Genomic DNA, 144,179 nt, shown 5'->3' with positions numbered 1-144,179 from the left:
TAGGAAAGATGGAGACGGTCGCAGGAGTCCGAGGACGGGGCACCACTGGCGAGAGCTCTTGTCGGCGACAGGAGATGGTGTAGGGCTGATTAAGTCGGCCAGAGCGGCGCTGTCGTCGTCATCGGAGACCGATGTCAGGAGGTGGCGTAGAACCAACCCAGTCGGCCAGAGCTGCACTGTCGTCGGAGATCACGAGGGCACAACCGGTCGGCACGTAATGAATGCGAAGTAGTTTATCTGAAATCGAGAGCAGGAAAAACGTAATGCTACTAAACGTTCATTTTAGTAATATTCTGAATGCGGGTGCGCTTTGTTTGTCCTTTCTTTCGACACAGAAGTGGTAAAATTGGATGTTGCAATATATTGCTTAAAAGTTGTTGGTGTGTTTGCGTCGGTAAATAACATGATAAGGTTATTGCCCACTTGCAGTTTGAATAGAGAATTAGATGAGCGGCCATACGCAGTAGGCTTTGCATATCCTGTTATCAAGAAACCATTGAAGTGCTCATGGAACTTAAAAATAAGAACGCGGGACGTTGTTGAATTGGTGCACTCACATTTTCATAGAATCATTGTTATAAGACATCTGTCTCTAGATAAATAAATCAATAACACAGAGCTTATATGAGCGAGGCAATTTTAAGCAATAAGAAGGTTTCATGTTTCGCCTTCATCTTTATCGCTCTTTTCGTAGCTTTGACCGAATTGTCGCTTCCTCTTCCGCTCCACAGCGTATTTCTTATTCCGTTCGATGATTCCCGGTAGAAAACAAGGCGCAAAGATAGCCAGTCTTAGTGGAAACAATGAGCTCCACCAAAGCGTGACTCCCGTTTCGTTTTTTCCCAAACTGTCATACATTATGCATTACAACGAGCTGCTTTCGTCCACGTTCTCAGTGTGACCCGTAATGAGGACCACACAAACCCAAACGGAAAGCGATAAGGCTATACTGGCACCCATATCTACCACACGCCGCGCATAACAACAGGAAGAATTCATATGACACAGCGTGCCATGCGATAACATATGCTGCATGCACGAGCAAACGACAGCCGTCCGCTGAAGTGTCCACTGTGTGTTTCGCATTCATTGCGGTGGAGACAAGCGAATCGTCGTATACGGGTTTCGCTGTGTGTTCTCTCTTTCTCTCTCAATCCACGTTATCAAGGTACAATTTCCCGCATTCCCTTCCCCTTCTATTGTTTTAATTTATTTCGCCATTCGTGAAACTTTAAAACACGAGTGCCAAAAGGAACTGTCTAACGATGCGGGTCAGAGAAGAAGATTGCACTTTTGGGGTGCACCAGGGGCACAGCTGGCAATTTTTTTCTTTATTTCTTGTACTGGGGGGGGGGGGGGGAGGGCTCTGTTTAATATTGTATTGTTTTATGTATATTCATGCATTCACTTGTACATGCGCATGATTCCATACAAACTCAAAATTTGAAAATTTCTGATGACGATCCCCGCTTCCCACCTCTTCCCTCGACGCTACGCCATGGTGGGAACCATTAAAACTAGGAAAGCATAGCATGCTGCCAAAGAGGGAAAGAAATCAAATGGTCTTGCAGCGCGCGGACAACCGGCTAAATACTGTTAGTTTTCCGGCTCTTAGCGCATACCGCACGCGACAAGGCCTTATCGCGCTTCATTCCACATTTGCAGAGCAGGGAGCGACCATGGCTCACAGCCTTGTACGTCGCTATACTAATAGGCGGGCTGTTATATTGATTGTACTTTGTTCCTCTTCATTGTTTACTCATGCTGCAAGCAGAAGGGATGTTGTCCCATTTACTCGCTATTCTCTTCTTTTGACTTTTTTTTGTCTTGACGTTACCATCCGAGTATGCTGCCGTCGTTCTTCCCCAGAGCACGTCCTTTACTGCGGCACGTAATTGAGAGTAATAGGTCGTAAACACAACCGCCGTAATTCAACAGTCATGTTCCTGGTTTGCGAGATAACGGCTCCGACCAGAAAGGTCGTGCGTCTACACTCTCGAAGGAGTTCCGTGCGAGAACGGTGGCTGTGAACTAAGACACACAATAAAGACATCGTGTTTATCGAACGGTGCTGCAAAAACGTTCATATTGATGTGTAAGTACGGGTGCACTACAACTGTTATCTATACTACGTTTACAGCATCCCTACTGAACCTCGCTTTTTCCTGTGCTTTTTTTCAATTCTTCGCAATTACAGTGGTGCCCAAGTCTGGTAACTTTGCACTAAACTAAATGGTATACAGGAATCGTTTTACTTATGATTGATTGTATGGCTGGGGTGTTTTTTTTTTCGACATGAAAAATGTAGACTCATTACACGCCTACTGTCAACAGGACACTTGACGTGAGCTCTTTCCTGCAGAAAAGCAGGAAATAGTCCAAAGAACTCGCAGTGGTGTTTGATTGTTGCTTATTTTTCCATCGTGCACCTTCATTTTTTTTTACTGTTCCACTGTTATAACGCAATAGCGTTAGAAATCCCGTCTATAAGAAATCTAGCTGTCGGCATACATTTTGAAAACAGCGCAAGGACTCAAGAACGAAGCCAGAAACACCGAAACAGGCGCTGTATTTTCTTCACGCTCGTGTTGTTGTTGCGCTGTTTTCAAAGTGGATGGCAACCAACTCACCCGTATGTCTGCTATCCGGTGTCGCCGTCGTAGGTTGTGACAGAAATATTGTCACGAAATTGTTTTCAGTGAGCGAAAAGTTGCGATTGACTCAGATAGTAAAAGCCACACATTAACAATGATTCTGGCAAGCTAGAAATCTGTCAAAGGGTGGTGAAGGCTTCGATAAGTAGTATACATCGCTATATCTCCCATCACTGCATAACATTAACGAGCAGGTGCGTCAGCATAATAACCACGGCTTGTATTTCAGTTAATTCACTACATAGTTCCCAGCTTCAAGAATGTCCCACGTGTTGTAATAGCCGAAGCGTAGAACTTTACCCCTCATGTTATCATCATAGTTAACAGTCTGATTTCATGACATTCTCACTGTTGTCGCCCGTTGCGATTCCATTTGAGGTTTTTCTCAGTGTGCCCTCTTGTAGCTTTGCCACCGCAAAATAACATTAGCAAGACCCGACGATCCATCTTTCTCTGGAACTCCTACCAGCCCTTTAGCCAAATGTCTCACTGAACAAAAGTTTCATTCTGACACTGACCTCTCACGCCGCAGATCACATTTCTCCTAAACGTGAAGCATACCTTTCTGCCACTGCAACACCATTACCGCTTTTATGACTTCTTGCGCAGCTGACTGCAAAGGAATAACTGGCTCGCGTGGCCAAAGGGACTTCCGCCAAGTCAGCGCATCGTCAACGCTTTGCACGCTTGTGTGTGAAGTATGTGCGGGGATCGGAGCAGAGCACCGACCTGGTGATTGAAGCACCATACGGAATCTTTCCTACGTAGACCCGGCGTTCCTGGCGTCTAACATGCGCTAACACCACATCTTAACAGCTGTGCGGCGAAATTAATTTCCGGCCATGGCCGTCCATTCTTCCTTTCTTCCGGCTCTGTGTGCAGCCCGTACCCTGTACTCGCTTGGCCTCCAATTGTGTATCCCACAAGCCCGGTTCGTCAATGATCATAGTGCCACCTGCACGTTCTGCAGTGCCTCGGTGGCGCAAGAGTCTGACTAATCACCACGAAGCTCCTTCCCACCTACGCGCGTAGAAAAATATCTATCGCGAAATGTTTCTGTACCTACTTTGTTTTTGCATGCATACTGCACAGCCGTGATTAGGATTGATGTCAACTGGAGGGAGCCAAGAAACAGACAAGGCAGTATATTTCAAAGTCCAAACATCGCTTTCGCAGCATGCATATTAACATGACTTAATGTCCTGCAATAATGTCCATGAAGTCACTGCAGATAAAGCCAAATTGTTTTGAAGTTTCCAGTTTTATGCTTATTATAGCCACCTGATCCGCTCAAGTACATCATATACTGCTTCGAGCCCAATCACATGGTCATCGTTTAAAAGGGAAGGAAATCACCGCCCAATCACTACGTACAAATAATTAACCATCAAAAGCTGAAACGTGCAGCCCCGGTGTTTAGTAGTGGGTTCAACACGACGCTGCACTGAAGCCTTTCATAACTATTAGGTACACGTACATGCTTCTTCATGAGGTTATGCACACGTTTGGCTAGGGTTTACCGCAGTGTTTATTTCACATGCGACACAATCTGCCTCGCATGATCACGGTCATGGAGGGGTGTAATGATCGGTTAAACGCGTTTCGTAATGCGTTAATCACAGTGTTTTTTGTCAAGCCACAAGCGGTCACAGACGTCGCAGCCGAAGCTAAAGTGCCGCTGGAGAAACTCGAACTGAAATCGGATGTTCGCCCCGGTGAACGTGCTCCTGCAACATTCAGGTTGACGCTGTCATGTCTGCATTGACGCTTATTCGGCGCTACGTTGTTGCAGCGTTTGACGTCTCGAGCAAACTCGGTGGCGTGGTTTGCAGGATCCGCCCACCACCGAAGATTGTATTCGCATTCGTGCTTTAGTGTGACTTGGAAGGCTTCCGGATCATCGGCACGTAGTTCCTGGCAGCGTTAGGCCTCCCGGGCCTGTTTTTGATCCCGGACTGCTCCATCGGCGCCACGAATGCGAACTTTCTCGTTTGTACGGTTGGCACTCTTCTATAGTTGGTGCTGGTGGTAGTGGTTCTTGAAGAAAAGGAAGAAGGCACCTAATTTCTGCAGCCCTTTATGGGGCACGGCGCTATGCCTTGTAGGCGATAGGGGAAGGGAATGAACAGGATAGATAAGAAACAGGTGTGGGGAAGGGAAGGAGCAGAAGAAGAGTTGTGCGTGGCTAAGTCATCTGGAAGGTCTCAGCAGAAACTGATGTGCGTGTGCTCGGTGCTCCAATGGCGACAGGATGGACGATGTCACTCACAAAGCAGCCAATAGCGCGCGTACTTGGGTACGACACTGAGAATGATGTAAATGATAGTACAGCCAATGGAGACCTCTGGTGTCACCGCTGCCGAACAGTTTTTGTTTTTCCTAGCCATATACAGCTTTCACTCTAAAAATAATTAGTTGAACATATACGTATATCAATCGTTTTATAGCAATCGATTACCTTTCTGGATATACTTAAGTGTAGTATGTCCTTAAGGTATCTCCATCTTCCAAACAAAAAAGTTTTTGTTCGAGAACCATTTTTGATGACGCCTGTTTTTGGCCTGAACCGAGTATTTTTCTTGGAGTCAGTGGTATTATCTCTAAAAAGCAGTAAACTTCATTCATGTTTACTCTTCGCTGATTCTTATTAAGACTACTACAGAAGATAAAAACGCACATCTTCATCTCCACACGAACCTTGCAATCCAGCAGCACATTTCACCCATTACAGCAAGCGTTCCATAAATGTTGTACCACACCGCTGGCGGTGCAGTGACGTCTCATTTGTTTCCCGTTTTAGTTCAGACGTATAGTTGATCGACTTAGACCCAGGTCTTCTTAGAATAATTCTGAACTCTCTGTGCAATAAACTTTATATCTTTGCAGAGATGATCGGACAACTGTTTTAGCTGTAGGCGGAACTTCAGTGCAATAAAGGGGAATAATAATGCTTCTTTGATATCAAAAACGTGGTCCGCAGATACGTTACCGGGAATTATGCATTCATGTGACATACATTGAGCTGCTACAATGTAATCCTTCATGCTTGCTTTTGTGCCCTCTTTCAGCGACTCAATCAATACAATTGTGTTTAAAGAATACGTCTCTGTTCTTGGTACTGATGCGAGAGAGGCTTGAGAGAATTGTTTTTTATCAAGCTGCCCTATTATATGTGGCCGTATATGCTTCTTGTAAAGGTGAATACAGTATAAGCTATTTCAATTTGTCCCCTCATTTCCGGCGATTCTTCTCGACAACTGAAAGAAGAATATTAATTATCGGTGTGCTATTTTCATCTCAGCCATCTTTGACTATAATCCGCGCCAACGAGAAAGCAACTGATCTCCCACTCAAATTTCTGTTCTTAACTTTTCCTCTATATATCCAGAGACGTACAAGTGCGTTCGTTTCGTGTATTTACGTTCAGCTGCAATTCACGTCTTTATCTCGTCGCTATTCTTTTTTTTTTTTGCACAAGTCTTGCTTCACCCTATATAAGTACGCTTGCCAATACGCGAACAGACGCAATAAAACTTAAAATCTTTACTGGCACATGCACCATGATTAAAATAAAAGAAATAACCGTCTTGAACCATTACTTCTGAATACTTCACATATGAGTCTATGGCTTAACGTGTGGCTACCGCGAGCACACTAGCCTACAAGAGAAGTTGCATTACTGCCGACGTAAGATAAACTTTTCTCTCCTTCTCTCTCACTTTCATCCTCTTACCCCCTTTCCCAATGCAGGATTGCCTATTGGACTCATCTGTTGTAAAGGTGCATGTCATTCGTTTATTTCCTTCCCTCTCTGCTTCTCTTGCGTTTCCGGGGGCCATTCTGCAATGCTACAGACTTCTGGAAAGATGTTGGAGTGGTAATAGAAAACGTTTATTAAACGAGAAAAGTGTGAACCGACGTAGGAGCCCTACGTACTCGTTGGAGCCTCTAATCCCGGGCCCCTTAGGTCGACGTCGCCACTCTTGCCCTCTTCACCTTTAGGTCTTTTAGGCCTAAAGATCAGAGCTACCCAGCACGGCTGCCTCACAGTCCTTTCTAGAAGGCTTGAGGAAGAGGGTGAGAGCTGAATGCTTTCGGCAGACGCACATTATGGTAGGTGTCAGCCAACTCACCACACTGTTGCCAGCTGCCAGTTATTGCAAGCCTAAATTGTTTTGTTACCGCCAGGCACAGCATCGTGCTCGTGTAGAAGCGAAGCAGCACGCTCATGTTCTGCGTGACCCTCCCCCGCGTCGGTATTCACCTACGAACATTTTAACCTTATAGCGTGAAAGAGGTCATTTTGCGGAAATTCAGGCGTCAGCGTCGTTGGTTGTGAGCGAAAAATCATCATATTTGTGTGACCGAAAAAATTTAGCATCTTAGCGCGGACGAAAAAAATCGAGAAAGATGCAAGTAAAATAAATGATAAAAACTTCTGGGTCTGAGTGGAGATCAAATCGGGTGGTTTGCGTGCCCAGCAGGCGTTCCACCACACAGCTACGCTTCTGCTTGTGGATACAGTGAAAATTACTTCCTCTGCTTTGAAATGCAGTGAAAGTAACTTTGAACATTTACAAACACACGCGTCGTGTATACATGCTTCACAATACAACATGAAATGTTGCCGTAATAATTCGCGGTAGAAGCACACAGTGCCATCGTTCGTAAGAACATGAAAGTATTATAATGACCTAATGGTTTAAAGTCTGCTACAAAGGGCGCACACGCTAGTGCACCCATAAGATCACGTAGTGGCTGCGTTTGAAAAGATTTCACAGAGAAGTGTTTGAAGTGCGCACTAGGAACAGGATATTATTATCGTGTTCAACTCTTGAAGGCGAAGCTTAAGTCCCCCCTTCCCCTTTTATATATCGTATGGAGTTCCCGTTACCATGACAAACAAGCTCCAAAGTTCGAGACCGAGATTTACACAATGCACGCACAATGATTGCGCGCTTACTACTACTCTTTTCGCGCAGCGCGTGCTTCATGGAAACAACGAGAGTAACATCGAAAAGCAGTTGGGAGACCTGGTGTGGCTCCTTGGTGGAATACTTGCTTGTCATGCAGAATGCTGGGGTTTGATTCCTGCTAAAACCCTGACATTATTTTCTTTACATTCCTCGTGTGAATGAAGCCGAAGTCAGCTTTTTCTTAAAGCTCACTCGTTAAAATTACCCATGTGAGTTCTCGCCGTTCTTGGGTTGATATGAACAGTCAATCACCTGTTACATAAAATAGCATACCAGTAGCACATAGCCGCCCGCGGGTATGTGCCACTGCCTGGCGGAATGTTTTTTTGCAATGTATGTGACGGGATTGTGACACTATTCATGTCATGACAAACCATCTTACTTCCCACACTAATTCTGCTTTAACCCTAATTAAGGGGGTGATTGCGAGATCACCCAAGTGTAAGCGACTGAAAAGATAGATAGATAGATAGATAGATAGATAGATAGATAGATAGATAGATAGATAGATAGATAGATAGATAGATAGATAGATCTATACGTAGACAGATGCCAGAAGTGCTCGCAGTACGCCAAGAACTGCTTCGCATTTAAGTACTATGGTACCTGAGCTCTAACGAAACGTATGTACATTGGCGATGCAGACGGGAAAAAGCACATCCTTGCGGACGTTAGATAGTTCCTTTCTATCACGCCACGCAGCAGGAATACGACATTTCACAGACGTAGACGAAGAGCTAAAGCTGATGCTATTACACGAAAGTTCAAGCACGGCCACTAGTACAGCAAACATTTATCTACTGCTCTAAGGACACTTTTTACTTTTTACTTTGATGTTATACCGATTCCTGTGACGGAGGGATCAGTCATGCTTTCTTTATATACGTACTAATCTGAATTCTATCTTTAGAATTGGTAAGCACTGACGACACTCGCCTCCAACGCAGATTGCACTCGAAGCATGTTTGCCGTTCATGGCACTCTTTTCGCAGCAAAGCTTCCTTTGCTTCGTTTTTTTAACCCTGTTCTTTCGCGAATTCACACTGCATGCTTCAGTCGGAGCTTTGTTAAATCTACCACTGATAAGTTTTTCTAGGATCCCGATGGTGTAGTACTTTGAACACTCTAATTATGCGGCAGCAGGTGTTCATGGATATGCGGCACGGAACACTCGAAGGTTAACCATGGATACCAGGGAAAGCGGGGAACAGCGAGACAGATTGCGTCGACAACAAAATAAAAAAGAATTGTTATGCTCCGCTGCTCAAAGCAAGGCTCGAACACCCAAGCTAAACATTTCGACGTAATTAGCGTTAGCGACAGCAAACTGCATGCTGCCGCGTGAAGTTTAGTTTCGCGCGAATGCTGGCACTATTATAAGAACTCGAGAGGGAATGCGTCAGCGTGAAATTAAGGAATGTATTTTTATTTCGTTGATCAAGTTTTTGGTTCGTGATTTCCATTGCATGAGGTGGCAGAGTCGTCAAGAATGGTCCCCGCGCCCTGCTTGGCGATCGATAAGATGGACAGCACATAAAATAGATGGCGGAGAAAGTGACAGGATTGTGTTTTTTCCAGTACTTTTTCACAAATTATCGGCGTCAATTATTCGCATTTGCGTTTGAAACACCACTGCCCGACCACAGGCGAATAAGAGGAAGAGCCTAAAAGAGTAAAAGAAAAAAAGGGGGGGGGGGGGACATTTACTCACGTGATTGGGCTCGTTGTTCATCCTACATAAACAAATTCATCCAGTTTCTCTGACTCAATGGGGGAAAGGCTGAGTAAACAGTGAAACTGGAGGCGTCATATATTGACATTTCCTGGCTTGGCCTTCCTGTGTTAAAAGTTTCCTCACTAGGTGCCTACACGAAACCATTACATTCCTATTTGAAGGCTGCATATTTGAAAAACTTCCTTGAAGGAATTTTGATTTTTTTTCTCATTGGTCGGGTGAAGGCTGCAGATGTAGGTTTATCTTAACGCTCTTGCATTCTGATTATGAATGTCAGTTCTCACCATGCCTAAGTAGATATAAGCTGTCAGTCACCTGTGGAGTACGGCATACAGTGGCTTTTGTTATGCTCATAGATAGGCCACACGTGTCATAGCCACACCTGTTAAGTGGAAAACGGTTTAATGAATTCCGTGACAGGAGTTTAAATGTGAAGCATTTCTTAGCACCGCCCCGCCGTGGTGGTTTTGTGGCCAAGGTACATGGCTGCTGACCCGCGAGTTGCGGGATCGAATCGCGGCTGCGGCTGCTGCATTTCCGATGGAGGCGAAAATGCTGTAGGCCCGTGTACTTAGATTTGGGTGCGCGTTAAATAACCCCAGATGGTCAAAATTTCTGGAGACCTGCGCAACGGCGTCTCTCATAATCATACGGTGGTTTCGCGATGTTAAACCCCATATATCAATCTATGAATTTCTTAGCACCGGAGGCACGTTGGGCGTATCTATCTATCTATCTATCTATCTATCTATCTATCTATCTATCTATCTATCTATCTATCTATCTATCTATCTATCTATCTATCTATCTATCTATCTATCTATCTATCTATCTATCTATCTATCTATCTATCTATCTATCTATCTATCTATCTATCTATCTATCTATCTATCTATCTATCTATCTATCTATCTAAACTCTTCTAGCTTTCAAAATTTAAATTTCATTTCCTACTGCAGAGCAGCACACTTCTGGTTATTTTAAGGTGATTAATATCCCTGCTATTTCTTTCATGTTTCTTCCTTCCTTGCTTCATCCAGTCACATCCTTCATTTTGACAGGCAACCGAGTTCTGACGCCACTTGGCCGACGCTCTTAAAACCATGGCTGCTCCGGTAACGACTGAAATGAAGTGTACACTGTAAAATTCGTTTTTCTTTTCTTATGGCGGGGGGGGGGGGGGGGCAGTCCAGTTTCGTGCTATCCTTTCGTTCTTCGTCCCAGGCTAGGATGAAAGCAGCTGCCTGTCGGGGGAAACGATACGGCATCTGATGCTCCGGAAGCGGAAGTGGGATTAGGGGTCGCGACCTGTGGTTAGAGCAGAGAGCGATGCTCCAAGCTTCGTGAACTCTGCTACGGCAGTCCGGGCAACGCAGCGCGACAGTCATGGCCGCTAGTGTCTATTTTGGCCCAGCCGGTCAAGCGCCAATTTCTTGCCATTCGCGTCGTCGCCGGCTAAATTCGACCAGAGTGAGAGCTATGGCCATGTCCCCCCTTGCTTCGCATTTCCCGCTTTCCTTTTTGTCGTTTCCCATGCAACGCGGCCGTTTGGCCAGTGTGGCTTCATCGAATGGCGAAGTAAAGTAAAATGGTTGTCGGCACGTGTATTCACAAATAGTTCTTAAAATAAAGATTTGCGTAAGAGAATCTTTCAGCCAATGACAGTTCAGAACATATGATTAGTGAAGCCGCATGACCAATAAGATAACGTACTTATGAAAGAGAAGTTTCCTTGCATATGATGCCTGGGTTTTTAGTAAGATTTGCTAGCACAATTCTTGGTGATGCATAAAAGTAAGAAAATACACATTTTGTCCGGTGTCTTCTTGGTTTCTTGTCACCCGACTATCCTGGGCTGGTTAGCTTTCGTGCTTTTCCTGCTCGGCCATTTCTTCTTTCTTGTACTGGTGTACCGATGAACTGGGTTCTGAACCTCCCAAACGAACGTCAGGAATCTCCTTAGACGACGCACAAACGACAAAGACCGTTTCGTCGCCTTCCATCAAATCTGAGATAAACCTCGCGTTTATATCACTCACTCCAACATATGCAGTGCATGGCGTAATTTCGGCTTTAAGCAAAAATCATGATCTTCTACATTGCTTTCCTTCACTCGCTTGCGGCCTTCACGACGGTTGAAACACTAGGTATCGCTAGTCTCGTGCGCCTTTATAATCATAATGACCCCTCTCCACTTAAGTTACGGTAGGAAGCCGTACAGCACCATCGTTGAAGACAGTAGTAAGGAGATGCCGAACAAAAGAAATGAGTAGCCAAAGTCAAATTTAGAGCCAGATCATGATATCGTCGTACGTTTTGCGATAAACATATTAATAAAGTAATTACTGACTATAGCAGAGAATTTTCAGCCTATACAACTACGAGGACACCTCGCCGACTCCGCGGCACCCATCGTGCTTGTAAGACACTTTATGCATCCCCCCTACCTTCGATTTTTTATGACTATCCAAGTTCACTACTCGGAACTTCTCAAAGTTAGTTATGCGCTCACTTTTCTTAATGCACTATGAACGACTCATGGTTCCGTCTTTACAGCTGTTCATAACGCTCGGCTATGCTGTATATAAGGCCCCCTTTACTGTTCTCTGACTGGAGCGGGATCTAGAATTTCCTGATGAACATAAGTCCTCAAGAAGAGTAGGTTTTACAAGCGGACTGCATGGCTCCGGGAACGAGGAAAACCAGTCGCAGGAAACGACAATGATAGAAAAAAAGGATGCAGAACGAAAATGAACAGCCCTCGTATAAACAGCTTCCCTTCCTCTTCTTGTGTTAGATTAACTCTTTCTCCTCAAGCGTTCACCCACTGCCCCAACTTTCTCTTGCTATTTTTCTTTTTTTCTTTTTCGTCTTTCTTTTGCATTTGCTAGCTCTTTGCGAAATCGGTGTCTCACAATAGCGAGGGACGTATGCAGTTTAAGTTTCCAAGGCTCTATACCTTGACGGCTGCACACCGGAGCTGCCGGAGAGACGATTCAGGCTGCGGGAAAGAAATGCGAGTAGTAAACTGACGTCGCTTATTTGTGGGTAATCCACAGAAGGCTGCGGGTCGGCGTAATACCCCCACACTACTATATGACTCGCAGTCGACGTGTTTTCTTTCGTCTCAGACCCTCGCTAGAAGGGCAGTGAGTCAGCGCGTTCGTGACTCACTCCACGTGCCTCGCTCCGGTTAAGAGGACAGTACGACCAACAAAGTTTATAGGTGAAGACGGGGCACGTGTCTTTACAAGTGAATATTTAAACCCCTGTTAAAGACTTTATGTAATGTTAAATTCATATACGCAAACCCCTACAACTTTGCTAGCCTCGGAACAAGTGTTTTTTCTTTTAGAAAAGCGTTGGTCTGATTTTCGATAAATGCAGAAGGCTAGGGGCATCTGCACTGTTTGATATCAGTCCACCAGGTTGCCTCAATTTCTGGAGCCTTCCTCTACGACGTGCCTCGTAATCATATCGCAGTTTTGGCAGGTAAAGTCTCTAATTATTATTACCGTTATTCGATTGCAGTGTAATGGTTTATACACTCTACAGGAGAAAATTCTAGGCTGTCCAGTATTCAGGTGTAAGGAGAACCATTTGCAGAATGGGAGTTTTTGGCCGCTGGCAGCGGCATGTTGTTTATGAGGCGGCGTGTTCAATAATATCACGCGCCAATCCCGCTGCTCACACTTACCCCTCCTGCGTATTACTCGGTTATCCGAAAACGCTATCGGTTTGCGGACAAGTTTTTTTGTCGTTAGTTTTTTTCCACAACAGTTTTATACACGAATTATAAATATAAACAGACAGGCAGACGACACACGTTACGCATGTCCTGATGAGCCAGCCAGTGCAGTCCTGCAGAGGACGCCTGGCTCGCTGTCGGCTAATCCGATGTTGGAGCCGGGAGGGCATGCCTCTCTGCTCTCTCACAGGCCCTCCGGAGTGCCTTGCACTGGTCTTCCAGTTTGAAACTTGTGGTGGCCTTCTACCAGTCCTCTGTGTTGTTGAAGTGCTGTAAATATATAACTGCCAAAATATTTCTCCGAGGTTGAGGTTGGAAATGTTCGCCACGTGAGGTATCCGCGCATATGAGGTAGCATCAACGTTTCTTTTTTCAGGGCGTTTAAACTTACCTAATGGCCGTATAGAAACACATTTTCGATAAGTGGTGGGGCACTGAACGAATATTCAACAAAATTGCTTCATTGACGATTTATTGAACAAGATGCGTACTATGTTTAATGTGGAACAAAAAAAAAGGCCTGTCTTACTCCACTCTCATTATTTTTTCGTTGGAATGGCATTTTTTTTACAGACACGTACTTTTCTATCGTATATTTTACCATATGACCGACCGACCGACTCAGTGACCCACTGACTGACTGACTGACTGACTGACTGACTGACTGACTGACTGACTGACTGACTGACTGACTGACTGACTGACTGACTGACTGACAGACTGACTAACTGACTGACTGACTGACTGACTGACTGACTGACTGACCGACTGACTGACTGACTGGCTGACTTACTGACTGACTGACTGACTGGCTGACTCAAACTGACTGACTCAAATGTCTATTGCGCATTAGTTTATGACATATTAGTATACGGCATAATACGACATATAATGACTGACTGACTGACTCAAACTGACTGACTCAAATGTCTATTGTGCATTAGTTTACGACCTATTAGTATACGACATATACTAACTGATTGACCGACTGACTGACTGACTGACTTACTGACTGACTGACTGAAACTGACTGACTCAAACTGACTGACTCAAATGTCTATTGTGCAATAGTTTACGACATATTAGTATACGACATATACTGACTGACTGACCGACTGACTGACTGACTGACTGAAGCTGACTGACTCAAATGTCTATTGTGCATTAGTTTACGACCTGTTAGTATACGACATATACTGACTGACTGACTGACTGACTGACTGACTGACTGACTGACTGACTGACTGACTGACTGACTGACTGACTGATTGACTGACTCAAACTGACTGACTCAAATGTCTATTGCGCATTGGTTTACGACATATTAGTATACGACATCCTGACTGTCTGACTGACTGACTGACTGACTGACTGACTCAAATGTCTATTGAGCATTAGTTTACTACATATTAGTATACGACATATACTAACTGACTGACTGACTGACTGACTGACTGACTGACTGACTGACTGACTGACTGACTGACTGACTGACTGACCGACCGACCGACCGAATGACTGGCTGACTGACTGACTGACTGACCGAATGACTGGCTGACTGACTGGCTGACTGACGGACTGACTGACTGATTAATTGATTGATTGATTGACTGACTGATTGATTTATTGATGCTAAACTAAGAGTGTTCGCAAGTATATAGCGTAAACTAATGCGCAATAGACATTTGAGTCATCATAGCTTCTCTAATGCCTTGAACTTTTCACTAAACTGAGTCAGAGGTCTTACCTTAGAACTACAGGGTGTGGATGAAAAAAATTACTAATGGAGAAAATAATACCTCAAAAATCCCATTGCCTTGACACGAGTTTAGCTTAGGAACTTCATGAGGCAATATCCTCCAGGTGACGTACTAAATTCAGTTTCTTTTATCAAACCGGTGTGTATTAAAACGTCTCAGAGTCGTAAAATGTGACAAAACTTTCGCAGAACAAGCTTAAGAAATTACGCAGTCGTGATTTGTGTCAATGAATGCGGCAGAGGATCCTTAGATTCCACAAGCACTAACCAAGTTCTAGGCACGCAGAGGGATTGTGCCTTAATCAGTGCACCCAGGCATATCAGCTAACCTCGCAGGCGTAAGGCGAAAGCACCACCCGAAATTAAATGCCGGCGAGGAAAAGTGAAGGGAAAAAAAAGAGAGAGAACGTTAACCGTTAGCGAGCATGTACGAGCCACGCTGCAGCACCCCGTCTCACGTGAAGTGAATCTTCATTAATCACTAGGTGAACAAGCCCGAGTCGCGAGGCCACAGGCGCTTAGGCAAATGGTTCGGATTACTAACCGCACCCGTTATTTTCTCGAAAGGCCGGGTTGCGACAACGGAGAACAAGTAGGCTTAATGGGTGGTGATGGAGAATGCGGGTAGCTGTGACGAGCAGCGATCGCAATCTGTGAAAGCACACGGCCTTCGCGGCCAATCCCGACGAAAAGCAAGGACGAAAACATCGAGTTGGCTGCAGATTGCTTCATTTTCGTCACATACTGCCTACAGTCACTGCACTGCTCTGGTTTTGGAAAGTAAGGGGCGTGTAATTCATGTACTTTCCCCGGACATCTTATTCGCACGTACGTCCTTATTCGCATCCGCTTTGCGCTCACACGTATATAAGTGGATGAATGGCAGCCGCCTCATTACAACCATCAGCTACGTTACGGCGATGAAAAGCTTGTTCATTCCCAGCTGAGTGATGGTTGATGCCGGAAAGGCAAAAACGACTTATGCGACACGTCCTACTTTCTTTTTTAACCAGGGTCTCCTCTTGGTTCACTAAAAGCAGTGTAGCGTCGTGGCCGCAATGGCAGTGTAAAGTCGAGACCGCAATGACTCATGTCATTGCGTTCATTCCCGATACTGTAGTCGCGCTCCACTCATGCAATACAATAGGTGTGAGCCGATGGGACGACACTGCAGGCGCCCTCTGTAAGCGGCACCGGCTTGTTCTTTCACAAACTACGATTCTTCCCCAAGGGCCCATAAGGACATGCAACTTCGCTTCCGTTGATCGCTTGGCGCTCTCGCTTGATAAGCACCCCGTAGTGTTCTTCGGGCTGCCCCCGCAACTCTCGCCGTTATGCACATTAAGCAAACGTTTCCAGAAGAGACTGCAGTGCCACAGCACAACCTAGTCAATGTAGTAAGTAAAATGGGGTGGGAGAGATAAACACGTGCCGTTTTTGGAGCGCTAGACTGTAGCATCTGAGATTAGCAAATGTCTAGTTGTGCGTGTGACAGGAAGTACTTGCGACCAAAATCAGATTACAAGTGTGCAATCTTGCATCTCATTTTTCTACTTCTCTCTGTTTGTTCCTTTGTCATTCTATCTCTTTTTTTCTTTTTCTTGCTCTTTCAGTAGTTCTCTCTCCTTGCTTCCTCTCTCTTTCTATATTTCCTTTTATTGCTTCCTCTTTCTTTCTTGCTCTCTTTATTTCTCTTTCTGACCAAGATTTTTTTCTTCTTATATTTTTGTCTTTTCCCCTTTATTTCTCTACATTTCCTGTTTCTTGTTTCACCCCACAAGGGCAATCTAGTGGCTAAGGTACTTGGCTGCTGACGCGCAGGTCGGCGGATCGAATCTCGGCTGCGGCGCCTGCATTTTCGATGGAGACGGAAATGCTGCAGGCCCGTGTGTTCAGATTTGGGTGCACGTTAAGAACCCCAGGAGGTCGAAATTCACGGAGCCCTCCACTAAGGCGTCTCTCATAATCATATGGTGGTTATTACACACGCCACCAATGACGTCAATATTGACCCCATTCCTGCCACCAGTCTTCGCTGATGCGATTTTGTATCATGTTGTCACGCGCATCCAAACACCAGCACCACGCAAACACACACACACACACACACACACACACACACACACACACACACACACACACACACACACACACACACACACACACACACACACACACACACACACACACACACACACACACACACACACACACACACAGCGGTAAATTAAAAAAATATGTCCACTGCATGTACTAATCGCGAGAGATACCCTCCTAATGCACGTTCGCACGAACTTCTGTGAGGATGCTTAATTAGAATGCGACGCCGAGGACGCTCAAAAAAGGGTGTCGTCCAAGGTTAAAGCGGGTTGCATCCAAGGAGGTTTTTCCTAAGCATCCTTGGTTGCATCTTGTCACTGGGAGGTGCACACCATACGGCGGTGGCATTCACCGTTGCCACCAGTAAAGCCGTTTCAGAAGCTGCCAACGAGCACGAGCAGCAGAAGCGTCGGCAGCGCTGAAGAACATCGATAAGAAGGCTCTCAAATTTTATGCTCTTTTAACGACACTTGTACGTGTGGACGACAGGGCGCACGACACGTGCTCTGAAGCTTACGAGAGGCTTAAGAAAGAGAGAGGGAGAGGGAGGGTAATAATTGTTGAGACGCGTGATCGTTTACCAGGTGAAATCCCCTGGTCATAACAGCGGTGGGTAGAGATGCTATATAGAACACCGTGAATAGGGCCGATGGTGGCGAGAAAACGAGACAGGAAGAAGGTGATGAGCGACGCGGAAAACGATGACGACAACGAGATCGTCCTTTTCAGAAGCCCTGTCTCCGCTTTACTGCACTCTTTTAGGTATATCTTGCTCTTTTTTCCTGCTTATTTCGCTTAGATGTTCCACGATCTCAATAAATAAAATTGGGCATCTTGTGTGCAGAGATCGCCTTAGGGTCCTCTCCACTATACAGCCGCGTTCTGTGGTCTTTGATCTCTTTCTATTATGGCGGTGCAAAGTGGCTGTCCCTACACCCTTCCCTTACTTACATTGCGTTCTTTTGAAAGTTGCGTATGATAATGTTAGGCAGAAGAGGCAACACGGCAGATGATGCGATGTTATCACATGAATGGGCTCGTCCGTTTACGCGGCGTTTTCAAATACTCACAACGCATTCAATGAACAAATAACGAAACTTCAATTTCGGGCCATCTTTCGTGACTGCCACCTTTCGTCGTTATACGCATATTTCGTAGCTGTCATCATTTTCGTAAAATCATTCGAGGCATACCGGTCGTTGTTATTTACATTGTCAACAGCGAAGCTTTTAAAGCACGGCACGAAAACGGTTGTTCCTTGCAAGAAACCTCGTCGCGCCGCTGTCGAACAACCACCACCAGGCTTCACCTCGCTTCGCTACCACGCCAACTAGTGTGACGTCTTGCCAAGCCACGCATGCGTCATAGCAACCGATTTGGAAGAGCCGCGTCGAAGCTACCGAAATGGCTAAGTATAACCGCGCCAAGTTCAAGCGGAAGAGTTGCTCAACAGCCGTTTACATAACTAAATACGTCATAAATGAACCTGCTGAGCATGTGCATGTACTCGGGATCGATATAGAAGAACCGCGCTTAGCCGTACCGAAGCAATTTTTAGACACGGCTCATCTGAAGAAGAACCGCACACACCCGAAGAAAATGCCACCAATCGCTAGGCTCGACGTGCTGCACAGCAAAAACGAGAGCAGCGGCGGTGATCTGACTAAGTCTACTTGTACAAGAAAGTGGCTGCCATGAAGAGGAAGAGGTGATCGATCCAAGACCCATAAAATCTTGAAAAATAGCTTTGCTTAAACCAAGTTTGAAATCTATTCTTAGCCAAGCGACCTAGCATTAGCAGGTGAAGTTGGTTTTGGGACGTTAAACCCCACAAATGAATGAATGAATTAGCAGGTGAAGTCTTTTACTTTGACCGACCAGCTTCACAGTTATCCGGTCTTGTGCGGCCGAGTACAAGGTTTATTTTTTAGTGTTTCTCATTATACATTTATTGTATACACTAAATATGATATAAAAGATTTCTTATCTGAACGATGTTTCATGTATAATATGAATCTCTTGCCTTCCCATCTTTCAGCTCTCGTTCCCAGGGTAAACAAGAAAGCTGGGCGATACCTGCAGGGTGAGTCGATCTCCCCACTTCTTCCCCGTGACTTCTGTTTTCTACAAGCAAAGCATCCGTAAGCACAAAAGAACGCTTTCACCAATTTAAATGAACGAGGCTCGCGCCACTTACTTTTGCACCAAAGATTCCCATTGCTCTCTTCGACACAGTGAGATGTGAAATCTACTGTTGGCACTGTTCTCTAACCAGAGAGTGCTATGAAGCTTACATTTGTGGCCCAGTATCGCTGATATTTGCCACTGCGAGCCCGAAAAAAAACCTATGAAAAGACTTCAATGGTGGCACGCACTTACACTTAAATGTTGACCTTATGCGCAACACTTTCATATCACGGACCCTGTTGCCTCGTGACCAGCCCTAACGGCGCTTATTTATTGCGTCCTGCCATCACCCGATTTCACAATTTTGCTATTTCTCAGGGGCGTAGGCAGCAGAATTTTTTAGGGGTGGGGGTGGGGGTGGGGAGGTACTTTTTTATTTTTTTAAAAGGATCATTTCTCGCTCTGTGTTACTGTAAAAAAATCTCAAGGGAAGGGGCGCGAACCTGCTGTTCCGCTTCCTGGTTACGCAGCTGATACTTCGTCTCGCTAAATTGTGCACCGTGGTGCTACCATCGCGTATGAAAAGTGAGAGTTCATTTGCACCTAAACAGCCCTGCATCACGTGAACGGAGCAGTTTCGTCACGTGCGACGTTGTTATAAGAGAGGCGCGTCAGTGAAGACCCTGGCTCTCGCCAGTAGATTTGCTGGTAATATATTCAAATCCATGCAGTGACACAGTGTATGTAGGTACCACTAGCCCTGTCAAACTAGCGATACTGATGTGACGCCAAAGAAAAATGTGCCTTCCGTTGAAATCGTATGGTGGTGGTAAAAATGGCGTCACACGTGACTTTCCTGCCCAGATCACATGACCCGACCAGTACGTGCAAATGAAAAGGCTTTCGTGTGTAAAGCTGCAGTACGCGATTGCTACAGTTGAGTATACGAATGCCAAAGGCCGACCTTGTGACATTTCTGTAAAGGCTGAACGGCAACACCTTACGCACAGGAAGATATAAAGTCGGACTGCTTGTACTTCACAAGATCTGAGTCATCGACGAGTCACGTGAGCGGTGGTATCCATTGTAGTGTGTTACGTATTTCTGAAAGAAAGCACCAAGTCCTCGTTTCGCAGACTCCATAAGCAATTCATTTGTAAGGCAGCGCTCGCACAACATGTAGCATCTTGAAAAAAGAGCTTTGCTCGTGGAAGACGACTTGCAGAGGAATAGATCCGCTTTCAAAGGCTCGCTGCTCACGCACCAGGAAGAGACATCATACATGGCACTGTGCAAAAATAGGAAACAAGGGAAAACGTAATGGATAAACAGCGATCGTTCAAACAAGCAATGGGGTGCTTCCCCTGAGGCATCTCATTGTAGAAACATGGCAACGTAACTGCCTTACTAAAAATAAATTAAAAATAAAATAAAAAATAAGACGAACACACCATGCGTCTCCAACCCTCTCTCGAGAACCTGGCCCTCAGGGCCAAAAGGTGAAGCGTGGTACGAAAGTCGAGATTTTGGCTTATTTTTGTGCTCCAGGAACGCACCGAGAAAGCGGATAGGCCGTTTAAGAAGGCAATATACAAATTGAGGTGCATAGCACAGGAACGAAGAATTTGCGAGAGTCGAAGACAGTGGCATCAGTGAGGAGGCAGAGAGCAAAAGCGAAAGGTGATGACGGAGCCAATACGCGTACTAGAAGTGCGGTGAGGCTGGCGGATCTCGCGGCGCATGTAATTTGGGATGGAAACGCATTTTTGCTGCATGCAGGCTATCCGGACCCTGCCTTTCGTATAGCGGTCGAAGGGAGGTCCGACCAGCGGTGGCCCGGACTTGGCGGGACTCAGGCTAGCGGGCCGTTTTTTTTTATGGGGGGGGGGGGGGGGGGCTGTTCGGCTGTGGCCACCGTAATCTGCGTGAGGGCCTCGCGCCACTGCGCCCCTGATAGATGGCGCGGGTGACGAGCGATCTCCTATGCAGGGCACGCGTGGTGACAAGCTGCGAATACAGTGCGCGGGCCGGTGTGGGGGCTATACGAACAGCTGCTTACTCTATGGAGGCCGTCTAAATCCGATAGAGGATTCCAAGGAAGGTGAAAATGAAGTGCGGATTTGTCCAATATTGGCTGTTATTTCAGGTCACCACCGACGAATCTTCGCGTAAGGTGTCAAGTGCACTATTTTTTACCGGAAATTTGATTTTATTATTTGCGTGCTATCTTCGAATTGATGCAAGAGCTATGTGCGATTGGTACGCCTCCGGTTCTTTCTAAATAACGCCACAGTTCCTAGAACAAGACAATGTCCAGGACAAGATGGAAGCTTGATGAAATGTTGGGAAGGCGTCGAACAAGAAGTGTCACTTGGGCCAAGTTTTCTAACATTTGACTTGTTTTCGGCGAGATGGAATCAGCCTTATTTAGTCACTGCCACGTGCGCTTCAGCATTTGCGAGGTGCTTCTGTGCGTTTGTGATAATTTAGTTCATTTCCACGTCTACAAAACACTTGACTGACCCTCTTACTTGATGAAAGTCTTACCATCGGTTACAATAAATGCAAGCTCCACCTACAGCCATCTGTTGCCTCAACCGAAAGGAATTATCATAAATGAAATTTCACCATTTTCATGACGTCAAGCACCTACTGGATATTTAGGCTAGGTAATTTTCCTATACAGACACATGCCAGTCTAGCTGATTTTTGCTTGAAAACTTCAACGTCCTGCCAAATTTCAGCCACGATTCTGACACCTCTTCTCAGCCAAACGTTACCTTTTAGATAAGGTCGACAAACTCTTATTTTTTGTACGAGTGCTATTTTAATTAGCGGCTTGGACAGTACCCCTGAAATATACGATCCTCCTGCGCAGTTGAATGGGAGGAATGCCGCAGGTCTTGGGCCGCATTTGTATTTGTTATTGGGTTGTTACTCATTATATAATCGTACACAGTCTGTGAATGGCCCGCCCCAATAGCCGACGCGCGGCAGCCGATTGCCTCCACGACTGAAGTAATAGTCCTACTCATGCCCGCAGTAAAGTTCTCCGAAGGTGGGGTCATAAGCCATCCGGCTCAGGACTTCAGTCTGGAGAGTGCACCAATTGTTGCGAGCTTGTGTGCATGCGCCTTTGAGGAGGATATGCCGCGGACATTTGCAGTTTTGTCGGACTACAGTGTGTTTGTAGTCAATTTGAACGTGTCGTTCATATCGTCTCCCACTATGAACTTTGTACTCGGTACTATCTACCAGAAGGGTGTGATGTTACGACTGTTGCACAAAAATAGCTTGGAGGAACGATGCCTTTAAACTCTAGTAAACAGTAGAAACAAAATTACTTAAACACACAGCGTGTCCGTCATTGCAGCGTAGTGGTTGCGGTGCTCGGGTGCTTAGCCGAAGGTCGTGGGTTCAATGCCGGCCACTGTGGCCGCGTTTTGACTGAGGCCTGTGTACTGTGCGACGTCAGTGTGCACGTTGAAGATCCCCACGTGGTCAAAAATCTCCTGAGCCTTCCACTGCGGCGTCCTCCATACTCCTATTGTGGTTTTGGGACATAAAACCCGAACATTTATTGTCATAAGTACAGAACGTGTGTGTGTGCCAAGAGTCTATATAACCCGTGTTCTTCAGCATAGCTGTACGATACCTTATAACCGCTGAAATACCACGGCGGGTAACATAGCAAAAGAAAGAAATATATATTTAGTGGCGAAACGCAGAAGTCCACTGCTAAGCCATGGACGCTCTACAGGTGGCGCTGTGTGTGTCTAGCTTTCCTTTCGGGCATGCCGGCTGTCACTTCGTGTCGAGGGCGATGCGGAGGGTTCGTTTTCACGGCCCGTCTATACGTCCGTCCGCTCCTCCCTTGGGTCTTCTTCCGCTTCGAGCTCTTCACTCAGCTCAGCTCAAGGCAAGATTTATCGGCATACTTTGTGGCTGTATCCTTCCTTTGTTTTGCGTGTGCCTGTGAAGGGAGAAGGGGAGGTTCGCCATCAGTTTGTCTTGGTGGCGGCTTTCTGTAGAGGCTGAACGGACGACGCCTGACAGCGCAAAGAAAGAGGATCAAAGGAAATTCCCGCAGGTCACATTGTAACTGCTCATAATAACGACTGTCTCCTGAGAGACAGCAAGCTGACGTGGTTAGGGGTATGGGAGGGGTAGGGGTGACAGGGAAGGGGACAGACTGGCGATATAGTAGGTCACTTGCTTTGCGTTTGCTCGACTTCTGCGGGTACAGTTGACAAGAACACACTAAACAATTCAATCGTAGTTTTGCAATGTAGGGAAGTACCGACTGCTCCATAAATCCATGATTTTGCGAAATCTTCAAGTATAACCAATGTGCCAAAAGTGATCATTTTGCGAAATAGTCAGGTACGCACTATGCGTTTGTGAAGCCATCAGCGCACCCACATAGCAGCAGATTTTTTGGTGTTGTATCTGATGATGATAACGGTCAATTATGGCTGAGACCATTGTGGAGGGTGGCCAGCTTTAAATAACTCCCTCATTAAGTACTTCGCATGGCGTAACGCTCGGTGTGGTTCTCCACTTCTGCTACGCAACTGCATCCGTCATTGTGACTGCTTGACCTGCGAAGGGTCTTTTCTCAAATAACTTTCAAGCCCTGCCGTAGAATGCTTGCCTCCCACGCTGTGTGCCTGGTTTCGATGCTGGCTGTAACTCTGGATAGTATTTCTCATTGTGTTGACGTCACAGGAACCTTAACTGACGTCATCGGCATTTCTTGTCATAGGTTAAAAGAGTTGTTGAAACTCATCCAGAGGATCGAGGTTTAATGAAGGAAGTGTTCCATTTATGCGTCTGAAGTTGCAGCATCATTATGCTTTTATTGTCAAGGGGTCGTGACGTGGCTGAAGGCTTCTAGAAGAATGAATGTTCAGATCAAACTGCTTATTTGGGTGAACCTGTGCCCAATAAACAAAAACGTTGGGTTACAGTAGCACACTTGCACTGGTAACGGTGAATGGAGCGTCGGCCGTCGATCAACTGACAAGCGGCGAAGCGTGACGGCATTTTTGCACTCACCATCGAACATTATAGCGTTATCGCTAGCGGCGACGTAGGTTCCAGAATAATCTGAAATGCTCACGAAGTGGGCGTAATCTCAACAAAATGATCTACTGCAGTCCTGAAGCTTCCCGAACACTTTATACGCGTGGTTAGCGCTGAGAATCGCGTGACAGCGTAACGCGGTGATAAGAAAGCTTGAGCAAGGAACGTGGCAATAACTAATTATTTCTTGCTTTTTATCTCCGGTTTTATCTCTGGTTTTATCTCCCGTATTTTTCTTTCCCGTTGTTTTTTGTTTCCTTCCGGAAACCGAATGTAAATCAAGAAACCGGTAGTGGAAATATAAAAAAGAAGAAGAAGCCATTTAAATACAAACATCAAATGAATGCAAGACTGGGAGTCAACTTTATATATCTTAGCGGCAATAGCATCGCCGATGTTGTTAGGAGCTACTTGAGTTTTTTTAATTTATTTATTAATACTGTCAACCCTCGCTTGAGGGTCATAACAGGGAGTAAGAACAATATTAAGTACAAAAAGAAAAGCAAAACAACTGGCACTCAAATAGCACTGCACACAATAAACCAAAATTGGCAGTAGTTCAATTCAACCATGACCAAAATAAGCATCGAATTCTCGGTCAAAAGAATGCACATCGGTACTATTAACAACATGATGGGGTAAATGATTCCATTGTTCTATAGCATCCAGACAAAATGACAACCGAAAGATGCCAGTGTGAGCGTTGAAAGGTTTAATGGGAGCATCATGATTCAGTCTGGCGCTACGTTGTCCGGGAAGGCGTATGTACTCGTCTTTAGGTATTTTTAGTATCCCTTGCATTATACGATATAACGTTTTAAGTTCTTGTTTTTGTTTTCGAATTTCTAGTGGTTCTAAATTGCATGAATTGAGCATGTCAGTTACTGAATCCCGCCTTCTATATCTAGAGCACACAAACCGTACTGCACGCCTCTGAATAAGTACCAACTTGGTAACTAAGTGTTTTTGGTAAGGGCTCCAAACCATGGAGGGTTACTTCTTTTGCTCATTGTTGATATTTATCTTGGTCAAGACACTACACCGCACATCGTACCCATTTACAGAATGTTGGTGGAAGTGGCAATGAAGGACATTTAGTCCGCAATAAACATCGCCTTTTGTACCTAACAGTGATTTGTCTTCTGCTGGCAACACTTCGCCTGCTCCTCGGTAGGATGAAATCGACATACACCGAATCTGTAAAGCTCGCGCTTTTCTATCTCTCCATCTTTTCATCTCTCAATCTCCTTCCCCCGAGTAGGATAGCAAACCGGGCGCGCGTCTGGTTGACCTTATTGCCTTTTCTACCCCTTCTTCTTTTCCTCTTCACCTCTTGTAACGTTGAAGCGATAATCTTGGCAATCTGTAACAGTGTCCCTTAGACAAGCACCAGTGTATCAACCACGATAATAGTGGTAAGAACTTCTTATCGTAAGGAAAAGCCTCACCCAATAATATGTAATCAACATTGCTACAAATCTGTAATGCTAACGCTACTAATATTTCAGAGGTCTGGTGATATCTAACAAAATGCACAGCTATACCGTCCCGGGCCGAAGGATTGGCCATGGTCTACAGAACGGCATTCGAGAATCGCGAGCATCATTTGAGAACGAGGCTCGTTGAGCGCAGGCGGGCACTAGTTCTCCTGGCGTACGGGTGCGTGTAAAAGTTTCGGGATTGCAGTGAAATAAAAAAAAAATGTAGCAATACCGATGGCGTACGGCACTAAACGAGCAATAAAAGGCCTCGTAAAGAAAGGGAATCGGCGAGAATCGAAGCAAAACAGGAAACTGATGCCTTTCATCCCCCCTTTCTTCCTTCACGCTCAGTCCCGTGAATTATGGTCTCGGGGGAGTCTTGGTTCGCCCTTACACCGCCTTGTTTCGGGATCCGAAAATTGTTTCGTTGAAACCCGTACAAGTGCCGACATGCAGTCCAACTGGTGCGTTACTCTAAGATTTGTGTGCAATGGGAAACACATAAACGAGGGGCTCTTTCTTTTTTTTTTCTATTGTAGTCTGCTAAATGCAGTGGATACGCTTCTTTTTCTAATTCTTTCGCGCCTTTGAACCTATTGGCAATATTATTTAGAGCCAAACGGTTCTACCCAGAAGCTGTATTGCACGTGGATTCACGTACGCAGAAATACGCAGGCAACACATACGCACAGTTGCTTCGAGTGGCCCTTTATACTACAGCAACGCTTACGAGGATAAACCGACTTACTGATATTCGTCAACTCCTCTATCGACTTCCTCGAAAGCACCACAGCCCTCCCCAAAGCCCCTGCAACACACCGACAAGCTGTATCCTCTAAACGGGACAACTTTAAAGAGTACTTCCGTAAAACACCACGTGACGCAAGAAGACAGCAAATCACGTCATTTGGGTCTGACATAACCAAGTGGGAACGTAATCTCTTGGAGCATTAGGACCAGTGCTATCGGGAAACGAGTGGTTTACTTCTTTGGTCATCCACTTCTTCGACATGCGTAGCTTTTCTGGGCGTCTGATCTACGAGCTCTTCGTGTTGTGTAGACTGAAATGAAGACCGCTCCCTACACCCAGTCCAATCCTGCGAAGACATTGGCGAGCACCGTATCACGTGCCGTGAGTGGGCCTGAATGAACTGGTGCATTGCACTCTTCTAGAACGAAATAGTATACGGTGAAAGTAAAAACGTTCTGTATTAATTGGTGTGGGGATACAGAAAAGAAGAGAGTGATGTTCAGTTATAGGAGATATACTGAGAAATGTACACACTGCAGTACGACAGCTGTATGGATATTTACGCATGTGAATTAAACCTCTACAAAAAACTGAATTCTCAATCAAAGAAGGATGGGCCGAAAGCCAACAATAGTCTATTGTGAAAACTGATCAATTGACGTAAGCAGTATACAAAAAAGAAGGAATAATATCTTAAGTGACGAAAAAAATGGTAAACCCTTAACCTTCGCCTTGAAGAGTTGAACGCGATAGCGGCATCGTGCAGTCATAACACGTTCCGCCGCCGCTAAGGACATACTTTCTATTGTATAATGTTATTCAAGAAGTTATAATTGCGGATTTTCTGCAATGTAATCAATAGAGCTAAAATTGGCTTTTGTCAATGAAGCTTTCGCATATGCTGCATTCAGTGTAATGGGTAGCATGCTTTAAAACAGGAGGAGTTACGCGCATGAAATATTTTTGAACTTGATATGCACCAACTACGTGGTCTCAAAAGAATACGCGCAGTGATGTGTGTGACTTATCTAAAGAGTGACTGCCTTTGAACCACGAAATTATTAGGATAATCACATGTTCTGATACCCGATCTCTTGCACCACGCGATATTACTGCGATATTATTTGTTGTTGTGAAATGTGTGTACAAAATGAGTGCCTTTGTAAAGCATGCAAGTTATTTTTATTGCATTCCCAAGCAGAGGAAGTTGTTTTCATAGTATTTTCAAGGAGACGCGCGGCTGTTTGGTAGAACATTCATTTGCCACGCAAACGACCTGGTTTTGGCCCTCACGCGGACCCGAAATTATTATTAGTTATCTTATTTTCACTTTTCTCAATTTGTCGGTCACCGATAAGATGATGATTTTTCGCTCTCATACAAAGACACCGACGCCGACACTCATGCTGACGCCAGAATGTCTGAAAAACGAGCTCTTTAACGCTATCGCATTAATGGACAGTGAGTGAACCACACACGTGTCCACTGAAGCCTGAAAACCATTTCCCCTGTGTTTTGGAGCCTTGAACTTCGGTTATTTAGCGCCTCTGCATATGTGCAACGCCGTCCACCTTCGAAGTGACTGACCGATTCGGACAGGGATACCGATTGAGAAGAACGACTGAGGTTGCTAGACTTCTAGATTCAGGGAAGAACACCATTACAAAACGGGCTAGCTGACTTCATATTGCTTATTCTCTTTCTGATTCGGCTCACAATAATAAGTGCTATGTTTATTTCTAATTCACATTCAAAGACAAATGGTTTTTTTAAGAACATGATATTCAAGAATAAGGTTGGGTGTCGCATGGACAGATTGAAACACTGCCGAAATGTCATCCAGACAATGATTATCTATATATCATAAGAGCTCAGCTGGTTTACGGCGTCAGCTGAACCTAACGTGTATAGTTAGCCAGATTTCGCGACTACGACTCCATCTATCGCCGCTTGCTGATGGTGGCAACCTCAGTCTACGAGGAATTCATTAGTAACTTGCTTAGGACGGCAAAAAGAAAAAAAAAGCCACAGAAGGTTAGAGGCCAATGTGCGAAAATCAAATATCCGGGGAGGAAAAAATGATAGCCGGCAGCCGCAGAGGGAGACGAGGATTGATTTCGTACGTCGTTAGGCAGTACACCTACCTAGGCACAAAGGCGTATCTCCCACGAAAGCGCAACATTGGAGCTGCCGTTGTGTGCGCGCCTTCTTTTACAATCTCTTCGGCCAATGGCGTCACACAAGTGTTTGGATTTTGCTCTGACTTGAGGCGTAGCCTAATAATTAAGGCATGTGAGCGGAACAGGAACTGAACCACGCGTCCTGACATGTCATTTTCGATGACTGTGAGCTTTGTTAGGCGGTCGTTCGGAATACTACGAATTGATCTGAAATCATGAGCACTAATAGATTTATATTCATACCGGTAGCCATTTACATGGTCTTATATTTGCCTTTTCGTTCACGTAGAAGCGGTCAAAGCACACGCGTGGCGCCACCATAGGCCGGCAAGCTTACTCAGGAGTCGAAGATTCAGTCATACTCAAGTTTCTCATAGGAGTCGAAGATTCAGTCATACTCAAGTCATACTTGAGTATGACTAAGATTCAGTCATACTCAAGTTTAATGATGCGTTTTAGTCGGTGCGAGTCAAGGTGAGTGATGTTTTGGCGAGTTGGAGTGCAAGTATGTCGGTTTAGGTTTATTTTACGTGAGTCTGAGCGACCTCGTCTCTTACTATCGACGTATATGCTCCCATACTTTCACTTTCAGCCTTATAACTGCTTTCGATTATACTCAAGTTTGCTCACAGATACCTCGACGCACTCACGTTCATGTGCCACCTCCGTATTTATTGGTCAATGACGCGAATCGGGAGAAGTGCCATGACCTCACCCCGTAAACTTCTTCGCTGAAAGTTTTTGACGAACATATTTCATGTGGGTTGGATATTTCGTAAAACTGTCCTCTCTTGGTTACTGATAACTCGTATTTGAAAGTATAAGATAAAAAAAGTGCCGCCATATCCACGAAGTGAATGATGATGAGTGGGCGAAGCTCGGAAGGTAAACCTAGTAAACCATGAGTCCTCCGTACAATTTGCCCACTCGATTTTATTACAACGCTCCCCCTAGCATACGTCGCCACACTAAATTGAACGATTGCCTTCCACCAATGACACGCGCCATATGTGACACCATTCCTATTTTATGCCATCTCGCATCTATTATCATAAACTACAAGCACCACCGTCTAGTTTATAACATCTTGCATGTTTTCATCATCAGCTACAAGTACCGCCATCTAGTGAACATTGCAAGAACTAAACGAGAGGTGGCTACATACAGGGGACGCATAGCACAAGCCTTAAGGAGCTTCGCGCCGAAAAGGGGAATTGTATAGAGCACTGAACATGTGAGATATCGGCCCAAAAGAGCATTCACACTAAGATAAAAAAGTAGTTTTACGCTCACGGACACTAGAGCCGACTCACTCAGGCTCACCAGATTCAAGTGAAGTCGTCTGAGCGAGTCCGGGTAAGTAATATTTTGGTGAGCTCGAGTGCGAATCAGTCCGGTCAAGAAAAAGTTTAGTGAGTCTGAGTCCGAGTGAGTCCGGTTGAAGCAAGTTTTGAGTCCAAGTAAGTCTTCGAAAGCTGATAAAAAATGTTTGAGTGAGTCTGAGTGAGCTTAAGCTTTTTTGCCCGCATACGGGTGTCATGCTTGCAGCTGCTCACGCCTGCCCACCAACTCTCTTTAAACATTAGAAAGACCAACAAAACGCTCTTCTTCTTCGTTAGACAAATACTGTCATAACGTTCCTACCTTCCATGGGCACAATCCTTCAGTGATGGTTCAGATTTTTCCATGACATTTGGCACTTCAACAAGTTTGACTACAGCTCCCAGAATTCCGACAAAAGCACAACTATCCCCTTTAGCTCTGAAGCTACTTTCTCTGCTTTTACGTTACGAGACATACAATAAAGACAACAATATACACATTCTGACGTGTCGTCAAGCGTGGACAGGTATACTAAATCATTATTTTTCTGCAAAAAATCCCCACCGGGATGATTAAGACGTCGCGCCGAAGAACATCTACTGTCATGAAACTCGCTTCTCTTCCAAGCAAGATTGCATCATCCCCGCGAAACAGAGCATGTTCAGTGAAACAACTAGTCCTATATATTACTGATTAGCTTCATTTCCCTTGTCGAACAAGGACATGAAGTCACGTCTGAGTGCTTTGAAATCATTGTGACATGTTGGGCAATAAGCATGATGCAGCTGCTCAATCTGCGCATGAAGATAGCGCCGGAAAAGCAAGAATAAATCCTGATAAGAGAAGAATATATCCGGATCACATTAAGACAGGCTGCGCCAAAAGTTTGTGTGTTTGTAAATGAGGCCATAAATTCTTATGGCTTCATTTGCAAGAAGATGTATATTGGTCATCGGAACACTACCTCATCGCATCGGGTCGAGGCTTGAACTTTTGCTAAACGTTCTCTGCACATCCGGTACACGAACACAAAGAGAATTTTGATATAATTCTTCAAATAATAATGTAACGCTCAAAGAAGGTTATGAGTAAATGTTCTCGGATATGGTTTAATTCAGGCACATGTGACGCGTGGGTAGTTACTGTCAGATACTCTAATTAGGTCATACTCGTATATGCTGCGTGGATAATTATAATCTAACGTCAAACCCTGTCTCGAATCAAGCCATATCTGCCCGTGTTTCTCTACACGTAGCCGTAAAGAAACGCTGATGCACACCGTCGCTGCGCCGGAACGCTATACTTCCACACAATCCTCCAGTTTCACTTCCACGGCTCATTCGATTCCATGCCGTACTGCTCTTGGCGGGACTTTGGGCTTCTGAGACGAGGTCGTTAGGGTGTCATTACAGGCACCGCCCTCTCGGCAGTCAGTGAATGCATTTTCGTTCTTCTGCTCATCGAATGATTTGGAGCCGAACTCGAGCGTCCCATACTCAGGTACACTCTCATGAGAACGTGCCTGTGTCAACGATGCGTGACCTATAGTGCACGAGCGGGGCTTTACGACCGAAACTATTCTATCTATTGATGTAAGCGCTCGTATATAAATGATGCGTACGCGTCGTAATTATACGTTGCGCTAGAAGACCTTTCCGCATATAGAAAGTCAGAGACACGGCGCGGCCGTAAGCTCTCCCAGGACACTGTGCTGACGACGAAAATGAACGCAGTGCGGCTCGGCCCCCAGTAGAGATTCTGTCGCAAGCTCTACCGTGTACCTTCAATGTCTGTCTGCAAACCATACCACACACCTTCATGGTTTCAAGCACTAAGGGTGCACTATAGGACAGTGCTCGAAACAGTGTTCTCTTGGTGCCTGAAAGAAGATGCGAGTGGGCATGTTGGTAGTTGAACATACGGCGCAGGTAGTAACGCACTACGACGCATGAACATCCTCTTCTTGTCGTCCTTTCATTCACCCGCAACGCTGGTCTTGCAGTTAACGGCTTCATCTTGACTTTGCTGTAGGCTTAACTAAGCTAGGCTTTCTAACGGCTGCTTTCTATAGGCTCACGTGGCTATATCTAGGCTTAAGTGACCATCTCTAGACTATAATTGGCGGGCAGGCTAAGGAAGACGGCCCAGTTTCTTAATTCCTTCAGCCTTTGTACCACCAGTATGAAGCTGCTACATTTTTTTCCGTCCATCCATCCATCTTTTCAGATGGTTGTGGCTTCATATTATTATTATAATTGAGAATCGGCCGACACTTTAATGTGCTTGACAAGAAGCCATCAGCCATGCTGTAAGAATGTTCTCGGCTTAGAAGTGAAGTCTACTTTTGTTCATTGCTTGAGTATTCCCTTCTTACATTGACTCCAGTTCCATTTTATCACTTCGACTATTTATCACTTCAAGCCTCTCCTTACTCCACACTTTAGTCTTTGAGTCTAGTTTGGATAGCTTATTATGAAACACGTCTATCTCAAACAGTAGTTAACATGTCTGTTTCTTTTAGGCCACTTGTGTGTGAACATTTAGAGAAGTTAGCCTCCTTTCTTTCTCTTTTTTTCGCTCTCTTTCCCTTTCTTTCCCCAAATGGGTCTTACTGGAGAATGTAGGCATTAGATCAAAGATAATATGAATGAACCGGTAGCGGACTTACGCGGCAGATGGCAGAACCTCATTGTACTTTTTGGTCAAGGAATAAAATAAAGACATAAAAGGAAACAGTCGAGGTAGAGCGAGAAGTGAGGAAGTGAGGCGGTTACGGACGCCAGCAAGAGACCGTAAAAAAACAAAAGCACGTCAAACAAAGCCACTAGAAGCAGTCTCAAAATGTTGGAAAGTGTTCTGACGCAAGAAAGAAATAAAAATTGAGGAAGCGGGGAAGCTTGAGCACGGTTGATGTCAATGTTATCACCGTTGAGTGCCTCCATCACCGGGCTTTCCCTCTTAGGCAAATTTAAAATTGCCGTTTGACTTTTCTGTTATATTCCTCAGATCCATTTTTGGGTGATTTGCACCACACCCCGCTGGATGGTTTTTAAATGCGATGAAACGTTTATCGACTCGCTCATAACCTCATCTCTTTCTCTCTTTTTTGCAGGCGCGCTTTGTACTTGTATTCGTTTTTAAGTTATATTTTTCTTTCCTGCGTAACCTTGGGTCTGAAGATATGCAGACAGGAAAATGTGACTCCAGCCCAGTAAAATAGATTTGAAGAAAAACAAATCCTAGAGAACTTCGCAGTCATGCGTGTGCTAGTGCGGAGTGTTCTATATCGCACCTATTTGTTTGCTCAGTCTCTCGTTTGTCTTTTTTGTTTTCTTTTGTCCCCTCGAGAAACAGGCTCATACCCCCTCTGCAGACTCTTTACCTTCCTCCAGTTTGGCTTCTTCTTCTGTTCTTGCTGTTGCTGCGCGTGCCTCCTTTGGGGATATCCCGCAGCATTTCGTCACCCTTCCTTGAGTGTCTGACGCTTTCTGACACGTGACTCTTTCCCACTTTACTGAATAAAGCCGAAGTACCGTTTCTAAGGATATTCGCAGAAACAAAATGAACGTGTGTGAAAAAAGCTAAGTAATAAAGCCGAGCATTGCAAGAACCTCTTGAGTCAAGCTGCGTGTGCACTAGCAAGTTCATTCAACTCACCTTCATCGCGCAGCAATTTCTTGGGGCAAACTGTGTTGCTCAGTTTTATTCATCATAGCGTGCGCTTCTGCCACAGTGTGAGAACAATGTGTGGTGATATTGTCAACAAGATATTTCATTTCTTGAAAAATATTGTTTCCGCGCTTCCGCATCATTGGAATAAAAGACGTACTTCTGACCCGAGTTTTATTCATGTATGTTCACAAAATGAGAGAGGGAGAGGGAGACAGAGATTAAGGATGAAAGAAAGGCAGAAAGGTTAACCGAGGCTCATCCCTGTAGGCTACCTTGCACTGGGGAAGAGGGTAAGGGGAATCAAAGTTAGAGAGGAGGAGAGAAAGGTATCTGATGCCGTCGACATACCGGCTGTGTCTGCATCTTGCTCACCAGCACGCGCATATATAGCACTGACCAGGTTGTTGACCTGCCGATGACTTGTCGGTCTTCGTCCGGCAGGTTTCGAGGTACCAATAAAGTGTCCCTCACTGTCAAATTCTGATGCCTCTCATAAGGGGCATGTATCTTTGGGACTTCGGGCTAAGCATCACCTTCATTTCTGGTAGAGGCGTCACTGTGCTTTGAGACGGCTCTGTTCAGACTGGGTAGTAAGAATGAAGTGTCAGCTCCACTGCTTGCAGGAGAGCCTTTGTTCTTATAACCGACAGCGCTTGGCCCTAGTGGAAAAAATGGAGGTGGTTTTGGACGTGCTTCGCGAGGGGACGAAATTTTGGAGGCTTTGGTGCGGCGCCGGTGATGGGACCATCGTGCCGTAATGAATGCAGCTGCTTTTCGGTGTGAGATGTCCTCTCTAGCCGTTTTATTCAGTATTGTTAGCTTCCTTCGAATACAAGGACAGTCCTTCGAACAGGCACAGTGTGGCCCGTTGCAATTAGAGCACTTCAGTGTCGTGGTCTGTCACGCGTCCGTGTTGTGGCGTGCAGTGCATCGGGAACAGACGATAGAGTTTCTGCACACGCCACTTACGAGACCTAATTCATGCACTTTCAGCACTGAAGCGCTTCCGGTACAAAAGGGTGAACTGCGCCTCGTAAATGTCCCATGTTTACGTGGGATGCGAGTGATTCGCCCTTAAATGTAACCCTTACGCATCGTGATGTTCCGATACGAAATATACTTGCAATAATGGTATCTTCCGAAGCCAGCTTCATCAAGACTGGTAGGTCTTAGTTGGTAATGTCTTCGTGAATATCATATATTACCTCAGTGCTCACTTTTTGCACAGCGCTATAGAGAGCGGACTTCCATATCATTAAGATCCGTAACTTCATGCAATCTGTCTAGCGCAGTCGGATGATTGACATCAATCGCTAGGATGTTCTTGCGGCTATTCGCTCTGAGTTCTTTTACTTCATTGGATACCAGTGCCTCTGGCTGTATACAGACACGGCTTGTCGGTTGAGGTGTCTCATCTTTTCACTAGCGAGAGATGGCGTACGCAGGATTCACCGAAGATCGCACAGTGGACTCGCTAGAATTGAATGACGTGCTCAGAGATTTTCTCTCTCCCTCGTGGCTCCTCACAAGCTCGAAGATGTCATCCTACAATAATTAATTGCTGACATATACTGTAGAGCACGGTGTCACCCACACTTTTCAAGGTCGCTCGCTCAAAGTAGTTTTCAGACGTTTCGTATGCTTGAGCATCTAGCTGTGTTCGTTACATGACCAATGTCGACATGGGAACACTGCGAAGGTGTGCTCTTGCAGTAGCTTATGGCACAAAGCATCGTCAGAAATATTTAAGGAATGTGTGGAACACGAGGTTGGAAGTTGCCTATAAATACAACCAAAATTTGATTTCTAAGCTAATAATAACGGCCCTATGTGCGCAAGCTTCTAGCATCTAAAAGTTATTCAATTCTACTTTTAATGTCCATCCATTGTCATGTTTGTTATAACGACCTTCAAACTTCGCAAACAGTGAATTGAACGCAATGTATTAGTCGTATTTTAACGTTGAAATATTTAACAATTTCAAACAGTATCCGCTTGCTCTCACGGTTCGAAATAAAACGACTACTCAGTGTCACGAAGCCTTTGTATACGCTACGTTTCGGTCGTTCGGTTGGTCGTTTGGTAGATATGATATTCAGTGGCATGTCAGTGACGGAAGAGCACCGCAGATGAAGGTTGCTTTCATTGCTGCCTCGGATACGTTGAATTAGCGTCCGATGCGCTGATGGTTTTGCGAGAGGCGACGCATTGGGAATTCGATGGCAGGCGAGGAGTTGGAACGCTCTTTCAGATGAATATTTGATCGACCTCCCCAATGCCACTACAGTGTATACACATTCTCGACGTATTCGGCACTTAGATGCAACATGTACATGTTGTAACATCTTCATGGTTACTGAAACAAGTATGGTCGTTATTACATGCACGTTGATACTGACAGTGAAATAATAGTACGTAAACTACTCTGGCTGTGTTCCGGTTCTGGACGACATCGTGGACAGAGTATGCTGACAGCTTACAAGACAGCATCAAACCCATGTCGCCCGAGAAATGGAACGCGCCTGGATGACGTGTACGTGACGTGACGCCATCTCGCGTCGAGAAAAGATAGCTAAAAAAAAACAGACGTTACTGTAGTTTTTTTTTTTTTAACTGCTGTCGGGGTGAAATTTAAACGAATAGTTGAACATAGGTCAATAAGCGCCTAGAAAAGCATCTGCTTGTGCGCAGTTGACATACCAGCGAGATCCGAGCAATAGAAGACTTAGCTGAGCCGCCATCTTGTTCGGACAGCAATGTAGCCTGAATTGTTTTTGTGTACGCTGCCGTCTTTTTGAAACTGCTTATTTTGCCGGCTGCGTAAGAATTGGAATTGGGGCTTAAAGTGGCGGTCCCATTCTGTATTTTAGTAATTGTTTGCGGACGCACTACGCCATCCTGGCCCATCGTATTGAGGTGAATTATATCACATTATAGAAACTTAAGTTCTGCAATTTATATTGACAGCTAATGTTATAGTCTAATCTGAAGTATTATTGCATAGCAATGAAAACAGTGTGTGAGTGAAAACCGGCGTTGTTGCTGTACAAACGTTTGTTGTAATGTCAGTGCAGCAAAACTGTTCGACATAACCAAATGAAATTTACTGAGCTTCCTATGAAGTGGTAAGTATGCAAAGTTTCTATGAAGAGAAATTACAAGTGACACAATCAGAAAGTCATGCAGGCTCCAATAAAAATGGGCAAAATAATGAAAGTTTACGAGTAGGTAACAGATAACATTTTTTTATAAAACAACAATATCGAATGGGTTTACAAGCTACACTGTCTACGCGAAGTAGTTTCGCGTTCTTATGAATAGCTCATGAGTTATTACTACTTGAATTTGGCAATTTATGGCTGCACTTGTTCAGGAATCACCGACGAAGGGACAAAGCTATCCAAGCTGGAACTCTGAAATCTTCAATATTGAAGCAGCAAGCCTTTCTCTGGGTTTCTAAGAATAGAAGATTGTCATAAGTTAATTAGAAAGTTTAACTCAATAATTAAATCCACTGTTGTCCTACAAACGTCTAATCACACGGCCAGCTATATGGTGCCTTGTATAGCCGTTGGTTGCATAGACTCAAGAAGGCAAAAGAGGTTCTAAACCCACTGCTTCATTTTGTCCATTTTCTGAGAAATGGATGGCGAACGATGCGACAGATGTCTTCGACCGGGAATGCCCGAGGAGCCGGATGACTTCTCTTCTTTGCCCATCTCAGGATCTGCACTTCGCCGACAAGGCACCTTTCCCTATCCCTGTCAGCGCTGTCTTTGTAGTGCGACATTTCGGTCGCACTACAAATGTGAGACTCGTCGAAGGCGCGCAACGGGTGAGTCACGTTATTAGGTTGCTCTTTCCGAAAGCCCTCGTGTGTGGAGTCTCATCTACTTCTACTACTACTACTACTACTACTACTACTACTACTACTACTACTACTACTACTACTACTACTACTACTACTACTACTACTACTACTACTACTACTACTACCAGTAATCAAGCAGGTCATGGAAACAAGAGGGAAAGTGAATAAAGAAAAATAAATAAAACAAAATGGTGGTGCCGATACTCGAAATGGTTAAGCCCGCGTATTTCAAATCTAGGAGCAGATATACGACGCCACGTGATTTCACATGCCACGTGATTTCGCCAGTCCGTCACATGCCGAATTTTTTATTGGTTCGATCACAGCCTCTAATCGCTCGTTCTTTAATTTACTCCAGACACTGCCTGTAAATTTGTAGTTGTGGTAGCTTTCTTGGGTAAAAAAAAAAAAGCCAGGCCTGCATTCGCAGAAGGCGGAGAACAGTGACAGCGAAAGCCAGAAGAGCGGCCTTTTACAGCCTTTTCAAAACACTCACTGGGGAACTACTGCAAGCACACTCGCTTAATACCAACTAGGGCTATAATAATAAATTTTTTGGGAAGTAGGCCGGAAGTCGCTATGCTATTTTTCATCATTCTTAAGAGAAGCGTGGTATCCGCTAAACACTTGCAAGGAATTTTATGCCAATTGTTCATGCAATGGCTGACGACGATAAGGAATTATGGCTGAAGTGCGTATGCACCACAGTCAATAGCGGAACATGAAGAAGCTTTTGTCATGGGTTGGAGCATTGGACGGCCCACTCGTTGCACTATTCGCATTTTGTGATGACTGGTTGTTCTTTCGCTGTTTTAAAACGCTTTATAATAGTAATAACGCGACTGCTTTCCCGACATCAAGCCTGCCTAAGGCAATTTCGCCAACAAGTCACAAGCACCGGCGTAACAAAGTGGGGGAATACTGGGCTGGCACCCAGCGGACCCGGGTTCGAGCCCGACTGTGTTATTGGTGCAACTTTTTTTTTTCTAACTTCGCGCGATGTCGTTACAGACATCGGCGGTGGCAGCGGCAACGGACAACTGCCCGTGGCCCGAGTTGTGATCTCATAACAGCGTTCGATGTAAAAGGGAAGTGGGGTGTCCAAATATGAGAGCAAACATTCAAACTGAGAGAATGTGTGTAATATCAATCAAAGCAGGACAAGTCCATTACGCGTAAAAGCTAAAGGTTGCTGTAAACGCATGTGTTGTAGGCATAAGTTATTTACTTAAACTAGTTGTTTCATTTCACTTAAACGATACTTCCAGCTGTTTTCAGCCGCAGTCTGAACGGCAAATACACAATAGAACTTTTAAAGAAATGCTAGCACGCTAAAATAGCACACATGTCATCACAACAAGTTGCAAGGATTTCAGTTTTATGAAAAGGTCGAAAGCTAGATTTTAAATGTAAAAAAACCTACAATAGGTAGTTCCTTTTTTTTCGGATTACCTCCAACATTGTCGGCTAAACTGGGTATCATATAGATTGTTGTGATGTGCCGCGAGGTAACTTCAACTGCCACGTGGCAAATAAAGTAATAATCACTCGACACTCTACCATGACTTGATAAAAAAACTTCTAAGCTAACTGTGCACATTTGAAAGTGACAAGCAGGATGAAAGCTAACGACAGTAATATAATACTGGATATCTCACCCAAACAAATGAGTTTATGCACCTGCAACAAAAAGAAAAAGACCCCCCCCCCCCCCATGTGCCCAAAGCGAAAAGTTGGGAGGGTGGAATGGATACACACCTCGTCCTCCGCTGCCCTACACCACCTCCCCCATCTTCAGTCATTCACTCTCAAAAGCTACACATTGCTTACGTTCATAAAACATCAAAGAAAACGCAAGGCTGTACATCACTTAAGGAGTAATCGACACCGCCATTGTTCCCGTCCCTTCGTGTTAAGTACGTCTACCAAAATCACGCTTCGCCACGAACGAACACGTAGACTATCGAAGACAAGCGATCTGACGAAGATGGAGTACCCCTGGGACAAGGGTTGACATTCTTTTTTTATGTATGTGCGATGTACTTTCCTCGAGTAATTGCGCTTGGAACATTTCCTTTAGGTGTATGTATACCGTTAGCGCTCACTCGTACGCGTATTCATTCTTGACTGCGCCGGCACAATGTTTATTGAGAGGGTTCCCTGTCCTTCTTATTGACTACACTCTCGTTCTTAGAAACGTGTGTAGATGACGCGCATATAACACGTTAAAGCCATTACACGCTTTCTTATTCAAGACCTTTCTTTTCGTCCACGTCAACGCTCATCAATTTAATATTTCTTCTCAACGCGGATTTATCTTGATTTATCTCCTAAAATTTGGATGAATATTTTTATAAAAACTCCATTGATCACATTCCTATAGTGGCCTCTCTGCACTAGTGAAGTTTGCTGGCGGATTTTTGACGAACCTGGCGAGAAAAAAATGTGTGTTTGGATCGAGGAAGTATAACGCATTAAAAAGGCAGTGCCTTGGGGAGTGTGTGACACATCGTTTAGTAGTGGAAGATATATATCAACCTGTGCACACTGTTACGAAACTGATGACCCTCACTTATCGACTGGCGTGTGTGTAGGCTGGAGACCCTTGATCAGGCTCGGCGAGCCGCTATATCTATAGGTTTCTTAACGAGGGTCTCCACCCACAGTAAGCAGGGACTCTTATGCACGTTGAAGTTATCGCTCTCTCAATTTCTGTCTCTCATTTGAACTAAACCTAACTAGACGGGAGGTTACTTTTGTAAAAGCTCAATGACAGGATAAAACGAAAAAAAAAACAAATGAGATCATGGCAGTACACCTGCGTCATAAAGGTAGGCAAGTCTTGTACGAAAAGGTCAGAGAGCCTTTGTTTGCTTTTATCCGTCGCCAACTCGTTTGACCTAGTAAGTTCGTTCGGATGATCTTTGTGCTGCAATTTTTGTAGTGACGCCGTTTCCTGGTACCCACCGTCATGGATTGACGACTATGGAGTTGTGGTGTTTTGATTCTCGGCTGCATCGGCGTTCCATCTGAAGGGGTCGAAATCTGCAAACGCTCATGTGCTTAGATTCAGATGTGCGCTAAGGAACCATAGAAAGATAAAATAATTCAGGGGGTCTTTAATACGGCGTTTATAATAATCGTACGATAGTTTTGACGCAAAAAGAGCCAATATTCTAACGAAAAGTTTTGTTGAGACATATTTGCCATTCTTTTTTCAGTGGTTAAAGTGAAGTAACTCACGCGTTATCAATGCAATCAACCAGCAGGCAACGGTGCAAGAAGAGGACTCCATCGTGAGTGAGCTGCAATGTTTTAATCACATCTTATCTTCATTGCAATCCTGCCTGTTGTACTTCATTTCCCATTTACCACTCTCAACTGTGTCACGAAAGGCCTTGAGGGTACCAGAAATAAATAAATGTAAAGAATATGTCAAAACGGAATCGCTTTATTTCAAACATTTACAGTGGTGCTGTACAGCTTTCTGTTATACCGTGCAGAACGTATACAGAAAGCGGAATTCTGCCAAGCAGCCCCTACAACAGCACATCATAGCAAGAGGCAAAAGGGCGCAACACTATAGACATGACATGTTCCGGCAAAAGCTAGGCAAAGGTAATCACGTGGTATGTTTCCACTAAAAGCAAGCAAGGATGGTCACGTGACATGTTTCCGCCAATACAAAGCAAATGTGGTCACGTGATATGTCCGCCAATACCAAGCTAAGGTGGTCACGTGACATGTTTCCACCAATACCGAGCAAAGGTGGTCACGTGACATTTTTCCACCAATACCAAGCAAAGGTGGTCACGTGACAAGTTTCCGACAAGACAAAGTAAAGGCGGTCACGTGACATGTGTCTTCCAAAACCAAGCAAAGGTGGTCACATGACATAATCCTGCCAAAACCAGGTGAATGTAGTCATGGGACATGCGGCCGCCACAACCGGGTGAAGCTAGTCACGTGACATATGCCAGCCAGAACCAGGTAAGGCTAGTTACGTGACATGTTCACGCAATAACCACGTGAACGTAGTCACGTGACATTTTCCTGCCATAACTTATCAGGGCCCACGGATTATTGATCCCGTGAACACATTTTGCGGCTGCAGCCCTCTCCAGCCCAGCCACATCATCTTAATACTCAGTAAGAAAGAAAATAAATGCCCAGAAAGAAAGGAACAGAAACAAAAAGAGAAAAAACAACAAAGAACAAGACAGTAGGAAAAAGAAAGAGATGACATGATTGAATCAACGACAGAGAGAGAATGTTATCAAAAAAATGAGAAAGCGAGAGATAAGGAGAAGAGAGAAGGAGCGATAAAGAGGAATCCAGAGATTGAGCGATAAAGAAATAAATATAGGTGTGCAGAGACAGCAAAGAGAAAAAGAAAAGGGGAAAGAAAGAGAGAAGACAAAGAAATATTGGAAGAAAGAAAGGAAAAAGCAAAGAGTACCAAGGCAGGCCGCCAAGCTACCCATTTCATCCAGGCTTCGCATCACAAGAACGAAGCTGCCTTCATTTTATTTAACTATTATCATGTGTATATTTCAAGCACTACGGCAAAAAAGTAGACTGACACGCTCACACAAGAGAGTGGCAAGGAAATATAAAACAACTTGTACCGTAAAAGAACATAAAAACTGGTGTCACGCAGGTGGAAACACAGCTTATGATGGAAAGAAATCGGGAACATTTGGAGAGATCCTCCATCAAAAAAACACGTCAGTCGTCAAAGGAAGTCAGCATTTCTAGGTCATTCGAGCTGACCGAGCAGCTTTGAAACCATCGTTGCGAAGCCGTTAGGGCTGTCAGATGGAAGGTGTGAAAGCGAATGTGGCCTTAACTGCGTTTTCATTCGCAAGGTTTGCCGCCTTTGTTTTCTGGCGCGTAAAAGAAACTGGAGCGTTCTTCCTTCTTTAGGGCTTCACCTCCTCTATATTCGAAGCTGAGCTGCTTCGCGTCTCAAGGTAGTATATGCACACACACACAATACATACAAGCACTTTCACATATTCGGATATTCATTTGCGCTCACTCACTCACTCACTCGCTCGCTCGCTCACTCACTCACTCACTGTGTGATAGTCCAGCGCACATCTTGAAGGGTAGATCCAAGCACAAGAGAGAAATTCAAGAATTGCAGGTGAGCATAATGCTCGACTCAGGTGTCACTGAGTCGTGTCTCAGGTGTCATGACTCAGGTTCGACTCAGGTTTGACTCAGATCTCGTTGTTTCGGCACATAGAGATAATCTCGCATTAGGTGGTGGATGGGATTGGTCAGAACAAGGGAGACATCGGAGCATGAAACTTCAACAGGTTGATTGTCTGATAGACGGAAGTCTAAGACGTTATATTTGCAATTGACAACTTTGTTATGTGGCAGTAGAGAATCAAACCCACAAAATCTAAAAGCAGGCTGTACTTTTAATGAAATGAACATAAAGAGAAAACGTTAGCGTGCTCTAGTCAATTTCATGTATATTGAAGTCACCAAGAATCATAATTCTTGGCCGTCTGTAAGACATCATCACCTAATAATAATAATAATAATAATAATAATAATACAAGAAGAAAAAATTCATGGGGTTTTACGTCACAAAATCACGATATCTTGAGAGACGCCGTACTGGAGGGCGCCAGAAATTTCGACCACCTGGTGTTCTTCAACATGCACGGACATCACACAACGGTGAAAACATAGCGTCCTCACTAGGTGACCTCCACCCTCACCAAGCTGTAGAAAGCGAAAAAGACAGAACGAGAAAGAGGGGAATGCACACCGAGAAAGAATTTCGTCATCAACCTTGCGATTCGTCAAATTGCTAAACCCCTGTTATCACTCTACGTGTGTCGTCACAATACGCGTCGCTTTGAGTCAGTGCGATGGATGCAATAAAAGTGCAGGAGGGTGCAGAAACGTACAGGGAAGGGTGTGTGAGAAGGCAAAACCGAAAATATAAGTGCCCCGCAAGAGCCAAACGAGGCTAGTGGCCCGTGTTGAAACCACTCGGCTTCGCAGCGGTGCACCCGCGATTTTGGCTCAAACGCTCGACGGAGAGGAATGTCGCCCCGGAAGGAACAAGCGATTTGTCGACGAGAACGCGGGTGTGCTGCGTGTGTTGTTTAATCGGGTTATGATGGCGGGTGCAGCGTCGAAGAAATATATCGCCCCGAGCCAGTCGTTTGCGCCCGACGTGCTCGATGCGAGTCCTTCCGCCGTGGCAACGCCGTCGACTGCACTGCCTGAGAGCGAGGTTGACCGCTTTGAGCTATGGCCCGCTGTTCATGCACAGATGGCGCGCGCAAGAATGACAAATGAGGCCCGTTGATAGAAACAACGCACATGCTAACCGTGTTACGTGGGCTCGAAATACAAAGCGAGCTACACAGCTGCTGGGCTTAATGTACGGAAGAGTCCGAGGTATGCCTTTTAGGGGCGAAGCTTCTGTTTAGAAAAAAAATATTTACAGCATGTACAGAACACAAAGGCTTCATACCATTCCAGTAACAGGGCACATACACTTCGGCACATCTATAATTCACGACTAACATCACTACGTTACAGTGAAGACATTTGCTCTAATATACATGACAATGTTGGCATATATGTACACAAGAACTCAATGCGATATCATGATACAATGGTATAACGATACAATAGATGCAATGAAACACGATATGTAACAAATGAAATCATATAAAACAACTCAACGGGCGCTGCTTAGCACCAAGTCGGTCGAAAAATTAGTTGTATCTTTTCGTGTTCCACCTTGACGAAAGGGCATGACCAATGCCGCAGAAACTCTTGCTCCCCGAGGAAGAAAAGCTCCTCGGAGAGGAACGCGACGATCTTTCGTCTCATTCTCCCCAGTATCGGCCACAAAGCACACCGGCGGCAATTGGCAGCTACGGCCTCACATCGGTTTCTCCAAAGGCTGAACAGCCCCGCAACTATTAACATAGCGGAGAAGCGGCTGCGTAAAAATCGGCCGTTGGACATGAAAGTTCGCACACACATGAAAGTTCGCAATTTTGTCAGGATCTGGTTGGACGCCAGCAGCACTTACACGATGATCAAGGACAGTGATTTCTCGTCAGGCGAAAGTGCACTTTTTGAATTCTGCTGGAGTCCCGCTCGACAAAAAACGCCAGAATTGTCGACAAACGAATTAGGTGGCTTTCAAATGTTGGGGAAAAACAATCACATCGTCGAGGTAGCAAAGGCAGATCGATCATTTATAACCACGGAGGAGAGAGTGCATCATGCGTTCGAACGTTGCCGGGGCGTTGCACAGCCCAAAAGGCACAACCTTGAACTGATAAAGGCCGTCCGGTGTGACAAAGGCAGTTTTTTCTCGATCTAAGTAGTCGACAGAAATTTGCAAATAGCCCTAACGAAGATCTATAGATGAGAAGTATCGAACGCCATGAAGGCAGTCAAGGGCGTCGTCGATTCGTGGCAGCACATATACGTCTTTGTGGGTTATCTAGTTCAAGGCACGGTAGTCAACGCAAAATCTCCAACTGCCATCCTTCTTTTTTACTAAAACAACAGGTGACGCCCATGCACTTGAACAGGCCTCTATGACTCCTTTGGAGAGCATCTTCTTGACTTCTCGTTGTATGACCTGGCGTTGGGACAGGGAAACACGATATGGTCACCGTCTAATAGGACTAGCATCGCCGGTATGTATTTGATGACGCATGACAGACGTTTGACCCAAAGGGTGGTCATCGATGTCGAAAATATCTCGGTAGGTGGTCAGAACGTAGTGGAGTTGCGCAGCCTGATAGGGCAGAAGATCAGGGGCAATCATCATCGTGATTTCGTTGGTAGGTGCGTTTGCTCGGCTGGCTGCAATAGGGGATGAGCAGCCTTCAGGGTCTAATGCTACGAAGTTACATGCATCAAGTGGGGAAACATGGCCTAATGAAATGCCTTGCGGGAGAACTTGGGTCGAACTACTAAAGTTGAGGAGCGGAAGCTGAATGTAGTTGTACACGATAGTCACGATGGTATGCATCACAGCAACACTTCGGGCCAAGAGCACATCCACTAATGAGGACACTATGTAGTCACCGTCAGGAAGAGCTGGTGATATCGTTAAGGCCACAAACGTGTTGGCTTGCAGTGTCAGCCGAACATAATCAACATGCGCAAGCAGTGTGATGGTGATGACGGCACAGCCCCAAGTCAAGGCAGTTCAAGTTGGAGAACGCCGGTTGCACGCTCGATGAGAGCGGCATGAGTGGACAAGATGATCCAATCCAAGAATCAGGTCATTGGGGCACTGCTCAATAACTGCAAAGAGAACAGATGTGGGGTGATCGGCGATTGTGATGCACGCTGTTCACATTCCTGTGATGGCAAGACTTCTTCCGTCGGCGACACGAGTAATGCCAGGAGCAGCCGGTGTGAGAACTTTCTTCAGGCGGCAACGAAGTCGGGCACTCATCACAGAAATATGCGCCCCGGTGTCAATAAGTTCAGAAACAGTCAGGGCGTCAACGTCGACGTCAAATTTCGTCGTGTCGGCAGTACAAGGGGAGGATTTGAGGTCGGTATCGAGGATGCAGCTTCACCTCTAAGAGCTGCACCGCTTAGTTTCCCTGATGAGAATTGAGCGGGGAGGTCGGGCTTCGTCGTAGAGGAGAAGGGGACGACGGGCGACGTCCAGGCGGCGAACGAGACTGATGACGTCGAGGCGACGGTGAGCGGCTGTGCTGCGTATCAGGGTGTAAGGCGGCGGTAGTTGTCGGGGATCGGCGCAGGAGGCTGGAAAAGGCGGTAGCTGTCGGCTCGGCGAGCAGTGTCATACTGTGTTCGGGATGAAGACCAATGGTTGTGGCAATACCGTGTGACGTGCCCTATGCGGCGGCAGTTAAAGCATATCGGCCGATCATCCGCAGTGCTCCATTCGGCCAGATTGCGAGAGCATGGATAAGACCGTTCCTGGGACGGTGACCGGGGGCCAGGCGCCGACCTTGAACGGAAGCCAATTGGTCCAGACTGAGCAACGGCGCAGACATCGGAGGAGCCAAATTGCTGAGTTCTTCACGCACAATCGACTGTACCAAGTAAACCTGAGGTACTTGCGAATCGACGTGGCCGTTGGTGGGAAGAACATGTGTAATAGCTTCGATTTCCCGCCGGATAATTCGCGTAATTTCGGACGCAGGTGAAGACTGCCGACGAGAGCTCAGTCCATCTTCGCAGGAGGACGTCGCAGTGGTGTTCGGCAGTCTAGTGAATAATCTTGAAATATACCTGCTTTTGGCCATTTCAAAACGCTGGCATTCCTGAATAATTTCCTCGACTGTCGCGCAGTTCTGGCAAATTAGCAGGTTTAACGCATCGTCCATTATCCCCTTGAGGACGTGGCCAACCTTATCAGACTCCTACATGTCGTTGTCGACTTTACGACATAGAGCCAGCACTTCCTGTATATACGAAATATACGGCTCTGTCGACGTCTGAGCACGTATAGACAACTCCTTTTTTGCAGCCGCCTTTCGACCGATGGGCTTCCCAAATAAGTCGCGAAGCTTCTCTTTGAATGTGTCCCAACTGCCGATTTCCTCCTCATGGTTCTCGTACCAGACTTTGGCTGTGCGTTTCAAGTAAAACAGCACGTTGGCTAGCATGACAGTCGTGTCATACCGGTTGAGCGCACTGGTACGTTCGTAGTCCGCTATCCAGTTGTCAACATCAACTCCGTACGTACCGCAGAACGTTCCTGGATGCTTCGGAGGCGTCAGCACGTACGTAGCTGGGGGTGGGGCCGGTGGAGACGTTGCCGTGGATGGTGCAGGCGTTGCCGAGGCCGATGGAAAGGTGACCGTGGGATCAGTCCCGTGTTCTATCACGGAAACTTCGATTTGACGACCACTGCGGAACTCCGTTGTGTGGTGATTCGCCACACAGCGCGTCCACCCGTTTGTTACGGGGATTACAAACACACGGAAGAGAGAAACGAGTTTATTTGCAATATTTACAGGTAGGTGTGACACTCCAGGACTAATAGCATCTTGCGCTTCGAGTCCGCTTCTTCATTGATTCGTCTACGAGGGCGGAGCCATGCCCACTGCCTGGTAACAATACCGTCGCTGAGCTCGTCGTCACGACTGACGCCTTCGTAGCCTCGAGCTCCCAGCTCTGTCCTGCCGCCTTGCCAACATTGTGCGAACCTAATGCCTTGTTGGCTGTGGCTGCCTCCGAAAACTTTGAGGCAAACCCAGCCGAAACAGTGCTTGGACCTACGCTGTTAAGTCGATCCACGTACTTCACGGAAACTGAGCCGCAAACTTTCTTCACGCTGTCCAAACGTACTTTTGATGGGCGCCCCTGATCCAGAAGGACGTGCATTCACTGGCCCTTCCCGGTAACTTGCATGCGCAGATACTGCAGCAAGTGCAGGAAAGAGCTTGTTAGACCAGCGATAATTATACACGTCCGCAATTAATTAAAGCGCTGCAGTAGAATTAGACCGCCAGCCACTGCCACGCAGCACCCGACACGCAGTAAGCTACTGGCCGCAGCCGAAACGCTGGTTTAGAAGGAAAAGGCTGAACGTAAAAAACAGAGAGGCTCTCTCCCGCACTCCTTTCGTCTCCAGACCCTCCAGAATGATTGCGTTTTGGTTGCTTTGACATTGCTTCTGTTTTATTTTTCTTTCATTTATCGGCTTTCCTCTAATGTTCTTGTCATTTTTTTTCAGACCTTTATCTCCTGTGCTCTCAGTACTCGCGGCTTTATTTTCCGGCAGAATGGACACCCTGATCGGGAACCCAGCGATAGATGCAGACTATCTCTTGGGCAAATCGGATTTAGTTTGCGTTTCAAACGAGAAGATGCGTGAAAGCCAGAAATCCAGAAGGTATACGTAGATTTACTGTAGTGGGCTATACTAAGACGCTGCTGCTGATAATAATATCTGGGGTCTTACGTGCCATAACCACGACTTCATTATGAGGCACGCCATCGTGGAGGACTCCAGAAGTTTTGTTATCTTAGTAAACAAGGCAGCCAGGTCTTAACTGAATTCAGGAACAGCGCAACCTACAAGTAGTTACTTCGTAACTACGGAAGCGAAAAAACAAGGACAGAAAAGCGCTCTTTTCTGTCCTCGTTTTTTTGCTTCCGTAGTTACGAAGTAACTACTTGTAGGTTGCGCTGTTCCTGAATTCAGTTATGTCCTACCAACTTGCCCAAGCTTCCACGCTTCATAGCAGCCAGGTCAGCACAGTGAATTCTTGCTTCATTACCCCCCCCCCCCCCCCCCCCCATAACCACTTGAATACCTTCAAGCCGACGGTTTCACATACGCGCAAAGCCACGAAAGCTCTCTTGTGCTTTTTAAGGTTCACCACACTTAACGAGTGCTTGTGAAAAAATAGCATGAGACCATGCTGCGTAGTCTCAAGCTGACTATGTATCCATCTCTTTTAAAGACAATAGTCTTTCTTGGGGGACTTCCAACGCAAAAATTTTGGTCTGTCTGTCTGTCTGTCTGTCTGTACATTTGTCTGTTTGTCCGCCCTTACCGGTACTCTAAATGGCACCAAAGTGGCCAAACAATATTCCAAACGGCCGACCCCATCTGCAGCGCCCACCAATATTGCTCAGATTCAGCGTTCATACTTGTGCGATTGTCAATGAAAAAGCAATTATTGCGCATATCTGAGGCACCATAACAACACATCAATATTCTGTATGTGTGTCTCTTAGTAGAATATGCATATATAAGCATTTCTAAGGACCGTAGCGTTTATTTATTTATTTATTTATTTATTTATTTATTTATTTATTTATTTATTTATTTGCAATACTGCCAGTCTCTACTAGACCATAGCAGGTGGGCACTCTGATGCTATAATTGCTCATCATATGCTATGATTGCTCATCATTGTAAAAAAACTGTAATACAGAACATAAAAGCAACATCAACCTGGCACTTTGTACATTAGCAATATTTACACAACATAATAAACAAAATACAAGTGCATACAAAGATGGCAAGTTTAACAATAAGGCTGCTTACATGACCGTTATCACGTTGCGCTGACCATGCAATGCTTGCACGAAAAGGCAAGTATTTCCAACGCTTTGCTAAGGAGACACGGTGGTAACACCTACCCGTCACCTTGCGTTCTACACCTTATCACCTCCGAGACGGGCATGCAGGGTGCGCGCGCTTCGTTTTTCAAGATAACTGCCAAATGGCGCTCATGTCTCACGTGTGACGCGACTTGATGCGCTTGCTCGCCTCCGCTGCACGCTCGACGCTCTCTAACGCTGCGCCTCCAAAATTATATTCACCGATTTTCGTGCACAGAACATCAAATAAATGTTTTGTTCACTCTCTCCAGACGCAAGACTCTCGTCTTTCGACGACATTTGCAGTGTAACATGTAGATAAGGGGCAATTTTTCACTCTTCTTCGTTTTTCTCTATCTCATTGTTTTCCATTAACCCCTCTTTCCCCCACCCCAATGTAGGGTAGCCAATTGATCCAAGCTTGGTTAACGTCCCTGCCTTCCATCTCTATTTTTCTCTCTCTGGTTACGATAAAAATAAAAGTGACGACCAATTGCATTTTCACTTTAAAGTAATCGTCAAAAGCATCGCGAGATATGTGAGAGCGTAAGCAGTTTCTGCGCTCGACGACCGAACAAACCCGAGTAATTCGAGTCACCCCGTGTATGCATTAGAGAGCCATTGTTCTCGAGACGGCGAAGAAAGATTTTGAATATAAAAGTGAGAGAGGAGCAAGCGTAGCCGATTACAAAAAAGACGAAGAAAAAAGCGGGAGCAAAGCACTCGGGGGCCTTTAAAGTAACGATTTCCGTTAAATGACCGAGAATAAGCTGAAGAAGCGGCTTCTAAAGTGCGCGCGGAGGTTTGTATCTCATTATGACTTTTTTTTTTTTCTCTGACCGCTGTACTTCCGCGGTGTCGTCTATGGGGGCGTAGAATATCTTGACATCCACCACTGGCGGGTGCCTTTCCGCTGCTTATCTTTGGCTATCGGCTGCCTCCAGCATTTCGATAGTTTTCTTTCTTTCCTTCTTTCTTTTTTTTGTCTTTCATTCTTCCGTTCTTTCTTTTCTTCTTTCTTTTTTTCTATCTTTTGTGGCCAGCTTTGAATAAACGAATATTCTCTAGTGACAGCCACGACGGCGAATGAGTAATTCAACAGAAGTGTTTCGAAAGCTTCTCCTGTCTTCACAAAAGCTGCGGGAAGTTTGGCACTCGTGAGTAGCAAGACGATTTGTTAGCTCACAGCCACTGCTTTTTAAAATTGAGTCGCGTCTCTAAGTGGCCTTTCTGGCGCTTCTTGCTGGCCTCCTTCGTGCATACTGCACGCACTGTTCGGAAAACGGGTGCCCTTGTTACATCCGATTTCGCAGAGTGTTTTCATTCGAAGCCTGTTCTGCTCCAACTCCACTGCGATTGTCAATGAGTCGACGTGTTATGGCAGACATTTAGCACTAAGCTGATTTTGTGTATCTTAACTCTCACTCTCTCTCTCTCTCTGCGTGTGCGCGTTTGCTTACTTTATTTTCGTTTTCAAAACGTCACATGTGTGCGTTTGTGTGTATGTGCATGCGCGGGTTTACTTTCGTGTCCGACTCGTGGCAGGTGAGATGAATAGGCTAGCGGCAGTGGGCTGAGAAAATTAACCATCAAGCTTCCTTCCTTCTCTTACCACTTTAATTTCGCATCTCCGCGATATATTTCGCTTTCTCTTTCTGTAGGTAGCTACCTACAACTACATACATCGAGGACGCGTGACCCACTGCCCAAAACTTGGACCATCTTTCCGAAGGGAACCCTGATCGGATGCGAAGTAGCAGCGATGCGCAAGAGTGGCGTCACGGGTTGAACGGCGCTAACGCACATGCTGTCATGAGTGCTGGTAGATTCGTTTAACGCGATGGCTGTCGTAGGTCTTGTCATTTGTTCAGAGTGAACGCAGGTGCTGGACCGGAGCTTGTGCGCGTTTAGCCTTGGCTACCACGGCCTTGTGATCGATGAAGTGCACGCCGAGAGGTTCCTTGCAGACATTCGACGTCGAAATTGGCAAAGGCCACATCTATGCACGTTCCCCCTATCACGGTGGGAGGTTCTCGTTCCACCGACACGCACTTCAGCAAGTGCACGTCACGCATGCTCTTTTGCAAAGGACGAGCTGCCGTTGCCATGGCAAAGCCCCCCCCTCCCCCCCCGTCGACCTCTTCTTTATTCCGAATGCTCTCGTCCTTCCTTAATGATGATAGTGACTTTGTTCGTCATTTACACAATATTTAACATCCTCCGTACCCCCGCATTAACACAAGCTGATGAAGAACCCTAACACACCCAAGTTCGAAGCCCACGCTGCTCAAGAGTACTTGTATAAGTCCAAATCAGTCCATGTGAGCAAATCCGTGATATCTCACCGCACCTGCTTTTAAAGTGGTGCTTTCGTTGCTTGTTCTACACTCGTGTTTCCGAACTCGTTGACCTTGATGTGCGTTGTTGCTTAGCAAGTTTCCTTGGCATGAAAATTCGCAGATAAGACTGTTCCAGGAATATCTCGTGAAGCTATACTTGAGGAGCCTTTTCTTTTCTTTCTGTTGGTTGCTGCATTTACCTTGTAACCCTACTGCTTCTGGCTTCGTCTGGTCCCTCTCATTCGCCTCTGTTGCGATGTGTCAGCACTTATCAACTTTGCGGAAATAAGATGCGCCATGCACACTCTCTTCAATATTAACTTCTGTAGATTTCTCGAAGAATCTAAGCTTTCAGCAGCACAAGGAGCTGGCCTTTGTGTCGTCGTGGCCTTTTGTTTCTTTCTTCTGTTTCTCCTCGCATTGAGAATTGGCCTTCATTTAATTTCCTCCATCGGGCCCTTGTACGCAGGGCGATGAGGACTTTACAACGTCTAAGTCTGCCAGCCTTGGCTTCGACGCATCCTCAACACTTAGTGGGTGGCCCTTTGGGCCTACAAAGTATCCCCCTCCCCCCTTTCAATCATGAAAATGCTTTCCAGCTCGAACACTGGAGTTGTTCTAGGGGTCTTGACAACAGCTTCTTGGGTATTGCACGCTGACGACAGTTCTACAGGCGGTGCTGACCCGCAGGGCGCAGGTTCGAATCCCGGCTGCAGCGGCTGCATTTCCGATGGAGGCGAAAATGTTGTAGGCCCGTGTTCTCAGATTCGGGTGCACGTTAAAGAACCCCAGGTGGTCAAAATTTCCGGAGCCCTCCACTACGGCGTCTCTCATAATCATATCGTGGTTTTGGGACGTTAAACCCCACAAATCAATCAGTTCTACATGCGGAGGCCAGATCCTTGTAGGTAGCAGTTGTTCTGTGCAGGCTCCTTCGATGGTCGTTACTTCAGTCAAGGTCCTGATAGATTGGCTTTGACTACGCTCAAGAATATGTCCTGAGGCTGACTCGACTGGCATCTGTGCTACAAGATTGTTGTCCAATATGCCTTAGCTGGATGCTGGTGACGCCGATGCAGAGAGCGCCTTTACTTCTGCTACCTTTTTAATCTGTACTCTTGTTGTCGTCAAACGAGCCTGCGGTGCCTTTAATGCGTCGGAGATTTTAAATTTCGTTCTGACTTTCGCTAGAATGACCTGGCGCTCATAAACTTTCGCCTCCTCCATCTCAGCTTCCAAATTATCGATGTCGACTGCATCCTCTACTTCCTTGTCGATTCTTTTGAGTTCCTCATACTGCTCGATCAAAAATTGGTGAATACGTCATAATTCACAAATTTCTGGGCTGTGCAACTGACCAAGATGTTCGACGTCTTCGATGACCTGCGTAATGGCCTTGTGTGTTTGACTCCGCCTTTCGTAGAGGGCCTCCATGATCCGGTCTAGTGTCAGAAACGTAAGAAGTGACTGGCCAGCCGTGTCACGAGGCGACGTCGGAGTCAACACGGCATCCATCGCAGAAGGTTCACACAACGAATATCCGTCACTTGTCGGGCTACCGTTCTTCATGATCTTGTGCATATCGGGCCATCGTCCTGATGGGCGAGTCATGAACATGTAATGAACGACTTAGCTGGAGAAGACGTGAGGGCTCCAATCTCGCGAGCCTCCAGACGGTGCCTGCACTCACGGGGCTGTGCTCTCAAGACGTACGTCGTTGACCAATGGACTGCCTTCACTTGTGAACATCGGGCCGCCATCTTAAAAGGCGAGTAAGTACTGAGCAGAATAAGGCGTGAGGGCTCCCGTCTCGCGAGCCTCCAGACGGTGCCTGAACTCACGGTTCTACACTGTCAAGATGTACGTCGTTGACTTATGTACTGTCTTGACTTGTGAATATTGGGCCGTCCTCGTGAAGGGCGAGTCAGGACGGAGCCATAGTATACGTGAGGGCTCCCGTCTCGCGAACCTCTAGACGATGCCTGTACTCACGCTAGCCCAAGGATGCTCTTAGTGGTCTTACTTGCAACTGGAGTCGTGCTCCCAGGTGGTTAGGCCTCACACATTAACTTTACCCAGGGCGGCACCACGAAAGTCCTCGAGGCAACGACTGCGGTCGAAATTCGTAAAGTCCGCTCCGCCTAACCTCCGAAGGTCCTTCCTCCCGGGTTTCACGGCACCAAAATGTTGAGGAAAGGACGAGCCACTGTCCCCATGGCGAAGCCCCCCGTCAACCTCTTCATAATTCCGAATGCTCTCGTCCTCTCTTAATGATGATAGCGACGTTCTTCGTCATTTACACAATATTTAACACTTGCTATCGACGAGCCATTCTCCTCCTCCTCCACTGCTGTCAACGATGAAGTCTCCCGCGAATATGAGGCGCGCGTAGACACGCCTCGCCGCAATCAGTCAGCGTCTCCTCCAGACAGCGCTGAACCTATTCCTTGGGTGGGTTGGGAGTGAGGTACAGCGTAAGGATCGCGACGTCGCCAACGTGCACGGCAACGCATTCGACAGGAACGTCTTCGAAAGGTTCCGGGTCGTTCTTTCAGGTCACCTACAGATCGACCAGCGGAGCCCGGCGCTTGCGGGCGGGCGTTTCGGTGGAGGGTGCCCGGCGCTTTAGAGACGTTGCCGACGATGGTGACGTTGAGGATTTGGCGGCGTGTGCCTTCCGCTATCGGCGCTTCCACTCGGCTTCTTTGGCTTGCGTCCTGTTGGTGTTGCCGACGCGTTGAAGACCCTGGCGCTTGGTTTCTTTGGTTGCCTTTCCTCGGTGTTACCTACGCGCCGTCTCCATTTTCGAACGTGATCGGCGTGCTTGACTCGCACCTCGTCGGTGTGATTGGTTTTCCACTGTCAACGTTTGCGTTCGACTTCCCTGGCTCGCGCCTAGTCGGTGTTGCAGGCGCAATGCCGCAATAACTCAGGGAGGATAAAAAGATTACACCCTCTTCTACAAAAGATAACCGTGTGTAGATGTGAAGCAGCGGCCGCTAACTCTTACACTGGCGGCGGTGTCGACGCTGCCGCTTATTGGGATGTTGCTCGCGATAGAAACCTGGGGAGGTGCAAAGCACGCAGTAATGAGCCGGTGTCTCTTACTGGAACATGCCCATCGCTGCAAATGGGCAATGAGAGACCAATGACTCCGATTGGACACAGAAACCCGCAGCCCACTTTTCGTGAACGCGCACGCGGCGAATTAATTTTGTTCAATAACTCACAGGAAAATCTCAAACCGGCACAACCTTGAGGTCAACATTCAGTGCCGGTGAACGGTTGTGCAGCGCGAGCAATCGGTGTTTTCAATCAAGAAACTCGCTTGCAGACGCTGCCTGCATCGGCGTTACGAGGCGAGAGACGGGAGAGCGTAGGAGAGGAGAGAGAGGGGTGCGCATGCGCAATGGGGGTGTGAACGCTGTAGAGAGGAACACCTAGAGGGGGGATAGGGGGAGCGAGCTTTGGCCAGCAGACGCTACTAGCGTCGGCGTTGCGGGGCGAGAGAGTGGGTAGCGTTAGAGAGGAGAATTAGGGAGGGGACACGTATGCACAGTAAGCGTAGTCACGCTGCACACAGAATTGAGCTCAACCATCAGAAGCTTCGCATCGATTCTCTGTTGCAGAAGTTCCTTTCAGCACTGTTCCCTCCAGAAGTTCCCGCAAGCGCTGTTTCAGAAGTTCCCTTCAGCATTGGCTGAGTGGCTACAGGCACTCAGCCAATAAGAAGGGCGCTTAGTCCCTCCACATATATTCATTCGCAACATGTCGTCTGCTCACCGTATTCACGGCCTCCTCGTAACGAATTGTAGTTTTTATGACCAGTTCATCTACTTAAAAATGCAGTGAAGCTATTAAACAAGCAACCACACCAGAAACTTGAAGACGCATCAGTTTGTTGCTCTACTAAAGATTCGTAAAATCTCATGCCGGCGGATTATTTCACGTTGTGGCTTTTGCTCTCCGACGCTGTTCGTGGCTCTCGTACGCCTGTTTTTTCGCGTCTCCCGCTGCAACGCTCCTTTTATTTTTTTTTTGTTTACACCGAAGGAGGATCCACTGCGCACAGAATTCTGTGCGAGGTTGCATATCCGATATTTGGCGATGCAGCGTTCTTGGTCTGACGATGCAGTCCGAACACTACCTCGGTGCATTAGGCTTAGCAGGTGCAGCTAAGCAAGCAGCATATTTCAGTAATATCGACAAAACGTACCTGCTGCTTTAGTCCCAGAGTGAGATAAAACAAATAGATGGCTGATTTTACCATTGGTTTACTGCTGTCAGCGCAGTGGGCGTGTATATATATATCATGAATAAGTCCACATCGAAGAAGGCAGTCACTTGTGCATGTGCGCTGCCATGTTTATTTGTAAACACAGCTATTGGCACTAACTGACACAACTAATTAAATGCGTAAGAAATAAAAGGAAGAAGAATAAACATATCTTGTATCGATGTGGCGCAATACACACCAAAGAAACGCCAATTCTAGCCAACCCTGTCACCTATAAAGCACTTGAATGTGGAACTACGTCTCGCTGCGCAAGCGTTTAGCTTCCTTACACATCGTAACTTTGGTAGTGCTGAACCAAAGTGGTAAAACAAAGTATAACAAACGAGTTTGACCAACTCTCAGACGATACTCTTCGTTAATTTTTCAGATTTATGAAATTATTTCTCTCGTAAAAATGACATTTGAACGCGCACATTTCTCAACCTCCGCTCCATGCATGAGTTCTACTCTGACCGCAACGTAGACTCTTTCCCGGGCTATGGAAGCTCCCCAACGGTATTTCATGTCAAGGCGGAGCGCGTTGCAAAATTATTTCTTCCCCTTCCAGTAATCCTGTGCCCCTTCCACACCAAAGAGCTCTGGGAGGATGCCCTCTGCGACGGGCCTCCCAAGGTCCACTTAACCTTCGTTCAACGAGCCTAGGTGGTCACCGTGATTATCATAGAGAGCCCAGTTTACAAATCCCTCCCACATTTCCATGTTTCGTCAGTTTCTCATTCTTACATTCATTGCAATTCCCATGAGCAATTTTGAGGTAAATCCTGCGCCACGAATGCTGATGACTTAAAGATATACATTTAAACGGCGCCATTTCAAGAATTTAATTTATCTTGTTCCTTGCATAAAGGAAGAAATTAAAATGTATTATACATTTTTGGTTTATCTATTGTGCTGGAAACAATAAATTATTTAGGAGACGCAACCGACCATTGATTTATAACCAGATCCAGCATGAAGGCTTTTCAAGATGATTTTTTCTTAGTGTGTTTATAACGACTCGTTCTAAGCACAAAATTTAGCTGATCAAGCAAGCCTTTCTTGGAGGTGTGGACAGGTTTTAGCTGGATGGCTCAGTGCTCTCCCATAGTTGAGTACGAAGTACTCGAAATCATTATTTTTTCTAACCCCCCCCCCCCTCAAAAAAAAACTACCACTTTTCCAAAAAAGATCAAGTGTGAGGCCCACGGGACGGCTCTATGCTCTCCCATAGTAGAGTACCTAGTACTCTAAATCGTTTAACACTTTTTTCAAGCACAAGTTTAATCCATGGATGTACGTTGTCCGCCTTGCGGTCAACCTTTTCAAAGGGACGGCTGTCAGCTGTCCCATAGTAGAGTACCAGGTACTTAATCGTCAACCACTTTCTCTAAACACACAAGTGTGTGACTGTGTTTGTGTGAACCATCGAATGAAAATGTTCTCTTGACGTCATCTCATATCCATGTTCGTGTAAATCAAGTCTGTTTTGTCATCATTGTTATTGTATGTCTAAGAAGAAAATGTTCTGCTGAAATGTTATTGATGTCTGTTACAATACAATAAATTTTTCTAAACAGGTACTTTAAAGCCGCATATGTGCAAATTTCAATCGGTGCCACAAGTGTTACTTTGCTCGAGTGCGGAGCAGCTTCGAATTATTGTAGCTGTATGAGCCCTCAGCCGCTTAATCAAAAAACAAATCATCATGGGTGGGGCGAAACGTCCATCAGTCCGTCCGCGCTTCGGTTCATCCGTTCGTTCTTGCTTCCGTACGTCCATGCGTCCGTCCGTCCACGTGCTCGCCCAACCGTCTATTCTTGTCTGTCTGTCCATGCTTCCATCCATCCGTCCGTCCATCTAGCGAACACTCTAAGTACCGCCATCTCGCATCTTTTCATCTTGTATTTACCATATAGAAGTAACGTCAATCTGTGGATATTTTAAGGACTGAACAAGAGGTGGCTACCTACTACTACTACTACTACTACTACTACTACTACTACTACTACTACTACTACTACTACTACTACTACTACTACTACTGCTGCTGCTGCTACTACTACTATTACTACTACTACTACTACTACTACTACTACTACTACTACTACTACTACTACTACTACTATGACGACGACGATGACGATAACGAAGACGACTACTACTACATACATCGCAGACGCACGACCCACGGCATAAGGAGCTTCGCCCCAATAAGAAATGCAGCTTCACAACTGATAAATCTGGAGAAGCGCGTTGCAAGGTCGCGCAGCGATCAGCATTCGTGCTCGTTCCCACTGCTTCGTTTACCAAACCGACGATGGCGTTAATGTTCGAGGTGAGCACTTCGAGTTTACCCAGTACGAGTATAAAATTGTTAGCAATAATTTGAATCTCGGTGGGCTACATGCACAATGCTTTTTGATGTGGTTTGTCGACTTCGTGCTTGTTACGGCCGTTCAGATTCGTGTCACCTGGATGGAGTTGCGCCCTTTCGAATGTAGGGACTAAAAGCTATCGCACTTTTGGCAAGGCTGTGGTCATCTCTTGTGTGGCACGGGAGTGAAGCGCATGTTTATCAAACGTCTTTAGTGGGCTCAAGTTATTTATCGCAATCAAGATTGATTACGTTGACTAATTTTATCATCTTGAGATCTGTTTATCCATTCAAACCCCATTTTGAGCATTTCTAGCCTTGTTGTGGCCTGTATTGAACACTTTACTGTGAGCGTGATCACGCCCCATAAAATCCATGGATGGACGACAAGCTGGGTCCTTAAAGTGATTAAAGCTTGAAAGAAAGAAAAAAGGGGAAGAATCGAGCCACTAGTGCGAACCTGCCAAGATTTTCTCTCTCGCTCTCGGAAGTTGCACTGTCACCATCTTTGTTGTGCGACCCAGCTCCGCTTTTCCTTCGAGCTTGGCGCCAATAGTGCGAACCTACCTAGATTTTCTCTCTCACTCTCGCAAGTTGCACCGTCGCCAACATTGTTACGTCGCTCAGCTCCACTCTCCCTTCAGGCTAGGCACCACTGGTGCGAGTTTACCTAGACTGGCTCACAAGTAGCACTGTCACCAATTTTCGTTACGCTGCCCAGCTCTGCTGTTACTTCGGGCTTCTCCCCACTAGTGAGAACCTGCCTGGATTTTCTCTCTCGCAATTTGCACAGTCACCCATTTCATTACGCCGTGAACGCTCGGCTGTTCCTTCCGCTTTGCAGCCACTGTTGCGAACCTGCCTAGATTTTCTCTCTCTCTCGCTCTCTCTCGCAAGTTGCACTGTCGCAATTTTTGTGTACTTGGCTGCTGACACTTGCGTGTCAGCAGCCGAGTACCTTCGCTACTAAACAACCGCGACGGGGCAAGTGTGCACTGCAACTGGGTGTCAGATTATGTCATTATCATAATTACTTCATGATTTAAAGCCGGTCAATCACAACAAAAGGCACCCACGTTACTGCGCCTATTACGTTGAGGCCTCGTAGTGGGTGCGTAGCTATAGTTCGAAAAGATTTCATGCTCTAGGCGTTGCACATATGCACTAGAGACAGGATATCGCTATCGCGTTCAACTATTAAAGGTGAAGCTTAGAAGTCATGACGAGAATTTTGCCACGTGTGCATGTAGTGCCATCTCTCGTCGACAGCGGTGGCCTCCTGTAACTGAAGGGAAGATGGGTGAAAAAATGTATCTGACCCAGAAAGCTAGTTATCAAAAATGACTCCCGCTTGTATACAGCAGATACTTACTTTGACTGTCTGGCAAAGTTACAGTGCGGCACAACAAACCATCTAGCTTCACACCGCGTTTATTATTTAACAATGGCCCCATGTGTTTCTATGGACGGTATTCAATTGTCCTGTGAAGCCACACGCTTTATAGGGCGATACTGCAATTTTGACAAAATGTAGAAATGGGTCTCTGCTACATGTAAGCAAGAGTCGTTTTTGTTAACTAACGTTTTTCAAGAGGTGCAGTTTTTCTCATCTATTTTCCATTCACTTATGCCAGGCCATCGTTTCTGCTGCCGAGAGATGGCGCAATCCCTAGCGCAATCCTCAATTCCCGAAAATGCCCATGGTGGTTTATAATACGTCACTGCAAGTCATCTATAGGAAAGGCCAATCTTCTGATTTACGCCAAATGCAACAGTGTAGACTACAAGGCTGCAGTGCTGACATCGGACGAGATGGCGCAATTCCTAGCGGAATGCGCAATTCCCGAGAATGCCCGCAATGCGACCGCCACGGCTGGAGTCGAAACAGCAACTTTCGGGTCAGTAGCTGAGCACGCTATACAACCACACCATACTTTAAGCTTATGCTTATCTCTCTCAACTGATGACGAAGCACGAAGCTGTTCACATTCGGTTTCTCGGCGAGAACTAATGTATTCAGCGTGACACATGTGGCTCAGAGGTCATCCCACCAGGGTCTCGATGTGACCAATGTCTTTGCATCAGGGCTCGTAGAGACAGCGCCGCATAACGACTCGCGCGAATAAAACATATCCTAAAGCGAGCCTGTCGCTGTTGAAGTGAAGAATAGATTTCGATGCGGTGTTCCGGGGCAGTCGACCGCAGCTGATGAGGGGAGTCGAACTGCCTACGCTTAAATCCAGAAGCCGTTGGAGCTGCCCAACCTGCACGCCACTTAATGAACAATCTGTTAAGTTGTTACGTTAAGCAATCTGGAGTAATTCGGGACACACCACGCTGATGGTACGAAAAGATCAGCATCCGCTAGACGCCGGAGACGAGCAATTTCTGGCGAGACCTCAACCGCGTGCCACAAAAGAGACAGATCTACCTGCTATCGACGCTGGCGAGCACTGCGCGGCTTTTCTAACAAGACAAAATCAAAGTCCCTCGTACGACGGAGGTTCGAGCGACTTCACACATCGCACCAATCGTGTCCGCGCCAACCGCCCGACGCAATTGAACCGGATGGACGAAGAAAATTGGTAACTGCCACCTCCTTTGACGAAGTGGCTTCGCAAATGTCTGTTATTTGTCCCCACTGGCAACTCTCTCACTCTCAGTGCAGAAATACCAGCAAGGTTGTCGATAGCTCAATCGAAGTCTGCATCACTATGCTGACGCGACCTCGTACTTTATCTGAACAAATAAAATACAAATCAGAGAACAGAAAGGAATACTCTAAAAAGACAAAAAAAGACCTTTTGCCGACGCTGAATGTTACAAATGATGACAGGTTTAGGGCATGGATACGCTTCGCATCTTTCACGCTCATCTACGTCTTGTCACCGTTCGTTCAGCTAGCGATCACTTATTTACTTTTCTTTAGGAACACCTTTCAACTTTGTTATGTTCCCTCGCGCCAGTCATCATCTTGATGATATCGCTCGTATCAATCGTGTGGTTGAACGTTCAGCTGTGCAATGCTGCTGCAACAACTTCTACGAGGCTCAAGACCGCGTTGGATGCTTCGCTTGGCTTTCTTGTGCAGTAAATTCGAAGTATCGCGTTTTTTGCCGTGCTTATCGGTTCATTGCACGTGACACCGCGGACGCAGTTTGTGAACGTATTGCCACTTCACGAAGGTGGCTTTGCTGACAAAAAAGTTCCACTTAAACTTCTTCAATCTGACAAAAACGTGGCAGGAGCGCTTCTGTGAATAAAGAACGAGGGGACCAGCATGTCCTGTTTTCATAACAATAATTTGACATAGCAAGCGTCACATTTCCACACGCTGGTGCTCCATCACGGTGGTTTATAAATGTCATTGCAAGTCATCTATAGGAAAGGCCAATCTTCTGCTTTACGCCAAATGCAACAGTGTAGACCACAAGACTGTTGACATCGACAACACATAAAGAGCCTCTACGTACTGCTGAATACCCCATCTGAGCGCAGGCCCCGAAGCCAGATTAACACAGCAGGCAATCTTGCCGGCGGACTCCGATGAGGCCCGAGAAATCTGCGCCGGGACACTATATACGAATTCTGTACTTGGAGCTAAGTGGATTAGGGCCACCTTGGCAGCGTGCGACGGTTCTTATGTATGAGGACCTCTGCTCTCCGGCCTTTCGCCTAAAGCCTCACTCCTTCCGTTTCTCCCAGTGCAAACTCAAGGTGGAGATTGAAGATGGTGTAGATGTGGGAGCTAACGCGCGTGTATCACCGATCGTGGATAACCAGGACGAACTCATCAGGTTGCCCAATTCCGTTTTGCGCCTTCTTCCCCGACTCCGAACGAGTGTCATCCCAAAGAGGGCAATGCACGTGTCTGTGCATGTAGATTTAGACGCAGGTGAAATAACTCCATAAGGTTAAAATTTCCGCAGATTTCCACTATACGGTGTCTCTCATAATCATATCGCCGTTTTTGGGGCGTTGCACACCATCAATGATTTAATCACGTGTAGCGAGCATGCCGTTTCATGTCGCGTAATGGTTGAGGTGTTGGCGAGGGGTGGGACTTCAACTAAAACTAGAGTGAACTCCCTTCACCCCTCCACCCCCAGGCTACGGGCCCGTTTTACACCCACATGATGTACAATAAACTGAAGATTGAGACCTCATCATTTCCTTTAAAGTATTTTTTTGTGGTAGAAGTACATCTTTAATGTACTTACCGAACAGGCGTATGTGCTCCTCTGCGTGCTGAATAGCAGAGTCCTGTAAATAACCCAAAAGGCACCGCAAACAAGTGAATCGCGATGCTTCACTGAGCAGCCTACATCGGCTGATATTCTAGTCTTCTTCGCAATCGCAGCACAAGCTTTTCGTGTGCGTCGAGGTTGGAAAAATAATGAACGTCGACGCTAAAACTTCGTACTATTTAGTTAAGCTGAGTAAGTGTATGTAAGGCATGAGATCAATTTTTTTTGCGAGTGATTACTTGGCTGCACCATTTCAACCACACAAGATGTACAGGTAATATCACCTGCTGCTGAAAGCTATAGTAACATTTATATATGCCAGGACTTCTTGAGAATGGACTATAAAGAGTCAAACACAATGGTATTCTTAGTAATTTTAAAAGTAATTTTCTTAGTAATTTAAAAGCTGGGATGTCTTGGAATAAGGGAAGAAAGGTCAGTGCAGAGACACTTTTGCGCGCTAATGTTTAGAAGTATGTATTGTTTCTACTTTCCAACCCACCCGCCTATCTACCTGACTATATGGGCAGTGTCCACGGAAGAGCACAGTGCAGGTTAATTTGACACGTTCCTACTAGGCTCCGAGACGCAGAGCTGGATAACGCATGCCTAAGACGAACGCTCAGTTGCTCTCAGAGTAATCTAAAAAGTGTCAGATGGAAGTTTTGTCCCATCTTCCAGGTCTTAGGTGAGATTGGCTCTAAGTGTTTTGAATGAAGCGGCATAATGCGGTTCTATGCGTTATATTTCGATCAGCCTAATGCAAACTGCAACACCCGAGAGCACTCGAAAGTGACCAGTCGGATTATAGGCCACTGGAACCACTGAGCCTTTAGGCGGTAACCTTCATATAAGCTCGCAGTGATTTTTGATGAGCTCGATGTATTTAATGTTTGTAATCTTCCAATGTCCAGCAACCATGAAGCAGGACCCGGCTGTCACTGTATAATCGTGCCATGAAAGACTGTGTTCCAGGATGCGGGCATCGTGAACAAATTGTATCAGATTAAAGAGAACGACGACACGCGTGCCTAGAGCGTGGTTCAGGTGCGGCACGGCGCGCATTCAAGAAGTGCTTGGGAAAATCCGGCCGTCCTCGACATTGCCAACGCTTATACGTGGCGATGCATTCGCGGACACAGAACTTGTTCTTCGTGCAGCTATTTGTGTCGTTGAACGGTGCCTGCAGGAGATTAACCGATGGCTCGTGCTAAACGTATTTTTTTTATTTCTGGTGTATGACGATTCCACCAAGCGTTAGAAACACCGAAAAACTTCGTCCTAGAAGGAACTATGCTGCATGTACAATAAGTGCAACTTTCTACTTCCTCATCCACGCACGCATTCATTCAATGATAATAATAATATTTGACACTTTGTCCTAAGACTAGCATATGATTATGAGAGACGCCGTAGTGGAGGCCTCAGGAAATTTTTACGATCTGGTGTTTTTTGACGTGCACTGACATCACACAGTACATGTGCCTCTATCATTTGGCCTCTATCGAAATGCGACCACAACGGCCGGGATCGAATTCACGACCTTTGGGTCGGCAGCTGAGTGGCCGCTGTTCCACCGAGGGGAACACCATTCATTCAAGGTCACACCACACAAGCAGCGTGTGGTAGCTCCAAGTTGAGCAAATTGAGTTTACTTCATTATCACTAAGAAACAGCCGATGGCGCTTGTGTCGTGCACTTTCATGTGTTTTTGTTCTTTTTGTTTGTGCGCTGATCGTGTCGAGAGACTTTAGCTCAGACCACACGTCAAGACTCTGTTGACTCAAGACAGTGGAGCGAATCCACCAATTGTGCAGTCTTAGTAAGCTGCCATCATTCAAATCTGAAACAAATTTGCCTCCGAAGCACTCACTAACACACTTGCGTGTGCTTCGGTTCACCGACATACAGCGAAAGTTTCTCGGGCAGGAATTACAGATATTCATCATTTTCTCCCGAAATTTTTTAGTTTCAACAGTTCTGTCACGTTTAACGGTATTAGATCAATACACACATATACGTTTTTTTTATCCACTCCAGAACAATAATACACGCCACTGTCGAAAAGACGACTCACGAGTTACTGTTGAAACAAACCAACACAGGACAAGCCAGAGCGATACTTGAAACGCGGGTACGTCAGTTACGGGTCTAACCATTATCACTTGGTTCAAAGCACGTTAGTACCGTCTGCGTTTCCAGTGGTAAGATCTCAAGTCACAGTCATTGCATTCAGGCATCATGAATACGCCCAAGTATATTCGAAATGCTTAATGCAAATGTCAGACTGAGCACACACACGTATACTTCGCCAGTTTATATCAACTGCAGTGATATAACTGCAGTGAAGCGTTATTGTTATCTCTGTTCTGGCCAAGCACTCTTGGGCGTTTGCCTGTGACGTCACTGGTCAAAATTGACAAGAAACGGCTGCCTAACAAACATGGGGGCTTTGCGGGTGCACAGTGACGTCAAAGTGGCGCCTTTCACGCGCCTCATTCCGCTCTGTTGAAAGTGGATAGGACATCGTGCACAGAAGTGTCATTCGCTTTCTATTCCTAGTTGTCGTTGCTGCACTCGCCCTGCGTTTGGGCCACACGATGGCAGCCCCGTCCGAGGCAGCGATCCCACCACCGACGCCGTCTAACTTCGACCGGACTTCCTAATGGCGTGAACTATTATGTCATTCGGTGACTATACCGCTATGCGTCGGAGCTCAATTGCAGAACGGAGGAACCCCAGGTGCGAATTCTTTTCTACTCCATGCGCAGGAACGCCACCAAATGTCTTCAGACCTATGGTTTCGCTGAAGAGCAACCTCGATGCTACGAGACAATGGCGAAAAAGTGTGACACCCACTTTGTAGCTACGAAGACTATATATTCTACGAAAGCGTAAATTTTCATCGCTGGAGGCAAGGGATCCCGACAAAGTGTGGACAACGTTGTAAGCGCCCCACATGAGCTTGCGGACCACTGTGTGTTTGCCAAATTCTGTGAGTGAAGGATCCGCGACTGATATGTTGTCTTTACCCTTACGCCATAGTGACTGTTCCGATGAAGGCCATCCTTGAGAAAACAGTTCACCGGCAGCAAGTGGAACTCCTGACCGCCATTAATACGGCGGCAACAGGTGAAGGATTGACACCGTCGACGAACATAGCAGAAGTCATACAGCACCTGATATGGTGAAACTACAGAACAGCGTTGACAGTGGCTCTATCGGTGCTCCCAGGGACAGCAGCGACAGAAAGGGTGCTAGTTCTGCGGACGTTTTGTCCACGTGAGAGCCTGGTGCCCCCCGTCACGTCCGGCGAGGTTACCAGTGTGGAATCAAGGGACAGTTTGGCGTGGTATGCCACGAGAGAACAGAAAACCAGGTGGGTGTTCTTGTGCTAGAACGCAAAGTAGAAAATATTTTTTGTTTGGACGCTAAACTGATAAAATGCGCAATGCACAGAAGTATGTATTGACTCATAAGTGCGAACATCAATTCAGGAGTGGTCGTTACTGTTTTTCCGCCCAATTTCCCTGGTATACCGTCTTGCATAGGCAACTCGCAGGCTGTTGTGAGAAGTGCTGAAAACTCGTGACTTGAAGTGAATGGTGGCTTTATAGCGGATATTGAGTGGAAGGGTAAAACAACGTGAGACACTGCGTTGTATAGTCACCGCAGTGTGCCTTGTTCGGGCTTCCGGTCGTGGAAACGTTGCAGCCAAATTTTCTCATGTGGTTGATGATAGACAGTATACGATTGTATGTATACGAAGCTCTTCTTTGGTCTGATTACATTGTGCGATGAATACACTCATTCAATTGCTCTTTTCTACATTCTCCACTCAACCATCCGAATGAGTGGGTCACCGATGGGCAGAATATGCCATCGTAGGGTAATTACCCTACATGCAGGGTTATTTCAGTATTTCACGGCCAGTGTAGGAGAGTATGGTGATAAGGTGATTTTCCTACCGCCCGTACGGTAATTTCCCCGTTTTACTGGTCACTGTAGCGCTGTGAAATGCGGACGATCCGCGCAACTTATGTAAGGCTTAGGTTCCTAAAGAGATCCGAAAAATTAATGTATCTTTGAATAAAATTTCAATCAACCAGCCATGGTGTTCTAGTGGCCAATGCACTCGGTTGCTGACCCGCAGGTTGCGGGATGGAATCTTGGTCGTGGCAGTCCGCTTTCGGGCGCGGGTGATTGGAAGTGCGCTAACTCTATTCCGACCATTAAAGCGTACTGTTGAGATGCGAAGCAGCTCTTTGAATAGCCTGTGTAACGCTGTCCCGCTGAACGAAGCCCCGCCGCGGTGGTATAGTGGCTAAGGTAGTGTGCTGCTGACCCGCAGGTCGCGGGATGAAATCCTGCCTGTGGCGACTGAGTTTTCGATGGAGGCTAAAATGCAGTATAGGGCCTCTGTGCTCAAATTTTGGCACACATGAAAGAACCTCAGGTGGTAGACATTTATGTAGCCTTTCATTACAGCGTCTCGCATAATTATATGGTCGTTTTTGGACGTTAAACGCCACGTATCTATCAATTCCTCCGTACGAACGCGCCGCAAGCCGCAGGTGTTCGCGCGGTACCAAATAGGTCACGCCTTTAGAGTTTCCTTAAACTAACTAGAGTGGACTCGGCGCTGAGATCGTTCAGCGGTCATGGGAATGATGGGTAGTGCATGAATTTGCCTTGTCATACTGGCGGGCGGCGAACCGCACTGTTGACATCGTTTATTGCTTTCTGTCGACTTTGTTTTGAAGGGAAGAACGAACCCTTTCGAACTTTGTGGCCCGCTTTGAAATTTTAAGCCTAAAATATTAAGGTGGTGAAGCGCAACTTCTGAACATTCACTTATTTTTGTTTCGTGACAGAACAGGTCCGAGCCACGCGAACACTCATGGAGCCAAATGTACGAAGGTTAGACAAATCCATGTACTACCCATCATTCCCATGCTAGCTGAAGCGCCACGCGTTGCAGCTCCCATACACACTAGCGCCACAGTTCCCTCTAGTGGATATAGGGAAAACTCCATGGTCACGCTGCTGCTGCGCGTTGACGTCACGCTCCCCTCGCAGTGCGCACTGACGTCACTCTCTCCCTCGCGAGCCGTGGGCTCACCGCGGCGCCCTCAGCTGCTGCCTTGTCAGTTCGCCTGCAGCACCTGCTACGACCTCCGCACGCTACATCGCCGGCTCGTTGGTTCCCGCTCAATAAACATGACGCGCGCCTAACGTATGCGTTGAAACATGTTTGTACGTGTCACCTACAATACCTACGCCAGGGCAGACATCAATTCAAACGAATCTTAAAGCGCTCACTGTAGCACCTGCGTAAGCGCCGTTCAACTCGTGCGCAATGCTGCTGCTTTGCATCTCATCAGGGTGCCTTTCGGGAAGATGGTCCAAGTTATATTTAAAAATTGGCACTCCCTTGGCACAAAACTAGAACTACGAGATTTGTGGACCGTTATTTCAACAATCGATGTCGACATAATATTTGCATGTATTGTCCCTTCAAAGCCGCTCTTAGTTCCAGCGACAGTGCGTCCCCCGAAGAACAGTTTTCTCCGGGCGTAAGCTGACGGGCCACCGCCCCATAGCAATTCTTGAAGAAATTATTCGTCGTGTTAGGGTGTCTTCACTGGAATCGGGAGCGGGAAATTAACGATAGGGAGTGTAGGTATTTTCGTACCTATATGTCGGTAAGTTGCTGCAAGACTCCAGTAACTTGCTTCATTTTGCGAAATCTCGCCAGTATCGAAAATTTCGGACACATTCGCCCTGAGGAACCTTTCCTTGGGAGTCTAGGCAGAACAAAGCGAAACATTTAATATGTCGCGACCTTTGTCCCCGGGACTTGGTTCGAACCTCCTCACCAGTGAGCGATGATGCCTCTGAGGAAAGGGGAAGGGGCGCAACACACAGGCGAGGCTAACTGCAAAGGAAAGATAAGGAACTTCTGTCCCTATAAGTGCATAGTCTCTTTTATTCCCGCTCGCACATTCGTTCTCCCGATTGTTTTTCCCTGTTCTACCACTTATGTTTGGGCGCCCAACCTGCATCGCGCTTCTGTTGACGCTGCGTTGCACTCTCTTATTGCTGTGGATTGGCTTCGACTCGGCCAGCGGCTCAGATAACGCGCTGTCATTTTCTCGAGAGTGCACGAATAACGATTTGCAGTGATGGCCTGCTCGCTGCTCGTGCCGTAAGGGCTCGCGAAGAAGCCGAAACACGGCACACCCGATTTCGGTGCGTTGATGTGGCGGTATTGACGTTTTTTTTTCCCTGTTTCCAACGCTGCGTCGTGTTCTCCGAAATACAAGCGTGTGTTGGTGGAAAGGGAGGAAGAAATATCCTTTTCCGCTTTCTCTTTCTATTGCCTTCATGAAGCAATAGAACGGTCGAGAAGCATTGCTGCGTACGTAGCTGTAGCCACTTTGAATTCTCTATTCGACCCGCAATCAGCAGAAAAATATCTTCAGCTAACGATGTCTACCCACTTTCATCTATTCGTTCAGTCGAGGAACAGTCTTCATCCGTTATTAAGTCAAGGGTCGGGAGTTATCCCAATAGTTACGATGGCTTGTTAAGGAATCGGGGCCATCCGGGTCTTTTATGGAACACAGACTATTTTCGGTGAGTAGGGTCACATTATGAACTTCAAATATTCATCCATGCGAATCAGCGCGCTGCAGCTACCCGTTTTCGCCCCGCTGTGGTAGTCTAGTGGTCATGGCGCTCGACTGCTAACCAGATGGTCATGGGATGGAATCCCGGCCACGGCAACTGCATTTTCAATGGACCATGTGCCTAGATTCAGGTGCACGTTAAAAATAAAAAAAAAAACCAGATAGGCTAAATTTTTGGAGCCCTGCACTATGGCGTCTCTCATAATCATGTGGTGGTTTTGGGACATTAAACCGTCATTTTTATCTGTTTTCATGAAAAGTCCGGCATCAGATCACGACCTCGAAATACAGATTATATATAGATATGTTTTAAAGCTCTAGATATGTCTTAAAGAAGTGAATGGAAGTAAATGGTGTGTTGCATGAAGTCTCTCAACACAATCACCACCGTACTTGGCGAACACAACCGTGGCACCAAGCGAGACTGATGAAGCCATGAAAAAAGTTGGTGAGCACATGGCGACACATGGCGGTGGAGGAAAGACGAGAGTGTTGAGGGCAGAGCCACTTTCATCACTTAACCCACCAACTTGTCCTGCCAATCCAGCGTGCAGACTGCGTACACGATTCACTCTAATAGATAAAATGGATGCCGGATAGAATACTCTGTCATGTCGTATGTGCGTATACGAAGCACACGACGCGACAGAGTATTCTATCCCGCATCGATTATGTAGTAGTGTTCCACATAGCGTAGGGATGGCCAGCAAAGGAAAGAAAGGAGGTGAGGGTTAATACATCGAGACCCTTCAAACAGCGGGGAAGATCCTTTAAGGAGCCTACAGGTGACGTTAGTGTCCATCGAGCGGGCGATCGGTCGTCCACTATAGCGGAGATGGGAGGATGTGGGGAGATGACCGTGTGGGCCAGTTTATGCTTCATTGCGTCTGGCGACGGGTTCCTTCGAGACCCGCGACAAAAGAAGCTCGCTCGTGGCGACGGGCACGAAGCAGCAAAAGCAGCAGCAGCAGCAGCCCAGTAGCCTACGCGTCGATCGTGAATCCCTGAGGAGGTCAAAAGGAGCAAGGAGGGAAGACAAGCTCGCGCACTTTTGTTGCTGTTGGTTCCGCCTGAGCCATGCCACTGCGGAAGGCGGACCCGCGCTGCAATTGGATACATACATTGACGACGCTATACAGCGCGACGCTCCAGTGTGTGGCGCCGCCAGAGGCTTGCGCCACAATGGCAGGACGGCCGGCGCTCGAGCGTGCAATACTTCGAAAAAGAAACAAGCGGACAAGGCTATAAACAAAACGGTACAGAAAGGGAGAAGATGAAATGGAGGAATGAAACACGCGCAAAAGATGAGGAAGCGTGGAGAGAGCGTAACGGCAAACACTCTTCTTCGGAGCAGTGCCGGCAACGTGCCCCGTGGCTCAATGTGCGTGTGTGCAGTGCTAGCAGTGTTGCCACCAGGCTTAATTGGACCTCTGCCGGGGGGACGCTGAGGAGCTGCGTTGGATGATCTCGTTATTCGGACCCCATAAGCGCGCCCTCTCTTCCGTTCAACTCCTCTCGTCGCGGCATTCTGGTCTTCACACGCATGTGGTTACGTGCGCGCGATCTCGATGATTGGATCTTTCTTTCTCTACCGCTTCAGTTCCTCGCGTTGTAGAGACGGTATAGATAGGCGCATACTTTACGTGGAACATCGAGTGGGGATAGTTTTTCAATACGAAAAAGATTAGACAGACCGAAAGTATAGGAAGTCCTGCACGCAGGTGATTTCTAGCCGACATGCACAGTGGGGGTTCCTGATTGACGCTATGGGAGTCTGTGACGGCGTTTATTTTCCGCGAAATGTACCGTATCGATCCCCAGCTAAGCGCGGCCGTTCCCGAGATTCCACGTGGGGCTTCAGCCAGCGGCGTTGTCCATTCAGTCATGTGTCTTTCGCGTGGTGCTCGACGCCGCGGACCTATTAGGCGCGTTGTCCGCCTCATTAGCACCTCCGAGCCGATTCGCGCGTGAATGTGCATCGTGCCGTATAGGTCGCAAGAGCGGGTGGGAGCCTCATATTTTTTTCCCGTTTTTCCTGCCGTAACAAATGCACTTCCGATGGAGGCGGAAATTTCGTAGGTCCGTGTGCTCAGATTTGGGTGCACCTTTAAGAACCCCAGGTGGTCGAAATTTCCGGAGCCCTCCACTAGGGCGTCTCTCATAACCATATGGTGGTTTTGGGACGTTAAACCCCACTTATCAATCAATCAATCAACAAATCCACTTAACCAGTCGACTAACACATGGCCCGAGAAATTTAAGACAGCTGGTGTTTAGGCACTTTTATCGTCATTATCATTATCATCATATCATCCACACCAACACTTTTACGTACCGCCACTATCATCATCGTAATCATCGTCATAAAAACCAGCTGCCTTGAGACAGGAAAGTTTGTTCCTACTATCAGATGATTATTACTACTATCAGACGATTATTATAGTGGCGTAATAATTGTGTAGATGTTAATCAACTTGAAATCATAAACGACCTTGAATGCTGACCCGAATGTCACCTCGGGATAGAATCCCAGCCACGGGGGCAGCGCTATGATGGCGGAGAAATTTTCTTGCCCCTGTGTTTAAATTTAGGCGAGCGTTAAAGAAAAAAAAAAACTCCGGGGGTCGAAATTTCCGGAGCCTCCAACTTCGGCGTCTCTCATAATCATATCGTTGTTTTTGGGACGTTAAGCCACAGATATTCATATGAATCCACGTTATGCCGCTACTGCAGTTCCAGCTACTGCAGTGCACAACTGACGCACTACTTAGTGTGGAGATAGCCCCGTACATACACTGTCACGCCGCGGCGCATACCATGCCAAAACATAGACAGCCGCTGCGGCTATGAGCTCGTTGCCGCCGTTCCCAGACGTATACATACATGCCCACGCACTAAAGCACTTGAAGACTTCTCGCTCGCTGTGGAGTGACCATCATCCGGGTACAGACACGGCTGTCAGCCGGCTTATTGCAGCCACGTATCGAGGGGCACCGGCTGGCATGTACATGCGCATACATCCGGAGACACGCTGAACAAGCCGCGTTTCCTTTTCAAGCCTCTCCGCTACGTCATCTTGATCCTTTAGAGGCGAAGCAGCTTATGGTGGAGTTCAATCCGGTGCGCTGCGTGACCACCGTTCGACTGCGCATGCGCAATAGCAGACCCGAGCCCTGCCAGAACTCGCTTATGGATTAGCGCGTTCCGGCCTGTGCAAGGGGCTGGGTAAGACGTTGTGGCTTCTTCCCCTTAAACTCTCTGAGCCTCTCTGCGGCATCATGATTCTTTAGATGCGCAGCAGCTAAAGCATCACAAGAACGAACACGCACACACACACCTCCGCGTATACCGCGCGAGCAAATAGAACGCAGCTGAGATTGCATGATGTGTTGAACACGAATGTAAGAGACCGCTTCTCCGGACGCCTGACGGAACTTTCCACGCTGCGCTCACAGGCGCTTCTTGGTCCCACAGAACCTAGTCGAGAAAAAAATTACGCTCCCACTAAAAGGAACCATGTGTGGAAGCCAAGCAGCGGACGCTTACACTGGTGGCGGCGTTCAGCGCAATAGCGTCAGCGGCGTTGCGCATGGGAGAAACCTGGGGAGGCACAAAGCACGCAGTGATGGACCGGTGTTTCCTACTGGAATATTACTATCACCGCTAATAGCCAATGAGAGGTAGAGGAGTCCGATCGGACACAGAGACACCCAGTCCGCGTTTATTTACTACATGCGCTGCAAATTCTTATTGTTCAACAACGCACAGGAGAAAAACCAGCTGTCTTGAGACAAGATAGTTAGTTCCTACTCTCAGATGATGATTACTACTATCATACGATTATTATAGAAGCGTTAGAATTGTGTGGATGTTAATCAACTTGAAATCATAAACGACCTTGAATGCTGACCGGAATGTAACCTTGGGATAGAATCCCAGCCACGGGGGCAGCACTATGATGGCGGCGAAATGTTCGTGGCCCCTGTGGTTAAATTTAGTCGTGCACTAAAAAAAAAAACTCAGGTGGTCGAAATTTCCGGAGCCATCCACTTCGGCGTCTCTTATAATCATATCGTTGTTTTTGGGACGTTAAGCCCCAGATATTAATATAAATCGCAGTTATGCCGCTACTGCAGGTCCAGCTATTACAATGCACAACTGACGCACTACTTAGTGTGGAGATAGCTCCGTACATACATACACTGTCACTGGAGGTCAAGATCCCGTGCTTCTCTATGGTTGTGCAGCGCGAGCAGTCTTGTTTTTTTCAATCAAGAACCAGATAAAACACGTGATTCCGTACAAGATTAGTGACTTTCTGTGAGTCATATTTCTTTCTTTCCTCCAGTGATCCGTGATCTGCGGCATAATCGCAGTGCTGTAAGTTACATCATGCCTACGCGTTCTTGTTTGTACGTTCCACTGAAGTCATTTTGTTACAGCGGTCAGCTATAGGCTTGAGACTTATTGTGTATTCAAACGAAAATTTGTTCTTTCTTTCTTTCTTTCTTTCTTTCTTTCTTTATTTATTTAATTCTTTATTTATTTGTTTATTTGTTTATTTCTTTATTTATTTATCTCTTTCTTTATTTATTTATTTCTTTGTTCCTGTTTACGGTACTTAAACCACAAACAACCAGACGCCTTTTGTCAAAGGCCCGCTTCTGCAACTCATTTTGCAAGAAACTTGTGCATTGCTGTAAAAACCGGCAGGAAAAAGAAAACTGGAAATGAGGCGAAACAGTTGTCTGAAAACAGACATGCCACAAGAAGAAGAAAGGAAGGAGAGAGCTTTAGACGCCATGCACGAGTCGTGAGGCTGCTTACACGCCAGGATGCAGGCGGGTTATATCCCGTTCCCGTTTGTACACTGTTACTTTCATTATTTCCCGGCAAATCTTAGTTTCCACGCCTCGGCCCTGCCACTATGTTCCTGCACTGCCATGTCCTCCATGCTCCCTTTGCTGCTTCGATGCAATCCTGCTTCAGAGGCATGACCCGTCTTTGCGGTTGCAGCAAATGCAGCGAAACACTTGAGCGGAGGTGGCCGAGGTTTTCTGCAAATGCGAAGGGCCATGAAATGTGTGCATTCCTAATGCTGGCACCGTAATTAACCCGCGCCGCGTTCGCGTTTTTGCTTGTGCTCTCTCACGCACACTCATACACCGCCACTTACACAACTGTTTCTCTTCTCGGCGCGTTTTCACTGATTCTACTCCCGCCTCTCCCACACAACTGCTGTACCGACTATAAGCACGATTCTCCGCGAAAGAAGCTTCAACGCTGTAACCGCCATCTTAGCTGCAGCAAACGCAGCGCGTGTGCATGTATAGTGCGAGTGAAGCGGTTGGAGTATGCGTGTACCACGAATTTTCAGTTATAATGGGACCTGTTATAGCCGGACTGGCTATGGGTGCAAACTCAAAAAGATTTCTCAGGTGTAACATTTATCTTACTGCTGGGGTTTTACGTCCCAAAACGGGAATACTATAAAGAGGTGCCGTAGTAGATGGAGGGTTCCGAAAATTTTAAACACCTAGCGTTCTTTGTCGCGCAGATAAATATAAGCGCACAGGTTTTTAGCATTCCGCCTCCACATATGCGTAGTTGCCGCGGCCAGGATACGAACCCCAGCGACCCTTGGATCAGCACTGGAGCACCATAGCCCCCTAGACTACCGCGAAGGGTTATATTTTACTCCTATAAACTTAGTTATCTCGATCGAAATGTACGCGTGGCTTGCTAAGGCTATGCACACCGTGTTCCATCAAATGTCCACCTGGTCACGTGGTGCCGCAGCGTCGAGGTTCCGAGCGAGCGCCCCTGCGATGCCTCTCCGCTGTGGATCACTTGGCGTGACGACACGCCTGCCACACTTGCGTTCTGGCAACGCAAGGTCACTGCAATGTTATGAGTCACCTTAAGAGACAGCGTAGAAGAGTGTTAGCTAAATAAAAAATAAACGGGTAAATATAGGCGCCACGGATCTGCATATGACGCGAGGGGCAATTTACAGATATATGTGGACAGCAGGCAAAGTATATATAATTCGCTGTTGCAAGTCTAGCTGTACAATTGTCAGGTCTAGCTGTACAGTAAGATAAACTATTATTCCAACCATTTTGGCAGCGTTATCAGATTAAGTGGCTGGAATTTTTCTCTTGATCAGAAATTCTGTATCTGGCGTTTGTGACTGCAGCCATGTCACACTTGCTAATTGAAGTGTACTCGTATTTTCTTTTTTTTCAACCTAATACCATTTTTTGCACAGTTTAACTTATTCAAATATGGCTTTTTTATTCTATGTGCAGTACAACTCAGCAATAAGTTATTCCCCACTGCCCGTTCCTTGCCATAAACGAGTTTTGTTGTCACGGTAGGATATTACCTTTCCAATAGCTTATTAGATTTACAAGCGCATTATTTATTTTCCTTTCATGTATTCACTCGTCAAGGTTAGTTTCTTCAAGTTACTTGCTTGTGTTTGCTGTTCAGGCTAATTTACCTTCCTACTTCAATGGATGGATTGAATGAATTGGATGTATGGACAGATGGATGTAAAGGTGGGTTTGTAGATGGACATGTAATTTGTTGAAACACCTTTTTGAATTACTAATTGCTGCTTTTTTACATCAAAGTAGCAATAATAAAAATACTTGCTTCGATTTACTCGCGAAAAGTACGATATCAGTATGAGACCCGCCATACTGCCAGACTCCGCGTCAATTCAAACGCCCTGAAGTATACTGCATGACGTGCAAGGGTGTTTCATGCAATTCGCTCACATAAAAATGCGTTACCGCCATGGCCTGGTATCGAATTCAAGTCATCGAGCTTAATGACTCGACAACACACCTGGTAAGCTACCAGGTGAAATATAATTGTTGTATAAGTGCTCATCGTGTATACAGTGTGCACATGCGTACACATTGTTGTTAATAAGCATGTACATGGTCGCAGTAGCCATAGTCTGTAAAATATCTCCAACATCATTGTCTTTCATGCTTATACACACGTGTCATTCATTATTCATTACAAATACGAGGGCAGAAAAATACGTTCTAAGAAATTCATTGGCAAGTTGCCTTTAGGTTTACTATACGTAGAGAGGGGGTCAAACGTTCCCAGGCCAAGCTGCTATAGGAATACAAGAGATATTGGCCGAAGAACTTTTGACCCCACCCTCTTTCTTTGTACCTTTTGATGGCGCTAAATTGTTATCATGAAAAGGAAACCAAGGAGAGGCAGTGAAGTACCAGTGGTGCTTTACTACTGTCTCTTCACTGCAGAGATAGCGAATACAGGGTGGGAAAATGTAATAACCACGCCACTATAGACACCACATTGCACTCGTATTGCATGTCACATATAACCAAGATCTGTTGTTGTCGACATTTTTGTAATAATACTTGGAATACGGGGGCTGTGATTGAAGCCAAAGTTTCGTAAGCGGACTTGTCTTTTTTATGGCTGCAACCTAAGGCGAGATCGCTTGCCAAAATTTCGACTACGATGACATCCAACGTGTTCCAAGAACTGTTGATTTCTTTCTTCAAGCATCAATTTTGTCTTGCATTTGTGTTTTGAACACCAATGTTGCATAACAAGTGATCATTCACCCTCTTCAAAATTAAGGTGATGGCTGTTATCTAAACAAAAAAAAATTTTTTTGATCAGAATGTAAACTTCTGTGCGGCACAAGCGATGCATGACGCCGTAAAAATTAATCATTACTTCATGAAAATCAAGGCAATGAAATCATTCTTTATAGTGACGGTGAGTTGAACGTAACCGATGCTCGACATCATGCATGCGTCTTTTTTGAGACTAGATTAGAATAATAGTCATTCCGATTATGTGTTCTCTATCCCTATAATTTGGATTATATCATTTCCGTAAGTTCAAACAAATAGGGTGACCCGTGGTGCAATATATGTTTGCTTGTTTTATTTAGTGTATACTTATCTCCACAGCAACAATCATCATCGCCATTAAACCATGCATGATCATGGCAGAAGTGATCATGATTCCTACTTGCCGGAAAGCCGCTGGCCTCCTTGAATAAACACCGAGTGTTAAGTGATTCTTGAAGGAGAGAAAAGAAGACAAAAGTGAGCCCCATAACTGTCTGAATCATAGTGCGACACCAGAACAGTGGCTCACGAGGGATATGGGTAAGGAGGGATTAAAAGGATGGTGAGGATTAAAAGAGATAAGGATGGAGATGAGTACACCCACATTCAGAAGATAAGATAGAGAATGACATGGTCGCAGGAGTACGAGGACGGGGCACCACTCAGCGAGAGCTTCACGGCGTCAGGAGATGGCGGAGGGCGAGCCGGTCGGCCAGAGTTGCGCTGTCGTCGGAGATCGCGGGGGCACAACTGATCGTCACAGAATCCAGCGAGCGAGTCAAACGCCGAATGGACACCCAGAAGAAACTCTAATCCCATTGTACACATAAAGCGTGCTTCTGAAAGTTTATTCGGTTGATTTCGTGATAATGCGTTGACTGTAAGAACCCTACATAATGCCTTTTGGTTTGTACATTTGTACTTATGCGCCGAAAATATGCCGCTGGTGGTCTCCTCGCTTGGCTACCCGCTGAAGAATCTCGGAGGCAACGTTCATGGTTGTAGTACGCCATGCCCTTTAATCACTAGGCGCACACGTTCTGTTCTCGGGACCTGCTGAGAGGCTGCTAAGAAGAAAACTATACGACTGCCAACCCTGCAGTCTTATACAATTATTATTTTGATAGTATACATTACTCTCTTTTAACAGCTTTACTGGAAACGAATGCGGTCTCGGGTAACCTTCAACTACTTGTACATCTGGCGTCACCCTATCTAACTACCTGGTGTAGTTGCATGCAAGCAAATTAATCGACCTGTGACAAAAGTTCTCCGTGTTTTCCCACAATTGAGTGTCAGCCAGATGATGCATTCGTTCATGCGGCAAAAATAACATAATTGGCAGCGTTGTTAACTGTGTAGTCAAGCGACTAGCATAAGATACACGCTCTCCTCTTCCGCCACCACCACCACTAACTTCATCATTAAACTAATTAAGTTCATTACCCCGGGTTTCCATTGTGAGGCCAACGGTACAGAAACAAAGAGACAGTGAGACACGCATAGTTCGTACATTTTTCTGCAGTGAAGCAAATAATCCGGGTGCATTGTGACCTTTATAGCGTTGACGACCCATCCCGAGTCTCGGTTTCTTTTTTACGCTCGCAATATCCTCCTAGTCATGCCCCTCCCCCCCCCCCCCTATACACTCAGTTATGTCACATATGCTCTCAAGCGAAGAAGCAGACGTTCCTCGGACCTAGCACTCTTGAGTACCAACATTAAAGTGAAAGCGTTGTCTCCCATTCTTCCTCGGTCATTGATTTAAGACGCAATCACCAACACAGAGGGAAGGGTGCGAGAGGATTAATCCTTAATTGCCTCCCATTAGACGGTGGTCCCCGGACCAGCTGCGGACTGATTGCTGCTGCCCAATGTATATGCGCCAGATGCAAACTGTCCCATACTTGAACGGCACGGAACTCTATTTCGCAATGCCATGAACGAGACCATGTATACGCACGCTCTTGTTCACCGCTCGCCCATTGCATCGCTCTTCGCTTGTGCATCACCGCACGCGATCTGGTCGCTAACAGTTCTAAACTGTCTTCGGCGTCGTAGAGAGTCGTTGCATTGACGACGGGTGTACTACAACAAATGGCGTCTCCCCATCACTTCTCTTTTACTGCTTGCTGGTACACTACTATTCGTGCATGCTGCTGTGCGCTGTGGTGCGTCACACTCCTCCGTGTGACTTCGGGCGTAGACCACGATATATGTGTGTAGCGCTGCTAGCTAGGCTGGTGCTCGTGCAGGATGCGTCTATCAGAGAAATTACTGGGGACGGCAGCCCATAAGGGACTGGAACCGGAGTCACGGCGTCTTTGTGCGCATGGCGCTCGTATACAACTCGGTCGCATGCGCTGCGATCTTTCCGCGGATGAAACGCGCCCTTTCGGAGTCTTCCGTTTGCATAGTCCTCCTCTTGCTTGTTCCCACAGTTGTGCACACAGTTCTGAAAAGAAGCAGTAACTGTCCCTCTAGACGTCGGCGCAGTATACGATTAAGTGTGTGCCGTTAAACGCTCATTGAATGCCTAAACACGGGTCCAGATTCTAAAATTTGTCGTTCACTTCAAGCGGAGCTTATGGAAGTTCGGGAGACTTTGGTGCCGAGGCTGCCGGGAAAGTAATAGTACGCGGAACAAATATAATGTCAGTGGTTTGAGGCGTGTCGACTCTAAAAGCGACACTGTTATGAACTCCCCTTTTTTTCTTATGTTTTACTGTTGACTGTGTAGAGCACAAGAAGTTCGCTTAATAAAAAAAGCCCTTGATCTGAAAGGTTCAGCAAAAGAAATTTCGAATTCCTACCACCATAAGCACGAGCTAAGCGAGGCATACAGATCCGACGAATTAACTTCATTAAGCGTTCTGGAAATTGGAGGGATAAGCTTGGACTCCACCTACACATTGGCCAAGGGTTGTCACCCTTCGAAGGCCTACTAGACTCGCTGAAAAGCCCACATTTGGTGCTCCAGCTTCGAGTCAAGTAACTTCCAGCGCGTGTGCAGGCTTTCACTGCTTGAGGGTGCATAACTGTTATTTTATGATATACGTGGACACTCCAAGGTGGCTCGAGAGTCACAATGTCTGCGATGGAGCTAAAAATAAATACAGCTAAATGAATATTCGCAAGAGCTTAGAAGTATAGGTTATCCCTATTTAAAAATTTAGCTAATATACTTGAGCGTCAGTATAATCAAACCATCTTCAAGAAGCGCAGTAGGGTATATCTGGACTTCTGCATGCAAACAGTGCATGGGCCAAAGTCTTGAGACATTTATTTCTCACAGTTGCCATATATACGAGTATGTACACATTTACCACCCCTTCATTATTATTAGTACGCTTTGTTACCCTGTACTCAGATATATTACTCGTACACGGGCGGATGTTCTACAGCATATGCGAATCGTGACCGCCGATAAGCATGGAAAGCTTAGAATCACGCCAGCAAACATATTCTTAGGAGGCGCAGAAGAAAAGCAGGACAAATCATCGCGAAGGCAAAATGGGCAACGAGTCCGTGTACGATGCATGGTTTACAGTCTTCTGTTCTCTCTGAAAGGATCTCGTCTCATTTATTCTATTCGGTATGGCTACTGAAATACTTCACTTGAAACTTGAAATATAAACCAGGCTTGAGCCGCTGTTGGACAACAACGCTCCCAGGAAATGGTTGAAGCCGCGATGAGCTTCAAACTCCTTCACTTAGCGAAGGAATCTTGAGCATCGAGCTCCGGGGGGAAAACCGAGGGGAAACCCGCAGGGAAGGTGCAGTGGCATGGTTACGCAGATTGCGCCGTCAACAATGAGTGAGCTCCAGCAGGACCCTCTGAATACGAGGGGGAGGAGAAGTGGGAGAGAGTGGGAAGAAAGGGTGAACAGAAAGAGGAGGGAAAGATGAGATGGAAAGGACTGAAAGGATACTCATGAAGGAGTACTGCTCACAATGGCAAGCGCGAAAGAAGGGAAATAATAAAAAGAGGGAGATCCCAAATGAGCTGGACAGACTGTCTCGCACGCAGAGCCCTCGCCGTCGAAGTGAGCGGGCGCCGGAGTTAGCAACTCTGGAGTCGACGCACGTTCGAGCCGCTTCCACTTCAGTGGTTTACACGCTCAATATCGACACTGCAGGCCTCGGCGGAGTTGTTCTCTTCGTGGCCGACGCCCAGACCAAGCTTGCCCGGCGGCGACGCGATTACCTTTGTTTTTTTTTCCTCCTTTAGTTGTTTGTTTCTCCTTTGTTTTTCATGCGGTACACTGCGACGCAAAACGCGTATGGATTGGAGTGCACGGTGCGGTGCTGGTCTTGAATGTAGAGCACCACTCCGCGCGAGCTTCTCTTTTTCGAGAAGTTGATACAGTTCAGGCGATAGATAATTGTGGCGAGGCGCATCGACGTAAATCGCCAATCAGTTCGGAGGTATCTCACAAGATTGTGGAAGGGTTAGGAACAAGTAATTGACTAACACCCTTTCGTAGCCCAATACACAAGAAAGTCAGCGAGAGCTTCGCAGAAAGAAAGCTACTTAGTTGCCGAAAAAAATATTGTTGGTCCGGGTATGGAACCAGAACCAACAAACTGTCAGAGCAATTTTTCTGCATATATGTATCACGATTGCCCCTAAAAAGCATTGCTTCCTGGTTAGATCTCCGGACCAGGAAGAATATTTCGGCAGCTAGAAACTTTATTTCTGAGAAATCCGGATTTCCTTGTGGCTTCAGGCTACGAAAGAGTGCTTGTCAATTACTCGTTTTTGACGGAAAATGAATTCCGCGGTCGAGTCTGCAGAACCACGCAAGAAAAATAAAGAAATCGCATCCACTCATAACTGCATGTAGCAGGCTATACCAATCATAGGTTTCCGAGAATTCTGCCACAGTAATGCTTTGATCAACACGCCAATAATGCATGTAGAGAGAGGCCGTTGCACATGCTGCTGAAACTGTTTTAGGCCCCAAAAGTGATGCGAAAATCTCGTTTGATGAACTGCTCTCAAAGAAGCGCAGACGCGCGGTAATTTAATTTACCGTATACCTCATCCAATTCATACAAAGAAGACTGCTTGCGATGCATCTAAACATTTTCATAAATGTCGCATATCGCTATAGAAATAGAAGTGAGACGATGGTACTGCCAGGGTCAGCTGCCGAACGCAAAAATGACACTAAGTTGTTGCCCCGAAACCAATTGCATGGCCGAGTTGACTGACACTGAGTTTTGTCGACAAGAATCACGGCGAGACTACACTGAGCCTCTTTCTACGCATCGAACACTGCTGTTTCATTTCTTTTCTGCCCGCTTAACCAGCGCGGCTGCGGTTTGCCAGCTCAGGCTCAAGATATCGCGAGGGTGGATTTGCATTGCACTAGCTGTACTCAATACTCCCGAATCGGGGGTGATAGCACGTAGAGATCAAAGGGGGAGAAGCTGAGTGGGAGAGATCGGGAGGTAGGGGGGGGGGGGGGCAGACGTAAACGAAGAGAGATGTCTGGCGGGGCGTTCTCGATCACAAATGTGGCAGGCTTACACTCTGATGCTATAGTTTGCGACTGGCAACATTGTTATGACTCTCCCTTCGCACGTCTCTCACGCGCATATACCCCAAGAACTGCCGTTTCTCCTATTCCTGTGTTCGTGGCAAAAAAGGGGGAGAAGGAGGGGGAAGGGCGACGCATACTAGAATCCTAAGAAGGAAAGGCAACGAAGACAGAACGCGGCAGTCCCACCTCTCTATACAGTGCCACCCACCGCCTTTCGCTCACCTCTTGTATACGCGCGCTGCGTATCGTTCAGCCGTTGTGATGCATCTCACTTACGAAAACCCAACGACCAAGACGGCGCCAGGCAGTGCTTGCTATCCACGTAATTTAGCTTGTAGCACAGAACAAGCGATGCTTCGGCTGTCTCCCCATACTTTTACATCACGAGCATCGAATGGGCGTGCGTTTTGAAGTTTTGAAGAGATATGGGCATATTTCAAAAGAACCATGCTTTTTCTGTTGGCCTCGTTGTTATAAACTGGTCGGCGCGATGGCGATTGAGCGTGGCGTATTGTGCCTGCATGTCTTCTTCACTCACGTTGCTTCCTCGGAAGCAATAGAGTCGTTTTACCCCTTTTAAGGCAAGCCACGCCTTTGCACGGGCAATAACGACTGCCGGTCGTGAAACAAAAGCTAAACGGCTATTGTGTGCGTCAGTTTTTTTTCTTCACGTTAGTAAGTACGTGGAGAAACAGCAAGGTACTCGCCGCCAGTGCACGTACCACGTTTGCATGATTCTCTGTACTCTAGGCTTCCGCGATCCAAACCAAATGCGTTTTGTACGGCTAATGTACGGTTCCGTGAAGCAGTTTATATGTGGTCGCCCAGAGCTGCAAAGACTTCCGCGTTTCTTGACGGCCTTGTCAAGGTGGAGAGCAAGAAATGAGTCGGCACCTAAAAACAATGTCGCAGCGGCTCCTCTATATTCCGTGTAATGAATGGCCCGGGTCGATGATTAAAAAAAAATACTCGAACGTCTCGCGTGGTACGCAGATCAAACGATAAAGACGGAAAAGAGAAAGGTAAATGATAATTCCGGGCTTTAACGTTCTAAAACCACGACAAAATTGATGCATGCCATAATGGCGAGCCCTGGAAGTTTTGACCACCTGGTGTTTAACGTGCGGCGACATGACACAGAGTACGCGAGCCTTCAGCAGTTCGTCTCCATCGAAATGCGACCATGCGGTGAACGTGAGAAAGATTAATGAGGGCTAATAACTAGAGAGGATTATGAAAAATTGACCACAACAAGACATTGTTAGCTGCCATCAGGCGCCGGTGAAATTACTGACAAAGGCATGAAGGTATACTTCAGCCAGAAAGTGATGTGTTGAACAGTCCACGCCGTATTAGTGATTGTGAACTTGAAGTCTTCTGCACCATTATTCATCATTAAAAAAAAAAAGGTAAGGCGGTCAGGATTGATTCAAAACTTCTCACTTCAGCGTATTATTTTTTTTAACTTTCAAATTTCACTGGTATAGCGCACCACGACAAGGACACACACAAAGGAGAGATTCACACACACACAGCGCTAACTTGCAACTAATGTTTTATTTGCGATCACACACGCTGTTTATACAACAGGAGACGGATAAAACATGGATAATGTCACGTCAAGAATACAGCACAGCCCATGCACGTGTCATCACTGATAGCGACAATCTAGACTAGCTCGTCAAAGCGAAAATTCTCTCCTTTGTGTGTGTCCTTGTCGTGGTGCGCTATACCAGTGAAATTATGAATCCCAACCAACTAGCCCGGCAACGTGCCTTAGCAAAGTTCATAACTTTCAAGTTTTTTTTTTAATTCTTGAGAGCCCTTACATTAAATGTTAAATCGCGGAACCATGTGCGTACACGTCTTTCCTCTGCTTTCATGTGTCTCTCCGCGTTGAAACGAGTCTTTTGCGCCTTCTCAGAGTTCGTCTCGACAACGCCTCGTAGATTTCACTATTCCAGTGACTAAATGGTAGCGGCAATGAATGCTTTGGCAGCGGCATAGATGATAATATTCTGTGAGCATTGGGCAATTGCAAATTTTGGAGTAAAGGGGCTGAAGGGGGGGGGGGGGGGGTTGGGGGGTGGAGGCATGTCATGCGATGCATTATAAAGCTGGTCCTTACACTGAATACCGGTCCCAAGGCTAATTGTATGTTGCAAGGATCTTTCTGGTAGATTAAAGTCTGCCGCAATTTTCGCCCGAATGGCCGTCATAATTTTCATGCGCTATGCTACCATGACTCAGGAAATACGCGTACAAGCGGGCGCGTATTGCAATGAGTAGGGGGTGTGCCGAAAAAGAGATACACTGCGTGTGCTTGTACGCCCTTACCGCGATTACAGAGGAGGGCGAATGGCCTAGAATAGCGGGACAATGTAGCGTGATATTTATGTATGGATCGGGCTGAGGGGGCTTCTACGCGGGATTGAGAAATGCCATTCGTCTTTGGAAGTCATTTGCAGACGGCGATACGGCTACCTCGTTAGATAGCGCAGGGTGCCAGGCGTCTCGGACTTTGGGCCGTAAAATGTGCGCGCGACTTGGACGGCGCACGCGGCGGGTTTTACGACGAAGCAAACAGCGAAGTGCTAAGCCGGCGTTGGAGCGACGTTCATGATGAGGGCATTTCTATACTACACAAACACACAGAAAAGCTATGCTAAGACTGTGAGTTTATCGAGTGTCGCAAAGGTCAGAAAGTCGTTACATTAGTATCTTTTGCTCGCGATTCGTTCGATATATTTCGTAGCTTTCGATCTTGCACAACAATCGTATCGCAGATTGGCTCATGTGGGCGGAACTGTATCGTTCTTCGACATGCAAGCGGAGAAAAAAGTTTCTCATCCAGACATTTTATTCAACGCCACGATCCAGCAATCACTCATTTGGCCTGCGCAATCGTCTGAACCGAAAAAGAAAAAAAAAACAACGTCGTGAAATTGTTTCGAGTTGGTATAGACGATGAGCTAACCGCGGAGAGCTCGGTATATAAAACGAAGTGATATGTTAAACATAGCACTCAGTATATGCGGAGGGCTCACTTGTGGCACTTGGAAATGTGGAAATGTGGAAATGTCGAAATGTGGAAATGTGGAAATGTGGAAAAGCGGAAATGTGGCAGCTAGGCGAGGCTCATCGGAGGCTTCAGAAATTTTTTTTCCTGACTCCGTGCTCATCCTTCATTTGCGAGACTGCGAAGCTCTCAGTATATACCACAAAACCGCCACCTACTCTAGAAAAAGTTGCGCTCGGATACCAGCGCAACGAGTTCACGAAGACAGTCTGTTCAAAAAAGGCGGCTCGCCGAAGTTCTCGAAGTGTTGCGAAACCGTGTGAAGAGTTAAATTGAGATGTGCGCGTTGCAATCACATGTTCCGCCTTCACAAAGTCCGTACACCCTTTATTGTCCTTTTTTTCACAGCTAACAGCTCACCCTATAAGCTTCTATACAATTTTTCATACCTTGCACATGTCGTCTCCTTTTCCCATTCCGTACTACACACGAAGTCTTCCGAAGCTGACTTCCCCGCGAATCGCATAGTTGTGCGGTGAAGTATTGAACTCTCTGTCGGACCAATTTCAAGCTCGCGCCTCGGAGTTTAGATGGTTTATATTACTATTCGCGGTGTAGTTATGGGTCAGAGAGAGCTTAGTATGCATTGCACATGAAGCTTCATTTTTTGACCTTGTGTGTGTGTGTGTTTTTTTTTTCTTTACTCTATCCACAGCCTTGATCTGGTGACTTTGCGTCCGTGTTTTCACGCCAAGTTTCTTTCATCGTGAATCCGTACAAACTATATTTGAACAATCGGTCGCGCCCTTTTTACTAGGGCGTAGTTACATTGGTCATATAAGCTGATATTTTCAGGTCAGCCAGCCTAATTTTTGTTCTATGTGAACGTTACTTTGTTTTAATTTAGCGGTCATGGTGAATTTTATAGCAATACTTATGAGCCCTGGGAAGGCGATGTTATTAACTGCCGCGCTTACTGGCATTAAAAAGCACAGCTCAATTAGGTCAGTAGGGAGATAGATGTCAACTCGGAAAAAAGTCAGATTTGCCCACTCCGACAAATTCACATACGCATTTTCTCGGTTGTTCACGTTGGTCATGTAATAAACAGAGCCTTTAATTCGCTTAAAAAGAACGAACGTCCCATTTCTTTGATTGTGAGGATCAATTTAAAAAAAAATTGTGCAGCTTACACTACATGCTTCAGAACGTTGGTTCACAGCAAAGCTCGTAGGCATGTCTAGCTGGCCCTGCCTTGGCTATGCTTTTACTCACTCACCCGTCTCTCTTCCGCTCCTGGCTATACTGTATTAGACATGGCTCTTTTTGTTCAGCTTTTTGTCTTCTTCTTTAGTGCATGTGTCCATATCGCTTTCTCTCGGTCTCTTTGTGTGTTTTTTTTGTATTCCCATCTTTCTCACACTTTCTTCCCTTTCTTTCTATTTCTATTTGTCTTTCTTTCTACATCTTTCTATCTGAGGCACACGCACCCCTCTACCATAACAGCTGTGCTGGAAAAAACTTCTATTGCACTTATGTGCCCCAGAAAGTGGGCGAATCCCACTAGTCACCCCACTGGCTCTCTAAAGTTTATTACGAGAACACACAGGCGGCGAGCATACCCTAGAGGCCCCATGGGTTATGTTTTAGTTTTTCTTCTTAATCATCTGTATACCGAGTGCTGGGTTCGTTATTTCGCGCGTGTCTGCTCATAATGATGATAATTTTCAATCTAGTAGACATGCTAACAGCTCTTCTTAAAAAAAAACAGTTCACGATTGTTTCATGCAGAACACAGAACGGGAACTAATCACTAACTCACTTGATACTTCTTTCGTAATTATGGAAAAGTATTGCTTAACAGAGCCAATCATCATCATCATCATCATCATCATCATCATAATCATCATCATCATCATCCTGACTACGTCCACTGCAGGACAAAGGCCTCTCCCATGTTCAGCCAGTCAACTCGGTCCTGTGTTAGCAGCTGCCAATTTATACCCGCAAACTTCTTAATCTCATCTGCCCACCTGATCTCTGTCTCCCCCTAACCCGCTTGCCTTCTCTGGGAATCTTAGTTACCCGTAATGACCAGCGGTTATCCTGTCTCTGCGCTACATGCCCGGCCCATGTTCATTTCCTTTTCTTGATTTCAACGATGATATCCTTAGCCCCCATTTGTTCCCTAATCCACTCTGCTCTCTTCTTGTCTCCTACCATTTTTCTTTCCATTGCTCGCTGCGTCATCTTCAATTTAAGCTGAACCCTCTTTGTAAGTCTCCAGGTTTCTGCTCCATAGCTATGTATCGGCAAGATGCAGCTGTTATGTACCTTCCTCTTGAGGGATAGTGGTAATCTACCTGTCATGATTTGAGAGTGCCTGCCAAATGTGCTCCTCCCCATTCTTATTTTTCTAGTTACTTCGCTCTCGTGGTTCGGCTCCGTGGTTATTACCTGCCCTATGTAGACATAGTTTTTACTTAACAGTGGCAATAGCTTCGTGCAAGTAAGTGGGACGTGACTAAAGCACGTGAATCGCGCATACTGTCTACTTGACCCAAAGCGAGTGGCGCAGGTTAGCGCTAAGCTGAAACCCGTAACAAGGCATAGTCATGTGTATCCTAAGTACTATGAACAAGTCATGAGCTGTACCAGAGCACGTCGAGTGGTATAGGTGTACATGCACTGCATTCGACGCGTCCAGACGACCACCTTCGTCCCACACGACATGCATGCTTAATGACGAAAGCTTGCAGTCATTCTATCGCCATAGTTAGCCTTGCCCGTCTTGCCGGTTATATAAATTAAGCAGCAAATGGGGAAAGCTTCAAACCCGCGTACCTTTCCAGAAAGAGCTCCATGGGTGCCACCACATTGCCTTTTAGACTGTTGTAAACATAGAGGACCACCACAAATGCACTACTGATGCACCAGCATTAGCCTTTCATACTTCCGTCTCTGCTCTGGGAAGGGCCTCCGAGTGGGCTTCGGGGGACCTATATCCAAATGTGAATGAACAGGCAGCAAGCGCTCACATGTGCTTTCATGAGACCATCCTGCGTGCACTTTATAATATTGATACCAGTCTTGCCGAATAATTTTGTGTGTTCGTAGGATGTCATATGCAAGAATACAGATCTTCATCACAGGAACTGATGACGAAGGCATTGTGGACAAAGACATATGTGAAGGTGACCCAAGGTGTCCTTGACAACGCGGGTCAAGTGAAGTGCAAGAAGGTTTTAGTTTTTTTTTGTCTCATCACGCTAGAGTGTACTCAAAGAACCTGTACGGGTCCCAAAACGTCTGTGGTATTTTAAAGGCGAAGCATTTCTTAGCGAACCTCGGCGATTTTCAGCGTATCTATCTATTCATCTAGCCACCTACGACTTTCAGCACTCCTGGCCGTTCCGATAGTGGTATCGATACCAACCCTGGTATGGCATAACATGACTGTATGAAGAACATATTTGACTAGTCATAACAAGAAAATCATGATATGTATGTCATGAATGTCATGATTTACATTACATGTTCCTGCAGCTCTTGCGGTGATTTCGTTCGCATGGCATGTTGCAAAACTGGTATGGTATGTCATGATTGCATGGCGAACACAAGCGACACACCCTAACATGAAAATCATAACGTGCGTGTCATGTAACAACATGACTACATGCCGCGCTCTTGATGCGCTCGCGGCCGTTTCGCTAGCGTCACGTACACCAAATTTGGTATTACAGTACGTGAATAGATGACGAAGGTATGTGACTGGTGAAAACATGATAATCATGAGATGTGTGTCATGTAACATGACTACATGCCACTCTTATGATGCACTCGCGGCCGTTTCGCTTGCGTAACATATACCAAATTTGGTATTACAATACGTGAATGGATGACGAAGGTATGTGACAGGTGAAAGCATGATAATCATGAGATGCGTGTCATGTAACAACATCACTACATGCCACACTCATGATGAGCTGGCGGCCGTTCCGCTAGCTTCACTAACACCAAATTTGGTATTACGAGACGTGAATGAATGGCGGTACGATACTGGCGCAAACATGGTAAACATGAGATGCGTGTCATGTAACATGACTACATGCTACGCTCATGATGCGCTCGTGGCCGTTTCGCTAGCTTCACATGTACCAATCTCGGTATTACGTGACGCGAACGAATGACATAGATAAATGACACATCCAAACATGGTAATCACAACATGCGTGTCATGTAGTAACATGAATACATGCCACACTGATGATGCGCTTGCGGCCGTTTCGCTAGGTTTACATATGCCGAATTTGGTATTACGTGGCGCCAATGAATGACGAAGGTATGTGACTGGTGCAAACATGATAATCATGAGATGCGTGTCAAGTGAGTACATGACTACATGCCACAGTGAAGGTGCCAATACATTTCGACATGACGCGGTGCGCTGCTCACCTGTGTTCATTTCATTTCGTCTCGTAACACCGGCGTTGCCACGCCAGGCGCCGGTCGTGCCATATACTCGCACGCGCGCCGCGCTGCGTTGCATTGTCGCATACGCGTTCCAGCGTGTCCGGTATCTCTCCGCCATGAAAATAGGGAGACGCAGTGTTGTCTGGGCAACGCATTGGCGTGAAATGCAGCATGTCGCGTTTTGCGCCTGTTGGCGTCGGTCCGCACCGACGGACGCTGGTCGCGCCTGGCGTCAGACTATAGAGTGCTCGCGTTTTGCCAACGTTGCATCGCTGTGCCCAGTGTGCGTGCGCGTCAACGCCACATTAGAGTATAGTGGGTCCTTTATGATGCGCTCGCGGCTGTTTTGCTAGTTCCACATGTACCAAATTTGATGTTACGTCACATCAGCAGATGAGGAGATATATGACAGGTGCAAACATGATAATTCTGACACGCCTGTCATGTAAGAATATGCAGACACACAGCGTGCACGCTCATAGCGTATTCGTGGCCGTTTCACTAGCTCCACATATACTAAATTTGGTATCACGTGACGTGAATAGATAACGAAGCTAAACGACACATCCAAACAGGATAATCATGACACAGAAGTCATGTACGGCATCATTTACCTCCACCTTGTAAGGTTGTGCTGATATTAAAGTGACATATCACTATTTCTCATTCGTGCTTCGCATACCATTGATTCCCACTGTACGTGGGATCTGCCAATTTTTTTTCCAGCTTGACTTAATGAGTATCACACTATGACGCTACCTCATCACTCTAGCATTCATCGAACTCACGACTACAGAGAAAATAAAGAGCTTGTAGCGATAGGCGCTGCGTCTCCATCGCTTGGTTATTATCACGTTGCGTTGGCAAGTCAATGAGTGTACTGCTCACGATCGACCACGTCCGTAGGCGGCGAGCAGAGTCAGTCGAAGATTTCACGTCGTGCTAACAGTCCTGCTTGTACGGCGGTTGATGTGCAAGTGAACTTCGTGAAGCCAACGAGCCGCGTCGAAACGGCTGGGTGCCGACTCAACGCTAATTTTCCTGCGCTCGATCTTTGGATTTGCATACACGCACGCGTGCGCATGAATACGTGCGTGTGTGCGTAAATGCGTATACTATACGCCTGCCTGCTTTGCTTGCGTGTGTGCGTGCTTCAGCGCTTGCGTGTGTAACCTATACGCGTAATGCTTATGCGCACATGCTCGCGTCCTTGTTAGCAGCTTATCTCTTATGGTTTACTCGAGCGTGTCCCGTGCGTGTTCTCGGATGACGTCGTTACACAACGCTGGTTTGTTCACTTTTATTCACTCGCTGCCCTTATTTCTGTATATTGCGCGAGCTTCTCGTTTCGACCAAGGTTTCCACCCTTCGCTGTCGCTATGGATTCATATGTTTCTTTTTTTCGATATCCGTGAGGTAATTTGTAGGTTTGATCACTTTACAAAAAGCAGCTGCTCGAGGATCCAGTAGGCCGCCATGGCGTGATGATCTCTTATGGACAAAAAGCGCGTCGCCACCGGCTGATTGTTGGTACAAGCGAAGCGGAATTGTTAAGCGCGTCGCATTGAGTCCAAAGCGTGCGCTGTATAGTTGTGCGAGGACAATTGTGCGTAAAGCTGCAGTTCTTTCACATCGAACGGTTGGGGCTGCGCTAAAAAGCTGAAGGTCGTCAGCCGAATTCGGGGTATATTTTTAAACGTTAGGAAAAGTTCGCGGAGGAGCTTTGTTTCTATATTTTGAAAACGCGTGCTTTGGGAGACAATAAACAAGAAATCTTTCTTGCTGCTTCTCTAAAAAACTTTCGATAACCGCGCCCAGTATACCATAGTCCGTGACGGAGAGACGAAAAAATAAGAGGGGGCTCTGGTCGAAGGCAGACGCGGAGACTAAACTAACTTAACTTATCCCAAGCGGGCACAACTAGATAAACCAACACGATACACCTTTCACAAGGTGCACCGTGATTTTCTCACGACTCCCTTAGTTTCTGTTGTTGTTCAGCCCGGAACTGTCCGGACCGGCTAAGAGCCCCCGTTCTACAAGGCGTGCCTACGCTCGAATACCAAAAAATAAAACCACAATGAAAGTGGAATAGCGTGAACTGGAAAGTAGTCTCCAACGGTCGTGACACTGTCTTGCAGACGTGCGAAAACTACACAGTCTGGCTGGGCGTGTCTTCTTTAGTAACGCAGTCCGTTCTACAAACAAGCGGCACAAAGAATTCCTTCTTCACCTGAGTGTCGAGAGGTGCTAACGACGCGAAAATTGAGATTCATCCACCGCCCTAATCTGTCTGCCCGTGAGTGAAAACGGGACAATTCATTTGTGCACCCTGGCCGGAGACACCCTGGTATGCAAGCGTGCATTCCCAGTGGCACCACCCCCTCCCCCCGCCAATTACGACACACACCGCCGCCACCATGCATGCATGCAGTGTCTGTCGGTCGACACGAACTAATGCTGACCGCATACGGGCTATGGGACCAAGATTTGCGTAATCGTAGCCCGAAGGCAGGGTAGTTGGCACTCGGTGGCCGTCTGCTGTACCTGGTATTATACGTACACCGCCGTTCATGACCAACACGACGGGGTCAGGTTGGTCACACCAAATGGGCGTGAAACTAGCTAGAGAAGTATTATTAGTTCCGGATATCTCTGCTACCCTATCGAGGTTCTCGCTTTTTCGTCTACAACTAGAGCAAAGGCAAATTTTTTCCATAGCGTTTTTCGCGCTATTTGTAGGAGCTTTTGCTCTTGCATGTGGAGCTCTGTTTATTCCTAGAGGACAGTGACAGATATATCGGAGAGGTCTATCTGACTAGTGTTAAATTTGGTGCCATTCATGTGGGTTAAAGAAAAAAACACCGGGCTACGCCGAAGGCGCAGCACAGTCACCGCGAAAGCTAGCAGAGCGGCCTTTAAGAGCCTTTTCTAACCACTCATTAGATAACTGCTGCAATCGACTTGCTGGGTGCTCACTACGGCATTATTAATCATAATTTCTGGGTAGTAGGCCTGCATTCGCTATGCTATCCTTCGTCATTTTTCTGAGAAACGTGGTATCCGCTACGCACTTGTTCAAAATTTTGTACATATTTTAATGCAGTGGTTGACGACGATGAAGAATCATGCAGGTCGTGGGTATGCGTCACAGGTAGTAGGTGATCATGATCAAGTTTTCAAATGGGTTGGAGCATTGGACGACCCAGTCGTTGCGCAATTCGCTTTGTGTGACGCCGGGCTATTCATTTGATGTTCTAAAACGCTTTATTACTAATTTTTTCCCGACGTCAAGCACATCTAAGGCCAGTTTAGAAACGATTTCCAAGCCCTGGCGTGGCTCAGTGGTGAAATACTGACCTGGCACGCAGCTGACCCAGGTTCACATCCTATTGTGTGATTGGTGTTTTTTTTTATTTGTTTACTGAGTTCTAAGCACTGACATGCTCAGTGGTAGAATACTGGGCAGGCACGCAGCGGACCCGGGTGTCATCTTGTTTTTTATTTAGTTTTCTTTTCGTTCGATGCTGGTGATGGACACCGGTGGCAGCGGACAGCTACGGCACCACGCGTACACCCGGGTTCTGATCTCATAGCAGCCTTCGCTGTAAAATAGGGACTAGAAAGAACGAATGAGAGAGATTTTTTATTCCTTTAGATACTGATAAAATGTTTAATGTCCCCTGAAGAAGCTTTTTTTTTTGTTTCTTCCGGCAGCTCGAGGGCCCTGCCTTCATTTTGATAAATTGCGCACCCAAGAGACAAACTGAGAGAAGTGAAAGAAGATGAAAAAAAGAGATCTGCAAAACATTTTTTTTTCTCAGTTCAGCATTTACCTTGCCTAAACATTCCATAGTTCAAACCACAGCTTCAATATTGTCTAACTGAAAGTCAATGTGACCATGACCTCATCGTCAGTGCACTTATCACAATGGCCGTCTTTAAGAGCCCGCAGTATCCACTCTCCTAAGGAACCCGAACCACCATTGTCACTATGCAGTTGTTCTCCCTATTAAAATGATTAAAAAATATTCAAAAGACAATAAAAAGTGATGTTGGCGCATGAACAGAAATGCGTTTCGTGCATGTTCAATGGTCGCGTGATCAATTCTTGTGAGGCCTATGCGACACCTATATGATTGTGACGTAAACATGAATGGCTTGCTTCAAGAAAAGCTATAATCGAGCAATAAGTATAAGAGAAGGCATGGGCTAGATGAATATTAGTGTGTACTCACATGGAGCGTGCCTGGCCTATCGTGTGTACTTGTATGTTTTTTTTATCATTCAATAACGACGCCATTGTTACTCTATATTGCTGCTCCAACAGCTCGAGCATGTATTCTTAAGTGAATCGAGACCTTCCAACCAAATTTCTTAAAAAATAATTTCGCGAGATACTGATAACATTAATGAATTATTTTTTGCCAGTGGGACTTGTCTGGTGTGGACTACCATGTTCACAACCTACATCCATTGGATATATCGAGAGCTTCCAACGAAATCTCTTCATAAATTAATTTCGCGAGATACAGGTAACATTAATGGATTATTTTTCGCCAGTGAGACTTGTCTCTTGTGGACTACCAAGTGTCACAACCTACATCAATTGGATATGAGAAGAAAACACTGCAGCTTCACTTCTGTCCACACAAACGCAACACACACGCGTGCGCCAAGCTAACGAAGAGACAGTTCACGTGTTGTGAGACGCTGCATAGACGCAGCATGTTCGCCAGTAACTGATGGCCCAGCTTCGCGTAATTAGCGGTGATAGCGGTATACGTTGCCACGAAGCTGCACGTTTCGTATACTGTTGCCAATGTGGCGCATAACAGCGAACATTCATCTCGCACTGTGCTTAAGCTGTGCAAACAATCCCGCAAGCTGCGAAACCATCGCAGGCACGTGACACCAACGCCTAATGTGGCTTTCTCGCACGACACGGCTCACACCTCGCGCTGAGTGCGGAAACCGTTTATAGCTAACGGTTCGGCACTTCTACGTCGACAGGGAACGTGTGACGTGCGCTCGAGGCGTAGCGTGTTGTGAACTCGAGAAACCGTGCACGCACGTGTGAGCGGTGGGACTGTTTGTCGTGCACTGAGAGCCACAGGCACAGCTTAAACCACCCGCTCGAGGCGTTGCATATTTTAATAGCGAACGTTTCTTTGTCTCACCTTTGCGGCGGGTGTCACCGCTGGCCCGCATGACACTTTGTCTATTCTGAATACGTAAACGCTTTGCCACGTTCACTGGGACATGTTGTGTTCACATAAATTGTCGCCACGGAGTGTACATGGCGAATATTTCGTTTCTATTTATATAAACTGGGTACGAACGGTTAAAGCCAGCGCTTTGTGTTGCAATATCTTTTGTTTTTTCCGCAAGCTTTCTCGCACATGTAACTACGCCACAGCAAAAACCAAACTCACTTCATTAATTGCAGATATGTGGTACTCAATATGGTAGGGTGTATGATGGGAGCTGGAGAATTCGTCTTCATGTCAAACGGATACCGGTTATTGGACCCATCGTATATGCTGTGCTCAATGAAATGATGACCGCAATGTTTACAAGCATTCGAAGTTTCCTCTCTTTCTCCGTGAGTAGAGTGCCACTGCCACCGCCTCCCTCGTCTCTCTCTCCCCCACATTGAAGAATTCACTGTAATTCCAAGTACATCTGCGTACCTTCAGCGTATAGTGTGAAGGAAATCTTGCATGCGTATACATATGTATGTCAACCACCACGCGTTTGAAACCAGTTTCTAAACCGTGGCCACATGTCTCACATTAGTGTAAGCGTCTAACGTATACAGACGCGGAGCATTTGTGGCAAAACATACGGCCCGCCCTTTGTAACAGCAAAACTATCGGCGAGCGAGTTTATACACAAATTCTCAAAAGGCTGCGCGTGCTGGAGATGCTGTTTAAACAGCGCTGACTCTTCACGGTCTAGTGAGTGTCGCGCTATGAAGTCTACAGAAGGGCACATCAAGAAACACCTCTGTAGAATGCAAGTTGAAGGAAGGAGCGTGTGATGAGCGAATCCTGATGTGTTCGACAACTGTGTAGTAAACACAAGCTCACGTGCGTTAAATAGAAAAAATAAGAAAACCCAGTTCACGGTTTAGTGCTTTTGCTTTATAACTTCGGCGTAATCATTCGTGGTTCTCCTGGGTTCCCGGACAGTCTTTTCTTTCGCCACACAGAGGAAATACACGTAAAAATCTATTATGGGCTGCGTATATCATTGGTTCTTATCTGTTTGCGTTGTTTACAAGTTTTCGGAGCTCAATTTCCGGAAAGTTTGTAGTGTGACGCGCAATGACTATTGTGTGATAAGAGCTATGTATATATTCATGCTAATCTCCAGATGCGATTTCCAACACTGCATACATATAATAGCGCTGCTTTCTCTTCGAGTAGCAAGTCACAAGCTGCACTGGCGCCTCAATATTGATCTTCTCTGTGCCAAATATTTCGTTCTTTTAGGCAGTATTAACAGCGAACTACTCCCAGCTCTGCGTAAAATGTCGTGACCCAAAACTTTCATCGTCGTGAGCCGCAACGTGCTCTCTTCGACTCCTTCATCTTGTTATTTAATCTCAGAACACGCGTGCACCCATATTTCCACGATATAGCACACAGGGTGGTAAGAATAAAAGAACTGAACTAATAAACGACGCTGAAACAGGACACCTGTATGGCCTTAATCTCATTTCACGTGTAACGATGGAAGTTGCAAACAGGCCATTGTGAATGCAGTTGTGAAACATGCCGCTGGGGCTGTGGAAACGTATCACTTGCCTATTAGCGCGTCTAAAGTTACGTGATTCGTAATCACAAATCACTGAACAGGGCATGTGGCTGACGTTTCGACAAGTAGACTTGTCAAAGCAGCAAGGGTTGTTGCCTTGACCTCTGTTGTTTCCTGAACCTCCATCTTTCTTTTAACGCCTTAGATTCATGGCAGGTGAGCAACAGTGCTCCGAAAACGGCAGCGAAATAAGGGTTGGAATCATAAGCACAGTCACTGAAAACGAAGACGCTGATCACTTGTCACAAATCAATACAAACGCTTCCAATTTTCCACCATCATAACTGCCTGCAGCTACCTCTGAGAAGAATACGCAAACCTATTATTGACAGAACGTCGGTGTTTTCTCATGGTTGCCGGTCCAGGCATATCAGTCGATGGTGAGGCGCCCTTAAGATTTTCCAAGCATGAAAGACAAATCTGGAACTCTTCTCTTTTCCTAGAATCGAGACGTCTTTCTCTCATTATTTGGGCAATGCACGCTTGTAGGAAAACTAAAAATAAGGCAATTGGGGATGCGTCAGAAAAAAAAGTTCCGATGTTTCGTGTTTGTTCATGTTAGAGCAATCATATACGTACCAAGCCATCAATCAACTGTCTCGCCATTGACGATAAAAAATATATAAGAAGCTGTATTGTGTGAATGAAAATGAGTGAGGAGGGCAGACAGTTTGTCGTAGCAATGTTTATTTCAAACAAAAAGCAGTTGAGTGGAGGGGGGCTCACTCGAAGCGGCGGCACTGCCAGCGTCGGTCTGTCAGCGCCATGTTCGTTATGAAAAGCGCAAGCTTACTTGCTTTCATCTGCTCGTAAGCTGTGTCCTACAGTAGCGCTACATGTACCATGCACATTCGGGTCCGCATTCCCAGAGAATGCTGAATGGGCTATTAATACGATTATCGGGCGTCTTCTCTCTTGTTTTCTCGTTTCCATCGTGCGCGGCTAATGACACGCCGAGAAGAGAAACCCTTTGGTTTCTCTCACTCTCCTCCAGTCGTGGTGTGTCCCGTGTTACCCCGGCACGCGGGCGCGGGTAGGATCGTCGCGTGCAGCTCGATTTATGTGTGCGAGATAGAAGAGAGAACTAGAACCATCATTAAGGGCCCATTTAATTACTCGGTGCCAGCAAGACCCGTATTGAACCCGCCGCGTATGGGACCTCTCTGGTCGCCGGCAGCAGCGGTTCGATTCGAATGGGTGTCGCGTGCCACCTGCCGCCGCCGAATGATGAAGACGCAGGGTTCGGAAATAAGCGAGCGAAGGTTTGGGACCCGCTTTCTCGTGGAAGTCCAAGCAACCGAACACTGCGCCTGTTGTGTGCGCAAAGAGTTGGTCGTTTGTATGTAGTTTGTTGTTGTGTCGCAAAAGTTGGTTCGTGCAGTGGCCCTTGGAGAGAGAGAGAGAGATTATGGAAAGGCAGGGAGATTCACCGGCCAAGCTGGGCACTGCTGGCACCCTTGTACTAAGGAAATAGAAACACACACGTGCTTCATAAACACAATAAGTACAGGTGGTCGCTTCGTGTCGCTGCTGAAACACGCCCCACACATACGCGCATACGCACAAGCACACACGTGGTCTACGTGCTCACACGTTCACACTCTCATTAGATCGCACACTCATTCACACTAGAACCCTTACGTGCACTCGCAGACACACGCGCATGCGCAAATTTTATTGGTAGATCAACTGTTGACGGAAGGGCATCAGGGAACGTTAGCGAGAGGCAATTTCTCCGCGCGTCAAGTCAGTGATTTTCTCGAACATGGATGCCTTTGAGGGTGTGCATAATTTTGTCTAATTCGGGTGTCACGATGGCATTGCAACGGTTGCAAACAGCGACATCTTCAGCGTCTCCCTCGAGAACGTCTCTTCAGTACACTGTCCTCGGGTGCGCAAGTGCCTCTGTCATGTAGTATCACGCTACTCTAAGCATGCAAGTACTGTAAATAAGCATTCCTATTACCAGCTCCGGCTCCACTGCTAGTCTTCTTCTGAGACTCTGATGGCGCCGATTCGGACCACGCTACCCAAAGTTGATGATTGATATGTGGGGTTTAACGTCCCAAAACCACTATATGATTATGAGAGACGCCGTAGTGGAGGGCTCCGGAAATTTAGACCACCGGGGGTTCTTTAACGTGCACCCAAATCTGAGCACACGGGCCTACAACATTTCCGCCTCCATCGGAAATGCAGCCGCCGCAGCCGGGATTCGAACCCGCGCCCTGCGGGTCAGCAGCCGAGTACCTTAGCCACTAGACCACCGCGGCGGGGCACGCTACCCAAAGTCGCAACAACGGTACTAGAGCTGGGATGCAGGGACACCGTTTCCCGACAGTGGTTCCAGCGGCGAGATGCCCGAACTCGAAAGTTGCAACACTCTGCACGGTCCTGCATTACAGAATGCCACTGGGTTATAATGACGAAGCCACTACCATGAGGGATAGAGGGATAAAAAGAGGGGGAAATACCGTAGAAAGGTCGGTTTGAGACAAGGGAGACGCATAAGAAAAGAAAAACGAGGAATGCGTGAAGCCGTCCAGAAAATGTCTCTAAGAAAGAGGTGGTTCCGGAAAGGAACTCGACGGCGAAGCAGCCAACGCGTCCACGTCAAGTCACTCGTTGCTGTTCTATCCTAATCCCCTCTCCTGCTATGCTTAAAATAGAAGAAAAACAACTCGCTCACACATCGGTGTCTTAAAGAAAAAAATATTGTCCATGACGGCTACAATCGTACTGCGACGCTGGACGATCAGTCAATGGCCACGACGACTCGAATAAAGCGCTTCACCAGCTCAGGCAACTCGGCTATAAAGAAACACAGAGGGGGGGAGAGTGATACTTTTTTGCAAAAATTTATGCTCTTTATTTTTTCCCGCTTCCTGGTGTAGCGTATAGTAGCTTGCCGACAACGCTGCTATAGCTGATGGCCAGAAAATTAAGCGACATTCTTGTCCTCGCGCACCGAGAGCACTCCGCGACGAGCTGCTCCACTTTCCCGTTTTTCTTCCCGCTCTCCACCTTCGTTTTCTCCACGTTGTGCACGCTTCACAGCCACTCTTTAAGTTACTTCAGTTTATTTTATTGGCCCTGCCACGGTAGTCTAGTGACTAAGGTACTCGGCTGCTGACCCACGGGTTGAGGGATCTGATCCGGGCTGATGAGTTTTCGATGGAGGCGAAAATACTGTAAGCCCGTGTGGTCAGATTTAAAGGCAGGTTAAAGAAACCTATAAGGTGGTTGAAATTTCTGGACTCCTCAACTACAGCGACTCTCACGATCATGTGGCGGTTTTGAGGCGTTAAACCCCACATGCCAATCAAATCAAATTCAAACGGACGCACATGTACATGTATATTGCACATGTCCTCATCGTCAAAAAGATCTACAAACATTGACGAACGACGAAGAGTCGAACAGAGAAGTATTCAAGGTGAAGAAAATAAAATAAGGAAGAGGCATAAAAAGAGGAATAATATAAAGAACAGCAAGAGGAATGCAAGCCAATCGTATGAAGAAGGAAAAATCAAGTTGCTGGGCACGTGTGCATACTACGTCGCTTAATCAGCCGTATCACGCTAATCACGCAGAAGACATGCGGTACGGTTTTGCCTGCTGCTTCTGCTGCTAGATGCAGCACCGATAAATACCTCAAATTTACGGCTGCGGCCCACGCGGTCATTACCGTGCTACACAAGAAGATAAGAGGACGATTGTGTTTTGATCCTCCACCTTCCCCCCTCCCCCAACACTTTTTCTTGTTTTCCACGTTAGTGACCACGGCATTCAAGAACTAAGCGTTCGTTTAAGTTGCCGGCATTTTCTCTTGTCGCTCTTGTCGTTCCGTTCGAAGTAAACAGGAATGAAATCTTCCGGACCGGATCGATGACACCATCGTGTACAGGTGCACGCCCTATAACATTCAAAATGCGTGCGACAAGGAATGGTCAATAAAAGGGGCTGCTCGGTTCATCAAGACGATGAGAGAAACTGAAAAAAAAAACGTTTCTCTTTGTTAATGAGATAAAACCGGCAACCAATATAGGCGCCTTTGTGAACAGCGATGTGTGTAAACATTTTTCTTCTTCGTAGTATTTATGCCACGCAGACTGTGAAGAGTAAATAAATAAATAAATAAATAAATAAGTAAATAAATAAATAAATAAATAAATTATCTGACCATTACGATACTGCCTAATGCAAATTATTAGCGCAGCAGTTTAGATTTTCTGATTTTGTGATAGATATAGCATGACGATTTGAAAGGGACATGTATGCAACTGTATGTATGTAAAGTTCTCTGCCATTCTGTGAGTAGTGTCACTGGCGTTGACGATTTCGTTCAGAACATTTCACACGAACCTCCGCAGACGGCACGCATGCAGAGCGACTTCCTTGCTAAACGCGAGACCAGGAAAGGCAGTGCGGGGGCGCGTACAACAGCCGCCGCAGGAGGGCCTCCGTTCATGCAGTGCTTTATTTCCATGTGTGGCATGAGCGGAAGCCCTCGCCGCGTAACTGAGTGACGACGCCACCGGCGGCTGCACGACGGCGCGCACTACTGTGGCACCACGGGGCCGCCGTGGAGCCCGTCGTCTCGCCCCAGTCGTTCCCTCCTTCACTGTGCTCCACGTTTGCCCTCTTTCATCCTCGTTCCCTTTGCCGGTTACGACAACGCCGAAGTCGCTAAATGCAGGAAAATGCGTCTAAGAGTCGCGCTCTAAAAAAACGGTTGCATGTTCTGAGCGTATGCAGGCAACGCAAACTGTGTTTGAAATTTCGGCTATTCGCAGTTGCAGCGACGTAACATTTGTTACGTGTTGCCACAGATGATGCCGGCGCGCAAGCGCTGCGCTAACCACCACTCTGCGCTCTGCAGGCGTCACAAACTAAGCTAAACGCCGACAGCATCGTTACGACAAGCGACACCAGCCGCAGTGCACCTGCTAGAGCTGCATGCGATGAGCTCCGACCGAGGAGCCCCTGTGAGAAACGTAGGAAGAGAAAAGAGAGAGATAAATAGAGAGGAAATATAGGGAGGTTAACTGGGCTTGGCTTGGTTGGCTACCCTACTCTTGGGGTGAAGGAAAGGGGGAATAATAAAAAGGAAACAGATAGAAAAGAAGAGGAGTAAGAAAGAGAAGGATGAATAGTCAGCTCGAGACTACACAGCACAGTCTCACACTAATTTTTGAAAAGCGCTCGGGAAGTCTGGTGGTCCTTAAGAAGTACAAGAGGGCTTTCGTGGCTTCAGCGTGTGCAAAACCATCGGACGGTCTCAGGATCTTCTTTTCTGTAAGCGGCCGTGAATCCAGCTTACAGAGCTTGGCTTCCATAATACGTCGTTCAGACTGGAATGCTGGGCAGTGGCATAGAATGGGCTCAAACATCTCCTTACAGGCGCAGATGTTGCATGCCGAACTGCTCGCCATTCCAAAGAAACGAGAATACGCATTCGTACACGCCACGCCCAACCTCGTGCGACACAGCGCATCGTGGGAGCCCGGATTTCAAACGAAGTTGCCAGTTTGGGTCGATCAAATACAGGCACACGTTGGAGAAACCCGTCGTATTTCATTGTAGGAGAGTTATACGGTGAGCAAGCGATTGTAGTCGCCTTGCAGCGTCTTTTCTCAAGTGATATGAGCGCACGCAGGTCTTGGTCATAAGCCAATCAAGCAGCTTCATCCGCGCGGTCATTGCCGACTATTCCGCAATGATTCGGCAACCAATGAAATACAATATCGTGACCTTCCTCGAGTGCTTCTTGGTATTCGTGCCTTATCTGATGTACTGATTGTTCGTGTATCCCGTGCTGCATAACGAACCGTAGTTTCTGTAAGGCTGACCTCGAGTCGCAAGAGATGGCCCATTGATTAGGTTGGTGCCAAAGAACGTACTTAATTACACCTTGCAGTGCTGCGAGCTCTGCTGCTGTCGACCTCATAGTGAGAGAAAACTTGTATTGAAGCAACGCATTACCAAAGGAACAACATTGCTCATGTAGAGCTGTTGGAATTAGTGGAGCCATCGGTGTAAACATGTATGCGGTCAAAGTAACTTTCGTCCAACAGACGCTTAGTCAATTGCTTCAGAGCTAGCGGTGACATGCATGCCATGTTAACGATTCCAGGAACCGATAAGCGCACGTCAGGTTGACGGAGACTCCATAAAGCAGCTGCTAGACGCATCGCAAGTTTAAATCCAGGCAGTAATATGTCCTGATGTTTCGTCACAATACCGCAGAATGAAGAATGAGGCCTCCGAGCTGTCAAACACCCTAAATAATGTGACGGATTGCCGAATGTACGCTCTCAGCATCTCTACAATGATACGCGTTGTGACCAGCTGTTCTTGTGCGATAACAATAGTTGCCACTGTCGATGAGCACCTCGGAAGGCCAAGACATGCCTGAAGTGCTTAGGCTTGTGCTCTGTAGTGCACGGATGTTAGTCTTGCACGTGTTGGACAGGGCAGGAAGGCCGTACCGGAGAAGTCTGAGAAATAGGGCTGTATAAAGCTGCAGCATGGAGTACACGGAAGGGCCCCTTGTTTTTCCGGCCACGAACTTGAAAACATTCACAATGCCAATAGGCTTTTCAGGTATGCGACATGAGGGCTCCAGGTTAGGTCACGATCTAAGATGACACCTTAGAGTCTATGTCTGCTCTTATATACGATTGATCTGCCATCGATGCACGATGGGTACATAGATATCGGTTTACGTGTAAGCGCCACAGCTGCGCATTTTTCTTTGGCGATAGACAAACCTTGCTGGAGGAAGAGAGTGAGATTAGACGCCAGTGGCTCATGATATCAAGGCTCCGCGTTCACTTTCTATCGTCCTCATACGCTCTGCCAGTCACGACGACGGCGACGCTGCTCAACGCAAGAACGGGCGTCTAAGAGCTGCGCTCTAAAATGAATATCAGATTACAGGACTGCTTCATATTTCACAGGCTGCGTAGTGACCCGGCTTCTGTATCAATGCGCATTAAAGTTCTTCATTTGATCTAAAATATCTGGAGGCTTCCACAAAGGCATCTCCGTAGCCTGAGTAGCTTTGGGACGTTAAAGCTCACAAACGAATCGACGTACCATTATACATTACGCGCACGCACGCGTGCACGCCGAGACAAAGTGGTCGTGACATACACACGCACAAACATATGCATGTAAAACGAACGTCTGCCTGTGTAATTTTGTGTGGTTCACAGCGTAAAAAAATGGTTGTTTATATCTTAACGGCACCGGTTTATATGTGTCACACGCGGTCGTTCTGACAGATATGTTGTAGATGACGTGTGAACACCGGCTGGGAATCGTTGTACTTGAATGGAAAGCTCTGTTCACTAGAAATGTTGTCGGCGGATTTTCACGAGAAACGATATATTGTTAAGTGAGCTGGCGTAGAGAAGACACTTCTTGCAGGAATTCACAAGTAGTGCTCGGCATAGTAAGCCATTAGAAATTGGGCTGTAGTGAAGCTCTTGCAAGAAAAAAAAACACGTGGAGGGAGCACGCTTCGTGATTTGCGAATTCGGAAGACGTGTAGAACAAATGCTTTTGTGGGAGAGCTGTGATCCATTAGGTGCGGGGCACTTGAGTGGGCCAGGCTGTGATATGCTGTCGTCTTATCTGGACGTTTTGCCACATAAATGCTACGTGTAGCGAAACCACAGATATGTTGTAGCTAATTGACGATTCGGCCGTGCCAAAAAGCTTTCTTCGTCTTGTTCTTCAAGTTCCTTGACGCAGGCATACCTACTGTAGAATATTAGGCGGGGCTAGTAGCGAAGGGAAGTTTTCCTTCTTTAGTTCTTCGAGCACCTTGATAAAGATATAAAGCGAGGACGTCTTACCATGGCTCTAGAAATATTTCTTCCGGCTATCTCCCGGCTTGCTCGCGGAGACTCTTCCGACATTTGGAGTTTTTAGACAGCATCTTAAGTTGCTCCTATTATTACTCTGAGAAATTATGCGTTGTATTTTCAGCCTTTCAAGAGGTAAAGAGTAGCGAACTCCTTGTTTCCACACATCATATATGAAGAAAGAGATAAAAAGGGAGACCTATACGCTAGCCGTTTAAAGCTTAAGAAACAGCGAACCTGGTCAATCTTAGGGGTTTAACGTGACCTTCGCGGCTGATGCTAGGCCTTTCCTTGGAGTAAACAAAGTACAGTCAAACCACAGTCTGTCACAAACCACGCAAAAGCGTCCAAACTGAAGCGCCAGAACTGCATGCAAAGCTGCAGCTGTGTCACCTCTGGTATATAGGAGCGTGGGTATTTCATCGTCCCTATACTCGACTCGCGTGTAGGGCAAACTCGGCGCGGTGACTGCTTGGACGGCGTCCATCTGTGGCCGATAAGGAACTAGCTCCGTGGAGGATTCTGTGGGGAACAGCCGAAGTTTTACTTGGAGCTTTAAAGGTTTCACTCTCAAAAAGATAGCCCAACACCACCGGCTACACATAAGCTTCCTACTTTTTCTTTCTATCTATCTTTGATTCACTTCCGTTCTCTTTCAGTACTGACACTTCCTTCTTCGCCATATCTCATTGACATATTCCATCGCTCATTCAGCCCACGACAGTAGAAGTAGACCTCTATTTTGTCTGAGTGAACCAACTCTCACTTCGTATCCTATATTTGGTCTCGGTGTCAGCTACATTCTCTTTTATTCAGCGCAGCCAGTCGAAAACACATTCTGTATAACCTACACGACTTTTCCCTTCTTTCAGACTCCACTTTTCTCTGCTCCCTTTCGGCAAATATTCGCTCGAGTGTATACAATTTTATTTCGCCATTATAACGCATGGAGTGAGAAACTATCCGGGCGTCACGCCTTTTCCTGCCGCCAACAAACCGAGCGAGGGGCGAGAACCGCGTATATTCCCTAGAACGAAATTTTCCTAATTCTACCCATCACGTCTCCGAAAAGAATTTGCGGCATACTTACGGACTTCAACAATGAATTCGGCACTTTATTGTGTTTATACATCTCCGCTTACTCCGTAACTCGCAGCTCATTTTCAAAATTTCTTTACTTGTCGTGAAACAACAAAAGTAACTTCATCGACCGGCGACGGGAAGTACTCAGATGAAAGAAACAAAACAATAAAACGAAGTGACAAGAACGAGAAAAATATTCAAACGATTAAGAAAAGACCATGCAACAAAGAAAGGAAGAAACATATGGGAGATGGGGGGGGGGGAGATCGTTTAAAATGGAATAAAGTAAGAAAGAAAACAGTAAATGACCAAGAAAGCGATTCCTTTCTCGACGCAAAACAAATCCCCAACGCTGTCGGAGAAATTCCATTAGAGCGGGCGCTTCCCCTGTTTCCCGGTTCATGTCTCAATCATCGAGAGTGTAGTATATTCCGTGGCATCGGCCCGAGAGTAGAGAACGGGCGACGGGTCGTGCTTCCTTTTTTTACGACCGCAAACTCCGTCAGCGCTCGTCGACGATTTGGTGCCGTCTGCACGAAGCGCTGCGAGCCGGAACGGTCCGCCGCCGCTCGAAAGACATGCCGCCCTTGTTCTGATGCCACTCGTTCCTCGATACGAGGGACATTTTCCGAGCCTTTCTTCGTCACTTTACACCCTCCCTTCTCCCTCCCCTTTTTTGTATGTGTGTGTGGGTGAAAGACAAAGAAACCGAAATAGATCTCGGAATTTCGAGCTAGGCGTGTGACTTGAGTAGTATGAAGCATACGTTGCCTTTTGGGAAGTGGCAGGCGTGTCTAGCGCCTCCGTGATCAGTGATTGTTTTATTATTTTCTGCACTACTCGTTTACGCGAAGGGGAGTAAGAGCAAGCAAGCAGCCGAAGGCGAAAAACACAACAAGGCGTGAGCGCTTTGTTTATTTCGCTGCCTGTATACAGTGGAGGTAAAAAGAACACCGCCTGTACGTCGTACAAGTGATGTTAGCATAGACGTCCTTGTACACGAGTCATCAGGCCATGAGTAGAAATTTTACTTGTGTTCGCCTCCGTCTATGAGGTCGTTTGTATACTTGTGGTTTCCGGTTGATCGCAGACGTTCGACGGAAACACCTGTCATATTTAGGATCTTCCGACAACAGCTACGAGTTCGGAGCACACAAACAACTCTACAGAATGCATTTTCCGCGGCCACCACGTACGCAAAAGGAGGCGCTCTTGCTGCTTGTATTAGTATTATTACAGATACCCCGGGCCATTCAGATACAAAAAAAAAAGAAGAGAATGCAGAGGGTCTTGCTAACTTCCTTTTTTTATTTTTTGGATGTGGAGGCGATGGATAATTATGCCTCTCAAAGCAAAATAAATTTACAGCATATCCACACAGTGAATGATAATCAGTGGTGTGACGCGCTGGAGAATTTCATCGCTAAACCGGGAACCATCCGCGAATATCGCTCACTACATCATTAAAGAAGTGGCAAGCGCTGCATATATTATACAAGAAATTTTATTATACGTAAGTGGTAGCTATATACGTCACTTCTGTTCCCCCTTCATGATAACGGTTTTATTGTCGTTGAAGGGGTGGATCGGTGGTGGGGTGTAGTGGGATGTTTGCAAGGACGAAGTAGTAGGCAGTTTGCAATGGTCTATAGGTGGTCACGTGCAAACAAGTGATTGGTACAGTGGGGCAATCCCTGGTTCTTTAACGCACACCTGGATACGAGTACACAACCATCTCTCATCTTATATAGGACATACTTCTCAACAGTATTTGCTTTATGGTCGGTGAAGTGATGGATCAGTGATGGGGCATAGTGGGATGTTTGCAAGGACGAAGTAGTGGGCAGCTTGCAAAGGTGTAACTATTGGCGATCACGTACATACATACGAGGGATGGACAGACACACCCCTTTAGGAGCTTCGCCCCTAAAAATTCGGCACATCACACGTAGTTTGACAATCGATGTTATGCAAGGCATGCGCATGCAGGCTGGGTGCGTTGTAATATTTTATTGAGCGAAACGTTAGGAAGTTCGCTAAATATGTGTACAAATGCACGCACAGACATACTTTAAACAGCTGCATATGTTTTTATAAGCAGTTGTTTACAGTTATGTAACGATGCCAACATTAACATGGATATCAGTAACACCAGAAGCGATAAGCTTATAAAAAGCGCTGCTGTGTGCTAGGATCGTAGCCCTGGACACTGATACATAATCATAAGCAGATGACTACTGACTACAATTGATGTTGTCCTTACATGACGGCTGTATTGTAGGAGTAGATATGTAATATTTATGAAATTGGAAAGCTAGCACTGCAACCACAACTAGTGCTTCATGAACATTTGGGTCTCTGTCTTTCATCTCCCCCATTCCCCTTCAATGCGCAGGGTATCAAACTGCCTGCCTATACGCTGGTTAACGTCCCTGCCGTTCTTCTCCACCTATGTTTTCTTCCTTTTTTGCCTTAGGGTGTATGTGAAAGGTATTTCCGTGACCTGGCATGGCTCTGTGGTGAATACGTGACTGGCACCCGGAATGCTACGGCTTCATTCCTGCTGGGACAATGACATTTATTCTTTTCGTTCGTCTGCATGGTCAATGCAGCCGATGTCCGCTTTTTCTTGACGATGAAGCTTTAAAACTACCCATGTGTGTTCTCGCAGTTCCTGAATAGACAAACTGTCAAACAGCTGTGGCACAAACCTGCCGCCGGATTATGTGCCATTCTTGTTTAGAAACGGTTTGACGACGTACGCGACAAAACTGTGTAGGCTAAGGCCACTGGAGCCGTGGACATAAGGCCCCAACCATAGAAGCTCTAAAATCCCCGTTTCCCTTTTCTCTTAGATGAAGTTTCACTCTTTCTATCATGGCACGACCAGCGAGTCGTGTTCGTCAAACCATTTTACGCCTCCCCCCCCCCCCCCCCCCATGATAACATTGGTATCCCAAGTTGAGAGGGTGAGCATGAGAGCACCGCGACGTAAGCGGCTACATTGATATATGTAAATTTATATATATAGACGTAGCGAGAAAGGAAGCGCACTGGCTCAGTTGTAAAACGGAAGCGAGAAAGCATGACGTTCGACGAAACACTTTAAACACTTTAAATATTCACCTAGGTTTCGTCTGTGATGATTAAAAATGTTGCGTCGTACGTCGTGCTTTCTTGCTGCCGTATATATATTAATAAATAAATAAATAAATAAATAAATATATATATATATATATATATATATATATATATATATATATATATATATATATATATATATATATATATATATATATATATATATATATATATATATATATATACGGAGTGGCCAGTGAATGGTTGTGCCGCGCGTGCAGCGCCAGTTTTTAAACGCATTTCTTAGGGAACTTCGGCAACTTTGAGCGTATCTATCTGTCTGTCTGTCTGTCTGTCTGTCTAGCCGCCTACTACTTTCGGATCTCCCGGCCGTTTCAATATAGGTATCAATACTAAACTTGGTGTGGCGTAAAATGAGTGCATGAAGAACATATTTGGCTAGCGATAACATGAAAATTATGCCATGTATGTCATGAATGTCAATGAATGTCATGATTTATATTTCATGGTCCTGCAGCTCTTGCGGTGGTTTCGTTCACATGGCATGTTGCAAGACACGTATGATATGACATGATTGCATGGCGAACACAAGCGACAGACTATAAAATGAAAATCATGACATGCGTGTCATGTAACATGAGAACATGCCACGCTCATGAAGTGCTCGCGGCCATTTCACTAGCGTGACATATACCTAATTTTGTGTTACGTGACGTGAATGGAAGATGAAGGTATGGTACTGGTGCAAACATGCTAATCAAGATGCGTGTCATGAACCAACATGACTAGATGCTACGCTCATGATGTGCTCGCGTCCGTTTCCCTGGATTCAAATGTACTAAACCTGGCATTACGCCACGCGAACGGAGGACATAAGTAAATGACACATCCAAACTTGATAATCACGACATGCGTGTCATGTAACAACATGACTACATGCCACACTCATGATGCACTCGCCGCCGTTTCGCTAGCTTCACATATGCCAAATTGGGTCTTACGGGACGTCAATGGTCCCGCCCTGGTGTTCTAGTGGCTAAGGTACTCAGCTGCTGACCCGCAGGTTACGGGCTCGAATCCCGGCTGCAGCGGCTGCATTTCCGATGGAGGCGGAAATGTTGTAGGCCCGTGTGCTCAGATTTGGGTGCACGTCAAAGAACCCCAGGTGGTCGAAATGTCCGGAGCCCTCCACTATGGCGTCTCTCATAATCATATGGTGGTTTTGGGACATTAAACCCCACATATCGATCAATAAATCGGTACGTCAATGGAAGACGAAAATATCTGACTGGTGCAAACTTAATAATCATGGTATGAGTGTCATGTGAGAACATGACTACGTGCTACAGTCAAGGTGCCAATACATTTCGACGTGACGCGGTGGGCGTGTGCGCCGACGGTCATTTCGTCGCGTCACGCCGGCGTTACCATGCCAGGCGCCGGTCTTGCCATTTACTCGCAGGTGCGCGCCGCGCTGCTTCGCATTGACGCATGCGCGTTCCAGCGCGTGCGGCGTCCCCCCGTCACGAATAGAGGGGGGCGTAGTGTCGTCTGAGTAACGCATCGGCACGAAATGCACCAAATGGCGCCTGCGCCAGTTGCCGTCGGGCCGCAAAAACGAACGCTGGTCGCGCCGGTCACGCCTGCCATCAGACTATAGTGTGCTCACTTTTTGCTAACGTAGCGTCGCTGTGCCCAGCGTGCGCGCGCGTCAAAGCTACATTGAACTATTTTGGGTCCTTCACTGCTACTTTACCTATAATCAACAAACCTGAGCGACCGCCTGTAGACTGTGTGTGCTCCCCGAGTGTGCTCGTGATTGTGTGTACCTTCTCATCTCTCGGCAACCTCTTTTCTCCCCTTCATCCCTTCCCTAGTGCAGAGTAGCAAACCGGATGTGCGTCTGGTTAACCTTCCTGCCTTTCCTTGCATCTTTATCTCTCTCTCTCTCTCTCTCATGATGCAATCGTGGCCGTTTTGCTAGATCCACATATAGCAAATTTAGCTTTACGTGACGTCAATGGATGACGAAATATATTGTTACGTCTACGAGAGGAGTTTATTCAGAGCCGACGTAACGGTTGACTGGACGGTATACAGCAGTGAACGCGCACCAGTGAGCTCTTGCCACCAACCGAACATCCTCTTTTTCTGCCACCATCCTGTGCCCCGCTACACAGGTGCACATACTGAAATTACATATGTGGTAACAATATTACTGGTGCAAACATGATAATCCTGACACGCGTGTCGTGAAACAACATGACAACATACCACGCCAACAGCGTGTTCGCGACCATTTCGGTAGCTCCACATATACTAAATTTGGTATCACGTGACGTGAATAGATGATGAAGGTAAACGACACATCCAAACATGACAGTCATGACACGGAAGTCATGTACGGCATCATTTACTTCCACCTCCTCACCTTGAGCTGATTTTAAAGTGACATATCAGCCTTTCTTATTCATGCTTTGCATATCATCGATTCCCACTGTTCATGGTATCTGCCAATTTTTTTCTTTCGTGTGCACAAGCCGGCTGTAATGACTCGTCACATCGTCACACCCTGTGGTCACTGACAGGATCCGACAAGAAGAGCGTTCACTGTGTCACAGCATGAAGGAAACACATTCGGAGAACTGGATGAACTACGATGAACGACGTGAGACGCCATGGCTAGTGGTGTAAAATATAGAATTGCTCAACGTTGCCAGTTGAGTAACACACATCCCGCTTGCTCTTGTGTTGTACTGTTTATTTTCATCAAGGTAACCATTTATTCTACGACTACTTTTATTCTATTTTTTTTTCATTTACATCTATTCACCATAGCAACTGAACCCAAACATTCGTTTTTTGATGAAAGTTTTGAACCTTCTAGGGGGCGCTCCAGGAACATAGGCGAGGAGGACACGGAAAAGTGTCGCTACCTTGGAACCTTGCTTCATCTAGGGACCTTAGAAGGTAAGCGATCGCAGTGCCAGATTCTTCTCTAGGTATTATTGTATGAAAATCTATGCTCACTAGCAGACGCTGTATGTGGCCCCGCCGCGGTGGTCTATTGGCTCAGGTACTCGGTTGCTGACCCGTAGGTCACGGGCTCGAATCCCAGCTGCGGCGGCTGCATTTCCGATGGAGGCGGAAATGTTTTAGGCCCGTGTGCTCAGATTTGGGTGCCCGTTAAAGAGCGCTGGTACACGACTAGGTCCAGCGTGTCTGGTTTGCGGATGAGCGCCCTGCAATTTTATTAGTGCTGCACGGTATTAGTGAGTGCGTATAGGGTGTGACAGCGTCTAGAAGAGCTCTGCTGGCGCGGCTGCATGCATTGTGTGTGCACCACTGTTTGGAACTCGCCTACGAGAGAAGTGATTGACCCCGGCTGGGCTTGGCCTTAGTGCATTCGCTGAGGAAGGCGCCAATCATCGCCCAGTCGAGTTTACTTATCGTCAGGGAGCGCTGACAGGCTCACCTGTACGAACAACAACAAGCGGAAAATTAAAGAGCTCTGAGGAGCGTTGAACAGGTTTGTTTGAACGAACCAAGGCGTCATTCTTACGGCGGTAAGGCACGGTGGTAAGGCACGGCGGTAAGCCACGGCGGTAAGCCATGGCGGTAAGCCATGGCGGCGGCTACTACAAACGCTGTTCTATTCTTGTACCTGGTCGACACCGATGCCGTATGGTGCGTGCACCTTGCTCTGGTTGGTGATAGGTGGGTCAGCGTCGCTGATGCTCATCGCACTAAGCGCACGTGCCGTAAGTCTGCGGGTTTCATCTCTTGTCAGCGTGCTTGTCTTTTCTACGTATATAGTGACTTAGCTATAGTAGGAGGTGTCCTCTGTGTGGCTTTTTCACTGTTGACAGGTTCATGGTGGCATTGATCTCGTATCCCCCCGCTTTGCTGATAGGCTTTGGGTGCACGTTAAAGAACCCCAGGTGGTCGAAATTTCCTGAGCCCTCCACTATAGCGTCTCTCGTAATCATATGTTGGTTTTGGGACGTTAAACCCCGCATATCAATCAACTGCTCTGCTGATCTCTGTTGAACTTGGTGTTTCTGTACTGAAAGTTGCAATCAAAGATGAAGGGATCAGTTGGGTTTCCTGCAAGGCTTGCTACTTCATATGAAGATGACTAGGCTGATAAAATTCTTACTGCCCGCTCTCATTCAAGTGAACGCGACACTTATATCTGTTCTTGACTTACAAAAGTCAGCTAGTAAACCTCCGATCGCTCTCCTTCCGAGTAGTTATTGAATGAAATACGTTGACTGTTGCTTTTAATGAGGACGAAAGCCCGCGTGTACAATGAAGAGCGTCGCAGCCGAGAAACTCGTGGCATACGTGTGGCCCTTTCATTTAGCACGTTTGGATGGCGATTTGCGGTTAATGTGGAATACGCCGAGGACCTTACGAAGTTGTCTCGCGTTTCACCTACTATCGGTCTTCCGCCACCTTTGGTGCATTGGAATAAAAAAAAAGAAAGACCACTGCGTTGCTTGGGAGCTGTACACTGAGATGAGTTCGGCCAAAACAAGTCCCACTGAAAGTAAAATTAATCGAGTGCTTTTAACAGGAACATTGACAAAATTGGAAACTGGTATTAAATAAGGTTACACTTCATCTAATCAACTATTTATTCGTTTTAATAAAATGTTGAATTAGAATGTATAATTGTTCAGACACGTGTTAAACCACCATGATTCATGCTTAACTAAAGCGCACATCTCATTACACTCAAGGGCGAACCGAAAAGAATAGTTTTCCTCCAGCCTTCCCGGAAGACTGTTTTTTCCCGCAAGATAATGCACGAAGACGCATTGAGCGTATACTTTCGGGTGGTCGTACACACAAAAGAATAAGTTAAAAAAACAGCAGCCCCCCCCGCCCCGCCCCCCTGCTACAGTTGGATACTGTATCAACTTTTCAACAATGCAAGCAGTCAGTTCTATTTTCATCTCCAGACAATCATGATGACTACAAAAAAATGTTTCCTTCAAACTTCTATACGAGCTTCTTCCGATCTCGCAGGAGAGAAAGTAGCAGTCCCGACAGCCATACAACGCATCACAGTTATTGTTATTCCAACAACGAGCGTACAGCATAGAATTACGTGGAATAAATCTAAACGCTGGTTTCATTCGAAGTAACGATTTCCTTTATATTGCTCTGAATAAATGTGAACTCCTTGTATTTTCGTGTGCGGGGTGTTTGTACATCGTAACGGCCCTGGCTCTTGAACTAGGCAGTTGTAGTCTTAGCGCAGCTCCGTCGCTCAGCCGTCCAAATTTCTTAAAAATTCTGTTGTTGCTGTCTTGATTTGCTCAATGAAAGGGCGTTAAACGTGACCACGCACTATACGAGACGAAACGCTTTCTCCGTAGTGCGATAAAGGCTGACCAACCTCACGTATATCGCGCAAAAAATATTACCAAGAAAACTTGCTATTCGGCTAGCTGATACATAACTCGTGGACAAAGAAGGCAAGACAAGAAAACGAATATTTGAGTGAGAAGATCAGTGTCTATTTTCAGGGAATTTATTTATTAAGGGAAAAGAACTTGTCAGACACATGGTCATTTTGTCACTTGTACCGATATTTTGAACACGCACGGTCCAGGAGCTTGTTTTACATATAATAATAATAATAATAATAATAATAATAATAATAATAATAATAATAATAATAATAATAATAATAATAATAATAATAATAATAATAATCTGCTTGACTGCAGCCACGTTATTCTCGCAAACTTCTTAGCCTCATTTGCCCGCCTAACCTTCAGTCCTCCCCTCCATTCAGCCTGTTACTCCTAATGACCATTGGTTATCGTGCCTTGGCACTACATGTTCTGTTGATGTCTATTTGTTCTTCCTGAACATACGTTTCCACTTTCACGCATGTTATTTTTTCCAATTATTAGGTTGAAAGCTTGCATATTGTCTTGTACTTCATATTCGTGTTTTCTAGCCAAGCCTTATTATCTCAGAATAATAGTACCGACGGTGCACTTCTATAACGTGCGTTATTGCCTTGCACGCACTTGACGCTCACTTATTGAGGCTTCTTGTATTGGGCAAAACAACAGAGCTGACGATGGTTTCGTTGAAAAATAAAGATTAGGTCCACTTTTTAGAATAATGTGCACATGTCTCAAGCACATTACCAATACACTTGCTTTGCGGATCTTGGTCGTTTAATCCATAGGCGTGTCCAGGGTTCTCCACAAGGGGGCAAGGGGGAAACTTTTACCGGAGCGATTCCCTCGCCCCCCCCCCCCTCTTCTCGACCCGTTCCCACGCATGCCCTTACAATCAGGACGCAGTGCGATGACGAAGTATTGTTGCGAAAGAAAGCAGTACTCCCCCCCTACCTACACCTCACCCTTGTGCGCACGCCTAGAGTTGGATTCATCGTTCACCGCGGGATTTTCTTCACTGATCACATTTGTTCTAGTGCATCTGGTACATTATTTTACCCTGACTAATGCAAACTATCGAAACCAAGAAAGCACCGAAACAAAAAAAAAAAGAAAAATGACGTATGGTGACGTGTGGACGCCTGGAGGAAGTGGCTGGTGAAGGAAGATACTTTTCCTGTAAACCACCTAACTACTTACGTGATGTCGAGTTAAGGTCTCGGTGCTCGAGGCTTGTAGGGTGATACAGGAGTTGCACGGACGCTCCTTACATACCGTGCACTATAATTCAAAGGGAACGTCACCTCAACTGTGTCTCACGTATTTAATTTTAGGAGCAGTGTAAACTACAGGGCGCGCGATCTCGCATACTGTGTGGATGTCTGAAAGAATCTAGGCATCTATCAGAACTGCTTGCTGCTTCCTTCTCGAGCATAATTTCTGCGAGTTTATCGAGTGGGCAAACGTGTCTGCATGTACGATGCTAGCTGGTGTAAATCTAGCATCTCCACAATAAGAGTCTTTTTGTGGTGAAGCCCACTTGAAACCCATCTTTTCACTTTATAAGTTGTTGCCAGTGTTAGTTAAGAGACGGTGTCTCGAGGATGCATCACACATCAATTAAAATGTTTTATTTTAAGTTAACGAACTCCTGGTGAAACAGCAATTATGCTCATTCAACTCTGTGAGAACATTCACAACCAGCATGACGCTTGTCTTGCGTTCGCTCGTATTGGATGCCATGCTAGGCGACGCATGCTTGGTTTGCACCATATTTAGTAATTAAATAGGTCGTATTTAATACACGAAAGGTGTAACAGACACATGTGCTGATCGTACTTTGTCATATATTGATTGATCGATTATTTTACTCTACTGAACCTTCTATTACTGAACTGTGTTTGCCTTTTTTTTACATTGCGTTTGCGTTATGTTTGCTTGCTATTGCAATTTTCTTTTTTTCATGCTTGTTTCTTTTTTATTCAGTTTTCTGCATTCGTTGTACTCTGCAGGTTATTCCCTCCCCCCTTCCCTATGTCCTATGTAATGCCCGTTCTTGGGGGCTTACGGTCAAATAATTGAAATGTGTAATGCAGAGGGGAGGCAAATGATGTGACTTGCTTTCCATCTACAAGATTCCCACCTTCAATCGAGTTGAATAAAAGTTTTTTCACAGATAGTTAAAATTGGGTGACACCAACAGGGAAGTCGAAAGTCTTGTACACTAAGGAAATACTGTTTCACTTCAACAAGACTCGAAGCGTCGCGAGAAAGGAGTTACGGATTACTGGCTGAAACAAACACCGCTAAAGGAATCCAGGATCGCCTGAGGTGTAAAAGAAAAAGGCTGCCGTTTTAAAATAATGAAATTTCCATCAGAGCAAGAACTTATGAATTTTGACGCAGACGGCTTTGGTTGATACCGAACACCTCGCCGCACAAGCGCCGCCAGCACATCAAACATCGGCCGTGAAACTGTTCCCCAAAATGATAAAAAAGCAAGCGAACGTAAAGCGCTAACAGACAGCTAGCAAACAGCAGAAACCAACCAAATCACGCACAGGCTTGCACGCGACATTTTAGTGCCACGGCATCAATACAGGGAGCCAGGGAGAGAGGGCGTTGAGCATCTGGTGGTTGTAAACACGCGCCAATCGACGTCAGGCACTGCGCCGTGTCTCCTGTAGGCAGACAGAAATTAGGTGCCTTCTTCCTTTTCCTCATGAACCACTAACAACAATCGACGTCGGTCGCAATCTGCACCTCGGACACCAGCGCATAGACACGCAAGCGTGCTCCCTCTGGCGTGACACTTGCCAGCACAGCGACGGCGACGAGAAGCTTACCCCTTTATCGCGTTTCCTTTTATCTCTCATGCCATGGCTCATTTCTTTGTTCGACGCGGGCTCTCAACTATCGCCGGTGGCGTGTAGTTAAAATGTTACTGGGGGAGACAGACAGACAGACGGACGGACGGACGGACGGACGGACGGAGAGACGGATGGATGGACGGACGGACAGACAGACTTCGTTTCATTCCCACTGCAGCGCAACCTGGGTCTGATTGTAGCTGAATTTTTACAGGTGAGAGATCACCATGCATTCAGATGTGTGAGTACACTCAATTTAAAAGGTTCCATTTTTTTGCGCTCTTCTGTTGTCATCTGTAACCTCAATACTCTAACTATTGCATTGGACAATCGCAAACAGTCGTATATACCTGTTGTTTCAAAAAGGTTCGGCATTGCTATTCAGGAACAAAGCACACGTAACTGTTGAAGCCATGCAAGATTCGAGCAATCGTCCTTGATTGAACTTGGTTGTTTCTCCGGTCAGATTAAACCGCACACAGTGTTAGCGTGTTAAATCATTAAAACAGCTGGAAACAGGGTCTGCATTGGTGAGTACACGGAGAGCTCTGAGCTGCTATTCTGAACATTGTAAAATGAATTTTCCATGTTGCAGAATCAAGTTACGCCAATTTCCAAGCTCTGATTGGCCGAGAAAACTGCTGTAGCCTCTGCGAAAGATTTGAAATTCACGCATTTCAGAACGTGGCAATGTGCGCAATTCTGACGATGTCCACATTTCTCCACGTTCTCTATCTCACGCAGTTGCAAATAACCGGTCTTGTCAGGTTAGACGAGCAACATTTCCTCTTTTTCTTTTTTCTGCGCTTGTCTCCTCCTTCTTCGCAAAACCTAATTTTAAAATGCGAACGAAGAAAAGAAGCGCGTAAGAGTGAGCGAGCGAATGAAATAAGTTTTAAGATCATACGCACCGCACTCTTTCTATCGCTTGCAGATTGGGCACAAATCTCCGTATATCGCACGTTTCGACTACATGTCGGCGCCTTGTACGATTCCCGAACCAAACAGTGTTACAGCGCACGAAACGCGGCTCTGGGGTGGCTATAAAACCGGGGTCTCCCGACGGAACGATATTTGAGAAGCACGGTGAAAGGGTGAGTGGAAGAGAGAGAGAGCTGGCCGCCACTGAATAGCGAAGCGGTACGTGTGTGTATGAGAGAGAGATTGCCCGGCCAGCGGGTTGATTCAGTTTTCGGTTTGTTCGCGTCAATGGCCTGACGCGGCCATTGCTTGCATTTGTCCTCCGTTCACTGCGCGTTTTCTTTTGCTGCAGCTCTTGAGCCTAGAGCGTCGAGATCTCCCGCCGAGCGCGTATGTCTTTTCGAGCTCTCGGCCATTTTCGGTTATCGGACGTCCATTCTATTCTCTTGCTATTGTTACATCATTGTTTCTATCCTGCGCGTATTTACCTAGGCGTTCTCGACCATTACATTTAACGCTTATTTCTTCTTTCGTTTTCGCTGTCTTGTGCGATGCCGCTTGAAGAACATTGAGAAGCGTTAGTTTCTAATATCTATCTATCTATCTATCTATCTATCTATCTATCTATCTATCTATCTATCTATCTATCTATCTATCTATCTATCTATCTATCTATCTATCTATCTATCTATCTATCTATCTATCTATCTATCTATCTATCTATCTATCTATATGTCTGTCTGTCTGTCTGTCTGTCTGTCTGTCTGTCTGTCTGTCTGTCTGTCTGTCTGTCTCATTCGTTTCATTCCCACTGCGGCGCAACTAGGGTCTGATCGGACCTGAATTTTTACATGTGCACAGCAAATTTTACATGTGCATATCTGTCTATATATTTATCAATCTATCTGTCTATCTATTTATCTATCTATCTGTCTATCTATTTCCCTATTTCCCCTAGTGATATTTACCTACGCGCTACCGGCGATGGTCGAGAGCCCGCGTCGAATAGAGGAATGAGCCATGGCGGGATTGAGAAAAGGAAACGCGGTAAAGGGGTAAGCTTCTCGTCGCCGTCGCTGTGCTGGCAAGTGTCACGCCAGAGGGAGCACGCTTGCTTGTCTATGCGCTGGTGTCCGAGGTGTAGATTGCGGCCGACGTCGATTGGCGCGTGTTTACAACCGCCAGATGCTGAACGCCCGCCTCTACCTGGCTCCCTGTATTGATGTCATGCCACGAAATTGTCGCATGCAAGCCTGTGCGCGAGTTGGTTGGTTTCGGCTGTTTGCTCACTGTCTGTTATAAGCCTGTCACATGACACGTGAGATGTCATTCGCAGTGAATCTCATTAAAAACGGATGTCATTGCGATCTTGCAGTCTGGGTGTACTTGGGTACGTGAATAGACATTCGCAATTGACGTCAGAGTCTATCGGCAGGCTGCTATAATACAAAAAAAGTTACTCATCGCGCATTCAACTTACATACCATTGTCCATCTTGTTGAAAGTATACTGCGACGTAATAAAACAGCATCTGAGAAAAATCCATATATTAAACCAAGAATAATTCAAAGCCACTGACAACTTGCAGTCGGCAATATTTGCAACCATGACCGCATCCATGAGTTACCATTCTTGGTGTACCCAAGTGTAGGGGGTGATCATGAGAACACCTAGACGTAGGCGTCTAAACAGATAGATAGATAGATAGATAGATAGATAGATAGATAGATAGATAGATAGATAGATAGATAGATAGATAGATAGATAGATAGATAGATAGATAGATAGATAGATAGATAGATAGATAGATAGATAGATAGATAGATAGATAGATAGATAGATACCGCAATGGCTTTCTGTAACTTCTTTCTTTTTATAATACGAAATTCCATGGAAAAGTACGGTATGTAAGGAACGTTTTGCTTTGCATACTGAGCACGTGAAGGCTCGATTCGCATCGCTGAAATGCAATACGCCATAAACAACACTCCTGGCACTCTCAAAGGCAAGAAGGCCATGGCAGGACGCCGAAGGAACGCTGTCCTCTCTGTGCCCGGGTCTAAGTGGATTAGGCACCTCGGTTGTTAGCGGCCCTCGCTTTTCTTGCCAAACATACCCTAATCTTGATCCCCAAGAGCTTCACAGGTCCACGGACGAATGAGGATCGAAATGGTAAGGAGGTTCAGAGCGAAGAAGTGCGGCCTCGCGAGTAATTATTGATCACGGATAATCCTAAAAGACTTATCACGTTGTTTGACTGGGATTCCCACTAGAGTTCCACAACATCGACAAACCTCGCTTCTACGTGACCTGCGCGCATGCTAATTCACATGACTCTTCTATGTTAACTCGGGAGGCGCCTAAGACAGATTAGTGCAAGCATTACTCGGTATGTAATCCACGGACATCATCACGTGTGCTTTTAGTACTATAACTAGGATAGTACGAAGACCAATCAGTTCTGCAGGCCCTTTCAAGGTGAAGGGAAGGTTATCAAAGGAGAAAAATCATCCACAAAGCTACAGAGAAATCTATTCAGATTTGTTGTGGATTTGTGCTATACAAACGAGTTAACAGTCTTCCTTCTTTAGCGCACCAGCTACCTGGCTTTGTTGTCCATCCTGTTGTATAGCAGTGGTTACTTGATTTAGCTGCTCACCCAAAGGTCACCGGTTCAATACTGGTTGGTTTCTGAGGTTTCATTCCGATGTAGGCGAAATGCAGGAGGCCCATGTGCCGTGCTACATCAGCGCACGTTAAAGAACGCGAGATGGGCGAAAGTCCAAGAGGACTCTCATACAATGCTTCATAATCATTTCATGGTTTTGGTACAGTAAAGCCCAGATATTACATTCACCTCATTCTGTTCCTAAGTTAAACAGCCAAGTAAGATGATGTTTGGTAATGATATGGAAGCCTACAGACTAACGTGCCTGAAAACGTTCTCACCATCTATCTCTGCCATCATCTCACGTGATTCAATGCCTTGGTATACAAGCACTTGTGCTGTGATCCAGAGGCGTGCCATTCCCATTTTGCCTAGGGGTGTGAAGTTGTTGAAAGCAGAACAGGCTGTGTACCAAGGGAAGACACACAACATATATTCATCATTGTTATGATGCAAACCTGGAAAGGGAGGGGCCATTCTGCGAGCGGCGTACCCCCTCCCTCTACTTCCACACGCATAACACACGAAGGCGCAGCTGCTCTGATCGATCACCGCTTAAGTCCCAACGCGGAGTGCATAACCTAACCAGCCCCCTATCTATCTCAGTAATAACCGCGTTTTTTAGACGCCCATGGTTATGCTTTATCTCTGTCGCAGTCCTCCTACCTCTTACCTTCGTGCCTTCCTTTTATAGTGCCGTTGCTCTTTGGGCTGTCCTTGTGTTGGAAAAAACTTGATAATTTTTTTGCAAGGGCAAATTCAATATAAAGTCGAAACAGGAGAGATATTACTCAGAAAAAAATTGTATCACGATCGTTCTTACGCCAGAACTCTCTTGAGTGAAGGCACCGTGATGTGCTCGAATGGCTACGAGGTGGGAGGTAGTTTTTTGTAACTCCGGTGAATGTTTAAATTCTATACCTTTCGCTAGACAACCGTATGAATGCAAAAGACACTATTAAGTAGGGGAAAAGTTATGAGGCAGGAACTATTCTCTTTTAATTGTTGTGTCATAATTAAGACATAAATTGCGCGATAATTAAATCGGACGAAAGTTACCTTTGCCCTCAGTAGGATCGAAACCCACAACTATTTATTACGTGTCCAATGCTCCACCAATTAGGCTATGGTGGAGGGCACTTCCCCGTCCACTTCATTTGGTAACAATGTAAGTGTAATCCCTTCATCGAAGCGCACTCTATAATAGCTCAATGAAACGCTCAATTCAAAGGTTGTGGGTTTGAATTCTATCATCGGAAAGAGTGATTTTCTTCACTTTAATTCATTTCAATTCAAGTCATTGTTACGAGCCTATATTTAGAGACAAACAATTGACGTACCTTATGTTTTTTTATGCCCTAATTGTTTTTTTTAATTCCTTTCGTTGTGTCTAACATAGAAAGCAGCCCTTCGACAATTTTCCCTTGTTTTGTTAATGCCTTGAGTTGTATCGTATATGACACATGACAAGAGAATGAGTTTCAAGTTTGGCTTGACACACTTTCTATATTCTTCAGAATTTTAACTAAATAGTTGATTTGGTCACCGGGATGACAGCATGACTGACATTTGTTGAATGCATCCACTACGACGACGACTACACGTCAACAAAAGAATACTGCGACGATACACGAGACTGCGCTGCCTAAAAACCTCTGCCTGCAAAAGCCATCGATGCATAATATTGCAGCGCGCCAGTTCTTCCCACGTCGTTGTGGAGAGCGCACCCCGGGGAGTACATGGGTGACTCAAGCGCAGAAACCACTTGTGAAGCGCCAAGTGCAACCGGTGAATTGTTTGGATCGCATCGCGGTCACCCAAAGCCGAACAACGGAAAAAGAAAAAGAGAAAGTAAAAAGCCCAACGATGTGAGAGGAGTACATAGCCTCTAGTGTTCTTTCTAAATGCGACAGTGAGAGGGAAAAAGAGAAATAGGTAGAAAAGCAAGCGAAAAGTTCCCATAGAGAAGTAAATATGAAACAACAACATTAATATAGTAAGCTAGAACAGGGAAGGGGCGGCAGCCCTCTCGAGCATTGACGGGCCGGCACCACGCGAGCTGGCGTGCCAGCGGCACATTGCGTTTCTCGCTATAAGGCCGGAGACGACGGCCAGTGCGCGCAATGCGGCCGGGCATTGCTGTCGCGCTGGTCAGGTGTTGCACAGGGATCTGTGCTAGCGAGCGCGCGTAACCAGCTGTATACCATGGACGGCGTACAGAGTCGGTCTTGTGCACGGGAAGTTAAGTGTGGCTACACGTAACGTAATTCCGCTCTGTTATCGCAGTGTACAGACGACAACGGCATGGATGGATGGATGGATGGATGGATGGATGGATGGATGGATGGATGGATGGATGGATGGATGGATGGATGGATGTATGGACGGGCGGATGAACGGACGGACGGATTGACGGACAGACAGATTGACGGACGAACGGATTGACGGACGGATGGACGGGTGGGTGGACGGGCGGGTGGACGTATGGATGGACGGATGGATGGGCGGATGGACGGGCGGGTGGACGGGCGGGTGGACGGATGGACGGGCGGGTGGCTGGATAGATGGATGGATGGACGGATGGACGGACGGATGGACTGGCAGACGGATTGACGGACGGACGGATGAATGAATGAATGGACGGATGGATGGATGGATGAATGGATGAATGGATGGGCTTGCTACTCTGCGCCGACAGAGGAAAATAAGGTAGTTAACAGAAGGGAAGCTAGGCGAAGAAATACATTTCATGAACACATACGTCCTGCCTCAGTCGAGTGTTTTGTTACATGAATAGTCTTTGAAAGCTCTTATGAGTCCTAATTCTTTAGTCATACAGCAGCTTTCTAAACATGCACACTCGCAAGTACAGAGTCTCGCTATATAAAGCATTGCAGTTGCCCTTTCGCCGTGACAGGACAGGTTCACGCTACTTAATTCATTGACGTTAACCATCCAGCCCACGCCGTCAACACTTCGCGATAAAGATAGTTTAATTCCTAATGGAGTTTCTTCAATAACATTGTCGCAAAATGCACGTAAGTAGCTGAGGCGTCACATCAGTACTGCGAGTGGTGCAGCAGTCATGAATGACGCATCGAAATAGATGTCGCTTTATGTACCATTGATAAACCACGCCATATATACTTTGTACTATGCACTCATACAGGAACCTGCAGGAATGTTCTACAGATTTGGTTTGACAGTGCGCACCATCGCTAGTCGTGGGACATGGTGAATCACACCAGACTACTCCTCCACGGTGGCGCGATTAAGAAAACTTTCTGTTGCTAACTGCTTGTTTGCCGTTGGCCCGTGGTACTAACAATTATGTGTTCCCGTTATCATAATTTAGTAGCATGTGCTCGAAACAAACCTACTGTACGACTCATGTTTTATCCTTTCCTGTTTCTTCTTTCTTTTCGTTAAATACCAGAGCTGTTCTAAGGCCCGAGGTAAGAAAGAGAAAAAGGCTTCCCTATAAAATTATTTATTTATTATTTAAACGAACATGTGTTGACGCTGATTATCGTAATCTTCGAAATGAGACAGCAATGTGCTAACCTGACATACACGTATGCTCTTACAGCTTCGCTGTCCAGTGTCCAGTGGTTTTCGCGTCACGAAACGTCGCACGCGCATGCACGCACGCACGCACACACACGCACGCACGCACGCACACGCACGCACACACACACGCTCACGCTCACGCACATTCTCGCTCACACGCTCACACACAAGCTTACACACAAGCTCACACACACGCTCACACACACGCTCACACACACGCTCGCTCACACGCTCACACACACGCGCGCTCACACACGCGCGCTCACACACAAGCTCGCTCACATGCTAACACACACACGCTCACACACACGCTCACACACAAGCTCACACACACGTCACGCACACACACGTCACGCACACACAGGCTCACGCACACACAGGCTCACGCACACACGCTCACACACACACGCTCACACACACACGCTCTCACACACACGCTCACACACACACACACTTTCACACACACACTTTCACACACACCCTCACACACACCCTCACACACACACAAACACACACACACACACACACACACACACACACACACACACACACACACACACACACACACACACACACACACACACACACACACACACACACACACACACACGCCTGCTTATAGTTTTTGAAACGCATTGCGCCAGGAAGTTTACACAGTTTCAGCATTTGCCGTGGCTGTATGTAGGGTGGGTACTGTCGAAAGCGTGGAAGGTTGTCTAACCGTCTTCATTGTTGGCTTCTCATCTACAGGCGAAATCGTATGCGCGCACACTCCGGAGCAGGGCGCCGACTCGTATGGTCTATACACAAAAGAAATACTGAGGAGAGTGGAGTCGTAGGAGCATGACTGTTGCCGTCCCCGTGTCGCACGTGCTCGCCTCAAGCGAGACAAGCGTACGAGGAGGAGAGGTGGTGCACATCGGAGTGGCCAGCCACGCACATGCAAATGGCGAACGCTCAGCGTGGTCTCGCCCTGTAATCACGTGATGTGATACGGACGCAGCCACAGCAGCCTTACCTTCCGCGGACGATCAGTTCAGACCGACCACGTCCACTGACGAGCTGTTATATAGCTCCACGTAGGCACTTCCGTGCAGTGCGTGGTTGTATGGAAAAAGCACTGACACTCCATTCCATAAGTACACAGGGAAATATAATCGGAAATGGGAATCCAACTCGCTCGTTTTCATTGCGATAGCAAATATATGGACACTATCGGCTGGATTTTGCCGCCGGCGTCGATGTCATGCACTGTATAGGTATACGTATCTGTATATATGAAAACGCAAGAAAGAACGTGGGACTTCTGCGTCATGAAAGCGAGGCGTTAAACCACGGAGCGACCCCCGGAGAACGTTTTTCACCGTTCAAATGGCAAGCTCTTTATATCTACCACATACCGCTGCTGTGTTTTCGGCATTACCAGAACGATGACGCAATGAGCGCAGGTCGCCACATCGCGCAGCGGCGCCCTCTCTAATCTCCTACGCGTACTTTGCCCGGCTTAGAGAGAGATATCGATGCTCCCTCGCACGCCCTTATCTCGCGGTGGCGAGGAGGGGAGGCCTTGGCTGGTCTCGGGCTTTACAAGGAACAATTTTGCTGTAGTTACCGGGCGCACAAAGGTCACTGCAATCATTGCAGTCTTCGTTCGCGAAAAGCGCGTGCTTTTCAGACTCAGCGAAGTAACAAATAAGACGCTTATTCGCGTGCATCCGTACCTGTGAGTACGTTTCGTGCGTAATTTGTGCGCGAGAAATGCGGGGCACGTTTCGATCTGCTTTCCATTCTGCGCGTGACCATTCAAATTGTTGCTATCACGTTCATTGCTTCGCCTTTGTGGCAAAGCTGGGACTTTTTTTGTAACATAGATAAAATAAAGCATTGACGCTTTCACAAGGTTTGAAACGCCATGAGAAATTCTAAGTGCATCACGTCACCTCCTACTAGACCGCAACCTTAACAGTTTGGTTTCCACGCGCGGTACCCAATGAGAGCTGTGACGTTGCGCATGGGCGTTCTTGAGGGAGCTCCCAGTCACCTCTTACGACTTGTGGTGCTTTTCGTGCCCGTATTTTTGGTTCCTTGTGCACGTGTAGCGCGTTAGGGGGAGAAGACATAAGCGAGAGGTTGAATAAGTGGGGGTCCAAGCAGGAGGTGGGGACCTCGCTTTTGCGCAACCATTGCGCTGCATCGTGGCGAAAGGCCCGACTCGCGGATGCAGCCGAAGCACGTTCGCCGCTGGAGAATGGCTTCAGCGGCGATGGATAATGAGACGGTTGCATGCAGTTCTCGCATTACTTTTCTGATTTCCCGCAAGTCGATCCACGCCAGCTGATGGAAGCTTATACAGCCGGATGAGTCGGTAATGAAGACGAATGCAGATGTTTCTACTCGTCGGTGTGCTCTTCTCGTGGAGTCGTTTGTCCCATGTAGATGGGCAGTCGTTGTACGTTGGTTTATTAGACTCGTTAGACTCGTTTAGGGTGTGCTGGGCGGTAGCTGCCATGCTGAACCTGCTGTATGACGAAGGTGATACAACGGGACACAGTTTTAACACAGCGGCAGACGAAGCGTGAGTGCAAACATTCATTTGAGGTGCGCTGGAGCATGAAATTGTATGCATCATCACGAATGTTTACCGCGAGACACCTTGCTCATGTGAAATCCCAAAAGATGGAGATCGAAGCGTTGTAATGGGTCGGAAGGAAGCTCGCTGATGGCATCCCACCGCTGCCACCAGTTGTAATGGGTCGGAAGGAAGAGAGAGAGAGATAAAGATACAAGGAAAGGCAGGGAGGTTAACCAGAAACACATCCGGTTTGCTACCCTGCACTGGGGAAGGGATAAAGGGTAGAAAAGAGGTTGCATAAAGATGAGAAGGTACACACAATCACGAGCACACTCGGTGAGCACACACAGTTCACAGGCGGTCGCTCAGGTTTGTGGACTTAAGGTAAAGAAGCAGTGCTTTAGTTGCTTTCTGCGCAACTGAGGCAGATGCCCAAGGTCCTAGTATCTTCTGCACACAAAATGGTCCGGGGTCAAGTCGATTCAAAACCATCCGTAGCTGGCATCGCTGTGTGTCGTAGCAAGCGCAGCTGCAGAGGACGTGTTCGATGGTTTCTTCATCTCCGCAGTAGTCGCATGTAGGAGTGTCTGCCATACCAATGCGAAAGGAGTACACCTTTGTGAATGCAACACCCAACCAAAGGCGGCATAACAGTGTCGCATCGGAGCGGGAAAGTTGTGATGGTAGCTTTAGCTTTAGCGAAGGATCCAGTTCATAAAATTGACACCTTTGGAAGCTGGTAGACGACCAGAACGTGCGTGTGAGATCTCGAGCCAGGAGGTAAAGTTGTCTTGCTGCATCATTCCTTGATAGAGGAATCGGGACTACGCGGGTTTCTTCATGGGCTGAGCGGGCTGCATCATCGGCTAGTTCATTTCCAGTAATACCGATATGACCAGGCAGCCATTGATATATAATATCATGCCCTCGTGCTAGAGCTTCATGATGGCAATGTCTTATTTCTTGTACCAGTTGATCATGGCTCCTCCTACGCATGGCAGACTGCAAACTCTGAAGCGCTGCCTTCGAATCACAGAATATGACCCATTTTCCTGGACGTTCTTGAACGAGATATTGTAAAGCAGCCCTTATAGCAGCAAGCTCTGATGCCGTAGATGTAGTCATATGCGACAACTTAAACTTGATTGTCATTTCTGCAGCCGGAATTACAGCGGCACTTGATGAGCTGCTGGATGAGACGGACCCATCAGTGTATATCTGCGTTCGGTCTAAGTACAACTCATGTAATATTAGCAGTGTTGCTTGCTTCAATGCTACTCTGGAGTGACTGCTTTTCTTTTTGATTCCCGGAATTTCTAGACGTACTTGCGGCTGGTCGAGGCACCACAAAGGGCATGCCGTTCTCGCAGCTGGCGTATATCCTGATGAAATGCTGTTTAGGTGCTTGGCTATGACGTCTGAAAACGTAGCACGTGGTCTTCTGGAAGGTAGAAGGGCCAAGTGGTGGTCGGGGACACGGCTAGCATGTCGAATGTGCGCTCTGAGGCAATCCACAGCTATATATGTCCTGACCGGATGGTCTTTGGCAAGCATGATTGTGGCATAAGTAGAAGCGCATCGGGGCAGTCCTAGGCAGATACGCAGTGCCTGACCCTGCAAACTCTCCAATGAATGAGTATTCGATTTGCAAGTGTTAGTCAGTACCGGAGAGCTGTAGCGCAATAGACCCAGAAATAGGGCCCTGTACAGCTGTAGCATGGAGGCCACAGAAGTTCCCCATGCTTTACCGCACAAAAATTTCATGATATGCACAATAGATAGCAGTCTCTTCTTCAAGTACGCACAATGTGGGCTCCACGAAAGACTTCTGTCGATTATTATGCCCAGGAAACGATGCGTCCGTGCATATTTGACACTCTGCCCATTGATGTAAACAGGGTATGGCGTCATTGGTTTGCGTGTAAACGCCATCAACGCGCACTTCACAGTTGATATATTTAGGCCTTGTTTCTGAAGGTAGGCTGTTGTGAGGGTTGCTGCCCGCTGTATTCGTGCACGCACCTGAGGGCGAGTAACTGCAGCACTCCAGAGGCAAATATCATCGGCGTATATGGATAGGCACACCGACTTTGGCAGAACCTTCACCAGACCAATGAGGGCCACATTGAACAATGTGGGGCTTAAAACACCTCCCTGAGGTACTCCGCAGTAGGTGTAATGTGTTGCAGTTGTACCCTCATATGTTTGTACAAAGAAACCTCTGCCAGTTATATAATCTTTTATCCATTGAAACATTCGTCCACCAATGCCCATTGCTGCGAGAGAAGTGAGGATGGCATCGTGAGCTACATTATCATATGCACCCTTCACGTCAAGAAAGAGTGCCACTGATATGCGCTTGCGACTTTTTTCTTGTTGAACAAATGTCGACAAATCAAGGACTCAGTCAATGGAGGAGCGGCCCCGACGAAAGCCTGCCATGCAAGAAGGGTATTTGGTGTATCGTTCCAAGAACCACTCGAGACGAAATAGAACCATCCTTTCCATCACTTTTCCGAGGCAGCTTGCGAGGGCAATAGGGCGATACGCTGTCAAGTCCAATGGTGATTTTCCCGATTTCAAAAGTGGTATTAATCGACTAATTTTCCATTCTCGGGGAACACTGCCGCTGAGCCAGGAGTTGTTGAAGCATGTTAAAAGTTCTTTTCTAGCTTTTTGTCCAAGGTGTCCCAACGCACTATAAGTAATACCACCAGGACCTGGCGATGACATGCGCTTAGAAGCGACTAACGCACCTTCCAGTTCTTCCATGGTGAACGGAATGTCCATTTCTGGTAATCGCGTCTCAGGAACGATCCCGGCGTCGATGCTCTCGTTCACAATATTCCCGGCAACTCTCGTGCAAAATTCTTCAGCCACCTCGAGTTCTGTTTTTCCCTGATGGAGTGCCAAAGCTTTAAAAGGGTGCCGTTGTTGTGGAGAGGAGCGAAGACCACGAACTGTTCTCCAGATATATGACAGCGGTTTATGAGGGTCTAGAGATTCGCAGAATGCTTTCCAGCGTTCGCTTTCCAGTTTGTAAATGCGTCGTTGAATCTTTTTCTGGAGCCGCCTTGCTTCCCTCAGATCGTAAATTGATCTTGTGCGTCTGTATCGTCGTTCTGCACGCCTTCGTATAGCTCGTAATTTTTCCAGTTCGATGTCAAACTGTGTAACTTTAGACGAAAATGGTAATTTACATTTGGACGCTTGCATAGCCTCCACTATGGTATTTTCCAGGCTGCAGGCGAGGCCTTCTTGGCAAGCGTTCTCAACACGCGATGCAAACATCGACCAGTCAGTGCCAATTGCAACACCGGAAGAGAAATTTTTTACGATACCATCGATCGTCACGTAGGTGGGTATGTGATCACTCCCATGAGTCTCAATATCGCAAGACCACTTAACTTTGTGAGAGAAGCACCGTGACACCAATGTCAGGTCAAGGCAACTGCCATACGTGAGACCCCGCAGATATGTGGGGGTACCATCGTTCATGATGGAAAGGTCGTAATCGGAAGCGAATGTAACAATGTTCCGGCCCCTGGCATTCATCCTAGTGCTCCCCCAAAGCATGTGATGGGCGTTGAAGTCACCGGTTATGATCCAAGGCCCATCGGTTCTCATTAGGATGTCTTTTAATCTGTCGCAGTCAAATCGCGATGACGGAGATATATATCCACCAATAAGCGTGAACGAAACTGCATTCTTCTTCACACGAAGACACACGTACTGATTGTCGTCATTTGAACTTATTGGGTGCGAAAGATAAGTCAAGTCTGTGCGAATGTAAACAATTACTTTGCTTCGTTCTTCGCAAGTGGCTGAACAAAAAGCTTCATAACCGGACAATCTATAAGGCGTTGACACATTTGGTTCACATATGACAAGTATAGGGAATTGATTGGCCCGAACAAATTGGCGCAAGTCCGAGATACGGGACCTCATGCCTCTGGCATTCCATTGAAAAATCGACGCACTTTTAACTTCAGTGCGGAAGTGGAAATTTTGTTGAGCCATTGTGCTTATACGAAGTTAGCAAGAACTGGATTCAGTGCATCCAGTATTTGCAGTGCACTCTTAGCAGACGGAGATTGTATGCTGCTCAGTAGCGTGCGTATCGTGGCAATTAATGATTGCACGATTGCAGCCACTTGCCTGTCTTGGTTGGAAAGATCTCGAACCGGGACGATTGCAGTCACTTGCCTGTCTTGGTTGGAAAGATCTCGAACCGGGAGCGCGGACTGGCCGTCATGAAGCTTCTTCGGTTCGCTTGATGCTGCTTCCCTTTGAAGTGCAGGCCACTCTGTCGCAGTCAGGGTATGCTCACTGGCTTTGTCCTTTACAGCCTTTCCCGCGGCATGTGGTCTGGGAGGCAAAGGAGGTGGATCTGATGAGGGATCACGCAATCGTGTCGAGGAAGTAGCGGGCGTCCTCGAAGACCGACATCGACGTGAACGACGCCTTCTGACTTTAGCTGCGGCTTCTCGATGAGATGAGTGATCGCGCACCATCTCCTTCAAGATGGCAATTTCCTTCTGAATCCGCGGGCAGTCCTTCGATGTGGCTTCATGGGATCCATTGCAATTAGAGCATTTCTTGACAGTTGCGACGCACTTATCCGCTTCATGGTGCTCGGCGCAGCGGTGGCATACCACCGAATTCTCGCAGACGCTGCTCACATGTCCAAGTTTCATGCATTTACGGCACTGGAGAGGCTTTGGAATGAAAGGCCGCACAGCATGTCTGAAGAACCCCACCTTCACATGAGAGGGGAGTGATGTGCTCTTAAACGCAATCTTCACACAGCGAGACTTGCCTAGCCGGGTGACATCAACAATTGGAGTATCAGTTGTTGACTTGACAAGAAGTTGTAAGTCCTTATTGGAAATAGCGACATCAATGTCGTAGATCACGCCGGTTACTACATCACATCCCAAGGGAACATGAGAGCGCACCTGGTTGCCGTCCAAGTCAGTTACACTGCGCAGAACGCCCAACGCACTTGCGTGCAAAACGTCCACAGCCAGTATATTCTTTCTGGCGTTCACTCTTATGTCCGTGATCTCATTTGGCACGAGCGTTTCCAGAGACCTCGACACAGACTGTCTGTTAAGGCGTTTCATGCTGACAGTAGGAAGTGCAGGCAGAAACAGGATGGTATAAGCGTTCGATTTTGGCGCTTCACTTACAGTTTGAATAGATGAGGATGAGGATGTCCTCATGTTCCTTCTTTTCGCCTTGCGGCTCAGCACAGGTTGGAAACCGTCATCTGAGAAGTCCTCACTGCTGAGATAGTAAGCGTGAGTATCTTCACTGTCGCTGTCGCTCGCTTGTCCCATCCGCTTCCTGGAGGCGGTCGCCGCTGACGCCGCTGGTGCCGGCAGGCGCCCGGGGTTGTCTACTTCCATCCCCTCCAAGGGAGCAGCGGAAACTGATCAACAGACTTAAATTACAACTGAAATACGCTGGAGTTAGCAGAAGCAGCTCCTATTCAAAACACACTTCTTCGTCTTCCTGGGTCGGAAGGAAGGTCGCTGATGGCATCCCACCACTGCCACCAGTTGTAATGGGTCGGAAGGAAGGTCGCTGATGGCATCCCACCGCTGCCACCAGTTGTAAGAGATGGGAAGGAAGGTCGCTGATGGCATCCCACCACTGCCACCAGTTGTTAAGGATGGGAAGAAGAAAGGTCGCTGGAGGATACGAAAACAAAACAAGGTTTATGACACTATTTACACGTATTTACAGCAAACAAGGGTTACTGGTTTAACAAACCATGAGCGTGGTGGTTGAACGTTACATAGTTCAGAGCGACGTCCAGCACGGCGTCGTTTTAAGCCCTGTCGGGCTCCTCCTGTCTGAGTAGAACACCAATCACACACACACACAACAGTTGAGGAGCGAGCATGCACGGTCCACGTGAACGTCCAATTTTGAGTTGTGAACACTGCACTGCAAGGTGGCGCCAGCAGGGCTCTTCCTCATCGTGTGTGTGCCGCTAGTCGAGAGTTCCCACGATCCTGGCAGCATACTTCAAAGGGTCCGCCACACAGCTCGCCCAATTAGCGGGGCGATCTGTGGTGGCCACCTCGGTCTCTTCCAGGAAGACGCCGTCCCTGTTGTCCTCTTTCGTCGTGGCGTCGCGGCGACATGACGTCTCATCCTCCGGCCAGCAGGGACAATGCCTGGCGGGCATAGGCAGTCGGCCGGTCGGCTACTTGACTGAGGATTAAAAGAGCGCCGCTCCGCCGTCAGCTCTGGCGCCGGTCACGCCAGTTTCCCCGTCGCCCGATGAGTCGCCGAGGCCATCAGTCACCGCTTCTGCTCGAAGAGACGACAAAAGGGTCTGTAGTTGAAGGTCAGGAACTCACCTTCGCTTGTCACATGGTCTGGGTAATTACTCAATTCTTCGACAGCGTCTGGCAGACTGGGTGCCGAAGGGATTGAGAGCTACTCCAGTGGACCGGCTTATGCACCATGGCGTCTGCCCAGATTAATTTACAGGCCAAACTTAACAGCTCCTCCGCCGCCCGGAAAATCTCGGCTGGCCAGCGCTCCCAACCGCTGGGCACGAAGAGAATGGTTGGTTTCAAGTTCGCAGATTGAGGGAGAAAGCCAGGCCATCGTCCTCGTCACCAACCTGAATTTCCAGGCCAAACTTAACAGCGTGCTGTGATTTCGCAATTTCTTATACATTTTTCGATGGCAAGGAACGCGAACACAAATTTGGCCCATGGCACAGATGAGCGTTCAATCCTTGAAAACATCCATAAAGTGGCGTGTGGAACCTGCTTGCATTGTACACTTTGGAGACCAACCTGATCATGGGTCGTATCTTGCTTGTTCTGAAGTCAAATGCGTAGTGCACAAACAGCAGAAGATATATGTTGGTAGACTGTATGCCTGCAGTATTTTCTGGTGATGGTCAGGCGAAAAGTGAACGTAGCCTATATAGGTTATAGCCACTGGTTGACAGGTGTGCTTGAAAACAGAGTTTCCGTTTCAACCTATTTGAGAGAAATGTTCTTCGAAGTAAAAGAAACATACTGTGCCGTACTTAGACGTCATAATCGGCAAGCGCCACTCAGATATCGCTAGACTTATTAACTTTGTGCTGATAATCAACGACGCACACATCTGAATAAATCAGTATTAATCCATCGCGTCTTAATCAAGTTGTTTTTCTTGCCACCCGTGCACAAAGGCCACTCAACTCATGGAAACAAAGGGGATGACCTTATATCCGCTTCTAAACACACTGTGGTGACAAAAAGGGCACCAAGATCTCTGGCAGCGACAAGCTTTTCGTTACGGCGCGCACATTCAAATATGGCCGCCAAACTATAACCGTTCGTCTTTTCTTCTCCGTGTGCCCGAGGGAAGCAGATCGGATCTGGCCCTGCTGCTTGAATGGAGAAGGCTCGTCTTCTGGGTGGCTGTCGGTACAGAGCGTTTTCCTGAATGAGGGATCACCGAGCGTGACGCCGTGATGTACACGACAGCCTGCGCTGTCCACCCGTCGCCACGAACGCCACTCCTCCGCGCCGCTCGCTGCCTTTTGTCGCGGGGCGGAAAAGCGTCGGTGCGATCGTGTCACTTGTCGCGACCCCCCCAGAGAGCAACGTCGGGCCACTTGTGCTTTTTGGATCGCATTTTGCTGCGGTATTCGGTGCTCATTTTTCGTTCCTCGTTACTCAATGTGCTATATGTTTTGTCGACAATGAGAATGAAATAAGGGGTGACGTGCATCGCTGCCGTGTTTTCTTTATAGCTTTTCGCGCTGTTCGCTGTATTCGTTTCATCCTGTCTTTTGAGGCAGTATCAACGAATGTTCTGTCTGTCTTCCGCCTTACACTGTCGGCTGGTTAGCTGTTCTAAAGGATTCATTTGTATCTGAACTGAAAGAAAGTATTGAAGTTGAGACGGCAGGAGGTGAAGAGATGTGCGGAATATAAAGTCTCTCAAGTTAATAATGCTGAAAATAGATATCGAGCCAATTTAGCATGTACCTGCGAGCTTTAACAGTTCATATGGGTGGTGATTAGTAAGGAAAATATTTTACGTTAATCAAATGTGACGCAGGGCATGATAATGGGCTTGAACGATGACGCTTTAGGCTCCTCGTATTCACAAAATTGCCGTATGGTAAATAACTTTCCTGCATAATAATTCGGACAAAAATGATTCTGCACACGTCACTAGCGAAGCCAATGACAATGGGAACTTTACTATGAGAAATGCTGACAATTCCAGCCTAGCATAACGAGTGGGTGAAGCACTGGGGATCGTTCTTACTGTAAATAACCCGTGACATTGTCCACTCGCGCATATAGATGAGTGACAATGCGTGTGTACAGTATATCAAATTTTTTTTTTCGTTGAGCCGCCGCTTAGCGCGCCACACTCCAGGGTAGCAGCTTGTCACGTTGCCTTTTTGCCGCTGCTTCCTGAGCTCTCCCCTCTGGGGTAGCTTGCTGTTTGCGTAGACGTTGAGCCGGTGGATGCCCCGCTCTCGAATTCTGAGTAGCAGCGTGTTTTTCGGGGTTGCTGCTTTGCCTTTCGGGGATGAGAGCACTTTCACGAGCTCTTTTACGTCCACAGCAGAAAGAGATTGTGTGGTCTGGAACGCGCTTATTCTTCATCGTCATTAGCGTCATCGTCAAGTTGTATATAGTGGGTACTTTGCATGTGCTGTGCTCAACAACCCACAACGGACAAGCATAGACACTAAGATGCTTAATTCCTTGAAATTGTTGCGCCAGTAATGTTTCTTGAAACGACCAATGGGGAATAGCGACAGTGAGCACATTTTTGGTGAGGATTTTGGTGTACAACTTTCGTTAACATGGCTGATAGAAAGAGGGGATGGGGTCGCAACGTTTATTCAATATTCATTCGTCCACTTTCTTAGGTACATACTCGTACAATACGATTACTTTGACCCTCGGGTAAATGCGGCGTGACTTGAAAGAATAAGATTAATAATCATAATAGTTGGGGTTGAACATTCCGAAAACCACTATATGATAATGGGGGACGCCATATAGTGGGAGACCATCGAAATTTCGACCACCTAGGGATCTTTAACGTGTACCTTAAACTAAGTGTACGGGCTGCGAGCATTCACGCCTCCATGAAAAATGCTTCTTTCGCTACCGGGATTCGGTACTAATACCTGTGTCACACGGGCGCGCAAAAAGTCTTTTAAGTAAGCGGTCTTTTACGAAGTTGAAAGACTTTTAACAAAGAGGTGTTTGCGGCGCAGACACACGGCAGCAACGATCTCCTTTTAGTGTTTTCGTTCGAACACGCTAGCGAAAGCGTGGCGCTAGCAGTTAAAAAAGAAGCAATGAAAATTAAACGATGTATCACGATGTACAAATTAAAGACTTGTTGCAATGCTCGTTTCTTCAAATAAATTTAAGAATAATAGATGAAGAAACACCAATGTGAATGTTTTTTGTACTAGATAAGGAAGCATTCCCATAACTAGCAACGTGCACAAGTCCGTCTGGCACCACTGTGCTTTTATTTACCGTATTTGTTTTTCGCTGCTCTCGACACGTTATGGGCGACCGTACTGGAGAAAAAGCGAGGATCGCAAGCCCCATGGCCTGCCTTCTCGCTCTGGAAAGCGAGGCAGACGCTGCAAAAGCCGCCAAGGAGAGGATAAAGCAGCGCAAGACCGAGCGTCACCACGTGCTATTGCGGACGCGTTATAGCTGCTTACGAGAGTAGAAAAGGAAATAAGCATTAAAAGAGTTCATTACACCTTCTGCAGGATATGAAATTTGTTTTTACAAAGAGTTTTGGTGACAGAAAAATAAGCATTTGCTCTTTTTTCCCACCACTCGAAAATTGCTGGCGCCCACTGGTTTCGAGGCTACTCATTCGGAGCCGTAAAAGAGATCGACGAACGCCGTTTACGAAAAAGACCGCTTCTGAAAAGGAGTTCGCTCTGTGCCGTGTGTCTGCTGTCAGGAACTCCTTTTCGGAAAAAGACCGCTTACTTGAAAGACTTTTAAGTGCCCGTGTGACAGGGGTATTAGACCCTCGGCTCAGCAGTCTAGCATCATTATCACTGGACCACCGCGGCAGGTTTAGATAAAAATAGGAGACACAGGTAGATACAGACGGCGCTTGTCTGTGCCTATTTGTGTATCCTGTCTTTCGTCTAAGTCACGTTGCACATTTCTTGTGGGTTCCGATTCACCCAAGTCTGTTCATATATTCTATATATACACGTATACACGCAACACTCACAAGGGTGTCCACCAGCAAAGCGAGCGGCACCGGCACCGTTCTCGAGTGCTATGAAACATTCATCTGCCCGTAGCCGGACTTTCCACGGCCATTCGCTCCCAGGCACAGCGGCGCTGGTGGTTCTTCGATCTCTAATTGGACCCAGAACTTGGCGGGGAATCGAAGCGAGCATCTATATTGCGCTCGCCTACCGCAGTTCCTCTTCCGCCCCAGCCAGCGGGAGCACGCTACACACATCGGGTGGGTGCCCGCGGTCAACAACCACCATGAACAGGCTCATGTCGATGTGGGGACCTTCTTGTACTCGTGTGGCTATAGGCTGCCAGCGCTGCAGTTTGTGTTGACACGTTGCGCCACCTTGGGGCAAAGCTGGATCTGTAAGATACGACAAAACTTTTACTCGGCACGCACGTAACAGCTTAGGTATGTAAAACCACGCTGCGAATTCCGCATTTAGTTTCTATAAATTTCCGCGTACACAGTTATACCCTTAACAGCAAGAAATAAATATTGAAAAAAAAGCGTAAATAAAGCGATTCACCACTTTTCGCGCACAGTATCATATAAACACAAGGTATACTTGCAAAAAGTTCCTTAATGAGCTCGTTTACTGACGTGACTGGTTTAGATGAAGGCCGACCTGATGCTTAAGTAACGAGTCTTTTGACTACGGCGAGTCAGCATCGTTTACCTAAAGTATAGTGGTTATGGGGCACCACTGCTGAACCCACGAGTGCGTAGATTGAATACCAGCCGGGGCGGGAGCATTTTCGATTGAAGGAAAATTGCTAGAGTCCCTCGTCCTTAGATTCAGCTGCATGCTGAAGAACTCCAGGTGATTGGAATTTCGGAAATCCTTCTTTTCAGCGTTTCTCATTGTCATATTATGGTCTTTATAGATCAAACACCAACAATCTCGTTGTGGTTTAAGCTGAATCTTGGAAGAATTCTAACATAATCTTAATCCATAGGAAAGGGGTGAAAAGAACTTGAAGAATTATAGGCCGATCAGCTTTTTACAAAGGTAATTAGTAACAGAATTTAAAAAAAAGACAATAGAATTTTATTAACCAAATTATCAAGCAGGATTTCGTACAAGCTATTCAACTATCGACGACATTCGTACTATCAATCAGGTGATAGAGAAAAGATGAGAATACACCCAACCTTCCTACATAGGCTTCATAGGTTTATAGAAGGCATTTGAATAAGTAGAGATACCGGTATAAGCAGCCATGCAGACACTGCGGTATCAGGGCGATGATGAAGCCTATATAAACACCCTTGAAGAAATCTACAGCACGTGAACTGCCACCATAGTGCTCTGTAAATAAAGTGACAGATTACCGACAAAAAAGGGTGTAAGACAAAGAGATACTGTCTACCCATTGCTATTTACCGCCTGCTTAAAGGATGTTTTCTGAGGCCTAGAGTGGAGAGAGTTAAAGATGCGAGTTAATGAAGAGTGCCTTAGTAACGTGCGCTTCGCGGACGACGTTGCACTGCTGAGTAACTGAGGAGACCAATTGCGATTCATTATTACTGAATCAGACAAAAAGAGCAGAGAAGTAGGTCCCAAAATTAATTTGCAGCAAATGAAAGTGATCCACGACAACCTTGGAAGAGAACAGCGCTTCGAGATAGGTAGCAGCGCACTTGAAGTTGGAAAAGAATGCATCTACTTAGGACAGGTAGTAATGGTGGAGCCGAACTACGAGATTGAAAGAACTAGAAGAATAAGAATTACAGACTTGTTCTGGTCGTGACCGGACCTAGAGCAAGCGCGCCTTCGTCATCTCAGAACAACGGGTCACTGTCCTGGTCACCCCCTCCGGACTTAGAAGAGTGGATAAGAGGGCATTTCCACCGATCCTTGTTGAACTTCATGCGGGAGTGTAACTTATTTATTTATGTGTGATAAGCCTGCGTCGTTCTTACCTATGCTTGTTACGCCAAAGGGCAGCCTTTCAAATCAGGAAAAATAATGGGGGCCGCACAATGCGGCAAACATTCTCAAAGCATGAAAGGTAGATTGCCACTATTTCTCAAGAGGAAGATATATAACAGCTGCATCTTGCTGGTACTTACCTATGGAGCGGAAACCTGGTTGCTTACAAAGAGGGTTCAGCTTAAGTTAAGGACGACGCAGTGAGCAATAGAAAAGAGAGTGATAGGTGTAAGCTTAAGAGACAAGAAAAGAGCAGAGTTTATCAGGAAAAAAACTGGTGTTAAGAATTATTAGTCGAAATCAAGAAGAAAAAATGGTCATGGGCAGAGCACGTTGCGCGAAATCAAGATGACCGCTGGTCATAAGGAGTGACAAACTGGATTTCAAGAGCAGGCAATCGGGTGAAGGGGAACTCGAAAATTAGGTGGCCACGTGAGATTATGTATTTCGCGAGTATAAAGTGGCAGCAGCAAGCACAGGGCCGAGTTAACCGGAGGAACATGAGAGGGGCCCTTGTACGACAGTGGGTGTAGTCGATCTGATGATGAGTCATGTTGTGAAGACAGGTGAACCAAGCCAGGAGTGTTATAGATCAATTGGTATCGGATGCCTCACGTGGCTCGACGACGAAGTGGTACAGTTTTGTTAGGAATTGAAGATATCATGGCGCTACACATCACTGAAAAGGAAGGGAACCACATGTGAAGTTTGAACTCAATGTTTTTTTTTTGGGGGGGGGGGGGAGGGGGGAGGAGTGCACAAACAGAACCCAAAATATCTGGACATTTAGTTTTGTTGTGAATTCATGGTTGCATGTGAAAAAAAAAGCAATTTTGAGGCTTGTAATGAACTCGTATACTGATAGCTAAAATAGGATGTCTATCTGTCGACTAACTAATGTGCAGAAAGCACCGTTGTAGTAGACATAAATATCAACAATTTTCATTCATTACGAAAAAGCGAACTTGACGAGATGACAGCAACGGCATTGCTGCAAAGTAGGGGTTTCTTTTTAATGGTTTTAAAACTATATATACGTTTGCTTTGAGAAGTTACACGCGACTGAGTGCTTGACTGCAGTGATGAATTGAACCTCTCGTGAAATTTTACGCGTACGGCGATGCAGGGACTTTTTAGGTGCAGTTCACAGTTAGTCATCATCTCCTCACCCTCTCGGTGACCACCATCGGGACACGGGCCTTGACTTAATTTAGCACTGCTATTCGGCTCACGACAACAGGCTTCCAACTGACAAGGAAACCGTTGCAGTTCCTGAACTTGCGCAGTTTCGTTTATGAGAGGCACGCTATTTTTCCCGAAACGTTCTTTCATTTGAATGAATGCGCATAAGAGTAAGCACATGTGCCCAAATTTCCATGGCGTCGAGATCCCCGTCCAAGTTCATTTCGTTGCTAATGGCGGCATCGTGACTCGTACGCTACGTTTTCTCTGGCGAATCATTTTGAAACAAACTCTCTCGCAACCGAGAGAGCACGAGCTGTCGCACGTATATATTGCTGCGGCACATAATTCTATCAATCTTAGCAGTCATCATAGCATGCAAAACGCGAAGCATTTTCGAATACGTATACTGCCGGCTGCTCTATGGGAGGTCTTCTAGTGGAGAAAGATGGAGTGTTTGGCCTTGGCATATGAAGGGCTAGAGCGCTTCCAGCTGGTCATCGTCGTAAGCGTTATAAGATTCTCCAAGGCAAATACTGCTGGTCCAGCAGTACTCACATTCCTAGCAAGCGGGACACGTCATCGAAAAGCGTCGCCTTTAGGAATCGTTCCGTAATAAGCTGCAACAACCTGTTCTGGGTCAGCAGCGAAAGGAAAAAATAGGATCAATGGATATCTATATCTATACGAGCATATAGTTATACAGAAACCACCAGTGAACGTTTGTTTACATTCGCTTTCGATTACACGCTTTGTATTAAAAAAACGAAAAAAAAGAAAGTTTGTCGACGTCTTGGAGAGCGTGCTATTAATAGATCGTCAAATGGCAGGCTTCTCAATCGCACCACATTCCTCAGATGCAGTTGCATCACACTTAATGTGGGTTGTTCGTGCTGCTGGCTTCTGGATCGTATAGTCAGCGCGAACCCAGTTTTTGTCTCATCGCAGCAATCAGCGCGACCATTCCCCGTGGAGACGCGTCCCTCTCATACGCGTGCGGAAACACTTGCTAGCCAAGCGCTCGAGACGCAGTCGGGACGCAAAGAGGGCATCCTCGTTTTTTACTGCTTACACTGAGGACGGTAGTTCGCTTCGGCTCACCTGGAGTATGCACGCCACCGGCCCCAACCGGTCATCATCGGACTTGCAGTCATTAGCCGGCGGTGTCTCCGTGACCGCATGATCCAACAAATGAAATAACACCAAAATTATTCGCTCGTTCGCCCAACGCCCCGCATAAGTTCGTCCCTGACTTCTGTTAATGTGCCTGCGTAAACACAGTGCGATGAAAGTGAACGGGGCGTTTGTTATTGCTTGTACACCAAGCGGTGTAGTACTATCGCGCACGTGGCATGTGTGAAGGTGAAACACAGGCAGCCCCTGAAAAGGGGCTGCCTTCCTTCCATTTATGGCAAGCTGACAGCTGTTACTGAGGAGGCCAGGCGGCCTCGAAGAGTGTATTGATGGGCCCACCAGCCAGAGTACCCGGACCGAGAAGCCGGGAGTTCGTAATCACGCTTAGTTTCCATGGAGCGGTGGTAAGAGCTCTGTCCGGGGTATATAGCAGCAACAACAGGGCTCCAACGCGACCGAAGAACGACGCGCTTCGATCTTGGCCCATTGAGCGTCGTTAAGCCTAACAAGTATTCCCTCTCTCTCTCTCTCTCTCTTTTTTGGCGATCGCTTCCAGGTGTAGATTCCCTTGGAATCGCTTGCTTGGTCAGGAAAACTGAGCGCGATTATCGACTGGGCAATGGACACTCCGGCCCTATTATAACCGATGCAATAGCCCCCGCCCCTTTCACTTCCTTCCCCTTATCTCCCTTTCTCTGCCCCTCCTCTCCTCCTGATCGGTCGCAGACCATAGCACGAAGTTGGAGAGGAACGGAAAGAGTGAGGTGCCTGGGGTTTGTGGATGGAGCTGTCGGAGCGGCGCGTCCAACGTGGTGGTGTCTATCGCCTCTAATTTGTCACGGGACGGCGCGGGTGCGTTAAACGGCTGCGTCAGATGCGCTCGCCATCGTACAACAGCGGTTGACGCAACCAACGTGTGGCCCCAACTGGGTCGAGAGAGTATTGTCGGCCCGTTTTTCGAGACACCATGGCAAACAAAAAAAAACAACAGACAAAAACCATCCTGGCTATCCGCCCAACCCGGGGCGCTGACTTGTTCTCCGGTAAACGAAGCCGACGGAGAAAGACGCGTATAACATACACTGCCTACTTTTCTGGGATCACCGAACCGCCGGTTGATACTAAAATAGGCAGGCCTGTCACTTTTGCTAAACGACTTCTCCAACTTCACTACTTCATGGGCTCCTGGGCGTGTCGCCCGAAACAGTTCCACGCAACAGTGCGTGGTCACAGGTAAAACCTTCGTGATGATTACCCGCTGGCTTGTATACACGGTGTACGTTACATCACCTGCGGTTTACATGAGGTGTTAAAAGATGGAATGCGTGGCGTACCACAACATAACCTGTCACACTGGCTTTTCGCAGTTGTGTATGTCAGTAGTTGTTGAGACATGCCATGGTCCATCACTAGTCGTATTTTGTAAATGGCCGGGCTATGGTAGTGTTTCTTGTCCTATACTGGCGTGGCATGATCTGCCGGCATTCTTTTCCTATAGCGTAAACACCTGTGACGTTGAAAACAAGGAAGTTCATGGAGAATTCACAAAGCGGCCGGGTAAGACACTTCATCATTAACGTTTTCATGATCACCAACTGTGCGGTAACAATGGCCTGGACTAAGTCTCTGACGACGTGGGCGTTGGTTTATTTATCTTGAAGGAAGCCAAAGAGCAGTTAGCATTGTGTCACTCAGGAAACAGTGAAAGAGCGTGTAAATAAGCAATGCTTTTCTCATTGGCAGTCTCATTGGCAGCCTACCTGACCTTTTCACATGTCTAGTTCTGTCTTAAAATTCGAAAGGGACTGCATTTCCTGGAAGCCAGAAAGCAAAGTCAGAGTTCTCGTCAGTTTTCAGGAATTATTGAATCCCACAATCATATACCCCAAGTCCTGGCTGTCCAATACACCTGTGACATGTTAGAAGGCTTGATCTCTAGGCATGTAGCAACAGCCCGTACAGGACCTGAAAAGTTTTTGCGTCTATCTATCCTTGTCCTTCTGCGGCAAAGTATTCTGCGGATTTGCTTACTAGTGCCGACTACTGCACACAGCCTCAAATTGTCTTGTGTGAATGACCAGCAGAATAAGAATCACGAAGGAAAAATGTGCTCGAGCAACAGGCTCGAGGAAGCGGTTTGAGCGAAGTGCTTCGGGAACAGGCTAACGGTTCAAGGCAGTGCGGAATTTCTGGAGCCCGCGCTGTCCCAGATGCTTTGACTTCACCAGGCTTCGCTAATGAACCGTCGAGGCTAATTCGTTCCTTTGTTCCCGGCAATGCGCTGGCGATAAGGCCACTTCTCTCTCTCTCTCTCGCTCTATCTTCCTTTCTCTAAAAATCAAGGTTGGGCCACTTTGCGAGTCACTGCGAGTGACGATCGACATGGCGCGTAGGATGGCAGCACCTGTTGCTGGGCCGAGGAGTGGACATGATTTTTTTTTTCGTTGTGCGCGTGGAAAACTTTCTTAGTGCAGTGGAGATTTGGGGTCCTTGTTTCGAAAGAGTGAGAATTAGCAAGATGGAGAAAGCAGCAATTTTGCGCCTAGCTGTTCGGGAAATCAGATTAAACCT

This window comes from Rhipicephalus microplus, chromosome 2 (genome assembly GCF_043290135.1).
Source record: "Rhipicephalus microplus isolate Deutch F79 chromosome 2, USDA_Rmic, whole genome shotgun sequence".
Classification (NCBI taxonomy): Eukaryota; Metazoa; Arthropoda; class Arachnida; order Ixodida; family Ixodidae; genus Rhipicephalus; species Rhipicephalus microplus.
This window is presented reverse-complemented; position numbering follows the sequence as displayed.